Genomic DNA, 101,006 nt, shown 5'->3' on the forward strand with positions numbered 1-101,006 from the left:
ATTCCATATCTAACATAGATACTTTTTTCTTTTTGACCAACCCACCTTAGTATTTATCTGGGTGAAATTTTTTCGGAAAATACCCAAAAATATGACTTTTTTGTTTAATCTTGGGACGGAAATAGGATTTCTTGAATATGAACACGGCATGCACACACCATACACAACAATCGGACAAAAATAGGATTTTGCTACACCTTAAAATGACCAAATTGTCTTCGTGTATAAATGAGTTATTTCCTCCCATTTTCTGATTTCTCTCTCTCTCTCTCTCTCTCTAAAATTGATATTCATTGGATGTTCTTGGATTAGTGAAAGATAATGGAAAACCCAATTGGAAGATTTGATTTATTTAGAGATTGTTTGTGTTTGTTGATAGACCCTTTTGGGAAATGAACACATTTATGTGTTTGCAGTTGTAGATTGGGGATTTCTTCCTCAAAGCATCATTTTCTTCCCCAAATTTGAGTCGAAGAAAATCTATTATGAAAAAACTAAAGACACCATTTTTTCTATTGCAATCTTTCTCTCTCTCCTCGACTGATGAAAGCCTTCTCCCTCTAAGTTCGAAGAAAATCTCAAATTTGTTATCTGTATCAATACGTGCAACAACATCGGTTTTGTTGTGGATTTGCACCATGCAATTAACGATGTTAGGGGATATGTGGAGGCCTAGATTCCAGAAATGCCTTAGAGATATGTAGTTTACAAATCTTTGACCTGAACCTAGATTCTAGAAATCCCATCAACAACCTGAAGCTCACAACTCTCTCTTCGAAATTAGAAAAATGATGTCATTACCTGTGACGTCACCACCATGTACACCACATGCACATCATATGTATAGTACATGCACATGATATGCACAGAACTTGAAATAGAGCAACGAGCTGTTTGTCGCATTAATAAGAAACTTTAACGGCAATCTATTGGTATAATGGATACAATTAAAACATAATTGTTACGTATATAAGGTTACAGTGGTAGTTTGAAAAGTCTTGTTACGTATATCAACCACCTCTTAACCGCACATGTGGAAAAGATGATACCCGTGGTCATTATTTCATGGACATGCATGACCCTTAACGTCCTCTAAACTTTTTCTTAATTTTGTTTTTTGCCGAGCCAACTAAGTTATGGTCATACTCGCTAATTTCCTAGGCCCAACATATGTGCATTATAACTAGTGAACATTCCCGCTTCTCATATTAGGTTGTAGTCATGCACACCATATGCACACCACATGCACATTACGGAAAAAATTTCTGCAATTGAACACTTTGAACCATAAATTATTCCATCCCAATTTTGTAGCATGTCAAAAAGTAAAGTTTATTCCACAAGCCATAGGCCCCAACATGAAACACCCTAATTTAACTTCTAAGTATTAATTCATTTTACAAACAACTCATTTATTTCATAAATCATTGATGTAGAAACTTGAAACTAAACACCCTACCTTATTATGTCTACCAAAGCTTCAGTCGCCGGAAAAAATGAAACCTTTCGGGCAAAACTAAAAATATGGTACAAAACCCAGCTCACTCCTCTCACCTCTCTCTCCATCCCTTTGTTTGAAATCAGAGGTATGAGGTAAACCCAAAACCCCACTCACTCTTCTCACCTCTCTTTGGACTTCCCTCTCTTCAAAATATGAGCTCAATCCAAAAACCCAGAGTTCACAAGGCTCTCTTCACATCCATCTCTTCCAATTGAGAAAAGTGATGCAATGGGCTGATGATTTTTAATATTTATATGTGGGTATTATAGTAATTTTGATTTTGTACATGTTGTCCATGATCGGTTTGTTCTATTTCTAACCCAAGATTAAAAAAATGTCTTATATATTATTTCCCAATTTTTTCTGTATGCCATATTCATAGATCTTGTAATCTTGATGGGCCAATTCCTCGTCCCTTCACACTTTGATTAGTTGGGAACAGCTCAACTACAATCATTCATCTTTTTATTTCGATTACATGATAAAAAGATTCTCCTGGACAAATCATGTTTCTTTGTCTTTTTCTTTTTATGTGAGAAAAATTAGAAGAAATCGTGGATGTTCCATGTAATCAATATTCCAAGGGCAGACACAACTCTACCCAAGAAAAAGAAAGTCCAATATTTATATTATTTATGTCGTGTGAAGCCAATACAATTTAGTCTTTAAAACTAATCCAGTTTGAAACTGGGATATATTCAACAGGTACCACCGAATTAACAGTACAAATTGTTGAATTATGGCCAAACAAACAACTTTCGGCTATTAAAAAAAAAAAGAAAAGAGAAAGGGACAACATTATGATGTTTCTTCCTTGTTTTGGGGAAAAGAAAAACACTTTGTCTAAAGTTTTCTTGGTCCATGGGAAGTCACGGGGTGACTTGAATGAATGGCTATATTATGATAAGGAAGCTGCTGCCTTTTGGTTTTTTAAGTGAGCAGAAAATTGTTGAGCCGAAGAGAAGAGAGAGAGAGAAAGAAGGTACTGCTGCAGTACCATTTTGAGAGAAGGAGTTGTTGTTCCTTTCATTGGATAGTTCTCACTCCATCAAAGTGTTATTGTTGTAATAGCTTTGAGCTTTGTATAGAGAAGAAATTAATCACGATATTTCTTTCTCTATTTGTTTCTTTAGAGTGTGAGAGTTATTAGGTGTATTGGGTTATTTGGGTTGTGAGATTGCCAACACTTTGTAAACTCCCATTTGGTTGATAGTGGATTATTGGGTGAGCTCCTACTGCTCCGAGGACGTACTCCAGTTACACTGACTGTTGAGGAACCTCGTTAAAATCTTGGTGTCTTTAATATTTTGTTCTTGCATTTCATTTGATATATTTCCTGTGGGTTATCAAGAGTTGGTTCCAACGGGTTTGGTGCTATCTTAGCACAACAATTGGTATCATAGCACTGGTTGCTCTTGGGTACTGTCTAGTTGCCAAAGATGTCAGATGGGCAAGATGAAAATCCTTTTGGAAGCAGCTCCGGGTTTGCAAGAACTACGGTGCAAAATGCAAAGTTCGAAGTGGAAAAGTTTGATGGCACAAACAACTTTGGGATGTGGCAATGTGAGGTCAAAGATGTGTTGGCTCAACAAGATCTACTTACCGCTTTGGGAGAGAAGCCAGAAGCTATGTCGAAGCCAGAATGGGAGAAATTAAATTTGTGGGCTTGCTCTTCAATTCGGTTGTGCCTTGCAAAAACTCAGAAGTATTTTGTGATGCGGGAGACGGTAGCAAGTGTGTTGTGGCAAAAATTGGAAGACAAGTATATGACGAAGAGTGCAGAGAACCGGCTACACTTGAAGAAAAAGCTCTACCGCTTCCAATACAAAGAAGGTACAAAAATGATTAGACACCTTGATGCTTTTAATAAGTTGATTGCCGACTTGTTAAATTTAGATAAGGATATTAAGGATGAAGATAAGGCCTTAATATTGTTGAATTCATTGCCGGACTCTTATGAGCATTTTGTTACCACTATTATGCATGGTAAAGAAACTGTGAAATTTGAAGATGTGTCAAATGCCTTGATGAATTATGAAATGAGGCATAGAGATAAAAATCATGATAGTACCTCAGAAGCTTTATTTGTTAGAGGTAGATCATCGGAGAGGAGGTCATCTTCTAGCAGGAAAAAATCACAGTCTCGACCTAGAGGAAACTCTAAAGGTAGAAAACCTTTGGAAAAGGATGAATGTGCCTTTTGTCATAATAAGGGCCATTGGAAGAAAGATTGTCCTAAATTGAAGACCAAAGGCAAAGAAAGTTCTGAAACTAATGTTGCTGAGGTTGAAACAGATTTTTCTGATTTTGCTTTAACCACTTCCTCATCATTTGATTGTGCTACTAAGTGGGTGTTGGATACGGGTTGTACTCATCATATGACTCCTCACAAAGATTGGTTTTCAAGCTTGAAAGAGTTTGATGGTGGCGTTGTGTTCATGGGAGATGACAATCCTTGCACAACAAAAGGGATTGGTACAGTTCGTTTGAAGTTGCATGATGGCATGGTTAAAGAGTTGACAGGTTCGGTATGTACCGAATTTGAAGAAAAATCTTATTTCTTTGGGTACTTTGGAATCCAAGGGCTTCAGGTTTCATTCAGATGGACAGACATTGAAAGTTACTTATGGTGCACTTGTTGTGATGAAAGCTCCTATATGTGGCCATTTGTATTTATTGCAGGGAAGCACTGTGATAGGTGAAGCATCTGTAGTCTCAGAAAATATGGGCACATCCGATTCTGATACTACTAGATTGTGGCATATGAGATTAGGCCATGCCGGTGAGAAAGCTCTACAAGGGCTTGTGAAAAAAGGTCTTCTAAAAGGTGCCACGACTTGTAAGCTTGATTTCTGCGAGCATTCTGTCTTGGGGAAGCAAACTAGAGTGAAGTTTGGTACTGCGGTACATCAGACGAAGGACATTCTTGATTATGTGCATTCAGATGTTTGGGGTCCTACAAAGACTCCCTCTTTGAGTGGTAGACATTGGTTCGTGACCTTTGTTGATGATTATTCAAGAAGGTCTTGGATCTACACTATGAAGCACAAGAGTGAGGTGTTGAGCATTTTCTTGGGTTGGAAGAAAATGGTTGAGAACCAGACTGGGAGAAAGATTAAGATTTTGAGATCGGATAATGGTGGTGAATACACATCCGATCCTTTCCTTAAAGTTTGCAAAGAAGAAGGAATTGTGAGACATTTCAGTGTTCGGGGAACTCCACAACAAAATGGAGTTGCAGAAAGATTGAATCGAACCTTGCTTGAGAAGGTTAGATGTATGTTGTCTCAATCGGGTTTAAGCAAGTCATTTTGGGCAGAGGCAGTTAATTATGCATGTCACATCATCAACCGGTTACCCTCAGCTGCTGTTCAGGGTAAGACACCAATGGAGGTATGGACTGGAAAACCTTCTTCTGATTATGACTATATCCATATTTTTTGTTCACCTGCTTATTTTCATGTGACTGAAAATAAACTTGATCCTAGAGCCAAAAAGGCTATCTTTCTTGGTTTTAGTAGTGGTGTCAAAGGTTACAGGTTGTGGTGCCCAGAGATGAAAAAAACTTGTAATCAGCAGAGATGTGACATTTGATGAAGAAAGTATGTACAAAGTCTCTGAGAAGAATGTGAAAGATGTCCAACAGGTGGAGCTTGAGAAAGTTGCCTCTGGTACTTCAAATCCTATTTCCGCTGATGTCGAAGCCACTACAAGTGAAGAAGTTGGAGACCATGAGGATGTTGAAGAAGTTGAACTTGAAGATTCTATTCAAGTTGAAGAGGAAGTTTCACCTCAAGAGTCTATTGCCAAGAACAGAGGAAAGAGACAAATTACCAAGCCAGCTCGGTATAGTGACTATGTTTCTTTTGCTCTTCCTATTATCACTGATGAGATTCCATCCAATTTCGAGGAAGCCATTGAGAGTGAGGAGAATGAGAGGTGGTGCAATGCCATGGGTGATGAGATGAATTCTCTCTTGAAGAACAAGACTTGGGAGTTAGCTAAATTGCCTAAGGGCAAGAAAGCTATTGGTTGCAAATGGGTGTATGCCAAGAAGGAAGATGCTGATGAGAAAAGCAATGTGAGATTCAAAGCAAGATTAGTTGCTAAAGGGTATGCACAAAAGGAGGGCATTGACTACAATGAAATCTTTTCTCCGGTTGTGAAGCACTCCTCAATTCGCATTATGTTAGTTCTTGTTGCACAGTATGATCTTGAGCTTGTGCAACTTGATGTGAAGACGGCTTTCCTACATGGTGATTTGAATGAAGAGATTTATATGTGTCAACCGGATGGGTATATAGTGAAAGGGAAGGAGAATTTGTTTTGCAAATTGAAGAAATCACTTTATGGCTTAAAGCAATCTCCAAGACAATGGTATTTGAGGTTTGATAAATTTATGAGAGGCCAAAATTATTCTAGAAGTCAATATGATCATTGTGTGTACTTCAAGAAGTTGCAAGATGGGTCTTTCATTTATTTATTGATATATGTTGATGATATGTTGATTGCTTCAAAGAATGTTGAAGAAATTGAGAAATTGAAGAAACAAATGAAGAATGAGTTTGAGATGAAGGATCTTGGTGAAGCAAAGAAGATCCTTGGCATGGAGATCACTCGAGATAGAGAGAAGGGTTTGGTCAGTTTGAATCAAAGACAATACCTTGAGAAGTTGATTCGGAAGTTTGGAGTTCATGATTCAACCAAACCGGTTAGTACCCCTTTGGCTCCTCATTTTAAATTGAGTTCTCTACAATGTCCTAAAAATGATAAAGAGAAGCTGCAAATGAAAAATATACCATATGCAAATTTGGTTGGTAGTTTGATGTATGCAATGGTATGCTCTAGACCGGATATTGCTCATGCAGTTGGCATGGTGAGTCGATATATGCATAATCCAGGTAAAGAGCATTGGCAAGCAGCTAAGTGGATATTGAGGTATCTCCATGGTACTCGAGATGTTGGTTTATGCTTTGAGAGAGATGACTCTGGTATTGGTCATTTTGCAGTTGGTTATGTTGATTCAGATTATGCAGGTGATCTGGATGGAAGGAAGTCTACTACAGGCTATGTGTTTACTATGGCTAAAGGACCAGTTTGTTGGAGGTCGATTTTGCAGTCGTCTGTTGCCTTGTCTACTACAGAGGCTGAATATATGGCAGTTGCTGAAGCTATAAAGGAGGTCATTTGGATACATGGGTTGATTAGAGATTTGGGGGTTGATCAGAAGCAGGTGGAGGTACATTGTGATAGTCAGAGTGCCATTTATTTAGCTAAGTATCAGGTTCATCATGCGAGGACCAAGCACATAGATGTGCGTTATCACTTTGTTCGTGAAATTGTTGGTGAAGGGGAAATCATTCTCCAGAAGATTCCAACTAAAGACAACCCCACTGATATGTTGACTAAGGTTGTTGGTGTAGCCAAGTTTGTTCACTGTTTGAACTTGGCTCACATTATGCCTATATAAAGAAGGCGTTGAGCAGTAGGAGTTTTGGAGCATTTGGCTCGGCATGAGTTGTTCTCTTGCTAGTGTTTGGGAGTGATTTTTGTGTTGATTGTGTTGGTTGGTTTATCATGGTGTTTTCGGAATTTGGCCAAGGTGGAGATTGTTGAATTATAGCCAAACAAACAACTTTCGGCTATTAAAAAAAAAGGAAAAGAGAATGGGACAACATTATGATGTTTCTTCCTTGTTTTGGGGAAAAGAAAAGCACTTTGTCTAAAGTTTTCTTGGTCCATGGGAAGTCACGGGGTGACTTGAATGAATGGCTATATTATGATAAGGAAGCTGCTGCCTTTTGGTTTTTTAAGTGAGCAGAAAATTGGTGAGCCGAAGAGAAGAGAGAGAGAGAAAGAAGGTACTGCTGCAGTACCATTTTGAGAGAATGAGTTGTTGTTCCTTTCATTGGATAGTTCTCACTCCATCAAAGTGTTATTGTTGTAATAGCTTTGAGCTTTGTATAGAGAAGAAATTAATCACGATATTTCTTTCTCTATTTGTTTCTTTAGAGTGTGAGAGTTATTAGGTGTATTGGGTTATTTGGGTTGTGAGATTGCCAACACTTTGTAAACTCCCATTTGGTTGATAGTGGATTATTGGGTGAGCTCCTACTGCTCCGAGGACGTACTCCAGTTACACTGACTGTTGAGGAACCTCGTTAAAATCTTGGTGTCTTTAATATTTTGTTCTTGCATTTCATTTGATATATTTCCTGTGGGTTATCAAGAGTTGGTTCCAACGGGTTTGGTGCTATCTTAGCACAACACAAACTACATTGAAAGGCAATTTTAATTACATGATGTATAAGTCCATGGAAGCCAGGAAATCAGAGCTGCAACTATCGCAGATTCAGGAACCATGCCAGGAAATAAGAGGTGGTTGCAGTGTAAACAGGTACACATACACAGTTGCAAGACACTGGATCGGGAGCGTTACCAAATATATACATACATGTTCGCATCAATGTGGTTTAAACTTCATATACATACCCTGAGACACCAAAAGAATCGGAAGACTTCATAATAAACAAAAAGTTCTGTACCTCATAGATGATCTCGCGCAATCTTGCTTGCGTTTGCCCTCGGTCTCTTTTCGATTCTCATAGATGATCTGTACCGCATCTCCTTGTCTATTTTGAACATATGTGAAGCATAATCTTGAACTTGGTTTGTTTGTAATTGTCTACATACTATTGTATCCTGATGTTGTCATTTTCTTGGCTTCAAAGCCTTTCTTTAAATGTAAGATTTCCCGTATTAAAGTAAAGGCAAGAGATGTGATGAATGTTATTGAAGGCCTTCATAATTTCAGCCACTTACATATTACTTATACAAAAACCAAAAACAATTTGTTTCATTATCGAGCGCAACGTTGTTGAGGGTGATGAGGACTCCATCAAAACTTGTGTTGGTGTTGGCAACATCCTTTTGGCATCCATAAATTACTTCTCCCCAATTCTCATTAATTTCGATTTCGATTTATGTTTCTATTTCTATTTCTAATGAATCATAAAAAATTAAAGGGAGAGAAAACGGACCTCTATTGGAAGGAGAGAACGTCAAAGAAGAAAATGTTTGCTCTGTCCTCTCAGCCCACGCCACGCCTCACTTTTCCTTCCCTTTCACTCACCTCTCTCCTCGACTAGAAACATTTGAATTGAGCAGTTGAACCAGTCAAATAAGAGCAGTATCACAGTAATTAGGTATTATTAGATCTCCAAGTCTACTCTAATTAGGTATGGAAAATGTTTGGAAGACCATGGTTTGAAACTATATATTGCAAACCACATGATGTGGTGGTTGACGATTGTTTTTAAAAATTATTTAAAGAAGGAATTAAATCATCGATTATTACATCATGTGGTTTACAAAATATGATTTAAGAAGATGACTTCCCTAGAATCACCCATTAAGCATTATTATGTCTTATAAGTACAAATCCCAATGCATATTATTAAGACTTGCAAATATTTTTCTCCCTTTCGACCAAGAAAAATATTGAGTGGTTACCATGCTAGAGTGAGTGTAGAAGTTAGCTTAAATATGCATGTACTTTTTATTTATTTTTATTTTTATTATAAGCGATATTATTATTTTAATTTAGAAAGAAGAAATGGTAAGAATTGTACCTGAGATGGAGAAGATTCTATCCGCGTTAAGGATGCAATATAAACACAAATGACAATTATACCAATCTATAAAAGCATGCATGAGACGTTATCTTTTTCATACAATTTGCGACAAGCCTTTCAATATTCTTGACTTTTTTTTGTTTTTAAGAACCTGGCGGTACGAAGGAATTTTATTGATATGAAAAAAAGAAATTACACCTAGTTTAAGGGACATAAACGCTACCCCTTATAAGCCTTTCATTCTTCACTTATTTCCGTACTTGTGAATGAAGACAATAAAGTTGTAAAAAAGGGGGAGAAATAAGAAAATCCGAAATATTCAGATGATAACTACATATCTTTGCTGTAAGATTGTGAATCTGAACCACACATGACAAAAAGTTATGTCTCATGCTTCCTGGTTCAATACGCCTTACTCTTACCGCATATTGATGTCCTCTTGGAAAAGCCGAGAATGCGGCGGAAGGGCTTCAAAAACCAGGCATCAATTTTCTGAAACATGGCTTTGCAAGAATGATACATAGGAAACTGGAGCAAACCGAATAGAGGGACTGGGAAAAAGGCAATAGGGTAAAGTATAGACTTGGTCCATTTCTTCTCGACGCGAATCAGGAGTAAAATAGTGGCGGCAAAGGCGAGCATGGTGGTTGCCATTGACAAGAAGAGCAAGATGAAACCAATCATGATCTTGCGAGGAATATTGGTGATGAAAAGTGGATACTCGAGAGGGGAGGAGAGGACCGAGAGAAAGAATGCCACAGAAGATAATGAACAGGCGATGGCCACAACGTCCATGCAGGTGAAGAGCAAAAAGAGAGGATCGTCCTGGAAAACAGGACGGCCACTTTGGTCATTACCCCCGGGGATGGCGTAGGCGGCTGCAAATACCACAGTGGCCACTAGCACCGCCACGGTTGAGCATGACTGAGCGGTTTCTTTTACCCATTCTTGTGCTGACTTCAGGAGTTCGTTATGCTCATCGTAGAACAGCTCCTCTGCTGTCTGATCCTTGTTGTTATGGTGCAAGCCATAATGAGGCGGTAGTATATCTTGCACATGCTGGACAGTGGACACGTACACCGACATTTATCAGGTCGATCAACATAATCAGTAAAAGAAGTATTTGTCTGACAATATAATTAAGTCTAGCAAACGATTATTACCAGCATCCATTGTAGCTCTGCTTGCAATTGCATGGCAGGGCCAATTAAATTTTGAGACAATGATATAGAGTAGTAACTCCTATCTGCAGCCTGGTGCAATACGGTGTTGCCATCGCAGTCGATCCTCTCATTCAGCCTCGACATCACGCTTGGTTTGCTTTTGATAAGCTTAAGGATTGCTTTCTGACGATGCTTAATGGCCACATGCAAAATGTTGTGTTCGTTTTTGTTAATGTGCTCAACCGCCTGAGGATGCTGCTCAAGTATCTCCTTCACAATGGACACAGTTCCTTTGACAGTTGCTATAATCAGTGGGGTAGAGTCATAAACCTTGGTCGTCACCCCCTTATCCGATTTGGTCGCTTCTGCTAACCCCTTTCCTTTTTTACCTCCATCATCACCGTATCCCTCTGATTTGGTTGCTTTTGAGGCTGCCTTTCCTTTTTCGTCTCCGTCGTCATCACCATCTTTACTAAGAGTTTCCACTGACCCCAGAGAAATGGTCTTGGTGTCTGCTTGCTTGTTACTACTCAACCAAGAATAGTCCGAATTAACGAGCAACGGGACGATTTTCTCTAGTGATTTTTTGTTTTTCTTGTCCTTCCATATCTTGTAGATTATGCCGCCCTGCGAGCCTTCTGTTCCTATTCATCACATGATAAGCATATATATAGTAACTAACGTGTCATAGGGAGATGTTATCGGCACTCTAAAAAAGTTATCATGCACTCTTCATCTTCTCATGTAAAATCATAAGAAATGAGTAAATAATGTTTATTTTTTAGAGTTTTAACAAGTGTCCAGTGTGATGAAATGCACTGAGGAAAAGGCAGAAAGTAAACAAACTTTTAGCAAGGGAGTCCCATACTGAAGAGTAAACCCTAGCAAAGCCTGCAAAACATTTTATGCATGCACCTTCATCAGAAACATTGAAACAATGCGGATTAATGGAGCGCTTTAGCTAGCTAAGTGTACGTACTGTATTTGTTTAATTAATTAGGTTACCTGAAAGCTTGTTCCTAGACATGGATAGACGGCGAGGCTGGTTGCTAACCAAGTTGATCTCTACATCATCTTTCTGATTTGGTGTGACCACATCTCCTCCATAAGCAGGAAGGCCTACGTATATAACAATTAAGTATTCATATTACAGCTTCATAAAAATAAAAATAAAAAAAGGGCAAAACAAAAAAACGTGGGTGCACACGCGTATATGGAGCAGTACGTACGTCTGCACACATGTAGCAGTATGTAGAGTATTGATACATACAATAATAAATTAGCATCTTCCATTTGCTTCGTTGATAGTGTGGCTCAAAGGCACTTGCCATTTGGGCTAGCAATTGAAGACTTGTCAATCCTTTATCTTCAGTTTGGTGCGCTAGAGAGGGGCAGCACTCCAGTAACCAAAGAGCAGTCTCTGTATTGTGGAATACAAAGGAGCAAAAGTTATTAGTCTGCATTGTGGAATCAGTGTGTGCATTTTCTGAGAGAAAGAGAGAGAGAGACCGAAATGTTGTGCAATGACGGCGATATGAAGAATAGACATTTTGTCATTTCTGTGGAAGTGCATCCAAAGATTGTTCCGATTATCCTCCAGCAGTTTGCCAGCATAAAACTTGACCAAGTCAGTGTGACCGAGAGCAGCGGCCCTGAAGAGCGGAGTTTCTCCTAAATGGTTCCGTGTCTCCAGCAGCGGCAGCGCATCATTCTCTTTATCAGTACTACGTGCACTAGTACTGATGATGATCTCTTCCGGAGCAGGCATGTTGAAGTTGCTCACCAAGTAGTCTGCCGCTTCCACATTGCCGGACGCACTCACCTCGTGAAGAGTATTGTTTCCGTTGTTATTCGGAACCCTTAGAGCCGAACTCTCGGCATAGCTGGTCGAATTCCTGAGTATATTGATCAACACTTGGAGGACTCTTTTGCCTTGTGATTTGCTGCCCAAAGAAGCCGCAAGGTGAAACGCAGTGTCCCCTCCCACCGTCATTTGATTGAGCAGTTCTTCGGGATTTTCCTCGAAGTATTCCTTTACGCCTTCCCAGTTATCCTCCATGGCACATTGATAGGGACATTTCAATTTTGCAATTCGCCTTAAAGTATCCTCTCCCTCTTTTCCCACCCTGTTTGGATCCGGCACAACCGCTAGCGTTCTCCAGTACCCCATTTTTAGTACTAGCTAACTTCGCGGTGCGTAATGTGGCTGTTGTCGCTTTGATTTATAGGCTAGCTGCTGCTGCTACTGCTTGTACTATATGCTTAACTTAGTTAATTAACAAAGAATGTCGAATAATAAAGCATAAAGGGGGATCGAACAATTAAGGATACCATTTTCTAGCAGTGTATGCTTTACCCAGACAAGCATTTACCTTTGCTTAGTTTATTAGTTTCCTTTTGTACATTCTTTTCACCGAGTGTTCAACACAAGCATCTACTTTGCCGTGGCTCCATTTTTTTTTTTAACACAACTTTTGACACGCGTTTTTGTGAGAGCCACTCCTTAATGTATTTTAACGCTCGTCTATCTTTTAAAACAGCATTCATAGAACATGCTTGCAAAAAATTAGACAAGCCCAAAACTATTAAGACATTTATTTGTAGTGAAGTAAATAGACGAATACGGTTCTACAAAGAAACCCTAAACCCTTAATCCAACGGTCAAATGGTTTCAAATTTGGTGACTTTTGGTAGTTATGATCTTTGAGGGAATACCTAAAAAATAGACAGTTGGAATACATTATGAAGTTTGTCCCACGTTTTTGTGGAACAAACTTCATATATATACAAAGGCGGATGCACACTGGACCTAGGCGGTCCTAAGACCACCCCAAGTTCAAAAAATATACATGTTAAGGTCTTCCGAGGACCCTCCAAATGTTTTGTACGGGTCCTTTTGTACCTACCAAGTGTTTGATGTAATACTTACTAGGCATATCTCAACAGGTTGCGCGGACTACACTCGACAGGTTGCGTAGACAACACTCGATATCGCTCATCAAATGTTTGACGAAATGCCTTAGTGAATAAATTGAAACTTTTTTTGTGTGCTTTGCGCTCTATTTCTATCTAAAAAACTTGGACCTTTAACACTGGGACCGCCCAAGATTCAAATCTTAAATCCGCCACTATGTGTGTGTGTGTGTGTGTGTGTGTGTGTGTGTATATATTAAGGTGGTTTGAATATATGAACTGAAGACCTATACTGCTCTAGTTAAAAAATGCAATTATGAGATAGAAGCTCATGGAAAAAGGGGTAAAAGAAGAACTAAAAAGACATGGAAGGAGACTCCGAGAAAAACATAGGAGTACTTAAAGCTACCATAAGACTTAGTGAAAAACCAAACGCACCTACGTTCTATAATTCATACAGCCAATCTCACTTAATGGGATAAGACTTTTTTGTTGTTTTTATCAAATTTAATTTAAAATTCTAAATTACACTAAGAAGATTCGAACTTAAGTGCAGACTAACCAACTTGGATACGCCTAATTCAGTTACTAAGTACAACATTGTTTCACAAGACATGTTCAGTTTATTCCTTCATTGTAGAAAATTACATCCCATGTCCTTGAACACGTACATACATATATATCACGCACCAGAAACGTTGCTATAGCGAGTTCTGTTCAGCGAGTCAAGAGGGGGCTGCCTGCCTTGATTAGCACGAACACACTGCCGTTGTCTCCCCTGCTAATCCGGAGCTCTCCATCGAGGTACGTGGTTAGCAACCACGACTGGGCATTGCTACTTGGGATGGAGAACTTAAAAGGGGGTTGACTGGAGATGGTCTTTACAACAGATGAAGCAGTGTCTTGAACAGAATTGAGCAAACCCTTGAAGGGTGCGAGTTCGATTTTTTGTCCTAGAAAGTCAACATTTTCCGGTATCACCAGCGAGTCTGTTAGCTGTGGGGTGCCAATTACGCCTTCTTCAAACTTAATCTGAATCAACAAAGTAATCGAAACAAAACCCATTTACAGCTGAATCAATAGTTTCATAATTAGTTTCCAACGTTCCAGAGAACCCTAAATTGAATCATGTTTGTTCCTTCAAATTTAATGAGCTAGCTAGCTTTCAAGAGGATATAAACAATTAGACACAAAATGGTTGTGATCATGCCACCACCATGTACTTTGGGCGAAGTTCTACTATGGCTCTGCAGTTACCTAATTGCTACAAAAAGCTTAAGTTTCGTCAATAAAATAGCACGTGAACGATACATGTGGGAATAAATTGGGGGTTGTGGGAGGTGTAAAAACATCTCACATGCTAATTTCGGAAAACAAATGAGGTATTAAAGCAAACTATCTTTGAACTGTAACAGTTGGTAATCTACGGAAGTAATTGGCCACAAATGAAATGCTGAAAGTAAAACTTCGCCCAAACTACATCTAAGAAATTAATCAAATCATTTTCAAAGAAACGCTAAGCAATGAAAGGGGAATGAATTAACCAAACCTGGACGCGCTTGGGGCTTCGGACTTCAAATGTCGCGTTCGTGCTGATGGAAGTGGTAGCCAGCGGTCCAGCAAACTGGACAGAGTTTTGTACGGTAAAATTCTCAGAGTCAATTGTCTGAGATATCTCTTCAACCTTCACCAATGGAAGCGTCCCTCTTGACAACAATGGAAACAGTCCCGCAAATGAAGTGTACCTGTAAAACAAATTGTCTATATGAATCGCTGAATTTAAGTCAACAAATTCTTCTTCTTTTTTAACAATGCGATATTTAAAACTACTCTAAATTGTGCGAGAACCCTGCAAAATAGTGGCCACACCGCCATACTAAGGAGCCTACAAAAACAACAATCAAGTTTTAACCCAGAACATCTGTAAGTCTTCGGTTCACGTGTCCATACCATCTTAACTAATTTTCTCTTGTCCTATTTTCAATTGCGGCAACTCTAAGCAGCCTAACAATACAAATTATTTACTAAACTATATGAAGTAGAGAATAAATACTACTTATTCCATGAAATTTTCATTTACTATATATTTACACCAAGTGATGGGAGAATGAATTGACTTCGAACTCGTCCACCAAATTTAAATCTCTCAGTTACCATAACAATATTTTACTCTACGTTGAAATTTGGAAGTTTTAACAACACTCCCGATCCTGTTCACTTTTAACGAAAAACCACATTTATACCTTTTCTAATACTATTCACTGTACTTAAAAAAAAAGACTATTCATTAAAAATAAAATAAAAAATTAGATTTTTCGTAAGTTTTCCATTGAAATTTTGATTTAAGTCACATCTATGCATCGAAATTTTGATTAAGTAACACAATTAGTGGGCTGTAAGCAGAGTATAATATCACTAAATTGTAGTGACAAATAAATAGGCGGAGTTGGAGCTACTTACGCTAGAATCCATTTGCCATTGAGGAGAGGCAAGGCCTCAGTCGGAGCCGGAGTCGGGTTTTTGGCCTCCAACTGGGTAATAAGCTCCACAATCTCGGCCCGGGTCTCGCTGGTGGCGCTCAGCCCACGATTAGTCCCGTAAAACGAGTCCACCAAAGCCTTCTTCAGCTGACTAATCTCCGCTGGCTCCGGCTCAGCCGGCTTCTCCTCCACGGCCACAGCTACATCCCCGCCCGACTCGACCTCCCTCTCATTGCCCCACTCGTCATCGTTCGCCGATCGGATCCGGGTCGATGGTCGGGCCCCGACGATCAAATTGAATTTTTTAGTGGATTTGGCAGCGGCGATCCCCACGGAGTTTCGCGAAAGGAGGAGGCAAGGCTTGGAGGTGAGACGGTGGCGCGGCGGGTTTAGCAACAGAGGGTTTAGGGTTAGCTGCGAGACGAAGGCCATGTTTGGGTGCTTTTTTCTTGAGCTGAGATTTTGTGAAAAGCAGAGAGAGTGAAGAAATGCTTCTGGCTTTTCTTTGTTTCAACAACCGAACTTGGGAAAATTGATTAGCATGGCTCGAAACAGGGAGAGGAGTTGAAGCCAGTAGTAATTTCGGTACTCCTGCTTCGTCTTGCTGGCCAATTCTATGTGAAAACCCAATTATGCCCTCGACTCGATTATGCTAGATATGATTGTGTCCTCTCATTTTCTTCCTCCTCTTCTTTGGAAAAAAGATTATCTCCGGATTTCTTCTATTAAAATTTACGGATCAATTGATTCGGATTTTTAAAATTTAATTCAATAGTTAAAAATAGAGGCCCTTTTTAAAAGTTATAATAATTTTAGCTGTTTGATCAAATTTCTAAAACTCAGATCACTTGATCCTTAAGATTTGATGGAAGAGATCTGGGATGATCTCTTTCCTTCTTTTTTTACCATAAATAAATAATTTACTCTTTTTCTTTTAGGAGTATTATTGACATTCCAAAATCTCATTTTACACTTCTTACAAGTGTATTTTTCTTTTCAAATATAAAAAATTTGAAACGTAAAGTAAAATGTTTGAAGTACCAATAATAATTCCATTTCTTTTACATATATTGATTTATGTCCAATCGACTGGATATTGCTTAGAATTTTACTCAAACTTGCTAATTTAATTAAAAATAATACGCGTTGTATCTAATAACTATCAAATTTTCTGAACTACTTTGTCGTACGTAAAAAACAAAATGAATCTGCATATTGCCACCCACAATTACTATGTTTTGAGATATGATGAGAAGGGCAAAATGGTACTCACGCTCCCAAAATTATGTGGGAGAAGTACACATGGATCCCGTCCACAACTGCAAAATTTATGGGACAAATTTATGTCGATCAATAAAACAAACTACAAAATTAATGACACGTTTCAAAGTTGTGCTGGGAGAGCCAGAGAGGACGTCGTCGTTTTTATACGATTTTGGTAAACCATATATTTTTGGTTGTCACCCTTCCATCTTGTTTGGTCAGTTTTAACCTTGATGTGAGAACTTAATGAGTGAGTGAGAAGCTCATGTCTTCACGTTCTTTTTCTTCCATTTTTGTAGGAAAATATTTCATGGCTTAGGGTATTATACCGTCAGATTTACTCGATGTAGTATGGACCGTCAAATGTGTGATGTTTTAAGTATCATTTTCATTTTCAGGAATGCACTCACATATTATTGTTGATTACATAAAAGCTCAGCCGATTTCAAGATACGTCAAAAATTTTGAATTGACTTCTTGTTGTGAGTTGAAATTCGTGTATGTATTTACGTTTCACTTTCCCAAGTTATGAGTCAAATAGATATACGAGAATAGATTCCCGATTACACGGTCACACCCAAATGTTTATTCATAAGAGGTTAGTAACTTAATACTGTTGGAGTCATACAATTTTCGTGTAAACCATGACAAACCAACCAAGTTCCCCAAAATCTCTATATCTTGCTCAGCTTTGAATAAATTGCCCTTAGTTTTTGTAAAGATAAATTTGGGTGGATTTGGGCCTTGGGAATGGGCTTTCGGGTTTTCCTGGACTGGGGAAAAGTCAAAGATGAAAGCTTGGGTGGGCTTAGAACTTCTGGGCTATAACATTATTTAAGAAAATTTAAAGAGATATTTGCAGGCACAAGTTTGACATTTCTGAAAGTAATCCGAATTGGCACGAGTTTATGGAATTCGGAAATTGAATTGATATTCATTCATGAAATTTTTTGGATCGGAGTTGAAAACATGTATTTTTTTTATCTGATTAGGCCAAAATCAAACAATAGTGATGTTCAGCATAAAAAATAAAAACCATCACTATGACATCTTCATGTGTAAAAGTTGTTCGGAAAATATACATGGGAAGTTTTTTCAATGACCTTTTGAATACTTGGTATGGGTCATTTTTGTACCCTTGAAGTGTTTGATATAATACATGTTAGTCATATCTCGACAAAACTCAACAGGTTACGTTGAGAGCACTCGAAAAATTTTATTCATAACACTCATTATATTACTTTGTCATATGTTGATATCTGTTGACATATTTAAAAACTTATATATTTAATTCTCAGACCCTCAATGTTCGAATCCTAACTTTAGTTGACTTCGCCGTTGCTTCAGCATCAATGTATTTATGCACCGATATCATTCATGAATCATTGAATTTTTTTTTTCTTAGTCGCTCATATATCAAATGTAAATGTGGTTTGCCTTGTAGTAGAAAAATATGAAGGGCATTGCATGCATATCAAAAGGGACCGGCTTCTCTGCCCTCCCATTTTTCATACACTGTCATTCCTTTTTATTTTGTGCGATCACGATTAAGCCACATCAATATTTTATATTAATTTTTTTATAAAGAGAATAAGACAAAAAATAACAGTGACATGACTTAATCGTAACCACACAAATAGAAGGGGATAAGAATGTATAGGAAGTGGGATGGTAGAGGAGCCTGGTCCTATCAAAAGACCGAATACATTATTGGTAGAAAATGAATTTCGTGCAAAATTGTTAATTAAATAATGAGGATTTCAGCAATCATGGTTGCCACTTGCCAGCGAATATTGACCACTGAAATTACAAATTAAATCACTAGGATTAACAAAATTAAGAACACAGTTAATGCCCCTAATCCTTATAATTATGAGATGGTAATCGAGGTTCAAGCATGGTGTTACGAGTGAATCCTACATTGATGAGAAAATGAATCTTGCAAGTGTTTATAAATAGTTAAATTACTCTTTATATTATTAACTGATTTTATAAAAAAACATCAATTTCTTCACGGAACCACTTATGCTACATAACCAACCAAATCGGAGCAATACAGAGTTGCATGAGCCCTGCTACGTTGCGAAATCACGTTATTAAATTATCAATCACACTATTACATTAGCCTTTGGAATGATTTTCTCCCTTTTATGCATTGAGGTTAATCAGCATTATTATTTTGACTTACTAATTAATCAGCTGTGCTTTGCATTGCAAAGTTGTTCTCAATTGCATCTGTGTCTTTTGAGCGCAATCAATGCAAAGAGCTTTATTGGTAGAGGGACAAACTTTTTTTAGTCACATCATTGCACATATCAAATAATGATTGAACTCACACCAACTTTAGCAAAGACCTTTTTTTTTTAACAGAATACCACGCATCATTGTATAATTAGAAGAAAAAAAAATTCTAATTATATAAGAATATGTGGTGTTTCATTTCGTATGTCATACACATTAAAAAATCTCTCCAACTTCATATAAGTTGCCTTCCGATTTTAGAGGGATTTTATAGAAATACATATGAGTTGGGTTGAACTTAATTTCCCCTTTGTGCTTAATTTGGTAAGTTTACGTATTTGAGCATGAATAAGTTTTTGATTAACTTGTAGCTATGAGACTTTACCATGTGCACTACGCATATGAATTGTGCTAACCATAACAAATTGCCCAGTGGTGAGGGCGAAAATTTCGACTCCCAAAATACAAAAAAAAAGGAAGATTTCGGATTCGAGACTCCAAGCCGGTGAGTCTGCTTGATTGTGGTCAATGGGAGGTTGAAATGTCTTTGTGAGTTTTCCCAGCCCCCAGAATGGATGGATAACCGTAGCTTACCACCAGTTGTCCTCATTTTTTAAATAAAAAATGGTTATGAATTTTGCTTTAAATCGTTCTTATATGAAAATAAAAATTGTTGCGTGTATTACTAAACAAAAACAAAAAAATTAAGATAACTTTAACGAAAAACTCGCACTACTGTTCATTTTAACAAAAAAAAAATCATATTTTTACACTAAAAAATCAATCATGATACTATTCACTTTACTATTTATTTTGTTCTTATCGTTAAAACTCAAAGTTTTCAAGCCATTTTCATTAGTTTTCCTAAAAATTAAGAGTAATGATATTTATATCATATTTTTGTACCACATTTTCATACCTTCTTAGGTGGCATTTGATGTGAATAGCCATATCATTTGAATTAATCAGATTTTTAAATTTAGTTCATTATTTAATAAACTAATAATTGAGAAAAAACCAGTTAATTAAATGATGATTGTGGTATACGAGAAGTCTTTCTTCTTCATTTCCTAAGGTGGTATAGAAATGTGGGACTATAATTCTCTCCCCTCCCACATTCTTTTATTTTGTCTTTCTCTTGCTATAAAAAAATTAATATATGATGTTGACGTGGTTTAACTATGACCGTTCAAATAAGAAAGGAGGCGAGAGAAGGTAGTGCCACTTGGCAGAGAGCATCGAGTGACGCGCCGGCTTACAGGACTTTTGACTTTATTATTCGCCGGCGACGACCTCCACCCGCGTACAAAGAACAACACCCAAACCCAACTAAACTACCTGAAAAAGAAATACAACTAACCAATAATTTTCTCTATCCGAAAACAAAACAAACATAAATTTTTATACTTAAAAATTCCCAACCATTGCTTTCTCTGGAAGTCATCATTTTGCCCTCTTTCCTTCTTCTTCTTGTTCTTCTGTTTTGTCCCTTTTTCTTGCTTTTTTTCAAACCCCAAAATCCCTTTTTTCAACGACAGAGCTGGCGCTCAGCTCGCATTTTACATAACCCAGTTTTCAGAATCCCCCCGAAACTTATTTTGCAGTCCTGCTTTTCCCACAAGTGCTTTTGTTCTGTTTCTTGAAGACGCTCACGGGTTCTCCATGGACAGAGTCGGACTTGGACCGCTCCATTTAATCCCAATCTGTACGTTTTTTTTCCCCAGCAACAATTCTTTCTCTGAATCTTTGTTTTTTTTCTTTTTTTGGGTTTTTGTGGTGGGTTTTGAATCCTTTGTTGAAGAATGAGTCAGCTCAGTCTGTTATTGCAGGAAGCGGTGCGGCGGGAGAGGGCGGCGAGGACGGTCCTCGAGGTTCTGAGAGAGCAAATGGACGACGCGGGTGAAGCTAGGGGGGTTTTGGGCAGGCGGAGCTTCAAGCAACGGCTGAGACTGAACGGGTTCGGATGCTGTGGGGCCACCTGGGGCTTCGGACGGACGGCGGCGATTGGCGCCACAGAGGATGAGGAAGATCAAGACCCGCAAAATCTTCCGCCACAAGAACGAGTGGTTATAACTGTGGACCAGGCTGAACCGGTTAATATTTGGAATCCGGATTGCGTTGCTCCGGTTTCGAACGGGTCGGGTATGAATTTAGCTGCCGCTCTGGCAGCCGAGCGACAGTTCCGGGATCCGCAGGATACGGAGGGAGAGGGGTCGGTGGGTCCCGCGGATAATGCAAGGACGGGAACAACGGCGCCGGGAACGCCGATGAGAGTGTCGCTGATGAGGCTGCTTGAGGAGACGGAGATGGACGGCTGCGACGCGTTTGGCGGTGGCGCGACGGCGGACAGTGAAAAAGCAGCGGAGGGAGGGATAGGGAACGATTCGATGTGCTGCGTGTGCATGGGAAGGAAAAAAGGCGCGGCTTTCATCCCATGTGGGCACACATTTTGCAGGGTGTGTTCGAGGGAAGTGTGGTTGAATCGAGGTTCCTGTCCCCTCTGCAACCGTTCGATCCTCGAGATCCTCGATATATTCTAATGATCGTCCGATTTGATTGGATGATCAAAGAAATAACAAAAAAAACCAGAAAATATTTGATGTGATTGTTTGTGGGAAGTGCCTCGACATTGGTGCATTGTTGAAACTTTGATGGTGGAATTTTCAAATCCAATTCAATTTGTTCACATGTAATATGGGGTTCTTGAATTTAATTAGTGTTTCTATCACCCTATTTTTCTGCAACTTGAAGCGTACAATGTGAATTTTGCGTACATTTTTATGGTAATTTTTTATTTTGAAGTTATGTTTCTTGTGATGGCATTGGTATCTCACGTTCTTAAAACAATTATCCCCTATCACACGTTTAATTTTCGTAAGTAATAATACATGTTATTTTAGTCGTTATATAATAAGTTTGAGTTTCGACCGGTACACTTTATATGACTTTAAGTAAAACATCACTTGTACATATAATTTAAAGTCACATATTTTTTTTTCTACGTAACAATAGTAACAATGCATTATTTTCTTGAAATATTGTCCCAATGGCACCAGAAACAGAAACGTAAATGCTTTGTTCTCATAAAATATATAATATTAACCCTACCTTTGACTGAAGAAGCTAATTGTCAGATAAACATGTTTGATTTCTTTGGAGGCACATGTACAAGGAAGCTTTTGTTAAAACAAAAGCAACTGTCGTCTTTTAAATTTGTCGTTAAAAAATAAGCTTGAAACGTTGGCTTTTGTTTGTGTTTCAAATGGAATCTTGACGAACATTTGGGGTGGGTTGGACCAACCACAACTACCATCAACTTATAAGTTGGTGGGCAGAAATTGGTGGTTGTGCGAATCCATTTATGTGGGCTTAAGATAATGTGTTATTTTTTCCAAGCCCATAGAAAAACGTCCAATGTTGCACGAAGTTGGGCCTAGGTCCTTCGGTTCTATCATCTTCTGGTTACCGCTGGGGATTCAATGGGTTTTTTCCCATACGTATTAAAAGTGCATATTTAAGTTACATATGAGAACAAGAGTCGTTGGATTCTGTAAGAACAAACAACTTAGCAACTCTTGTTCTCACGTGTAGCTTAAATGTGTATACTTTTGGCATGCATTTGAGGAAGCCTCGAAAATTTCAACCTACCATCAAATCATTATTAAGAAGTTCATCGCGATGTTATCTCCAAATTAATCAAATACTCTGATGTGCAATCGTAATTTATTGACCTAAATCACGTATGAATAGCACCACGGAATTTGGATCTAGCAATTCGAAGGAGATGCCCTTCTATTAATTATATATTTTTGACCAAAGTAAAAAATATAGGTAAACTTATGATATATAGTAAACGAATATAGAGAATGACTTGTATGGCACAATGCTATCTAGCTATCTTGTGTTCAACCTATTTTTTCACATGAAAAAGAATCCAAGCTTTGTTGTATATTTTTGAATTTTTATAAAAATAAAAAAAAACAAAAATCCCTTGTTTTTTTGGCGATGGATTATCTTCTTTTTTTCATTGTTTTTGTTTTAGTACAATAATCACATTATCGCATGATTTTATTAACTCAAGCATGTATCATAATATGAGTAGACAACTTTACATGGCAAAACAAATTTGATCACAATCTTGTGATATGAATCTTTTCTTCTTCTTTTGTGTTCGAAATGATAATCAAATATGAATCTAGTCGCCCATAACATTGCATGCGGGATGGACCCCATTTATGACTTATCCAAATTCTCAATCACATGACCGAATGAGCTACCGGTCAAATTTTTGCACGATCAAAGAAGAAAGAATCTCTTCAGGGAGGGTCCACTTTATTATGTACCTGATCAATTGATATATTACCTCATCACATCAAGGATCTTATACGAGCAATCCTAATGATTTGGATCCTCTCCAAAGCAGGGGTCCGAATCCTACTGACTAGATAATATAGATGGTTGTATTTTGATACAACGGTTATAATTATTATAATTTTTAGAGGGATTTCCTAATTGTACCTATTGGATCAAAATTCAATGGCCCTTGTTATCTGGTCAGGAGGATTCAGACCCTTTGCTTAGGAGAGGATCCAAATCCCAATCCTAATAAGCATAGAAATTGATAATTAGTACCACAGTATAGTCATATTTTTTTTTCATTTATTAATGAAATGTTTTAGGTTTGATTTTTGTTAAAGATAAACTTGAACCATAATATTACTAGCCTATTATGAGGTTTAGTTCACTCTTCATTAGGGGTGGGTTCAAAAAACCGAAAACCGAAAAAAACCGAAAACCAAACCGGACCGAGACCGAAAAAACCCGAACCGAAAAAAAAACCGAACCGAAACTGTCAAACCGAACCGAACCGAATTTGATCAGTTCGGTTTCGGTTTTTGAGGTTCGGAAACCGAACCAAACCGAACCGAACCGATATATATATATTTAATTATTTGTTTCAATATTATAAATAGTTCAGTCATACAATCATAACAAAATATAACCTGTTGTCAAGTTGGTTTCAGGGAAAATTTTAAAGCTGCAGCGCATGGGTTCGAACCCTCATGCCTCCCGATTTCAGAAAAGTTTTTAAACTTTTTTTGAGAAATCGTCAAAACCCTTTCTATTTCTAACCCTAGCAACTAGCAGCCACACACCCACACCTTTTATTTTTTTCATTCCTCCCTTCTCTTCTCTCTCGTTCCCTGCCTCCAGTCTAACCCTAACCCAGTAGCAGTAACCATCTCACGCAGCCGAGCCTCCTCTCTCTCTCGCTGGGTCTCTCTCTATCAGTCTCTCACCCCCCTGACCTGCGACCTGCGACCTGTCGTCTTCTTCCTTCGTCTTCTTCCTTCCCAGCGATCTGCGACCTGTCGTCTCACATCTCGCCGATGCCATCTCACTATCAGTCTCTCACCCCCGTGACCCATGACCCGCGGGCGACCCACGACTTCCTCTCGCCATTTCTGATCTGTAGCTTTTCAATTTCATGGTTTTTGCAATTTGTTTTGGGTATGCTGGATTTGGTTGGGTAATTTCGTTTCTGAACACTATGAGACTATTAGTTGAGATTTAATTAATTTGTGAGAAATGTTGGTTATGCACTGCAATTTGTTTTGGGTATGTTGGGGGGTGTCTGTCGATGTGGAGAAATTAGGGCTGTTGGGGAAATTAGGGTTATTGGAGAAATTAGATCTTTTCGATATGTCCCTTCCCTCGGCTTGTTTTGCTTGCAGCTCTACTTTACCTCCATTTTTGTTGTACTCATTTGTCTTAATATTAAAACGAAGAACTTGATGTGTACATTCCTAATATTAAATATCTTGTTGGTAGGTTGTGAATCCTGTGAATCTGGATTAGGATTGATGCTATCATCCTCTCTCTGTATAAATAATTGATGTTTGTTTAAGCATATTGCATATGATTCGCATTCGGGGAATCTTGTATGGCATTTGGCATGTATCAGCCAAGCTGCCAAGGCGTCCCACATTCCTGTTTCCTGTGCAAAACAATTACTGTCCTTCTCAGTGGTTGTTTTGCATTTTTTGGAGGGGAACAAAAAAACCGAAAAAAAACCGAAACCGAACCGAAAAAAAAACCGAACCGAAAAAAACCGAAAAAAATTTGGGCCGAACCGAAAATTCGGTTTGGTTTCGATTTTGGCAAAAAACCGAACCGATAAGAACCGAACCCAGCCCTACTCTTCATCCCCTTAATATAAATAATATCATTTGTTAAAAAAAAAAAAATCATAGACCGTTTATTGAGTACATGATTTTCACACGTGGGGTTCATAGTAAATTAGTATAATAGATGGGATCCAAAATAACATGTTGCCACGCATGAGACGTTGGTCAGAGTAATGGACAAATACCAGAAAAGAACGAAAACAAAGCAACGTGGAACGAATTTTGAGTTTAAAAAAGTTCAGTAGCAGTTTTCAGTTTCAGGAAACAAAGTAAGATTAAAATTGAGTTCCAGGAAATAAAGTGTTAACTTTTGAATTTCAAAAAGCAACATGAGGTTGAAATCGACTTCTAAGAACGTAGCTAAAAATAAGCCTAATTCAATAATATGCGGATGATAATAATTGGAGGATATATAGAGCCAAAAATGTAAGGGTTTGACAGATATGTATACCACAGATCGATGGAAGCCAGCCCAGGTTCCACATTTCCCTCAGGTATGGAGTAACATGTCATGCCAACTCGGTAGTACTGGCCGGAACGAAATAGATTATTGTTCTTTTTAAAACCCATACCTGCAGTATAATGGAATGCGATTGGGGTGGTACCCAGGCTCTGCGACCAACTCAGCTTTACCAGAAAACGATTCAATTTTCTAAATGATTTCTTGTAATGCACCAGCAACTTTCCATATGTATGGTGAAAGAAAGTTGAGATCAATAGCCCGAAATAATTATAAGTAATACAGTTCGACTACGTTAAGTATGACTTTTTACGTAGAAATCAACTGACATCTTACATCATATGTTAAATATGGTTAAATAATAAATAATATGAAACTGAGATGCCAAATTGTTAGTGTTAAACTAATCATGCGATGTTATTGTGTATTATATGAATTTGCTAAAGTTTTCTATCAATTTGAGTGGATGCATGCATGCATATGATGTCTTCATCGAAATGAACCAGCCAAAATTGCATTATTTGAAGATTATAAGACAATATACGTAAAGCCAACAAAGAGAAAAGACATGGAATTTGGTGTTGGTGAACAATTTAGAAACCGAAATAACAGAAATACAGAACTTGAAATATTTATATTTTATTACTCAAAAATACTTGCAATACAGAATGATACACAACAACTACAGAAAAATTAAATATGAGAATATCAAAAGTACTAACTTGATTACAGAAGGTAGAGGCTAGCATAAAAGCTATGTCCTTCGAACAGTAATTACGTCCCACTCTTGTGCTTGTGGTTCTACAACGTCTGCTCGACCAGGATACAACTACCTAATCCTACAACCCGCACTGGATTATAGAATTCTAACGAATTGCTTTGTGTGTTTACTCTCTCTGGAAAGTTTGTACGGAAGAAAAGGAAGAAGAAAATGATGATAGATGATGAACTGAGGACTCCAGTTATATAGGCTCTTTCATACCTCTTCAAATACCTTTTGGATGTATCTGAAGCTTTACAACTCTTTACAAAAGGTTGTATCTTTAATCAAAACGTTTTTAATTAATTTAATTAAAAACTTAATTCGAAATTAAAACTAATTGATCAGATTAATTTTAATTCTTAGGCCCCAAGGCCCAAAGGCCCTTGTCTTGATTAATTAATATTAATATTATGGTATAATCATCAAGCCCAATCCACAGAAATGGTGGCCCAAGCCTCAATTCCCATTCCAAGTAGTCCAACATATAACTAATATTGTAGAAGACAAAAAGTATATAAAAGTACTTTGGAATCTTGTTTTCACCAATGTGGGACAAGAGTCTCAAAACTTCCAACATTTGGAACGATCCAAAAACCAACAAATTGAGCGTCACATATATAGATATACGAAGAGGGATCATGTTCCAGTTGTATATGCATTTGTATTGTATATGCATGTACTTTGCTCTGCTCCCTTAATGGAAAATGCATGAATTCTAAGCTTGATCAATAATATCTAAGTTCTACACCTTTTTACTTACGTGGTTTGTGCGTTACTAAGCTTAATTAGCATATATTTGAACTAAACGACTAAAATGACAAATCAATAAGACCAAACCTTTCTATATTTTGAGGTGCATGCAGTCGTGCAGGTTTGGAACAAAATTCTGAGATGATTTACATTCTTAAGGCTTAACTAATGTGTTATCCTTTGAAAGTGTTCTCAAGTTTCACGTTGCCTTTTATTTAACGTGCCTTCTAGACCCGTAAACGGGTCGTGTTTATCGGGTTTGAATCGGGTTCAATCCGATCCGTTAAATTAACAGGTCATCCGAACCCAATCCGTTAAGCTAAAGGGTCACCCGAACCCGACCCGTCAAACTAACGGGTCATCCGTTTCACCCGTTAACAATTATTATTAATTTTTTTTTCATAAAGTTTATTTTTTGTTGTTAAGACTTTGCTGAAATTACTAAAACATCCTCAACTAACGGGTCTAACGGGTTGACCCAAAGTGACCCGTTAAGCATCCACCCATCCAAATACTAATATTAACGGGTCGGGTCCAAAATGTCCGGTGCCTTCTAAATCATGTTTTGATGTCCCATTTTACTTCTGCGTTTAAGTTTGTTTAATTTTCTTTTTTCGTTCAAGATCGATGCAGATGTGAAAAGGTATATAAAGTGGGATTCGTAAACATAATTAAAAGGGCAGGTTGGGTCAAAATGACTTTCAAGGAAGTGAGGCTCGCAAACACACTTTCAGAAGGAATAAAACACTAATTAATTAATCTTATTCTTCAGTACTTAATTACCCATAACTCCAATGTACAACCAAAACTAATTTCTTTATTAATTGGTTGCATGGATACAACCAATTAACGTAAACTTGATTGAATTAGGGTTTGCACGTCAATGTAAACTAAGTGATTAACTGTTAATGACACTATATTACTAGTCTTATGTTAGGTTAATTCCAACAAAGAATAAATAGTCGTGGCATTGACACATTTGCTAAGCGACATCATGCATGTGACACAGAGTCAGAGACCGAAAGTTGAAAGTTGAAAGTTGAAAGATGGGATTTCTTGAATTGGTTTTGATTGGTAAGAATGTTGAAAGTTGATTTGGAATGCAGCCGTCGATGGAGGAGGACAAAAAGAGATTTTTTAGTGTGATCAGCACACGAGATGGTACACCACATGTCATTATATAAATGGTGAGATATGTGTGTTAAAAAGTTAATAACTTAAAAAATAAATTTTTTCACCACTTACATAAAAACACGTGGTGTACTACCCGTATTCCCGTCACAATTAAAAATTTCTCGAGGACAAAGGCGTCCAAGCTTCGTCAACTTAATCAGTTTCAATGTTTCGCAGCCCATAGATTTTCTCTAGTCTTTGGTTGAATCTTAGAAACCCCTTGGTTTTAGGAGAAATATTTAATGAGTGACACAGTTGATAAATTAAAATTAATTCTTGACCGCAAGATTGAATCAAATGGCGAAGATGACTTGATCCGTAGGTCCGAAGATGATATGAATCCGTTGATTGTCCTACATTTAGTTTATATTAATAAAAAAACAAACTCACATGCTATAAGTTTATAAGTTGAGTTAAATAACGTCGTGTAATCGTGTTTCAAGTACAATAAAAAAATGTCTTGTTTTATAACTTGAAAGGAAAATTAACCACCACATTCAGATTCAACCACCGGTAATTACTTATTAAGTAGCCCACTCTCTCTGACATAGCATCAAGCCAGCCACCAAGCTTCTTTGATCACGTTTTCTTTGTTCAATGCATGCAAGGAGGCTAGTTAAGCCATGCATTTGACAAATAATATTTGATTAATTTGTTAACTAGCTAGTTCTAGATCCTGTAATCTATTGTTTAGCAGATGATCGATCGAAAGCTAAATGTTTTCACTGATTTGGGCGTAACTTTTTTTCTTTTCGTACGCTTCTCTCTTGTTGATGAATAATGAGCATTGCCTTTTTGTGGCGTGCCTTCCTTTGGCTTTTACTGCTTAATTAAGCTATAATTGCGAAAAAAGAGAACATGGAAAATGTAATTACAGTGTTACCAATCCACATAGTATGATATAAGCATTGATATAATCGATGTTCTATTGATCTAGAGCATAATCTAGACTATATGTTGTAACATATATAAGTAAAAAGATAGCACTATATAATGACGTGACAAAAGATGATTAATTAAAGGGATTTTTTGATATAGGCGCCTCAATTTTGAATTTTCTAGATCAAACATTCATGTCTCTTAATGATTTGATTAAACTTTTTTATGTCATAATTTTGGTGTTATATGCACATTATATTGTAACAAATTTTCTATAATCAGCCTTTTGATTACACTCTCCTCCGTTAGAGATAATTGTAAAAAAAAAAATGGTTAGATTCAATTTATTTTCACAATAATGCTACAATTTAGCAATAATTATCTATGATTTAAGATATTTTCTTTCCAAAATAGTTTAAAATATTTTTAAATCCCATAAAATCAAATGTACCGAAATAAGTTTTTCTTTTAGTACATTAAGAGAAAATATGATTGAGAATAATAAAAACGTACCAATACACAATTTGTACAAAATAAAACGTACCAAAATAAAAATAATGTACCAATATTAACAATATGTATCAAATCAAACTTACCAAAATTGCAAATAAACGTACCAATTAATGATTTTTGTAAATTCAAATGTACCCCCAAATAATATATACATAGTGTATTGTACCTAATAATAATTCGTCAACAACTATACTTAAAAAAAACAAAAAAAAAATTATAATTTCACAAAAAAATTACACGGAGCTTTTATGTTGATCACCAACTATTTGAAAAAAGAAATAATATTAAATGTTTGCATAACAAAAAAAAATTGTGATCGAAAAAACATATCTGGAAGAAGAGAAAATATAGTTTAATTACTAATATCTCCACTAAATAAGGAAAAGTGCATCATGCAAATAAAATGATAAATTCAAAAATTATTTTAATTTTTAAAAATATAATAATGACATGTAATTTAGCTTGAGGTGGCTATTGGTCAAAACACTTTAATCAAATTTTAAAAAGGCACGAATGTTTAATTTAAATGATATAGAAAGACGCTAGGGGATTCTAATTTTATCTAAATTAAATATTAACATACGTGCTCCCTCTCTATAAACATATTAATAAAGGAACTTTGGGACATGCATTTGTGCATCCATAAGACACTTTTCCTAGTTAAGTTCTAAAAGACACTTGTTGCTAGTCGGGTGGCGGGTTGGGGCTTAGCGGATAGGCGGGACCTAGGCGGACTAGACAAATTTATGTAAATCTATTATAGTTCATGTAAATAAGTGTCAATTTATACTTAAAATATAAACAATTTCATCATAAACTACAAAAATAGAATGACATATATATTATGAAGTATTAGAACATAGTGAAAACATAGATAACAAGCATATAATGTGTGTTCATTTAAGTTTACAACACGTCTCTTACAATTTATTGAAAAAAATAAAATGCAAAATGAAAGTTATCTATTTTCTGTCTAAGTAAGTCACAACCTAGGTATGTGTCTAGGCGGGTCTAGGTGGGCTAGGCGATCTAAGCGGGCGCCTCAGCAGGTCTAGATGCCATTTCTTAATTTTCAAATGTCTAGGCATTAATTGGGACAGTGTCTAGCCGCCTAGTGCCGAACAGTTTCTGGCTACTTTAATAATTCAAGTAGAGGTTCATGACCACTATCAACGTTGAAAAAAAGAAGTACTATTACCATAAACTAAATTACAGTAATTTCAAAAGATGGCATGCTTGGGAAAAATGGTTATGGAGTAAAACTTTTCTCCTCCTCTCCTGTCTTTCTCGCTCAATTCTCTTCTTCTTTCTCTCTATAAAACTTGATTGTGACCTTCAAATAAAAGGAAACGTGAGAGAAAGATAATTTAGAAAGAAGAGAAACTTTTCTTCTATAAATAAAGCCGGAGACCAGTTTTAGTGTCATGGCTTTGACAAAAATATTAGGAAAAAATTGCCCCTAAACCAAAAAAATCCAAAAGCAGCTTAATATAATATCTCAAATAATGCAAGGGTAATTTGGTAATTTGATCATCATAAAATATAATATAAATATTAGTGGGAAGAGAAAAAAGAATAAAAAATGGAAGGATGAGTGAAAGTTGATGGTGGCCACAGCGGAAACAAAAATATGATAAAAAAAATAAGAAAAATTATGAATATTGTGTTCAAAACATCTTAAGAGGCGCATAATGCTGGTGATAAATTTGTAAAGTTTTTTTTTTTAAAAATTAGTACCTTACAATAGGCTAGCAATAATATGATTCAATCAGATGTTGTGAATAGTGATTTTGGTGTCACCAAGCCGTTCAAAACATCTTAAGATGCGTGTAATGCCAGTTATAAAAAGAGTCTTTCGCATGCTGATAATAATGTGATTAAATTAGTTGTCAAATGATTGTTTTTTTTAACAAATGATATTATCTACACAAAAGGGGAGGGGCTGAACTTAGCCTCACAATGGGCTAGCAATAATATGATTCAATCAATTGTTCATTCAATATTATTTTCTCCATTTTTAAACACGTTCAAAACATCTTAAGAGGCGTGTAATGCCGGTTATAAAAAAAAGTATTTCGCACGTGAATAATAATATGATTAAATTAGTTATCAAATGATTTTTTTTAACAAACGATATTATCTACACTAAGGGAGATGGGTGAGCTTAGCATCATAATAGGCTAGTAATAATGTGATTTAATCAATTGTTCATTAAATATTATTTTCTTTATTCTTATTATAAATTCTATAGAGACCGATTTTATTATGTGAATTCAACTACTTTAATTGGTTTATAAGAGACTTCTTCTAGCGTGCTCTAAAATTATTCATTTACTTCAAATATTTGACTTTCCTTTTGTTAATTTATGCATATAAATACATTTAGAATATGTAAGTCGATTATAACATATCGTAATTAAAAAAATATCTTATGCACGGACGTGAACGTGTGCATGAAGATTAGTAAACATATAAAAGTGGTAGGGGTCCATTGGCCGCAGCCTCAGGACAAAAATTGGTAGGGGTCCATCAGGACGTGCTTACTGTTCCCTACTTACATACTTCCTCGAGTCCTGTTCTTTTTAAATTTATTTTATTTCAATTTCTAATCTTAATTTTATTTTCTGATTTATCATTTCCTTTTACACTTAGATATATGTACTTGTAAATTCTTCTTTAATAGTGTATTATTTTGCTTTACCGTCTACAATTACCAAATTTGGAAATTGGTACATGGATTCTCATGTTTTGCATTTAGACAGTGCATTTACATTTTTGTTATACAAAATTTATATGTATTGTGTGTAAATACAAATGCTCATAATCGAAAATGACATGATGTATTTTTTTTTTCACTTGTTATACTTTACCATGTATATTTGGATTAAATTCTAATACGTACCATAAATATTTGAATTTTGATAAGATCACATTCGACTTGAACTAGTAATTCGACATAAAAGATTATATAAAAAAATCCAAGTTATTTACGGATCTGCCACTCCTTTAGAGCTATAAATTGCACCATAGCTATGGGTACTCCACTCAACAAAAATAAAGGCTACACACAGAGCATACAAACCAAGCAATCCAAAGAGAAATGGCGACTTTCCCAGTTGTTGACTTGAGCCTTGTCAATGGTGAAGAGAGAGCAGCAACCTTGGAGAAGATCAATGATGCTTGTGAGAACTGGGGTTTCTTTGAGGTAACCCAACAAGCTGTGAGATCTTTTATTTTTATCCCTCCTCGAGGCACCAACTAGACGTCCGCCCCTCGTGTGCTTAGAGGGGAAATCTGTAAAGTAAATCTGTCTCTAAGCGCAAGAGGGTCGGAAAACAAATGCGCCGTCCTAGTTGCTCAGTTTTATGGTGCTGCGTTAGTTTCTGTAGAATTATGACATTTCTATGTGTTTCTAACTCTTTTGTGTGTAAATAACTGAAGCTGGTGAACCATGGGATGTCTACTGAGCTTTTGGACACTGTGGAGAAGATGACCAAGGATCACTACAAGAAGACCATGGAGCAAAGGTTTAAGGAAATGGTGGCAGCCAAAGGCCTCGACGATGTCCAGTCCGAAATCCACGACTTGGACTGGGAAAGCACCTTCTTCTTGCGCCACCTTCCTTCCTCAAACATTTCCGAAATCCCTGATCTCGAGGAAGAGTACAGGTCACACACTAATCACAACAAGCTTAATTAATTTTCCACATACTTGGGCTTAGTCAGGTTGGCTAGAGCACCCGTGCGGCCCCTCGTTGCACTTAAGTTCGAATCTCCTCCATGTAGGTTAGATTGTATTAGAATATCTTATTGATTTTCTTGTATTTATTTTGAACGATATTTCAGGAAGACCATGAAGGAATTTGCAGTGGAACTGGAGAAGCTAGCTGAGAAGCTTTTGGACTTGCTGTGTGAGAATCTTGGACTCGAGAAGGGTTATCTGAAGAAGGTTTTCTATGGATCCAAGGGTCCGAATTTTGGGACCAAGGTCAGCAACTACCCTCCATGCCCCAAGCCAGACCTGATCAAGGGACTCCGGGCCCACAGCGACGCCGGTGGCATCATCCTGCTTTTCCAGGATGACAAGGTCAGCGGCCTCCAGCTTCTCAAGGATGGTGAATGGGTGGATGTCCCCCCAATGCACCACTCCATTGTCATAAACTTAGGTGACCAGATTGAGGTATACCAGTTACCCGACTACCCATTTTTTATGGAACGGAAGTCCGATGTGTCATCAATATGTATTGATATCATTGTCGTCAACAAAACTTACATACATGTTACCAATACATTTCAATTCTCGACCAATATATAATGAAGAGCAGACGTCATGCACATATAACTAGTACTTTCGCTATCAAGTTTACTGAATCGTATACTTTTAATTATTTGATGCACATATAACTAGTACTTTCGCTATCAAGTTTACTGAATCGTATACTTTTAATTATTTGATGCAGGTGATCACCAATGGGAAGTACAAAAGTGTGATGCACCGGGTGATAGCTCAGTCGGATGGGACCAGAATGTCGATAGCCTCGTTCTACAACCCAGGCAACGACTCATTCATCAGCCCAGCACCGGCAGTGCTTGAGAAGAAAACTGAGGACGCCCCAACTTATCCCAAGTTTGTGTTTGATGACTACATGAAGCTGTATTCTGGCCTGAAATTCCAAGCCAAGGAGCCAAGATTTGAAGCTATGAAGGCCAAGGAATCCACCCCTGTTGCAACTGCCTGAGCTCTGAGAGCCGTCCGAGAACATGGCACAAAAATAATTAAAATTAGGGTATGGGTTTTATGCTTTTGTGCCAAATAAAGTTGGGGAGAAGAAAGTTTGGGTTTATTTTGTTTTCTTTTATTTTTTATTCCACTGTTTGTGTAGTTGAAATCTATCTATATAAAATACAAATGTTTGCTCCACAATTTTTGTAGTTGAAATCTATCTATATAAAATACAAATGATAAATTCCAAATACAAATAATTAGATGCCTAATACTCGAGGGACCCATCACCATGTTCTTCAAAGTTAATTAATCTTTCATTATGTTAAATTATAGTAAAATCATGTGATTGGGATGGTGGCACGATAACACGGATAAAGTGACAAGGAGAGATCAAATTGTGCATTCACAACTTCTGAGATTCATATCATAAAAACAGAGATTGAATTCATAAATCACACTGCACTGAATTGGAGCAGAGGAGCAAGCTATATATCAGATCCAACATGACTGACGCTGCAAACCAAATAGCAGGCCTTGAGCACTTAAAGTAGAAGCTTCAAACTCATCAGTACTGCGAAAAACGTTCACTTTATCAAAGATAAAGATTGCAATTACATACCACGCTGCACTGAATCGGAGCAGCAACAACAACAACAACAAAGCCTTTTCCCACTAAGTGGGGTCGGCCAAATCGGAGCAGCAATGCTAAAAAATAAGACGCTACGCACATAAAATCGACACTAACAAGTCATCATCATTGAGAAAAATGTTTAGAACATTGCCCAAAATCTTTTTGAGTACAAGGCTGCATATTCCGGCCCCCGACCTTTTCAAACTGTATAAAAAGCATTCCAGAATTCCAACATTCAGTACAGAAAACCTACACCTCTTCTCTCCGGTTATTCTCACGCTGAACATGCAAAAAATGAAGATTTTTCATGGAAGCCACCGTTAAAATAGATGATCTTATTTCCCTGAAAGAATGTCATCATCTTTATTGGCTTCAACAGGAACGTCACTGCCTAGAATCTGAACCTTTTTCTCATCCCCCTCCACTCCTTCAACGTTGGAGAAATGATTCTTCAGAACCAATGCGATGTCACCCTCAGAAGCTCCAGCAAGCTTAAAGCGCTCCACAGCATCATCCAGGTTTTTCTTCCAACCATCCATCCCCAATTTGCATTCGACCTGGGATCGCTCAAAAAGCATGTTACCCCAGAAGAGATGGATCTGTGATCTCATAACAGCTGCCTGTTCTGCAGCTTCATCTGCTGAAATCTCACCCTGACCAGATGCATCACCTTCATTCCCGGTGCCTTGTTTTTTCCTTTTTTTCATCAACTCTTCCCTCTTGCTTGCACTTGGATCCTTCAGTTCCTTTGCCCTCTGCTCCTCCAGCTTCTCCCACATCTCAGTTGCAACTCTCATCTTCGCCTCCGCACTGTCAAAAAGTGTCAGCATTTCTGCAGAATCACAGGTCGCAAGATCTATTTTCCTAGCAAGTGCAAATGACCAATGAAGTTTGGCCATTTCAAATTGTTGCTGCCCCAGTGCCAGCAACCCCTCGTAAAAATCTGGCTTGATCACAAGTGCCTCTTCATACTTCTCTCTGGCCAACGAATATTTTTCCCTGACCCAGTCATAGGCCGTTTGAAGCTGCGTAGCCACTACATCCTTTCCGGCAGACTCATCTAAGGGAATCCGCTTCCTTGCTGCACACATATAAACATTTCCCCAATTAAAGAAAGCTAACGCCGCCACCTCCTGGAACTTTGAGGCAGCCTTGTCAAAAAGACTCTGAGCTTCTTCACTAGTAACTGCCTCTTCAAGAGCCTCCGAACAAAGCTCCATTCCAAGCTCATGCAAATCAATATGAGCATCTGGGTCAATACCAACATGGCTGCGGAAAAGCTGAGAAAACTCAAACAACCAATCATCCATCTCCAATTCCTTGCACTCGGGATCTTCTGCAGCTCCTGGTTTCTCCTTTGGAGCTTCTTTCTCTGTCTTATCAGTTTCATAATCAGCAGGCTCCAAAACAGATTCACCAAGTGAAGAATTAGAGTTACTTTCATCTTCCTTGATCCCCTCGGTTTCAACAGGTTTTTCCTCCTCTTCTTCCAATAAAGGCGGTTCCTGTTCAGGAGTCACTTCCACGATATGCAATCTCAACATCCCAATAGAGTCAGCTTTATCTATTTCAGGCTCTTCTGAAATGACCTTGTCAACACAAGACTCAGCCAACCTAAGTTCAGCAGTAGAGGTTATAGTCACCAGATCACCATCACTATCCTTATACTTGACCAAAACTGACTTTGATGATGGAAAGCGCTTCGTCACAATTTCCCTCAATACTCTGAAATTACAATTCACAGGCATTTGGGCAAGCCTTATGTCATGATCATATACAAGCTTCAATGGTCTCCAACGAGTTGCAGCCTCTGGCAATGAAACTGAAGATGATGGCTCCTTCAGGTTACCCTTACTTGGATTAACAGATTTTGAAGGACCATTTGACGGCTTCAATGTGAGTTTTGGCATTTGGGTTTTGTTCAAAGGTCCATTCTCAGCCGGTAAACTTGTTTGAGGCTTCTCGGTCCTATTAATTGGGGATATACCAGAACCACCAGCTGAAGCAGCTGCCTTCTTTGGAACAGGCCGGGCTGGTAAACAAGGCCCCAACCCACCAACTGGAGCACCACGAACAGCAGAAGCCCCGAGGGCAGCAGGTGATGGGCGGCTCTGGAGGTCCTGCTGAGCCTCCTGGCGCGGCCCAAGCGCTGTCCTCAACCGCTGGGCAATCTCCAAAGCATCCCGGTGAGTTGGGTCAGCAACCAATAACACCTGAACATCCTGCATAGCCATTTCATACTTCCCTATCGCCTCCAACGCCCTCGCCCTCCGAAGCAGAGCCCTGACATACCCGGGCTGCACCTGGAGCGCCAGAGTGCACTCAGCAATGACAGTCTCATAATCTATCGGCTTCATTTGCATCAAACAAGCCGCCCTATTGCTATGGAAAACCGCCCGGTCCGGGTGGGTCTTGGGAGTGAGCTTAAGAGCACTATCATACTGGTCCAGAGCACCCACATAGTCCTTCCCCTGAAATCTCTTGTTCCCTTCTTCTTTGAGCTCGTGGGCTCTTTTCAAAAAGATCGAATTGTCCAAATCAACACTACCGTTTACAATCGGAGTCGAATTTGCATCCGTCGGGACCTGGTTCGAAGCTCCCTTCTTCTTCCTACCACCTGATTTCCCCATATAATCCTCTCCCTCTCTCCCACACCCTAGAAATTACACTCTCCCACTTAGCTACACACAATATTGTATCTATCTAATCCAAAATTGATGGATGAAGAATAAAAGCAGCAAGCTTTCACTGTTTTCGACGAGAATTTAATGAAAAAGGATAGAGAGAAATGGGGGCACTTACCGATGAACAAGCTCGAAAAGCATCAATCTTTGACGCAAATGTTTTGATTGCGAGTGATGGGGTTTTGGATTGGATGAAATTACAGCCGGAGAAATGTTTCAGTGAGTCGAAGGAGGAGGAGGATAAAACCCTAGGTACCTGGAAGCAACACTGAACTCAACTCTTGCCCTTTGGGGTGGTGGCTCAAACCCTAGAGATACCTGCAAGTTAATTCCAATCGGGGTTTAATCTAATCTGATGTGGGCCCTTCCCTTCAGTTCACGTCCACCGTCGATCTTTCTTACGTGGGTGATTCGTTGACTTTAAGGGTTTGACTCTTCTATTGGGATATTCATTCGTCACATCAAGTGAAATATAGGATATGATTATCTTTTGGTTTAAAGCTGTACACAGGGGTGGTTCATCCAATTTTCAAATTAGGGGCTGGTTTGGTATTGTTGTGTTTTGAAAAAAAAAATTGTTTTTATTATCCTGTAATCGATACATTAAAAGTTGTGTTCGATGCGTCTTACTTTTAATGGATAGTGCTCGCCTAAATAAACCAAGAGAGCATAGTTTGAACTCCAAACCCAGTCTGTTGAAGTCTCAAGAGGAAAACCTAACCACCAGTAAAATTCACCACTTACGTCTTGCGGTGGACTTGGCATATCAAACACCATGTTGGGCCGGTTCGGTTTTAAACCAACAACGCATGTACTTAATTCGGCCGATTGGTACCATTTCAATTTGGACATTGCAGGCCCACTATTGAATCTACAGGCTTGGACGTCAGTTGAAAGTAGCGGCCCATTAGCGAAATCCCCGCGATAAAGGGTAGCGTAGTAATTTAACAAGGAGGTACTAGGGTTGGAGCGACTATATAAATCCCCGATTCGGAGCAACAAATCGATAAATTTTGAGCTCCTCGCCTCCTTCTTCTTCCTCTTCGTCTCCGTCAGTCGTTTGCGTTTTGTGCATCGTTGTTGCAGCTCGATTTCGTTTTCTTTGATTATTTGGTAGAATTTTTTATTGGGAAAATTTCAAAGCCTCGGGTGCTGTAGAAAAAAATTGAGGGACAATTTGTGTGTTTCTTGATTGAGAAGAGCAGCTGAGGTAGAGTGAAAAGGCCGAGTCATCGTTTCGTTCGTCAGCTTATAAATTGGCGTTTCGATTGTTTCTCGTCTACATTTTATGTTAATTTTTAATTTAATTTCTTTTAATTAGTGTTAATTGCTGGTGAGAAGAGTGCAAATGATGCGTAAAATTTAATATAAAATTTTCTTCACTTTGAACCGACTTACGGAGAATTTGCCTCCCTGTGGAATTTCTACACACTGATGCACTCTCAATTTTTATACTTTTATTTTCAAAAAATATTAAAAAAAATCAATTAGGACTTCAAAAATCTTATTTGATACTTCAAATTTTTTTTTAAATCGTTTGAATTTTGGGACATTGTTTTCCAGAAAATATAAAAACGATCATCTGTATTAGACGGATAATTTTAGAGAATTTTAACGAAAAATTTTTGATATTGTTTATTTCAACGAAAAATTATATTTTTACATTAAAAGTTAATTATAATATTATTTACTTTACGTTTTATTTTTAAATTATCGTTAAAACTCAAAGTTTTCAAATTATTTTTATTAGTTTTCTTATAATTTAATGCATTTGTATGTGATTCGATGAAACAATTTGATTTTCCCTATGAAAATGATTTTTGAAATTCCGTTCTAGCTTACCTCACATAAAACTAAGTCGTTGAACATATTTCTTTTTTGAACGGTCTGAATTTCTTGAGTTTTCGGCTCTGGATAAAGATTCGAAGAGGATCTCAATTTGGCAAATTGAATTCGGAACCTCAAAATTACGACGAATGCTTTTAAACAACAAAGTTGCAAGCTCTTAACCTAAAAATTGAACTACGAATTATAAAATGGATAGAAAATTCAAAATCGAAAGTTTGTATTTATTTACAATATGCGTGCGGGTAGATTATTGCATGAAAACGAACTGATGAGTCACAAACACCCAAAAGATGCAAGGGGCTTGAAGTCTGCTACCTCTTAGAAGACGAAAACGACATTGGACAGTTGTTGAACCTAGAAATATCGAAGACTTCGATGGACCTCTGATCCGAAACTCGAGCTTTTGCAGCTGCAAACCTCCGGTACTCGTCAAAGATTGAGGTCAGGCACCATCCTTGCAATCTTCTTAAGCATCCCACAAGGCACCCCGTCCGGTGCTGCACAACATTAATAACAACATTGTTGGAAGATGGAGCCCGAGATTGTCTGAGAAAACACAAAAAATGGGAAATGATAGATTACCTTCCCTCGCTTGCAATGAATCAGGAGCGGGTGGTTTCTTACATCTGCCATATACACAGACAAGCAAGTCAGTAAGCTAAATGCACTGTTTTAAAAATCCCCGTCTAGGCCCCCGCCTAGGTGCTAGGCGGTTAGCCATTGTCCCGATTAATGACTATGCGTTTAAAATTTTACAAAGGGAGCCTAGACCACCTAGGCACCCATCCAGACCCGCCTAGACATCCGCCTAGGTTGCGACTCACTTAGACAAAAAATAGATAACTTTCAATTTGCATTATTTTTTTTAATAAATTGTAAGAGACTTGTTGAATACTTAAATGAACACACATTATATGTTTGTGTCTCTATGTTTTTATTATGTTTCAATACTTCATAATATATATGTCATTCTATTTGGTAATTTATGATATAATTATATATATTTTTTTAAGTATAAACACACTTATTTACATAAAATATAACAGATTTACTTAAATTTGCCTAGGCACCCACCTAGGCCCCGCCTAGGCTCGGCGCTAGTCCCCAGCCCGCCGCCCGACTAGCGCTTAGTGTCTTTTAGAACCTTGGCTAAATGCAAAACAAACAAGCTGTGGCATAATCTTAGGAACTAAAAAAAAGAATCTTTAAGTTCAAGGGGTTCAGTGATACCAAGGAGAACTTTTAATGCTTCACGAATTGTGTCCTCCGGGATTTTCACGTAAGGTTCCTGTACAGAATATGTTACACAGCACATGAGTCAAACAACTGATATCATTTACAACTACTCAAAGCAAAGTCCTGAGTTACAAACATGAGAAACAGCAATGCATCGTCGAATAGGTGTGGCGCGGTAAGATGATCAAAGTAAGATCTGATAATCAGAAGACCGGTGTCTGGAAAAGTTAAAAACAATCGACGGAAAGTTGAAAACCCAGAATGGCCTCCTATTAGCCTATTAAGAGGGAACACCAGGGGGACCTATACTCATTGCCAGTTGACAAAACACAAGGCCACTGAAATAGGTAAAGTAAATCAATAAAGCTGGATAGTAATAATCCATATATACAAATCCAAGTGCTGAGTAGGATTGTCAATATATTTGTCTAACCTCCTCGATTTCATGTATTTTTTTAGAGTAAGCAGATAAAGTAAGAACATATATGTGCGGAAGCCAATCAATCACCTAAAATATATGTGCGGACGCATATAGTGGTGCTTCAGACTTTTTATCTTCCAGTTCCGTTCAAGTATAGTATTCATGCAAAGCAAGCCATAGCGACGCGTGAAAGGTCAGGGTCACTGCCAACTTGCCGACCCCATTTCATGTTAGTGACTGGTCTCTCTTGAAAAGCAGAGGTATCGTGGGAGTGGGACACAGCAAGGCCAAATGCCTTCATCACACTAGCACATAAGCTAATGAAGTGTAGTCCTATCGACCCACGCAATTTGCCATCTCTCTTTCTAAAAGTGGGTCGATGGTGACAATTATTTCCAAACTCTATGAACTCAAACCAGAAACTCTTCACTCCGAGATGGTTTTATCCGATACCATCAACAAAAATAAATTCAGGCTTTTGTATAAGTGGTTCAAATCTTATCCACGATCACTTTGTACAACAGATGACCAACGGCCTAATACTAATCAACACCGATACTGTTTTAACTTAACCACCTACACATACATACATACTAGGGGGTGTGGGGCTTTATACAAGGGAACTACGCAATATAAGATAGTTTCGGACGTGGGACTGTACATTCTTCATCGAATCACCAGAGAAGAGAACATCCCAATTTGAATACACACGAGTATAGTGCAATTACTATCATCTTATTCTCTAATCCCAACTTCCAAGCAATCCAAGCGTAAGCCCAGACACAAATTAGTAAATTACAATGTAATTATGTCACGATTAATATAATATCTGCAAAATAAAGGTAAAAGAAAACGAAACCTGAGAACCATCGATCCCAAACTGGAAAAGCCGAATCCCATTTGCTCTAAAAAACTCTTTGTTCTCCTCCGGATACGGCTCCGGGCACAAATATCTGAAATTACCGAAATTAAATCAAACTAAAACCAAATTTGAAGCTAAATTGATCGACAGAAACAAGTTTACGGGAATTTGACTCACATGACGGAACGGAGGCCTAGGGATTTCAAGAAGCTGAAATTGGGGGAATGAGGAAAGCCGGACCTAAACACGCCATTGTCGACCATGGCGAAGTTCAGAGGGGGCACGAACGCCTCTCCGCCCCTCTCATTCTCGTCTCCGATCGCCGGAGCCTTCGTCGCCGGAGACCCCGTGCAGACATCCCGCTCTCCGTTCTCTATTTTCATCGCTGCCACTTATATTTTCGCGCCAAAAAATGGGAAAGCTAAAAAAGAGATAATATTTATTTAATAATTTTAATTGGTTTTGGAATGTTCTAATACGGATGATCAGAGAGAGAGAGGGATTCTGAGAATCTATGGGGGAGGAGGAGGATCTGTATTTATAGGGGAGAGAGAGAGGTGGGGGGGGGGGGGGGAGGAATATCAGGCCATGTTCAGTTGGAGGGCTAAAACTAGCCCAGGAGCCCTTAACTGGGTTTCGAACACATCGATATTTTTATACCAAGAAAATAAGAAGTTCGGTTATGTCAGATAATAGGCAGTCTAATTTGACATCGAATTCATCATTCATGAAATTCAAACCTAAGACCTTTCGCTTCCAAATAAAGATGAATACTACCACACTGTGAGTGACACCCTTAACTGTGTTTTATCCTTTCAAAGTTTAATATTTTAAAGATTGTGCTAGATTTTTTTTATTTCTTATTTTATTTTATATTATATTTTATTACTTGTTGCGATCCAACTTAGAGAGTACTTCAGAGTTACATGTTGCCTGTTCGGAGGCTAAATTTAGTTTTCTTCTTTTAGCACAATTTTCTTTAGCCCTTTTGGTTGGTGATGAATTTTTGTCAATTTTATGGTTAAATGTGGCTTATAAACCTTGGCTGGAGATTTGCAAGAGGAAGAGGATCTTGCATGAGATGTGCACTGGGGTGGCCGTGTGGGCGGGTGATGACTCCACTGGGATAAGGGATTTATCTGTAATTTGGGCCTGACTTCATGGAGACCTGGGGAGGAGAAAACCTTTCATACGGCTGATTGTATGCGGCTTTTGCTCACATGAAAAGGGGCCACAGGTAAGGGGTCGTTGATAGTTAATAGTTAATAACTAGGGAAGGGTAAATACCCATTGGTTATGGATAACTATGGTTATCCGTCTATTTAAATTAAACGGTTACGGTTATGGGTAACCGTTTAGATAAATAAACGGTTATGGGTATAACCGTTTACCCGCGAAATTTAAATTGGCGGTTATGGGTATTAACCACAGTTATAAACGGGTAACCATTTACCCATTTATTTTATATATGTAAAACTAACACAAACCATGTTCTCGATTTAATAATACTTAGCACCCAATAAATTAACAAGGAATTCATCAATCATTCTCTCAATAACACTGCTACAGGAATGATAATTCTCATCATCAATGAATTGGCCAAATAAATTCTTTGCGGGTAACTGTGAAATTGACAGAAATGTTTTGACAGAAATGTCTTCTAACAATTTTTGTAATCCAATAATACTTAGCAAATATTATATTTACCTTCATTGGTAACAGTTAAAAATATCGTCTGTAAACTATTATTTCAATTATTGGAATGGTATAAAGACTTAAAAAATTAAAATATGGAAATGTATGATGAAAGTACCTATAACAGCGTTTAATTGTCAAAAAAAAATTATGACAATTTTTTTTTTAATTTTCAAGTTGTTAAAAAACATGTAGACGGGTGAAAAAGGGGTAATGGTAAAAAAAAAAGATAAACGGGTTAAAAAGGATAAATGGGTAAACGGGTATTAAACGGTTACGGTTAAATGAGTATGCGGTTATGGGTATGGTTAACCGTTTATAAACGGTTATGGTTATGTGTATAACCGTTTAGGCAATTACCCAACGGGTAAACGGTTATGCGGGTATGAGCATAAACTGTTATGGGTAAATAACCGCGGTTACCCGCCCGCCATAACCGTTGTCCATCCCTATTAATAACCCAATAGAGGCAGAGCAACTTTGATGGAAAGCGACGAGTATAGTGAAGATATAATTGTGCTATAGAAGTCTTTCTTTAAAACAGAAGACCTAGATGTTTTGTGCATGCTCTAATAAGCCACGTGGTTAGACTGTCGGACTATAGAATTCTTCATTGTTAAAGGAGTCTGTTTATTAACAAGTACGTAATTGCTCGACGGGTGACACATTTGGCACTTTGAGGTCTACTACACCTTGTTCACTTGTTGAGGGGTTTTGTACTTGTTTGTAACGTGTAAATCTCTCTCTATAGAAGTCTTTCTCTAATACAGGAGACCTAGGTGTTTTGTACGTGCTCTAATAAGCCACGTGGTTAAACTGTCGGACTATAGAATTCTTCGTTAGAAAAGAAGTCTGTTTACTAACAAGTACGTAATTGCTCAACGGGTGACACATTTGGCACTTTGAGGTCTACTACACCTTGTTCACTTGTCAAGGGGTTTTGTCCTTGTTTGTAACATGTAAATCTCTCTCTATAGAAGTCTTTCTCTAATACAGGAGACCTAGGTGTTTTGTGCGTGCTGTAATAAGCCATGTGGTTAGACTGCCGGACTATAGAATTCTTCATTAGAAAATGAGTCTGTTTACTAACAAGTACGTAATTGCTCAACGGGTGACACATTTGGCACTTTGAGGTCTACTACACCTTGTTCACTTGTCAAGGGGTTTTGTACTTGTTTGTAACATGTGAATCTCTCTCTATAGAAGTCTTTCTCTAATACATGAGACCTAGGTGTTTTGTGCGTTCTCTAATAAGCTACATGGTTAAACTGTCGGACTATAGAATTCTTCATTAGAAAAGGAGTCTGTTTACTAACAAGTACATAATTGCTCGACGGGTGACACATTTGGCACTTTGAAGTCTACTACACTTTGTTCACTTGTCGAGGGGTTTTATACTTGTTTGTAACGTGTAAATATCTCTCTTGTACTTGTTTGTAACGTGTAAATATCTCTCTCTCTCTCTCTCTCTCTCTCTCTCTCTCTATGTATACTCACCGCCTAATATGAGTGACATAGAAACATGAGGGTACATATCTCCGTCGATGCAAGTTGCTCTCTTGATAAAGGCGGGCTGATCTTGTTGCAATTATGCTCGACACATGGGCTGTTTGGTGGGTACCACACCACCTTCCATCCTCCTACCTTACTCATTCATTGGCAATTGGGCATCCTTCTTTTTAGCTTCTGTACTTTCCAACTGGACTGAGAAGCTTCTGTACAGTGCAAATCACATCGACACAACATCGGTCTGAAAACATTTCCAAACGAGCTCTGAAAGGGAGAAACTTTTAAGAGAAACTGAACGATGTGTTCCACAGTGACAGTTTGAGTAAAATATAAGAAAGAAGACGGCCATCTGTATTTTTTGATATTAAGTGTGAAACCATAACTAAAAGATTTCACCAGTGCGTAAAAACATAAAAGCAAGCTTGATGTGTAGTAAGCTGCATCGATATACAATGTTCTTACGAATTGTAGCGATTCAAGACGGGGTTATCAAATACCTTAAGACTTCACTTGAATACTGATACTCAGGCTGCAAGTACGAGCACTTTAATCGCTCCTTGACTGTTTGCAGTCAATATCATAGGGCTATCCCTCTTCCAACATACCGCACTGATAAAGTATGGTCCTGGATCGTCGTCATTATCGCCTAAATCCGAAGAGCCAAATCTGTGCCAAGTCATGGGTTTCGAGATAGCCTGCAAGTAATCATCGAAACTGAATCAGCTAATGTTGGTGCCAAGTATAATTTATAACAAGATGCCTCACAAAGTAGTGTAACGTCAGGAATACTTCTTTACATCTATGGCACTAATCCGTGTACTAACAATGCATCTTATGAGGAATTGTAATGTGTGTGGGGTTTTAATTTGTTCACATGTAAATTTCTTTACCTTGTGGTATACGAACAGTTCATTTGTCTCGCTGCCACAAGCAATGTATTCATTATTTACCGCAAGACCTACAAAGTTCTTCTCGTTCATGTGGCCTCTGTACATGCACAACTGTCAAAGTGAAAACAAAATTACCTCAGACTTTGTTTCTAAATTCATGAAGTATCATAATCTGTATAAAAATCTAACGTGTCATAAGAAGATAACTCACAGGCAAGTCTTCCTTTACGTCCCACAACCGCAGTGTGCTGTCAGTGGATGCAGAAGCAAGTTCGTTGTTAGACAAGAATTTTACATACGAAACAGCTTTTCTATGCCCACGGAACACGTGCAGTGGTTGGCTGATGTTTCTCAAGTCATAATAATGAATGTGATGATCAGCAGAGCCAACCTGCAAAATTATTAAGTGGATTAGGGCAAGACAATACATACTAGTTTTGTTTAATCACCAATGGAATGGAATGAAACAAAAGGAATCAACTGTAAATGCTAGAAAGAGATACGGTGAAGGTTAGAAATTTGGAATTCTGAAGAACAGAAACATACTGCCACGAAAAAGCCGGATCCAGGATTATACTTGACAGAACATATATTTGCCTTCATGTCAATGTTAAGAACACTTGCTTCTTGCTTTGTGCACCAAATTTTGACCTGAAAACACATGATGAGCCGCTTATAAGCAATTTAATATGGACCACATGAGAATTTCATATGCGGTTGGCAAGAGCACTGAAATGTCATATTCTTAACGGATTTTCCAGAATGAACTTTACTCCATCTCGAATACCTTGCAGTCATCACTTCCGGACACAAGCATTGAAGGATCGGTGCATGAAAAATCAACACTCCAAGCTCGCTTTTCATGCTCCTCATATTCCATCATACTCTGGTAAGAAGAGCCTTGTTATATAGTATGTGAACAAATGTGGCTGGGGCAGCAGAGGTGTGTAGATTGGCAAATATTTTAAGGACAATCTTTCACTACCTGACAAGTATTTACATCCCAAACAGTTACTACCCCCTCGTAGTCACTACTAGCAATATGGTTTCTAGTGTACTTATTCCAGCTCAAGCAACTAAGTTTGGATCGTGAGGATATCTCCACAATAGGACAGTGGATATCGGTTGGTTCGTTAACCACCTGAAAGTAATCACATGAGAACTTCTTAACTAGTCAATTGACTAAAGTGCAGCAAAAGTTGACGAGTATATATAGTATACACTAAACTGTAGTGAAAGCATTGTCTTATGAGGAAAATCAATAGTTATCTTAAAGTAAAATAAAAAATCAAGGAAGGTATCCCTTGCATATTAAACTATAACAAACTACTTTTAATTAAAGATCAACTAGATTACATCAGTAGCACTTGGAAGCAATAGATTGAGTCATCGCTCAACATCGGCCCTGGAACATTATCCAGTTTAATAAAAGACTAAAAGTTACCGACATTTTACAGCTGCAAGGTATCTGTCCAATGCTTACCGAGGAAAATTCAAAAACCTTGATGCACCGTGAAACTCCAGCAGTAGCAAAGAGCTCTTCATCACGATCAAATTCTATACTGCAGCAAGTATAATGGGAATCTCAAATGCCAACAGATTTGATTGAAATTTTCACACACAATTCACAAGTTGTAGTAACCAAATGACATGATAGGTCACAAGCTAGCAGCCCCTAATGAAGGGGAGTCATCCAATTTTTACAAAAAATGGTGGATGAGAGATGGCATTTAAAATCACCTTGACACAATATTAGCAGAGTGAAAAAGATCACCGTGACTCAGTTCAGCAACGACTCTCAATCGACTGTTTCAAGCAACCAAACAGGTATGAGTGACTATACCAAGATAGGATTCCCTAAAAGAAGTTTGAAATGATACGTCAGAAGTTTATACCTGTATTGTGTAAAGCTTGCAAGCACAGATTGAAAATCTTCAAGGCCTGGATTGTAACCTTCTATGTCCATGGCGTTTGTGTCCTCTTCCTGTCTGTTCCAATTTCGTCGCTTTTGCAAGTAGCAGTCTTGTAGATCATTAAACTGTTGCAAGTTGCATAGCAAGGAAAAGGAAAAGTACAATATTTAGAAAGCCTTAACATAACCAGAACATGCAAACAATCCTTGGATCAATTAAGCCGACAACAAACAGAACAAAAGTCACTTTGCAAGATTGCTAACCTGCGAATGGACACGCCTTTTTCTTGCTACTGATAGTACTCCTGGTGTTGTAACACACTGCATTTCAGACCTTCCATAAGCATCCTTCAGTTGGAGCAGCTTGGAGCTTGATTGCCCATTTACATCAGCTCTCTTGTTCTGTAGGTTGAAAGAACTCATCCGGTCTTGCACATATTGTGTGCTGCAGGCAATACCGTTGCCATGCTGATCACCGGGAACAAGCATTCTCAGCTTTGCGGACCTCTCCTGTTCCCAGCTGCATAGTTCTAGTCTATGCCTCTCAACGGCAGTAATGTCCTCCTTGATGTACCTGAGATCGGCCTCTAACTGCAGAGGGAAACAGAACAACATAACCAATCCCCGTGCCAAAAACAAAACAATTAGAAAACTAAAACCAAAAACCTATTATAATTGGAACCTCATTGAGCTCTTGAAGCTTTTGCCTTCTCAGACAATGTAAGAAGCTAAGCATGATGTCCATGCTGTTCTCGGCTTCTTGTAGCTGCATTTTTCTCCTCTTCTCTTCCAGCAAGGACAAAAGGCCGTCCAGCTCTTTGATCGAAATCTCGCAGCCCTGTCTAAGATTGCCAAGAACAAGTCATTCATGTAGATTCGACCATTTTTTTCTTTCCCTTTTTCGATACAAGTGATATTGGGGTAGGGGATTCGAACACAATAACTTCGTAGCAGTAAAATTTCTAAACCACTTGAGTTAATTAAGCAAGATTAAGTCAATAAAGATACAAAATTTCGATTAATGGTGACAAACATGACTAAGGCTTGGAAATGCTTTTAGCTAAAAGCGCTTTCGAATAACCAAAACGTTTCTAACCCGACGTTTCTAACAAGATTTTACTGAAAAAGTTACAATTTATTAAATATTTCGACGTTCTTGTTGAAATAAAAGCACTTATGAGTAGAAGTGCTTTCTAGGAAAGCATTTTCAAACGGGCCCTAATACTGACCTTGTTCAATTTCCGACTAAGAAGTTCAAAATTCTTCGCCATCCGAGAATCCAAAACATTTTTCAGCAACTGCAAATTCCAATAAAAAGTTGCAAACTTTCGCGCACTTTCTCGGCAACCAAACACAAAAACACGTCCAAATCCAAATCTGAAAAAAGCGGGAAAAGAACGAACCTTGTCGAGCAAGAAATTGGGGAAAATGCTGGCGGGGGTGAGGGAGCTAGCGCAGCAAGGGCAATCGCTCTTGATGCGGAGGTGAGTTGAAATGCAGACGTGGCAGAAACTATGGCCGCAGGCGGTGAGGCAGGCGTCTCTGATGATCTGCATGCATATCGGACACTTCATGTCCTTGTCCGGCTCGTCGTCAAACGGCGCCGTTTCGGCGGCGGAGTCCTGGAAGTATTCGGATTTCACGGTGGGGACCAGCGCACCACCCATTGAGCTCTCTCCCATTGGAGGGACTGAAATGGAATTGAAGACTTTGTAGTGAGAGAAAGAGGAGAGAGAGAATTGAAGGCTGTGTGTGTCTAATCTGGGTGAAGCGTGCGTGAGTCGACCATTTGACTTGAAGAGTTTCTGAGGGCGATAACTGCCCACGTTAGGCGGGTAATTATTTTTTGTTTTATTTTATTATTTTTTTTAAATTTGGGAGGGAGCATTGAACACGACGTACTGATTTAAAAGCTGGTGTATCAAAAACTAACTACCACTAATTAATAAAATGGAATTGTCCACCGAACCGATAAAGTTAATACGTTGAAAACACTATTTGGTACATAAATATCAAAATATAATTGGTTAAAAAAAAATTTCAAGTATTCACCAATTGTATTATTATATTTAATGTATCAGACCGTATTTTAGATATTGAAAAATCTCTCGTTCAAAGAGAAAGAAAAGGTGAAGAAGAAAGGACTGTGAAGTGGTCTCCAAAAAAAAGAAAGGACTGTGAAGGTTTACATCTATTTGTCTCCCTGGTACCACCAAGTTCGAATCACTCATTTTTATAGTTTAAAACAATTTAAGTAGTATCATTTGTGTCAAAATTAATAGAATGAATTTGCGTGTTCTACATTCATGGATTTTCATCGATTTTTTTCTCCAAACAATTAACTAACTCATTAAAATTATCGCTTTACTAAACAAAGAGTTTTAATTTATGATAAACGGTAAACTTTTAAAGTAGATGCATGTTTGCTCTATTCCTAACTCCTCAACGATTAGATTTTTAATAGATATGTAATTCACATAACAAGATGAGAATCAGAATAATTTCAATACGCATTTCTAAGTGGATGAATAGCGATAATATTGAATGATTAGAGTCTAGGATAGCCAATGGGCTATAGTGCAAGTCGGTTTGGTCATCAATCAAGAAGACAGTTCGATGGTTCGACTTCTTTTCTTGGAAAAAATGGCCCACGGATGTGGACCACAGAGTTCGCTGCTAGTGATGGAATGATGCTGCTGTTAGATATTTTCTCTGGTTTTAAATGCAGCCGGACCCAGGCGGTTTGCGACAATCCAACGCAACCTAGTTGAAGGATGCACCAAAGAAGAAGGGAAATTATATGACGAAATAATTCTGATATTGTTTACTTTTAACGAAAACACTTACAACACATTTTTGTCATTTTGATTAAAACTTAAAGTTTTCAAGCTATTTTCATTAATTTTCCTAAAAAAGAGATGTAGGGTTTGGGTTATCACACATGTTAATGAAATGGGAAAGAACAGCACATCCACGTCTTCTTCTTCCTCAATAACCAACTACTTCTTTTGTAATTTAGATCCATACTATATCATTCCTCTGTATACAAATTTCTTTTACCATTCACTAATTGTACCTAATTTTCCTGTTTTCTCCTCTTGTATCGAGTAATCATCACTTTGCTGGCGTTGTTGTGACGGATTTCTTTATGCAATCTGCAATACCTTCACAATCTGTTTGAGGAACGACGCAGGTAGAGTCATCTTCTAAGGAGCCTTCTGTGCGTGAGTGAGGAGACAAGAGGTTCCCATGAGTCTGGCAGGCCTTCATCGTCTTACAGTGTTCAGCTTCATCATCTCTTATGTTCAGAAATGTGTCGTACAAATTCTCTGCAAAAGGAACATTTGTCAAAAACACAACGCAAATTAGGTCATCCCATCATTCTGAACTTACTCCCGCTCATGTTGGTACAAAGCTGTGCAAGACTACTTTAGGTTCCCGAGACTATGGTCCCGTCCCAACTATTTATATAGCGGAAATGAGACGTCTTAGTTTCAACAGGATACTAAAACAAAGTCTAAAATTGAGCAAACTCATAGGCATGTCAATGTATGAACCGCCATTACAAAATCAGAATCTGAAGACTTGCCTATTTTTGGCCTTCGAGAATTGGGAGGTCTTGAAGTTTGAAATTCATCTGCATAAAATTTGGGGGGAATGTTAAGTCTTCGTTGTTGCCTTTCAGGATACAAACAAAGATTGAAAAACAGACAAAACTTACCAAATAAGTACATGTCACCGCTAGTGTAGTATTTCACAGCAACCTCAGGAGCAGGCATCTTTTTCAAATCCTCTACAACAGAAGAAAATACCAGATCAGGTTAAGTGAATTTGTATTTGAGGTAAGTGTAAGACACTGCATTTTACAACTGAGCGATTAAGAGCATCACTTGAACGTTGCATGCTTAGAATATTCGGTGTGATCCAACAAACACCTTTTTTGTGATTCAACCTACTTGGTCTTAAGGCATCAAGTCCTGAAAAACTCTAAATCATACCTCCTCGGGCCTTGATAAACTTGTCGTAGGTTGAAAATGCATGGCTCTCTACACATTCAGAGAAGTGATCTGCAATAGTGATCAAACAAAATACATGAAAATGCATTTTAAAATAAACGCTATGCTGGCTAACGTTCTGGTTACCTATTCTACAATGCCCTTTGACTCAGTCACATACTGAAGATGACCACAAAAATGCATTCAACAAAAGACCACTCGGTGCAACTAGGGATTCAGAAAGTAGAGATTACAATATAGTCTTTTAAGTAACGAAGTCAACCATATACTTCGTAATCATTTGGTTTAGATGGAGAGTTCTTGTAAGCTTGCAACCAATAAGGATAATGCAGAAGAATTATGGTACATTAAAAACTAGATGCTCATACTTACATGCCATCCTTGGGCTTATTACATACATAAAGGCAGTCATAAAATAATAGAAGACTGCGATGTGCTGAGCAAGAAAGCGGTCAAACCACCAAGCGTTTCCCCCCAATTCCTGCAATTAGATCCATCTTCTATTAATTATATCAACCAAAATATGTAGATAATAATACGTTATTACAGAAAGAAGATCCTTACTTCCATGATAAGCAAATGGTGCATCTCATTCCAGCTTTCTGCAAAATGCACCTTCAGATAATCTGCTCTTCTCCACCAGCCAAAACTCTCGTACATGTGCAGAACAGACATAAAAGCTGCCAAAGATATACCACAACAAAGACATGACTTAAAACTCGCAACCAGAAACCACAGTAGATATTAGGAAAACAACTACAGAAGAACACACTGATCCACAAAGGTCATTAGAATGGATTAACATATTCCTAAACGGGTAAAACGCACAACTTGAGAGAAAATTAAGAGGAACGTAAGGGCACACCCTTCCATGAAATCAATCATTATCATCCTAACCTGCGGAAGATGATAATACGAAGCACTCCCTATATCAGATCAAATCATAATTATAATAGAAGGTACGGTCAAATTTTGATGTATGTGAGGGCATGCATGATTTGGTTGTACATTTTCTTGAATTACTAACGTGACAATATATATGCACTGCCTTCAAATGTGAGTTGTCCTCAATCGTTTGAAGCTTAAATTCATCTTGCTTGAAAAGAAATTTCTTTGCATATTTTTACATTTACGCTTTCAGAGCAGAAAATTATTACTAAAAATGGCGTAGTAGCACTCACCAAAGTAAGGAACCCTTGCGATAGTTTCCAGTACGAAGAACCTTGCATAGTCTCGGTCGTGGTACAGAGTATCAAGTACCTTTATCACTGTATCCTGGAACGATTAGTAGAACTGAATTAAAATCTAACATCAACAACAACTACCAGAGACAAAAGCTCCTAAGCTACTGAAAAGTGATTATCAAATCAAGTGTATAATAAATCAACTAAGACGACATCTTAACATTAAAGTGCTAGGATCATCCTGAATATTCAACAAGAAGATAACAAACTGCAATCTGTGTTTCACATTCGGTAGGCGCACTGAATGAATAAAAAAAAGCTACCAAATGATATAACATTTCTTCGAAAAATCGACATTGGAGCTAGGCAAGCACAGTAAAACGATTAATTTAACAAGAGTTATGATTTACCGTAAGAAAGATGTTGAAGGTTTGTTCAATCTTGATAACCCAGCTCTCAAAAGCACTTGAAGACGAATTCTCTGGGGAATTCTCACTGCTTGCTTTCAATTCATCGAAGGTTGAAGCCTTGAACTCAAAGGACTCCTCCACTACCACTTTCTCTTCATCTTCTTGCAGAATAGTTGCTCGAACTCTACACGAATTTCAATACCAAATTACAAATTTTTTTAACCAAATTATTAAAAAGCCCACAAATTTGAATTCAGAATCCGATTACAAAAAGAACCCATAAAGCACAAACACCAAAATTTAAGGTTTTCTCACAAATGGCAAGTTGGCAACATTAAAGATTCAATTTTTTTTAACACATAAAGCGGTGGAAAACAGATATACCTGGAAATCGACGGACGAGCTGAAATGGGATTGTGAGGAAAACGATTCCGGGATGAAAAGGCTGAATTCTTCAAGCTCCTTGCTCCGAGAGAAGAAGAAGAGCGGGAGGCGGAGAATGCAAACACCGTCGAAGACAGAGTCGATGCCGCCATTCTCGACGAATTTTGCAGAGAATTCAAACCCCCAAAAGAAAGTGGAAATCAAAATTGGAATTTGGTTTTTCGATTCGTCAGTTGGTGTGAAGGGAAATAGTCAACCGCCAAAGGGAGGGAGGGAGAGGGAGTGAGAAAAATGGCATCAAATTTTGTGTCGTGTTGTAGGAAATGTGGGGAGGGCAGCATGCGATTTGCGTCGATGTGATCGTATGATATACGATGAACGGGTAAGATTACGGTATCTTAATATTCATAGCAAAAAGGATCCGATGAAGATCTGTTTCCGTGACCGACTGCGTGTTTGCTTGATGCTTTCTAAAAACACGACACGAACGACAGAAATGACACTTGAATTTTGTATTCATTTTTTGATGGACGTGGCTGCTTTTATCACCAGTTGCTACTAGACTGTTGGGCTTTTGGTCTTTCTTGCTTTGATTACCCCTGGGCTTGAATTGGGCTTCTTCACTTTATGAATTGAACATTAGTGGTTCTTTGTACACTTAAATTTTGTTTCTAGGCATCCATTAACCTTATTTTAAAAAAATTGTATACCCGTGTATAAAATGACCACAAGGGAATTAATGATTATTTAAGATAAACAATTATTTTCCTTGGACACCTATAGGATTTTAAAACAAACAACGTAGTAACCAATCGATTGATGAACTTCGTAACTGTTGAATTTTACAGTAAAATCAAAGAGAAAGCCTTCATAATTAATACAAGGAATATGGGTGTCCAAAGAAAATAAAAAACGGGTGTCCAATAAAAAATAAATTCATAAGAAAAGTACTAGAAGAGTATTTTTAGAAGTTTAGTAAATTACTTTGGATGTCCAAAAGAAATGTGAGAGTAAATTGGGTGTCCAGGGATAAAATTGGGTGTACACATAACCACTCATTGAAAATATAGTAGCTTAGCTCTTTCATGTTACGGTCGGTCGTTTACTAAAATTGCCGTTTAAAAATGCTTAATTAAGTTTTGTAATCGCTTTTATCAGAAGCACGGATGCGGTGATAATCTTATTAAAATATTTATGTGTTCTTTGAACAAGCACATGCAAGTGCTTTAGTGTTAGAAATGTTTTTGGTTAGGGAGGTTTTTCCTGAGTACAGAATGTCCCTTACGAGGATTAGGAAAATTGACGCTTCCTCTCTTGTGTTATCTTACCTTCAGCAACACAAGCTAACAAAGCTTCTCGCGTTGCGAGAGTAGGAAATAACGTTTACCGTACGTATACAGCCTTACTCTTACTTTGCAAAAAAAGTTATTTCCACGACTCAAACTAAGCTTCTCGCGTTACAAGAGTAGGAAAGAACGTTTACCGTATGTATACAGTCTTACTCTTGCTTGGCAAAAAGGTTATTTCTACGACTCAAACTCGTGAGTGTTCTCTTACCTTAATCTAAATAATTAATAGAGAGATGACCACTGCAAAATGGCAATGCAAATCATGGATCAATCTAAAATTCTGAATGGTAGCTTTCTATAAACCATACGGTCCTGGGGAATTTGGAAAAATAACCAAATTTCGGACCCTAAATAGAATTCTAACAACCATTTTAAATTTTTAATAACTATAATCACAAGTTGATATGAAAATACTAATACATCCTTAAAATAAAGTTTTCTTAAAAAAAAAAACCAAAAAACAAAAGGCTTGGTTGTCTTTTACCGCCATCTCTGTCCTTTATATAATATAGACGATAATCCAAAACCATAGAAACTCAACCCAAGCATAGCCAGCCATGGTGTGTAGCACGATCCCTCTCTCTTCCTCTTTTATACTCTCACACACAACCTTCATTTTGTTCCAAACCCCCAAAAAAATTTCGACCTCCTCTGCTCTCCAATTTCTCCACTGCCCTTCCTCAACATCTCAGCCCCTCAATTGGGACCTCCACTTCTAAGATCGGCTCCAGAACCAAATCGTTGGTGAAAAGCCCAAAATGTGATGGTCCCTATCTCTTTATCTCATTTCCTCCAAAGGTTGAACTTTGGATTTTGTTTTCTTCTATGATTGAATTGGGGTTTTGGGTTGTCTAAAAAACTTCAAGGAGCACGGGTGGCTTTGAACTTATTCAATTCTACTTCGAATCTCCTTATCTTAATTGAATCTTGCTTTGTTTAATTTTCATAGATGACAATTTTTTTTTTTTTTTAGAAAACTTTATTTGAATGATGTATTAGTATTTTCATATCAATTTTTTGTTATAATTATCATAAATTTAAAAAGATGGCTAGAATTCTATTTAGGGTCCAAAATTCGGTTAGTTTTCCAAATTTTCCTACGGTCCTCATGTCACAGCCCGTCCCGGAATTTTAATTCCGAGGACATGAAAAGACGAAAATGCCCTTAAACGGGACTAAGGGGCGAAAATTTAACAATTTGGATTGAGTTGGACACGTGGGATCCCCACATCCCTCAAAACCTTCCCCAATTCCCGTACCTTGTCTCTCTATCTCTCTTCCCTCACGACTCTCTCTCACTCTCAGTTCTCTCTCTTCCTCTCCGACGCTCAACCTCACCCAAAACCACCTAAAACATAAACAAACGTCCAAGATAAGACCACATTTGGACTCCTGGAACTTCCACGATCACGTAGACACCAATTTCAGGTAAGTTTTACTTCGGAAAACCTAGATTCTAAACTCCCCGTGAAAGTGCACTGTTCATGATCTTCGAATTGACTTTGTTTTAGGACAATCCAAGCTCACAGTGAGCTTAGTGAGGTTCCAAGGAAGCTCGGAGTGCTTCGTTGGAAGTTTTTGGACGTAAGAACACGGAGATCGACAAGTTCAAAGTTTGGCCGGAGCTTTCGAGGCGTTTTCCGGCGAATCCCCGGCGAGTTAGGAGTCGAGGTAGGTATCAATCTCTTCGTCTAGTCAAGTACTACAACTTTCCTTTTTGTTTCACTCAATTTCGTTGAGTATTGAAGAAGTTATACTCATTTGAAAAATACCCAGTTTCCGGCGACCTCCGAGGCTTTCGAGGCAGTTTCCGGCCAAACCACGGCGAACTAGGTGTTGTGCAAGGTACCATTCTCTTTGTCTCTTCAAGGGCTACAACTTTCGTTTTTGAATCACTTGATTTCGTTGAGAAATGACAAAGTTATGACAATTTGAAAAACTGCCCGGAAAACGGCCGCCGGAAAAACCAGTCCGGCGACCCAAGGAAGAAGAAGGTGCTACAGTTAAAAAAATAAATAAATAAAATTATTTTAAAAATATGTCAACGTCCGTGACGTCGAGTAGATCACCGTGGTATATTCATATACCCAATTTGAGCACCGTATGAGAAAGTTATTAAGGATTGTTGGTTAGGTGTTCAAATAACGTTTTATAGTTTTGGTGAAAATGTGAATTGACGATCCGACCGTTGGATCGTTACCAAACTTTGATACGTTGTAATACGTAATATTTGAGGATTATTGGAACTTACGGATTGGGAATCCGAGTTACGGATCTTCCGGAATTGGAATTGTAAGTTCATAAAATAAAATGTTAACCGTCACTTAGTTTTGGAAATTGACGGAGATCCGACCGTTGGATGGTAATGAAATTTTAGGAAGTTGTCCTAGAGGTATATTGTGGACCTCTGGAAGTTATGGATTTAAAATCTGAGTGGCAGATCTTCCGGATCGAACTACGTAGTGACGTATTTTATATAAGTTATATATTCTATCACTATGAATTCTGAGGTTGGAATTAATTATTGTTTTAGGCACCGATCGTCATGACGCCTTGGCGTATTGTGCTAGGGAGTTGTAGGGCGAACTCCAGGTGAGTGGGCAGTTTTGTTTTCCGTATACATATATACTTGCCGTTTCCCAGAAATTGAAAATGCATGAAATTATGCTTTTAATGAAAATGTATAAAAGTATATGAGATATATTAGTTGAAATGCCATGCATAAAAGTATATGAAAAGTATATAGAAATGTGAATCGAATTGCCATGCATGAATTAATATATGATGCATATGTATGAATTGGTGCGGTGGACGCACAGGGAAGAATTGATTTATGATGCATATGTATGAATTGGTGCGGTGGACGCACAGGTAAGAATTGATTTATGATGCATATGTATGAAATGGTGCGGTGGACGCACATGTGAGTATTTATTTCTGTTATGATGATGTTGATGTATATTGAGCTCAAATCCTGCACCATAGTTTAGTGCTTATAGTATTCACCGCATCGCACGCTCGTCTTGGATCCAAGTAGATGCTAGTCGTACAGTCCACGTGGAGTGGGTACGACAGGCCAGTCGCGAGAGTGTTAGTGAGATTCCGACTGGTGGGTGACCTTAGATTATGTGCACAGATGATTTATGAGAAGCACTAGAGCGTAACTTATGTGCAGAAGGCCGTACAGGTCACGTGGAGTGACTCCGGCAGAGTGTGAGATTGATAGATTTTGAGCTCTAGGTTCAACCGTACAGGGCTATTAGAGGGCCTCCGGTTGATTACTTTCTTGCACCTGATATGATTATTGTTGATGCATCCATATTTAACTGTTGAATTAGACATGGCATGGCATGATTGATAAAGAAAAATGTTGAGATAGTAAAAATGAAGTTTTGAGAATATATATGTATATTTATATTTTACATTTCTGGGAAAGTATACAGGTTTTACGGAGAGGGGTTACAACGTTTTGAGAAATGTTTGGATTTGGAAAAGAATTGTTTTACTGACCCACTCAATTTTGGTTTTGCGCCCCTCCAGGTTCAAGAATCACAAATGTGTGGTGACTACGAGGAATTCGACGGTGTTCTGACAGATTGGACAAAATTAGGACTCACCTTCGGGTGTATCAACTTATAAATTGTATCTTAAAGCTTCCGTACTGTGCAAATGGTTACGTCACTCTCACGTGACGGCCAGCATGCCCTCCTTCGGGACGGGGTGTGTCACCTCACCCCCTTTTATACGTGTACAGATGCTCCTAATTCAAACAACCAAAACCCCAAAAAACGTAAAAAAATTGGTTGCCCAAATTACTCAAACCGTAACGTGGTGCATCATGATCTCATGATTAAGAACATTAAACATTATCTTAATCAAAGCTGTTAAACACTTGTCTTGTGCACCTTGATTCAAGTAGATCTGACAATCTTTTAGATTAAATTATTTAGTTTAAATTATCGGTCCGAGTCAAGTAAAACACATAATCTAAAACACATAATCTGAACTACTCTAGTATACGAGAAATTCAACTCGATGCAATCAGATAGACTTTATTTAGGTCCGAGTTCTGACCTGACCAATTGGCCTAACTCGAGTTTCGAACTTATTTAGGGTCTTCCTTTTACGTTTTCCTCTGTTTCCGCTTTTGACTTCCAAAACCATGGAAGAACAGATGATAGCAAAGCAGAAAGCCAATAGCTCAGACTACTTAGGCCGCGAAGGAAGTGAATTCAAGAGCTTTGGAGTATGCCTCACATGGGTGTTCGTGGATCAGTCCAGCATATGGAGGACCGGACTTTCATGGTCCGTCTTCTTCGTCTTAGCCATTGGTGTACCACTCGCGTCTCACTTTCTCCTCGCCTGCTCGGACTGCGATACCAATCACAGCCGCCCTTACCATGTTGTCTCCCAACTTTCGCTTTCCTTGTTCTCGGTGCTCGCATTCGTCAGCCTCTCCATCTGGACTCACAGATACGGTTTAAGAAAGTTTCTCTTCCTTGACAGCTTATATGAATCAAGCGAGAAAGTTCGCCATGGATATAAACAACAGTTCCAGGTAAATCACAATTTAACATGTATATATAGACGTTCTTCCGGACTCTCGCAAAGCGAGGAGCCTTGTTAGGTTGAGATCACCCCTAACATTGTGATTTTTTATTGATAGTAGATACTTAGATTTATAGTTATCAATATTGCGTCGATATGAATCTCGCTCCAGCTAAAGTTATTGAAACTTTGATCTCTAATCTCGAACCTGGTATTGCAGAATTCGATGAAGCTCCTTTGCTTGATCGTCATCCCCTGTTTTGTGTTAGAGTGTGTCTACAAAATATGGTGGTACGTCTCGGGAGCAAGCGAATTGCCGTACTACGGCAACATCTATTTGAGCAACACCATTTTGTGCATGTTGGAGCTGATTTCATGGCTCTATCGAACCACGATTTTCTTCCTCGTTTGTGTTCTGTTCCGGCTCGTTTGCCATCTTCAAATACTTAGACTACAAAATTTTGCACAAGTTTTCCAAGAGGAGACCGAGGTCGAGTTGATCTTGATGGAACACCTCAAGATCAGACGGAACCTCCGGTCAATGAGCCATCGGTTTCGCATATTCATCTTGTTTTCTCTGATCATGGTTACAGCAAGTCAGCTCACTTCTCTGGTGTTGGTAACAAGGTCTAGTGCTCATGTCAACATCTACAAGGCCGGGGAGCTTGCGGTAAATTTTAATTCAACTCTATTTATTACATTGGAAAGAATCGAACTCTGAACTTGCTCTATATCTAACCCGTCAAAATTTTTTTTATTTCGTGCAGTTATGCTCTATTAGCCTAGTGACTAGCCTTTTCATTTGCTTGAGAAGTGCAACCAAAATAACACACAAGGCACAGTCAATTACAGGCCTTGCTACAAAGTGGCATGTGTGCGCCACATTACACTCTTTTGATTACACGGAAACTGAGACTCCGATGGCTCCGATTTCTTCAACTCCGGCGTTTCCTTTCGGTGTTGATATGGAATCGGAAGATGAAGAAGGTGTAGAAGATGACGATTTGGACAGCACGAAGTTAGTACCAATTTACAGTCAAACAATCTCTTTCCAGAAAAGACAGGCTCTAGGTTAGTAGTAACAGATCACTTTATAAAATTATTTTTACCATTTTAGTTTGTAGCCATTAACTTGTGGTCTGTTTTTTGCAGTGACATATTTGGAGAATAATAGAGCAGGGATAACAGTTTTTGGGTTCACGGTGGATCGAATGTGGCTTCACTCCATTTTTGCAATTCAACTGGCTCTTCTGCTATGGCTGCTGAACAAGACGCTGGGTGTTTGATGCACCCATTGCCATTGAGGATGGAACCAAAACAATGTAGTTATATGGGTCACTGAACTTTTTCTGTGGAAAATGATATATAGTGATTTTGATTTGAGGTCATTATATATTTTTGAAATTAGGATTCAATCAATCAACATTTGCGTTGTTTGCTGCCGGAATAAGCCTAAACACATCAGTTCACCTTGTGTTACTGGTCGAGATGAGATTTTATTAAAGAAAACTAATGAAAAAAGCTTGAAAATTTTGAGTTTTAATCAAAAGAACAAAAATGTGTTGTAAGTGAATAGTATCAGGAGTGACTTTTTAGAGTAAAAAAGTCATTTTCGTTAAAAGTGAACAGTACCAGAAATGTTTCCGTTAAAACTCCCTTATTAAATGCTTGGTGGGTAGTTTTATTGTTAGAAATTTCATATAAGGCTCGTTTAAAAATGCTTTTAAAATTACCGAAAACACTTTTAGAAAATGTTTTTTAGATTTCAAAAGCACTTGAAGTGTTATGTGCAAGAAGCATTGAATATGTCTTTTTCTAGAATTTATTTGCATTTTTACTGAGTATTGATTTCAAAAACATTTTCATCAAAAGCGTTTTTAGCCAAATTTTATAGCCTTAAAGATTAATTGCTAATTATTGTAATTGGAGAGATTAAGGAAAATGATGAAAAAATAACTACGAAAAGGAAATTCGGAGAAGGATAGAATTCCATTTGCATAATTTCTTTTTAATACATCTTTTGGATGCACGAAAGGTAATCAAACACTAATTAATTATTTGTACATCACAAAACATCTGTGTTTTAGCTGATCCTTCTCCAAGTCTTATTTATCTCATCATGCAATGCACACACACCCTTCAGACTTGAGGAATTCTGCACATCACAATAGTAATTAAAACACATTAGCCCATATCAATTTATGAACAAAAAATCTAGAATATCGTTGTTAGCCAACACTTGAAAACAGTCATCGTGCACATTTTCATTATTTCTTCGGTCAAAAGACGAGTGCAAGATGATTTTTTTTAGTGTCAATAACAGCTCAAATAAAGAAAAAAAAAATTGAGAGAGTGCTTACGTTGCGCAGTCAATTTTGGGGTCGAGAGGAACGGGAAGGGACACATGGCAGAGATCAGGAAGCTGCCTGAGTCTGTCAGGGTTGATCGGAATGCCAGCAGCTGCTTTCTTGAAACATTCACAGAGGTTCCTCCGACACTCTCTGGTGGTAGCCGCATCAGAAACTGTTTTCACACCAATGCAACAAGTAACCGGAGGAGTCCCGGGGCCGGACCCCGTCAAGTATTCCTTACATGGCATCAAATCCATCAAGGCCTCTTGGCATGTGATATCGCCATTTACAGGACTTGCATGGTTCAGAACCATAACCATCAGCCCGAAAAAGATCACTAATTTCATCTCCATTTTCTTTTGGAACACAAAAATAAGGCAAATATTGATTATAATTTGCTTGGATATGCAAGAGACTTGAAGAATTGGGTGTGGCTTGGAGCATGAACTGCATGCTCTACTTATAGGGGAGTCGCGAGCTGCTTTTTGGTAGCTCATTTAATGTGTAGAGGTGCAGTCAAATTTTTTTCTCCTTTTTAAGAGTTAATTTTTTCCTAAACAGCTAATTTTTACTTAAAAGTGAGAACTATGTCAGACCAAAAGAAAAACAGGTTTAAAACTATGTAAAACCATAGGCGCCAATTGATTAAGAGCATTTTTTCTTGAATTTGAAGCCTCGACTCTAAATATAACTTGTGTAAAACAATAAGAAATAGGCAATACTAAAGCAGATAAAAGTTGCACAAACAATTAATATTAAAAATCTACAAAATCTAGCAAAATTCATATCTTGATGGATAATTATAATTTAATTCTTTTATCTTTTTAAGTTTATTTTTGGGTTCAAAAGATTATTCATGTAGATTGTGGAGTTTGAATTAGGGGGGCATTTCCGACAAATTCTGCATATAAACAAAACAACAGCTAGCTTTGCCAGTTGAGAGTTCAGAGGGTTGTATATCTCTAGCTGGTTTTTACTTTTATGGAGAAGAAACGTTTTCTTTGCTGGTATAAAACGCCTTATAGTTACAGCCCAGAAATAAAAACAAACCTCAACTGTGCTGAATTCATGCGTGTATTCCATTAAAATCCAAAACTAAACAGGCTTGAAATTAAGCCGTTCAGGATTAAAACGCAGGTCTAATCTTCTGCTGTTTGTAGGAAAGCGTGGTGAATTTCTTGTGTTTATTTGCGTAAAAACAACGTGTTTCGGTATTGGAACCAGTGCATGCATTGTGTTCGATCAGTACAAAACAAAAGCTACACCCAAAGGCATGCCTAATATTTGAATCCCATTCTCAGTCAGAGAAAATAACATTCAATCACTCCTATCAATTCGTACTTAATATTTCAGGATGTAATTAGGCAGCAAAACATTGGTGAAACTTTGATTTTCCAGCTACAAAGAAGAAAGACCAACTTGAACAATCCCGGGTTCGTTTGTCTTCCTCCTTAGAAACACTAGGCTAACACCAACTCACATTACGTAACGTACTACGCAGGTCAAGTTTATGAGTTGACGGATACTATATATCAATAACTTAAGATTATTACACTGACATTGAATATCATTATTAGGAGTGTCACAATACGGGGAGTGGCTGGTGGCCTTATGAGGATGTGAAGGTAAAAGAGTCTTATATCGGTAAAAGAAGAAACTTTACAAAGACTTATAAGAGGTTGGCTACTTCCCACATTACTAATTGGTTTTATGGTGGAAACTTAACTTTTTTCATACAAGCTCTATAAAGTTTCATAACTTAGTTTACGATGTGAGACAAAACTTTCATACACACGCCTCATCACGTGTATGTTTGATGACACTCAAGTCAAAAGCGTGAACAACATTTATTGGATGATGTTGGGTTCAAAATTTGACCACTGTGCCAAATATGTACCATGAAGAAAGTTAATATTTATGTTAACGCATAATCATTTTAGAATATAGTTGTTGTTGGGCCTAATAAAATGGGTTTGAAGAGAGTCCACTGAAGGACGAAAAGGTCAAGACATTAGGTTTGCAAGCCAGCTCAAGGAATCTAGATGACGAAGCACCACCACAAGAACGAAGGACGACATCCCACAACCCAAGATTGTCCACTGACAATAAGAGACGAGTGCACGACTTAAAGTACTTTTTGATCGCTTGAGCGAGCTGGCAGGCTTGACAACTTTTTGGCATGGAGCTCTAAAGATAGGTTTGCCTAGACGTCAACTCCTAGCCACACGTTGGCTAGCAACGGCCAAAGAAGTTTATGAAGAGAGGCCTAGCGCTCGGCTAAAGTGCTTTCCAACCACTTTTGAATGAGCGGGACGCTCGATACGCGTCAACCCAAGAAACTGTGTAAGTAACTCTAAGCGAATGCCGCGTCTTCTCCACATGTGGAGTGGATAATAGAGGAATAGCTTATAGGTTGTGTCTAGGGCAATGAGAGAATTAAGAGCCCATGACTTTTGAGGCTCGTATAGGCCTATATAAAGAGGCCGAACACCACTTATAAGCTATCGGATTCACGAAAACATAATTATATTACACTATTATAGAGCTCTCTTGGAATCCACATCACATATATATCAAACCACACTAGGAGACATGGCCTATTTTTAAGGATGAACCACTTAAATACTTGTATTCGTAGTTTAGCTTTATATCCCAAACCCGCCAAGGGTAAACCATACAAGTTTTTGTTCACCTCCCTGTTTTGAGCATGAACGATTCCATGTATAAAAAATTGGAGCAATGGTCCTTAAATTTTGTTCCAATTGGAGCTTTAGTCCTTGTACTAATAATCAGTGAGTATAGTTCTCCAAACTTATAATGTGGAGCAATTTGTTAAAAGGCTTCGCGGTGAAGTTGGGAATTCTTTCAAGTCTTGGTGGGTGATTTTGTTGTTAGGAAGTCATCGTGTTTCTGGGAATGCATGTCAAATTTTATACCCGCAAAGCTTAATTGTTAATTAGTTGGAGCATAGATTTAGGAAAATGAAGAAATAAGAAAGGAAATTAGAGAAAGATAGCATTCTATTTCCCCACAAGTGCTTTGTAATGCATATTTTGGATGCACAAATAGTAATCAACCACTTACTAAAAACACATTACAAAACATCTGTGGTTTAGCTAATCCTTCTCCAAGTCTTATTTATAACATCTGTGGTTTTGCGTGCACGCCCTTTCAGACTTGAGGAATTCTGCACGTCACAATAGTAATTAAAAACACATTAGCCAACGTCAAATTATGAATAAAAATCTTAAGAAAGTGTTTTTATCACTTTAAAGTAGTCATTGTTTTCTTTTTCACCATGAACTGGTGCAAGATGACTTTTTTGAAGTGTGGATTATAGCTTAAACAATAAATGAGTGAGAAAGAGAGTGCTTACGATTCGGAATCGATTTTGGGGTAGAGAGTAACGGGAGGGGATACATGTCATAAATGAGGAAGCTGCATGATTCTGTCAAGTCTGAGTTGCATTCCAGCAATTGCTTTCTTGAAGCATTTAGAGAGTTTAATCTGAGATTCACTGGTGTTAGCCGCAGTTAAAACAGTTTTCAAACCATGGCAGCAACTAATCAGAGGAGTCCCAGGGCCGGACCCCTTCACGTATGCCCTGTGAGTCCCAGGGCAGGACCCCTTCACGTATGCCTCACAGGGCTTCAAATCCATCAAGGCCTGTCGGCATGTGATATCGCCATATGCAGGACTTGCTTGGTTGACAACTATAACCATTAACCCAAAAACCAACGCAGACATCATTTTCAACTCCATTTTCAAACAAAGTAAGCAAACAAAAGGAAATGTTGATTATAATTGACTAATTTACATGGCTAAGCAGAGACTTGAAGATTTGGGTGTGGCTTGGACCATGAATTGCATGCTCTATTATAGGGAAGTTGGAAGCAGCTTTTTGGTTGCTCATGTACTTTTTCTCCTTTTTAAGAGCTGTACTTTTTTCTCCCTTCTTACACAGATTTCTTTTACTTTAAATTAAAAACCATGTTTCACCAAAAGAAAAACAGGTTTAAAAATGTGTGAAACCACAATCACCAGGAATGCTAAGAATACCATCTATCTAAATCATATTTTGTAAACTATGTAAAGATGTTTTAGGTTCAATTGTGGTTTCACTTAGTACTTGTAAATGAGAGGTTTTAGGTTCGATTTTCCCCAAAGGCGAATGTGAACCACACTATTGCTAGCTTATTGTGAGGCTAAACTCACCTCCTCTCTTTTAGTGTAGATAATATCGTTTGTTTAAATAAAAAAAAATTTTGGGTTCAAAATATTATTCTTTGGGCGTTTTATATCTTTAGCTGGCTTTTACCCTATCTAAGAAGAAACGTTTTCTTTGCTGTTAAAACGCCTTGTAATGGCTGGAAATAAACAAACCAGACCTGCGCTGGAAGCATGGTTCTTTTCCATTAAAACCCAAAACTAAACAGGCCTGAAAGTAAGGGGTTCAGGATTATAACGCAGCTCTATCTTCTACTGTTGAATGGACCGCGTGAATATATTTCTTCTGTATGTTTGTGTAAGAACGTGTTTGAATGGAACCAGTGCATTATAAAAACTGTGTGCTCAAGGGCGTCCTTCTACTGGCTATTGGGAATTCGATTGTCTACTATTTAATCACCATCGATCCTATCTATTCGTACTTGAATTTTTAAGTCAGCAACAAATTGTTTAGGAGTTGATTTTCCAGCTAACGAGGAAGACAAACAAAATTAAACAAAATCCCGGGTTCGTGTCTTCCTCTATGTAACCTAACCCTAGCACCCAACTAATAAGTCGAGTTCATGAGTTATGCCTGACCATAAATAAAAAAAAAAAAAAAAGAGTTCACGAGTTATGATGGCAATTGAGATTAATTTCTTAACTTGAGATTTCACTTTAAAATCAATTTGTATGACAGTAGTGATCCAACTCCCAATAAGCTCTTGTAAGGTTAATTTCAAAACTAGGAATGTAAGACAACACTCCCTCACATATGTCTCAATTGGGCTTGGATTGATTGGTCTAATCCTAAAATGGTATCGGGTAATTCATGTGTTATACGTATTACCACTCATCCAATAAATTGAACACATATCAAGCGTATGAGAGATGCCACACATGAGTAGACAATGTTGATAAAATTCCATGTTGAGACCCTGTTTGATATTGTTTTTTTTTCTCACAAAAGTTGTTTCACAATGTTTAGTTAAAAAAATATCTTGCTTATTTTAAGAGTAATGACTTCCAAATAGCAACTTTTAAAAGCACGTGTATGTTGCTCTTAAAATCTATTTTCATAAAAGCAAAATTGAGCGTTTAGTGAATATATATATAAAACAAACAAGGTTTTATTATAAACTAACAACTCTTCTTCCCAAAACTGGACAACTAATCTCTCAATAGATTTTCAAGGAGAAATAATCTCTCAATATATTTGAAAATACAGCAATCGTGTATTTGGTAATCAATGACTTAAAGTCAACTCACAGATTCTATCTTCATCAGTATTATAATAGTTGGCAAGCAAAAGGTAATGACAACCCATTTATCCGAAGATCAGGATAATTTATTATAAATCGATGATTGCTTGATATTTTGGATGAACAGAAGACTATTCAAAAATCACATTCTACATGAGAAAACAATTGGTTGTGGCACTAGTTGTAGGCTTGTAGCTAAAATGGAGCATGTGTCCTCGATTCTTATTATAACAAGTAAAAATAAGAGAAGTGTTATTGACACTCTAAAAATATCATCCTACACTCTTTATAAGTGTATTTTTCTTTTCAAAATATAGAAAGTTTGGAGTGTATAATGAGATTTTTGAAGTGCCAATAACAATTCCCAAAAATAATACCTCATTTGACAAATATCACCAATACATTTGAAAATATCTCTGAGATACCACAACGATGATCATCAATCTGTAATTCATGAACAACTGAAATATATTGGGTTCCAATGTTAAATGCATGTTTCCTTATAGGGGTGTCACCTAGTAATTAAGGTAATGTTAATAATGTGCCGTATCTAAAATTATATAAAAGGAATCATGCATCTGTATATTATTTCTGTATTATATCCAACATCGTACATATGAACAAGCAATCATATAAACATGCACTAATTTCTGCATCGCCTAGTTTCCATATGTATCCCCTTTTTTTACCCCACACATTATGGGTTTTTCGACCTTTATATGAGCTCGTTTAGAAGAGTAATAAATAAGAAAAAACAAATGTCCCTATAGGTATACTCTCATTTACTGCTCTCTCTTTATGATCATTTGATGATGATCAGTTGCATTTTACCATTTTTTATCCCTTCAATTAATTAATTAGAAGGAAACGTTTTCCTTTTTTTTTTGTTTTGGACTAGAATGGAATCAACAAAAAAACTGCAATTCTTCTGTCGACATTAAGCAGGTTTTTGGTTTTGTCTTCTGTATTTTTATATTCTGATTATTTATTATCTTGCTTTAGGAGTCCTTTTAATTAAGCCACATAATTTTGCTTATTTTGTTCTTCTTTACTATATAATATTCATGTTCGTAATGTACTATATTTGTGTAATTTCCCCATAAAAACTCTGTTCATGGGAATTTTACACACACACACACACACATATATATATATATATAGTGAAATGAAAAACAACTTTGGAATAATGTTTAACTTGTGTGAAAATTCCAAAACCAAAACAGAGGAGTACTTGTGAAAAATCGAGCGCAATAACGTTCTAGAATTCATACTATTTTGTGTGAAAATTCGGAATTGAAGAGAAGATGTGCAAGAGGATGACAGAACCTCCACTTTCATGGCAACCATGGCATACATATGCTTGTTTTCTTGTTCTTGTTTGTTTTGTTTTGTTTTTTGTTAAAAAAAAAATCACCCATAGGAGTTTTTCTTATGAATAAATTGAACTTATAGTATAAGCTAGCAAACAAATAGGCTTTGAAAAGGTTTACACGCTTAGCAAACTTTGTAACCATCGGATCGGCAATTTTCTAAGGCACGTCCATGTCCCCCAGTTTTCTTGGCGCTCCAAACGCGTACGGGATATATTCTCTGAAAACAACAAGTAATCGGATCAATCGCCCTTCTTCTATAGTTTTCGTCTTCCCCTCCACTTGTTGTTGTTCCTCTTCTTCTTTAAGGACTTATTTCTCTGCACAATTTATTCACCCAATATTATGGCCGTAAGTTATTTTCTGTTTTTAGTATTTAAATTCTTACTGTATATCATACTTTATTCAGTTTACAATTCGCCTTATAGCTACTAACTGTATTTTTTCATTTTTGAAGAAATTGATCATGATTTCCTTCACACACACACACATATATATTCTTTTTTTATATTTTTTTTTATGATTTTAGGGCCATATACATTCTTGGGTTGGTGATGATTGGAAAATATTTCTTTTTTGTAAGGAATATCATGGATTTATTAGATTAAATCATACCGTAAGGACGGTATTTGAATTGATAAATGCTGACAATCTTTGTTGATAGATCCTAATTAGAAAATCTTTGATACTATCCAATGTTTGACTAAATTCATATTGAATTTTATTTTTAGGAAATTGTCTAAAATGATCAATTTTCAAATCTCAATTGTAAAGTGATCAGTTTCAGTATCTTGTCAATATTTGATTGCTATATTTGGTCAGTCATTGATTATTAACTTGTTGATATTTGATTTTTATGTCGTTTGATCTTTAATTTTGACTAGTAGTTCAACAATTGTGATATATGTTTTATCATTTTAGTCAAGTTCCCTTGATTTTTATGTGGTTAGAACTTTAATTTTTGACCTATTCAACAATTGTGATATAAAGTTTTATCATTTTAGTCAAGTTTCCTTGATTCGTTATATGAGTATAATTTGAAAACTTATTTACAACGACATCATTGTTGACGATGCAAATCACACACTATCATGTGTTTTAATTTCTTATATAACGTTGGGGTAATTGTCTAGAATATAATCACAATGTCATCTCGATTCATGGAAGATTTTTGTTGTTGTAAGAAACAATATTAAAAAGATTAATTTGTTGCAGAAAAAACCCCATGTCCCAAAATTTGGGGACTGGGACAGTGACAACATATCATACACTGCATGTTTTGAGAGCGCTCGTAAAAATGGAGTGAAGGGAAATCCAAATGATCCCGAAGACAACCCAGAGGCCTTCAAGAGCATGCTTGAGTCCTCCGCCGCACAACCTCCTTACATATCCACGAGTTCGAGCAGCAAACCACAAACCTCAAGCGAAAAAGTCCGCCAAACTGAAAGAGACAGTAGCCACCGTGCGTATCAGCGACATGGCATTGCGCATGAGCATAGGGTTTCTGGAGGGAGCCGCAAGAGTTACACATCGGGGTCTGGCAGCGAAAGGAGCAGCTCTGATTATTCGCTCTTGCAGCAACAACCGAGACACCACCGTGAGAGATCTGATAGAAAAAGTAGCTTTGCTTCATCAGGAAGTGATCGTAGTCATAGCGCTTCCAATTCCCAGAGCAAGCCTAAAAGTACCGGCAGTAGCACTCATCAGTCCAGTAATCTTAGTCAACACGATACTGTAAGTTCTCTTCATTTTTCTCTCTACAGTAACGGATTGATAAAACCTTGGCACCGTCAGATGGTGTTATCAATCCGTTAATGTCATAAAACACATATCTATTTACTAATATTATGCCTTTTTTTTTATGAAACATAAACTTTGTCATCAACTGTCGTATTATAACTCGTAAATTGTGATTGTCCCACTTACGTAGAATTCATTGTTAAAGTACGCAAAATTTGTAACGTGACAGCATACTAGAGTTGCTTCAATACCCAAATTTGGGGATTGGGATGAAAACGATCCCCAATCTGGTGAAGGTTTTACTTATATATTTGAACGAGTGAAAGAAGAAAAGAAAACTGCATCAAAGTTCCCAAATGTGCCTCAGCAACCGCGCAACAATCTCAACAGCGCGAATAAACGTGGAAAATCGCCTTCCAAATCAAAGGTAATTTTGCGACCAAACAAAGTTTCGTAATTACATATTCTCGATAGTTTAAATTTTCATCGACGAATTACTGTTAATACATAAATTTTCCTTATGTTCTTGCGCAGAGTTGGTGCTGCATATTTTCAAGTAAATAGGGCAATGACATGGAGATGATCATGCTTTGGTCCTTTTATGGCAAGATAAAGAAACTCAATTATTCTCTAGTTTCTCTGAGACCGGACAGTTTATTATTTTTTTCTTTTTTCTTTAATGAAAATTTCGTCGTTGCTACTGAGTAATTAGTAATTGTTCAATTTTTGTGCAACAATTATTCCTGATTGTTATGTGTTTAATTTTCTTTGGTTATGTTATTATTTCACGTGTCTAATATTTATGTTGATAAAGAATTTCTTGCATTCTATTTTGTTAATGTAAGTATTTTTTTTGTTGGATAATTAATGGAAGTATATTTGAATTGAGTTTGTTTACAATAGAGTTGCTATTCAAAGGTTTTTTTAAAAAAAAACATGAAGTACTTTGAGCTAAAGAAATCTTTGACGCTACAGTAACGTTTTAAGAATCATAGAATCGATTTTACTTAATGAGATAAACTTTTGTTGATGTTGTTTTGGAAAATAATTATCCAACAAATTAAAATAAAAAGTAATCGAAATTAAATGGCGCTCGAAATTAAAGTTCAAAATTTCAAATATGTTATTGTTCAGCGTTACCCAAATTCAAATATTATGGTAGGTCAGAATGCCCTACAAAAGGCCCCATCATCTTATACTGTGCTCTATTACGCCAACGGCCCGATTATATCCCGTCGAGCCCCGATGGGGCCCACTTTCAACATCCAGCTCCATCACCCATGATTTTCACATCGCCCAACCGTTCAAAGTCAATAAAAATCATGCGTGTCGCTCCATAACGACCCTGGCCCCGCACGACCCCAATGCGACGCCGTTTGCCATTGCATTGGAAATAAAAAACCCAAGCGCCAAATGCTGTTACGAAAACAGAGAAAATTCACTCACTCTCTCTCTCCCTCCCTCTCTCTCTCTCTCTCTCTCTCTCTCTCTCTCTGGTTTTCAAATTTCTGAGTGAAGTTCCTCCTGTTTTCGTCCGAATGGAGATTGGATCGGGTCGGACCGGTGTGTGCCCGAAAGAGCATCAGAAGATTTACCAGGAGTGGTTCAACTTGGTTGATTCCGGTGAAATATGCTATCCTCTTTTTCCTACGCAAAATTTTGATTAAAAGTTTGGTTTTGAACTTCTGATCGATTGCCTGTTAATCGTATTGCTCTGGTTGTTAGATGGCGATGGCCGTATTACTGGAAACGAATCCACCAAGTTCTTCGCCATGTCAAAGCTTTCTCGAGAAGAACTCAAGCAGGTTATCATTCTTTTGCGATAGCAGGCTAATAGTTTTCTTTGTTTATAGGGAAGTAGAAGTCAATATTGCTCATAAGTGCTTTTGGTAAAAACACTTTGAAGTTTTTATAAAAGTCCATATACTTATTTGAAAGCACATTACAGGTGCTCAGAAGCACTTCTATATATATTGTGTCCGTCACAGTCAAAAGTGGTTTTGGTTGTGAGAAATGAAAATGCTTTTCTCTCTTCCGTAAGTAGTACCGAAACAATTATGTTCGACTAGGAAAGTATGATTGTATGGTTTTACCCTCAGATCGATATGTATTGGAAGTTAATTTGGTTGTGTTTGGGATTAGGTATGATTGTTTGGAACTCACCTTTTGTTTTCTCATTTATCATTCAAGGTTTGGGCGATCTCTGACACGAAACGGCAGGGATTTTTGGGGTTTTCGGAGTTCGTTACTGCAATGCAGGTTGTGCATAATTTTTGGGATATATTTCTTGATTAGTGTATGTTTTATTAGCTATTGAGAATTGTAATGGAATCTTACCCTCAAGTGTGGTTGAATTTGGTAGATGATTTCCTTGGCACAAGAACATGAACAAAGCCCAGACATCCTCAAAACCGCAGGCAAGAATCTCCATTTAATATCGTATTTTCTGTTTTCGTAAATATGGAAGAACCAACATATACATTTTATCTAGTTCTCATTCATTTCGTTCCTCAAGTTATTCGTGTTCAATTGCAGTTGACTGGGAAAACATTAAACCTCCAGTAATAGAAGGTTTGGATGATTTGATAGCTGTGAGGATCTTCCCTTTACCTCCCTTTTGACTTTATATCATACATTGTGACTTTCACTTACTATTTTCTCGATTCTGTACTGACAGAAAACCAAGAGTTTAACAACATATGGAGTTGAAGTAAATGGTTAGAAAATCGATCCAACTTTTTTTGGGAATGTACTTGTTATAATCTTGTACTGAATGTCTTCCTTGGCAATGATGTAGGAACTGCTCAATTTCAACCATCAGTTCAGCGGTTTGGTTCAAAATCAGCAAAGAAAGTAAGACCAGATGTCCATTGTGCAATTGATTACTGCTGTATTTTTATACTCGTCGTATGTTTTTTAATGAATTAAACAATCTCCTTAACGAGTTTCTTTACTTATTCGATTGAAAGGAATTAGTTTCTTCTGTATTCTAATTCATCGAATATCACATTTTATCTTTTTTGTCATCTATAGATCAACCTGTTTTTACATAGTTTAACATTTTTCTTCAGCTCCCTCCTAATGCTGTGACTTCTATCGTTGATGGCTTGAAGAGATTGTACAATGAGAAACTAAAGCCTTTGGAACTTGCATATCGTTTCAATGATTTTGCATCTCCATCGTTGGTGAGTGGATTTTCTATATGTTTGGATGTGTAGTTCACCTCTTTAGTCTTCAAAGTGTGTTGGGGAATCAAATATCCTTTTGCTCTTCTTTGCACTGTTTCGTTTGGATAGTACATTTGCTAAACATATGGCTGGTTTATTTCTTTGCAGACTAATAGTGATTTTGATGCTAAACCCATGGTCATGCTTTTGGGTCAGTATTCAACTGGGAAAACAACATTTATTAAACATTTGTTACGATGCGACTATCCAGGTTGGTTAAGTTATCTCTATTTTAATTTTGAAATGAATAATTGACAACCTTAGCGTTGAAGAGCTTAACATTCGCTCGTTGGAACAGGAGCTCACATTGGACCAGAACCTACTACAGATAGATTCGTTGTAGTGATGGTATAATTGCTAACCACCTGGTTTCCTTCTAAAAGTCTATCAAGTTTATCATTATTTCTTTGTACTCTGAATTTTATATTGCATGTTAATTTTTTTTGGTAATTTCTAATTGTCGATCACAATTCTGTTCTCAGTCTGGACCTGATGAGAGGAGTATTCCTGGAAATACTATAGCTGTTCATGCAGACATGCCTTTCAGTGGTCTAACAACTTTCGGAGGTGCATTTTTGTCAAAATTTGAGTGCTCACAAATGCCACATCCAGTGAGTTTTGAAATTTTTATAATCTTCTATTTGTATAGCATTTCCGTTGATTTTGTCACCATAGTCTTCCTCTTGGAGTGTTTTAACCATTTTAATTTTTTTTTGTTATAGTTGCTAGATGAAATTACATTTGTGGACACCCCTGGAGTTCTATCTGGAGAAAAGCAACGAACGCAAAGGAGCTACGATTTCACTGGTGCTATATCATGGTTTGCAGCAAAATGTGATGTCATTCTTCTTCTGTTTGATCCTCATAAGCTTGACATCAGCGATGAGTTTAAGCGTGTTATTTCATCTCTACGTGGTCATGATGACAAGATTCGAGTGGTCTTGAATAAAGCTGATCAAGTTGATACTCAACAAGTGAGATGCACCTCTAGTTTTTATTGCATTCATTATACTTTTATTGAAAGCAAATTTCAAGTTATTAACTCTTCGTTTACACGCTGAAGCTGATGAGAGTTTATGGGGCATTGATGTGGTCGCTTGGAAAAGTTTTGAATACTCCGGAGGTTGTGCGTGTTTATATCGGGTAGGCTTTCTTTTTTCCAATTTGTTACTTCTTTGGGATTGTTTTTCGATGTGTAATTGATCTTGATCGAATGTTGGTATTTCTTCCATGGCTTTGCAGCTCATTCAATGATAAGCCTGTCAATGAAGGAGTCGTTGGCCCTATCGGTAAAGAACTGTTCGAAAAAGAACAAGATGACCTCCTATCCGATCTGGTTGATATACCAAAGAAAGCATGTGATCGCCGGGTAAGATTATATGCTTCTCTTTTCGATCTTTCTTGATTTTGTTTTGGTTGATATACGAAAGAAGGCTTGGTTGCTCTTCTTGCGCGCATTGCGTTTGAATCCCAAAATCTATTACTTCGTATATTGCAGATCAATGAATTTGTAAAACGTGCTAGAGCTGCTAAGATTCATGCCTACATAATGAGTCATCTGAAGAAAGAGATGCCTGCTGTGATGGGAAAATCCAAGGCTCAGCGAAAACTCATCGATAACCTCGAAGAAGAATTTGCAAAGGTTTGTCGATTCTTAAACAACACTCTTTGATGTTTAAATCTGTATCTATGGAGGCGTGCTTACTCTAGTTAATTTTTCCAAAAAACAGGTTCAGAGGGACTTCCATTTACCGGCTGGTGACTTTCCAGACGTGGAGCACTTTCGGGAGGTGTTGGGCGGTTATAGCATCGATAAATTCGACAAGTTGAAGCCGAAAATGATTCAAGCTGTGGATGACATGCTTGGCTATGACATCCCTGAGCTCTTGAAGAAATTCAGAAATCCCTACAATTGAGAGAGATTAATATCTGATTGATGGAGTTTATTTTTAGTTGAGTACTTTTGAGAGATTGCATTCTTCATGGGCATGTAAGAGATGGTTTGAGGTTAATAATCAAAGTTTTAGCCTTTCTTAAGCTAAATAATCATTAGCTTGAAATATTGTTAGAAGGGAGAATTTAAACTTGATGTTATAACCAACATGACTAATAACGTTTTGTCGTACTAAATTAAATAATTACTATAAGTTTGTTTGAAAATACTTTTAAAATGACTTAAAAGTGTTTCAGTGAAATTGATTTTGAGGAAGAAATAGATATGTACTTGCAAGAAGCATTTTAGTGCTTTTCAAGAATCAATCAAAATTTTTACTGAAGATTGATTTCAAAAACATTTTTATCAAAAATGCTTTTAGTAGTTATTTAAAATACAATTGCGAACGAGTCCATATGTAATTAGTTTCTTAATTGCTTACTTGGCGTTAGTCAGCGGCAATAATTGTTAAGAGAGGATCCTCGTTCTTGCGGGATCCATTTTGTGAGGATCCTATAAATCCTTCAATTATATTTGTTTATCGTGCATTATGCAATTAATTTTCGTTAGGTGTGGTTTATATTAAATTTTAAATAAAAAAATTTATAATGATTTCTGAAGACACGATATAGAATGAAAAAATAATCTTGCCTCTGCCCGGGCTTTGCTCAGCTAAATAAACAAGTCCGTCTGGTTACGGAGAAACCCAAGAAAAATGGAGAAATCGAAGATTGGGAGGAGGTTCGAAGGCAAAGTAGCGATTGTGACGGCATCCACTCAGGGCATCGGGTTCGGCATCGCCGAGCGCCTCGGCTTGGAAGGCGCCTCCGTCGTCATCTCATCCCGCAAGCAGGTCAGTCTCCGACACTCATCAATTCTTCTGAAAGAATCTTTGACTTTGTTCTTTTACGTGAAATTCATCTGGGTTTCTTCAATTTTAGTTAAATTTGATTTCTTTCGGGTTTCTGTGCAAATTGGGATCGAAAGATGAACCCCTGAATTTCGTTATGTCTTGTTGCTGAAAATGAAATTAAATGTTTCGGACGGCTTCTGGATAAAAGTGCTTTCTCACTGCCAAAACTTCTGACTACGTTTGCGAGAAGTATTGCACCAAGCGTATGTTTTTAATAAAAGCATTCTATACCGTAAGTGCTTTCTACAGAAGCAGTAAGAAACGAATTTTTAGCTTATTAAAATGGAGAAGTTTTAGATAATTGGGCTAATGTGTTCTATCAATTCGGATGTTTTTTTCCCACCCATTTCCGGGAAAATATGAAGAGAGGAAGAGTTAGTGAAATATTGCACACCATGAACTTCAATCAATCTAAATCGTACATGTTTGAATCACAAATTTTACTTCTTTTGCTATCTTCCATAAGCAGCAAGTGGTAATTGAGTTTTAAGCTGCTTTTTAATGGTTGTGGCGGGGCAAATTTTTTTTCGTGCTTGATCAAATTGTTCCAGAAAAACGTTGATGGAGCAGTTGAGAAACTTAAAGCTCAAGGAATTGAAGCGTTGGGAGTCGTATGCCACGTTTCAAATGAGCAACAAAGGAAGAATCTCATCAACAAGACTGTGCAGGTAAGAACATTTGTTGAATCCATGATTTTTTGTGTTTACTATCGAAGCAAGATGGGAAATACACATCCAAAAGCTGGTAGATATAGTAGGCTGCTAGTGTCATAATGAATTATACTTGATTACAACCTCTGATCTAACTCACCTTCAAAAAGAGATGATCTATGTTCCTTATAAACAATCATTTTCTCCGTCTCAATGATTCTTCAATGCCATTTTACTAAACGATGAATTATACCGGTTTGTTTGCAGAAATATGGAAAAATAGATGTGGTAGTATCAAATGCAGCTGCCAATCCGTCAGTTGACCCCATATTGCAAACCCAAGAATCTGTGCTTGACAAGCTATGGGAAATCAACGTCAAAGCTACTATACTTCTTCTCAAGGTAAAATGTCATAGGAATAAATGATTAAGCAGTCATGATCTCTTTTCCGATGGAAATTTTCTACTTGATCCATAAACAGTTGCCGAGATAAACTTTTATATGACTTATTTTGTCCTCTTCTCACATTTTCGATGTGCATAAATGTCTGGTGTAGTATGCTAGGTTATAGTATTAGATTATTTTTGCAGGATGCGTCGCCGCACTTGACAAAGGGTTCTTCCGTTGTTATCATTTCCTCAATTGCTGGCTACAATCCACCAGGAGCTGCCATGGCTATGTATGGGGTCACTAAAACAGCCCTTCTTGGGCTAACCAAGGTATGTAGGTGGTTCATGTCTTATGCCGTTTGTTTCTTCTACTCCAGAAGCCACACATTTTCTTCTTCTCATTCTTTGCTGCTCTTGTTTTAGGCCCTTGCTGGTGATATGGCGCCAGATACTCGCGTAAATTGTGTTGCTCCGGGTTTTGTTCCTACAAACTTTGCTTCATACATTACAGAAACTGATGCTGTGGTAAGTATATACATGCATATATATAGTTCCTTTACAACGGATCTCGGTTAAGGGGCTTTCACCTTCGTGGTTGACTGAACTCGAATGGTATTTGTTGCAGAGGAAGTCCCTCGAGGAGAAGACGTTGCTCAACAGGCTCGGCACCACTGGAGACATGGCTGCTGCCGCTGCCTTTTTGGCATCTGATGATGCTTCTTACATAACAGGAGAAACTATAGTCGTGGCAGGAGGGATGCCCTCTAGACTCTAGTTCCCTTCTTTATCGACATGTTCTTTGCTCTATTAACTACAAGAACAAATGTTTTTCATAATTGGCGTTAGACCTTGAAGTAAATATCAATAAGATTCACTACTATTGATTTTCGAGTTTAATTTTCGCCATCTCATAATGTATAGTCATTCTTTCCAATCTAATACCGGAAAATATAAAGGAAAACTAATGAAAAAAGTTTGAAAACTGAGTTTTAACAATAAAGACAAAATAAAAGGTAAAATAAATAATACCCTGATTAACTTTTTAGTGTATATGTGATTTTTCGTTAAAGTTTCCAAAATATAATAATACATATGAATCTCACAACGGAGCATAATTTTTGCATTTACAATCTTTGATACGAAACATTACAAGAACAATAACAAAACCTCACCCCATCGAGGTCAGCTGTATGAATCTTAAAAAGTCAATGAGCTTGTTTTTGCGCTAAAAAGAATATCAACATTACTCTTCCTGTCACAAACAATACACATTACAGGATGAAATACAAATACACGAGAACCAAAAAGAAACCACAGAAACACTAGGAACTACTTTTTGTATAAAAATGGAGCATCAGATGAAAGTCACGAAAGGCAGCCGGAACCCCTTTGGGCACACTATGAAGCTATGACATATGTACATGAAATCAGAGCATCCAGATTTCCGACGATCAGAACATCCAGATTTCCGGCGTTACATCATCTACAAACCTTTTCAAAAGGGTAGTAGTAGAGCCTTTTTTCCCTATTACATTACCACCTTCACAGTATCTTCAGTCTTTCTGAACTGCATCTTTAGGCTTACATACACGTAACCGCGAAAGGAAAGAACAGAGCCGGTTGTCGTGTGTTTTTCCCTTCGGTTTCAGCCTTCATATTTTCACATGCAAAACCCATTTCTAAACAAAACTATCACGAAACTGAATATATCTACACAGGAACCACATCAGCATTCTGATTATCATCGCATGTCAGAATGAGACCGTCAACATAGGTTGGGAGAAGGCAGCGAAACCATTGAAAGCCTGTTGAGACAGGCTCCGTTGGAGGGACAATCATGACCACATTATCATGGCGTCTGACAACCCCCATCACACTTACAGTGCTACCCTCTTTAATATACCTGACGAAGAAGAAATATACTCTTAAAATCCTATAAATTGTAAACGTCAGAACCTCACAATTTGTATGATCATGCACAAAGTATGACTAGACACAAAAAAGGAAGAATACCCTTCTTTGAGGCGCATTACGCGGTCATCAGCAGAGAGGCTGCGCTCACCAAGCCAGCGCAAAAAACTTGGAGACAGCTCTCTGTTTTCCTTTGTCACATCCACCACAGTCGCTGGTTTTACAAATGGGGCAACCTTGGCTCCATAGCCAGCTTTCACTAATGCTCTTAAACCCGATTGGAAGTCTGATAAGTAGAAGTCAGACACATATTTCTGTTCAAAAGAAACATAAAATTAGTTTTTAAAATTCCAGCCTGATTCAAATCTTTGCACAAAGAATTGCATATGCATTCATTTTGTGGTGTAAAACATTTACAAAAGACAAAGCAATGGTGTATATATCTATATACATGTATGTAACTACTAGGTTTCACTTCTCAGAGATAGTTGAGTGCATTAGTTACAAATCTTTATCACAAATCATCGTCGGCCAAACTTTGACACTGAACGCAACTAAGGGCACATAAGCACAAATATTCTGACAACTAACCTCTGAATGTCTAGATTTTTTATTCTCCGACTTGTGCACACAGCATCCTTTAGATTCACACAACTCTGTGGAAACATATACACACCTAGGTACTCTTTGGTAGGACGATTCCAACGGAATACTGCCACAGGTAACAACCTACATGCAGAAATATCCACATATATTACCACGATATGAAAGACAAGCATAGAAGAATAAAACCCAACCATCATACTAGAATAAAAGAGCTACTACTATGGTGACATCCAAGATTGTTTCACATTTTTTACATGGCAACATTTTAATCAACCCTAATCTACATGGAAGGGAGATTAAACTCGAGTGATGAGTGCAAAGGAGCAGACACTCTGTCACGGCCAACTGACCTAATCCGCTTCTGCAATATTGTTTTACTTTTAACTTCTCTGCTAGTGATAAATGTAATTCCTAGGTGGTACCAAATGCCCGTATATCTACAATACACAAATGGAAACATTCCAATTGACTGTGATAATCCAACCTCCTTACATTAGTCTTTGTCAAAATCAAACAATTGACCCAAAGTGTCTTCAACGCAAAACTATAAATGTTACATTAAACAAAAGGCTTAAATATAGTAGCTACCTGCATAAATGGGGTTAAATCACATAAAAATAGTTGCAAGAGAAAAGGTAATTGTACTACAAACTGCTCAAGCAAGGACATTCTCTGGTATAAATAACTTGTACTTAAACACAATTCTTAATTAACTATTTAATACAAAATTTAGAAAGTTGGAAGTGTGAATTAAAAGAACAAGTGCAAGTAAAACATCAAAAACTAAAAACGTAACTTTGAAGGTTAGGTTTTCCTAATGCATTAACTTGTGGCATTCCAACTAGAATGTATATCTAACATGCAATCCGTCTATGGCATTTAGATAAAAATAAACATGCAAGACTCAGTAAGTTTTGTGAAAAACGTTTGAAAAACCATGCAACCCTTAAAAGCGTGACATTCGCCTTAAGTGAACTTACAATTATCAATCACAAGAAAACATTAACCAATTTTAGGTTGATATTTCAACAAAAATTGCATCCAATTACTTGCCTAAACATCTTAATGGTAGCTAAGCATTAAGACTTATACATAGTTTAAAATCAGTTGTTGACACTTCAAAGCAAGCATGCATAACATCATATGTAAATTGAAAAGAAACTATATATTCATGCTAAGCTAGGTAATTAGTAACTCAGTCATAATTAAATATAAAAAATTATTAAGATGAAAATATAGGAAAAACACCCTTGCATAATGAAGTACAAATCGACAAGCTCTCTACACCAAGTTCTCAAAGCAAAGTCGTGCATGAGAAACCATAAGGCTAAGACTCAGCTATAAATACTAGATCAATACAAATCCTACCTAAACCAGGTCACCCAACAAATCTGGAAAACTAAATAAAATAATAAAATTGAAAAATACATTCCTCATTTAATGGGCATTTGGACTGCACAGAAATTCGACCTTTTGACCGACCAAAGCAGTATGAGTTCAGTCCCAAGAGATATCAATCGAAAGCTTGAGACGTCGTTTCCAACTTTATAGAAGGAAATTTCTTCCAAAAATGTCATCTTGACAGACTTACGGCAAACAGTCTCAAAACGTCAATCTATCAGCACTAGGCATCTGCCTTCATTTAATTGTCACAATCAAACGGCTAGAATTACAGGAAACAATGGGATTTTGGAGTGAATCCAATTGAAGCCGATTCCTTTAGAAGTGAAGTTGATTATGTCAAATTTTCAGCCATTAATTCTAAACCTTGGTCGTGACAATTAAATGGAGGCAGATGCAAAGTGCACGGATTGACGCTTTTGAATTGTTTGGACATTAAAGTTATTGAAGATGACGATATTTTAGGAAAATTCCTTCTCATCTTAAGCTTTCCAACGCCAACTTGCATGCTTGATTTTATGCATATTTGGTTTGAAAAGGTGTGACTTTCTGGCTACCCAGTTTACCAAAGTAGAATAGGAATGTATATTTTAGTTATATTATTTTATTTGGTTTTCCAGATTTATTGGGAGACCTATTTTTGGTAGGATTATGATTTTCTAGTTTTCTTTATATATAGCAAGTCTTGCCTTAGGGTTCAATACGTTTTTATTTTCTTGGAGAACTCCGTCGAGGAGCTTTTGATAACTTGTTCTTTATACTACAAGGGTGTTTTCTATATTTTTGCAAATTTGCATGTGTTAACTCATAAGTTGGTATGACTATATAAGAGTGTTAATGGTGACGGTTACCCTAGTGCTTCTCACATTGATTTTCTCCCTAACACAAGTTCTTTATATTAGCCTCTGTCGGGATCGACCTTGGTTGAGCTGTTTATACCACACTAACCTTGTTCTCTTACAAATATTTCTACGTGATTTAACCCTGGTTTTGCCTTGGCCTATCAAGAATATCTTTTTGTAATTCAACCGCATTTATGGAGTGGGAAAAATCCTATCAATAATAAATTGGGAAAGTATCTAATTTAAATAGCAAGAGAACGCAATTATTTTAAGAGCGGGCAAGCAACTAAATAAATAAATATGAAAAAGAAAAGGAAATTCTGAGAGAGATGGGGAGGGTGATTACCCCTGTAACCTTGACGTACTGTCCGTCCATGGCACCTCTGAGCTCAGCATCTGGGTACCTCCTCACAAACCCTAGCAGTCCTTTTCTTCCCCAAACACAATTCCAGACAACAACCACCAGCACCGGCACCAGAAAGAGCGCCACCGCCACCAACATCACCCATTTCTTGACGGCCACCATCAGAAACCCACCCACCAGCAACCCCATTGCCGCCACCACCATGAGCACCCAAACCGCCACTTTCGACACCCGAAACTCCACTTTCACCTCCTCGCTCAAAGTGGTCACCGACGAACCATACAGCACTTTGCTCATCGAGCCAGTGTGTTCCAGCTGACCGGACGACCTTCTGGCCCCGGAACTTAGTGGGCCCGAGCCCAATGGCCCGGAGGTGATAAGGCCAGTTACCTGGAGCTGTGGAGTTAAGGGGCCTGAGGATTTCTTAGAAATCTGACCGGAGTTGGTTCCCGATCGAACGGATCCGCTGTTGTGTTGGGAGGAGGAAGAAGGGCGTGAGCCTGAGAGCTTGGAAAGAGGAGGAGGTCCGCTGGATGGAGCAGAAAGAGGATGATCGGCAATTTGGATGTCGAACATTTTGCCTAGCTCTCCAGATTTCTTCACATCACCGCCAGTGTATGGGACGGCGCGCGACGCCATTGTCGGTTGGCGCTCTTTTAGCTGCTGCTCGGGCCGGCCCGACACCACCAGCCCGCTGCTGAGCTGGTGAGATGGGATTCGACTACTCATTTTTGGGGTTTTTACAGAGAGGAAGTAGTAGCAGCAGCTGCAGATGTTAGAGTTGCAAGTGACGAGGAGAGAGAGAGAGTGGCAGTGTGGGTGTGAATGGTGATGGTGGGAGTTCGAGCGAGGAGGTGACGCAAATGACTGAAATGGGTCTGAGGTTTTGTGATAATGACGTGTGTGTCCGCTGTCTTCAAATGGCGATACAGCCATGTTACTCGATTCGGTTTTTCCCTATTTTGATGATGACTTGTTATGCGCCCACCTCACATACTCACTCACCAAGTAGCCTTTGATTTTACCCTTTTACCCCCTCAATCTTTGTTGCCACCTGGTGAATTCCACGATTGAAGCGTCATCATTTCCGTCGCCAAAAAAAAAATATGTGTACATTCCGATCATGATATTCCTATGGCATCTATTTTTTATATGTTTAGCTCACCGACTCCACTCGATATCATATTATACTAAAGTTGGTAAAGTCTAAGTTAATATTGACGACAGTCGTTTATATATAAATTTATAGGAACAAAGTTAGTTCTTAGGGCGATCTTACCAGGCCAATAGCACATTAGTAGTCGTAGTGGCAATTTTTTCTTGCAATGCATTAACAGTTATGATCAACTCATGCGCATATGAATATCATCGGATAATTCTTCTTGTAATGTATTAATTTGCGAATTCAGCTAATGCTTGTTGTATAAGCGATGCACTGGTAGTCATTGTGCTGGTCTTCTTACATTGCATTAAAAATCAGAACCATCTCACACTCGCATGAGTAGTCATCCTAATAATATTATTGCAATATATTAACGGTCAGAATCAACTTACACGTAATAAGCGATTCACTGCAGCATTGTTCTACATCAGATATTCTATATGATATTGATCTCTCACAACCATACTTCTTGGTCAAGTTTCCACCAAGAATAACAAATTTATTTATTTAGATCAAAGAATAACAAGTCATTACCGACCTTAATTTTTGAAAAGGGTAATTTGGTAATTTCATGTTACGGTGGGCCAAAACAATACATAGGAAATGGAATCGACAGTTTGTCATGGCGGTAAAGCCTCTGCCCTTTGTCTTTTGCAAGGGATTCTCTTCCTCTATGCTTGCAATTGCGTCCTTATTTGGAAATTACGTTTGTTCGCTGTATCTTTTTCTAATTACGCTACCTGAACCTTAGTACTTTAGTGGTAGCTTTGCATCTTTCCGTCCTTTATTCTTTAGTCTTCTTCAAGATTAAAGTTTGCTTTTAGGACGGTAAAATTGGTCTGAGCTCCAAACGTTTGGGCCGATTTGATATGATAATTTTGGATTATGGGCTGCTAGTCCACATTGATACTGAACTACATTTTACTTAGGGAATTTTAACAAAAAACTCATGGTACTGTTCATTTTAACGAAAAAAACATATTTTTACGCTAAGAAATCAATCATCGTACTATTTACTTTACCCTTTATTTTGTCCTTATCATTAAAACTCAAAGTTTGAAAGCTATTTTCATTAGTTTTCCTTTTTACTTAAGGTTTTCTAATTTTAATTAAGCCTATAACGTAATGTATTCGGGCCAATTGGGAGCTTGACCGAAAGTATTATAAAATGTATAACGGATTGCCAGGATGTCATCCACAACTTGTTCGTAAAAACTATGAACAAATACACAATTTTAATTAAAACGTTCGTTGTTTGAAAAAATTATGGAGAAAGAAAAAAATCATGATAAGAGAAAAAACTTGAGCATCTCTTCAATCTACTCATTCGAACAAACAACAGCAATCATCATACATCAAAACGAAAGAATGTTGATTAGGTTTAAAATAATTATAGCATTAGTGAGGTATTAAATAAATTAAATTCAAATATGTATTAACTATAGTTAGACAATGAGTTGCTTTTAGTAGCAATATATTTTGATTAAAACATATTTTTACACTAAAAAGTTAATCTTGGTACTATTCACTTTACCCTTTATTTTATCTTTATCGTTAAAACTCAAAATTTTCAATCCATTTTCATTATTTTTCCTTTTTACTTAAGATTTTCTAATTTTAATCAAGCCTAGAACGTAATGTAATCGGCCCAATTGGGAGCTTGACCGAAAGTAATATAAAATGTATAACAGATAGCCAGAATGTCATTCCACTACTTGTTCGTAAAAACTATGAACAAATACGCAATTTTAATTAAAACGTTCGTTGTTTGAAAAAATGATGGAGAAAGAAAAAATTCATGATAAAAGAAAAAACTTGAGCGTCTCTTCAATCTACTCATTCGAACAAACAACAGCAATCATCATACATCAAAACGAAAGAATGATGAATAGGTTTAAAATAATTGTAGCATTAGTGAATTATTAAATAAATTAAATGCAAATGTATATTAACTATAGTTAGACGATGAGTTGCTTTTAGTAGCAATATATTTTGATTGAACAATTATATATATATATATATATGCAAATAGATCCATGACACTACATTTTTTACATAAATGTTTACATAGATTTTTGTGGACTCATTTCTTAAGATATTTTAACGATTTGAATAGTCTATATTTTATAACGTCATTCATAGATCATCTTTATAAAAAATTAGACAAACTATAAATCATTAAGACATTCATTTGTGGTAAAAAAAATAGACGAATACGGTCATACAAAAAAATCCTAAACTCCTAATCCAATAGTAATATAGTTTCGGATTTTGATGATTTTTTATGAACATGATTTTTTATGGAAGACTGAAAAGATATATAGTTCAAATCGTTGAAATACATTACAAAATGAACCTCACAAAAACTTGTGTCAAAATTTGTGTAAAAGAATTGGTGTTACGAATCTGACCCATATATATACACATTTTCTTAGACGAAATCATTTTATATTTAAATAGGCACTTTGTAATGAAGCTATTACCGCGATCCGAAGTGCAATAATGACATAGAGGGAAGCTGATTTGTGTTAAGGAAAGCACCTATAATTATAAAGGTTTTAATTAAGAAAGTTGTCGGTGGAGGGAAAATAATGGGTGCGACAGAGGGACTTGGATTGTCTGCCCTCTTAGTTATGGTGCCTTTCCATGCTCTCCTATTTTGTACGGTCACGGTTAAATCACATCAATATTTTATATTAAATTTTTAATAAGATAATAAGATAAAAAATAATAAAAATATAAAATATTGACGTAACTTAACCGTGACCTCATAAAATAGGAGAGTATGGAAGGGCACCACAACTAGGAGGGCAGACAATCCAAGTCCGCGACAGTGAAGGAGAGTTTGGCAATTTGGAGCTCATGCATGTTTCATACAATAACAATGCATATGACATGACTGATGGCCTCATGACCATAATGGACATAGACATTAAATATGCTGTCATCAATCAGATGATCACTTGTTTGATTTGACTAATTTGAAAATTTTCACTCAGATACGATGATGGTACATTTTAGGGGTTCTATATGAGTAATTGTACCCTTATTTTACGAGGATTCTCTCTTCTTTTAATCTATTTTCCTTTCCATCATTTCATATTTTAATGATTATGATTACGTGATGTTTATATCTTGTTTTAAATGTTTTATATAAAAAATAAAACAAAAAAATGGTGTAAGAGAATGTAGGAATGAGATACCGAACCGCAAATCATGTCCCGATTCCTAAACCAAAGTTTTTGGGAATCTTAATTTCAAGACCGATTCCAATTTAAATTTTCAGAAATTCAAAATTTCGGAACAAATTGAGATTTCCGAAAATAGTGACCAATGCATAAATTGCCTTAAGACCTGCAGAAATCGAACATACAAATCCAGAAATCAAATAGGAGAAATTGACCATGCAAATCCAGAAATCTAATCAACCAAATCCACGTAAAATTAATAAAAAAATTCAGAGAAAATTAATCTAGAAATCCAAATCCAGAAATAATCGAAGGCCCTAAATCGTAAATCCTTAATTCAAACTGCTAGATCCGTTAGTCGTATGAATATCTGTCTCTGCCTTGATAACCTTGGGTAGTTGGGGGTAATTACTTCTCCGGAGAGGGTGGGGGTAATTACTTCGAGTCTGATTGCCATAGTCTTCAGATCTGTAATTAGCTAGGGTTGCTTCTTTCCTGACGCTTTCTGCGGATAGAGGAGGGATTAGCTGTCTCATCCCCCAACTCTCCAAACCTGACCCACCATGGCAAATCTGGATTCAAAAGATTTGGGAATTTAAGAGTATAAGGGGTTGGGTGCATACAGACAAGGATTTAGTGGGGTTGTTGAGGGAGTTGAAGGCGTCAGAAGGTTGGTCTATGAATTAAAGACAGGAGCTGAAATGTGTTTAAGGTTTCTCGATCAGACTCTCACCAAGAAGAGAAATATGCTCACAGTCACAGAGGAGAGAACTTTTCTTTTTGCGGTTCTGGCATTGGTTTTATTTGTATGCCAATCTTTTTTTTCTTTGTTCTTTGGTAGAGCTGGGAAGTAGGAACCTAAAGCAAAAGCAAAAGAGGATTTCGGGATTACCAAATAAATAAAATCTGAAAACCAATTCCACAATATTTCGGTATTTTACAGAACAGGATTACCAAAGTTTAGGATAATTTCGGTTTGGGTTTGAGATTTTTTCGGTTTGGTTTGGGATTTTTAGGAATTTTTTCCAACCCTAAGAATAGGGGATGGTAATAAGAGGGGATGGTAATAAGAGGAGAGAGAATCATATTCTCGCTTATTTAGTAATTTTCTTGTCGGTACATGACAAAATTTTTATTTAGTGACAATGGTTAACGCATGGTAATTTTAGATTTACAAAGATAATATATAGTGTTTTTGGGCCGAATAGAGAGGCCACTAAAGGATCAGAAGATGAAGACGTTAGTCATGCAAGCTAGTCAAAGAAACCCTGATGACAGAGGCCACTACGAAAATAAAGACGATTGTGTCAAACCACCACTCATAGCCCTTAATTGTCTATTGATAAGAAGAGATGAGTGTAGAATTTAAAGTACTTTCTGACTGCTTAAGCCAGTTATCATACTTAACAACTTTCTAGCACGGAGCTCCAGAGACAGGTCTATTCAGGCGCCAACACAGAATTACGTGTAGTCCATCACCAAGAACATAAGTCTATGAATGGATATAAATATTGTCAAACATAGCCTCGGGTAAAGTGCTTTTCAGCCACTTTCTAATGAATGTTGTGCTCGTTACACGTTAACTTGAGAAATTATACAAGTAGCTATGAATAAATGTCATTTCTTCTCTTTGTTCGACACAATAAATGATAGGGTTGAGAGAATTAAGAGCTTAGAATGTTTTGGGCTCACTTATGGCTTATACAAAGAGGTCAAGTCCCTTTATAAGCGGTCATATCCACGAGAAGAAAATTACATTACAACTATATGGTTGTGAAGTGCTCATGTAATTCACATCAAATATATATCAAATCATTACAGTGGACGTAGCTTATGTTTAGGGGTGAACCATTCAAATCCTTTGGTTTATAATCTAGCTTTACATCTCGAACCCATCAAAAATTGACCATACTGATTTTTATTGATTTCTCAAATTTGAGCTTAACAACAATATGTACTTACTTTAAACGATAAAGTTGTGATTTAAGAAAGAAAAAGAAGGAATGGGTACATAATCAAGTAGTTCATTAGTTAATCTCACTATTTTGTATGTATTAGTAAATACAGAGAAGTTAAAGACGTGAATAATTGGAATAACCATTCCATATAAGTGAAATGAACATGCCAAGCAATCAAGAGAGAAGAGAAGCCCACTGTGAGATCTCCCTCCTCTTTAGTATATACTAGCCTCTTGCCACACGCATACGTGTGTGGCAATTGACATTTTTATATATCTTTTATTTAAATAATTAATTTACATATTTAAAAAAAAAAAAAAGAATTAAAAACGTGAAACCACCCACTAATGTGGGAGGTTTTGTTTTTTTTTTCTTTCTATAATTTTAAATATTAAATTCATTCAAAATAAAAATATGGTTAAATACTATAGCTTCTTTTGGTTCAATTGTAATTTATGAAATTCTTAAAGGATAATTTATGGTATTTTGAATGTTTCACCATTTTAGGTGCTCACTTTATATATATAGATAATATTATTTAAAAAAAAAAAAAAAAAAAAAGAGAAGCCTTCCTTTTTGGGTCTATGTTTTAGCGGGCTTTCAGAAAGAGGTATCAGACTTGTTGGGCTGTTTCTGCAAAATCACTACTTTTTTGTATCTCCGATTTGAAACTTGGATTCCATTAGGAATTGGGATTCTGGATTTCCTACTGTAATTAGTATCCAAATATCTGTATATAAACAATGCGAATTATAAGTTCGGCAGTTCGTTCTTGCTTTCAGAACCCAAGAGCAGCGATCATAAACCCTAATCTACTTTCTCTCTCTAGAATTTGCAACAATTTATTCGTTTTGCTTCAAAAGGTTACAAATTGTTTCCGTTTTTCGATTCCGGTGTTCGAATTCCATCCGGGTTCGATTCGCTCTTTCGATCGGTACCGAACTTTTCGAGAGATTCAGAAAATCGATTCCGACGTTTCAATGTCGCCGTCACAGGATTATGCTTCCGATGGAAGCTTCACGCTTGCCATTCAGGAATCCAAAACGACGTCGGACACTAGGATTATCGGCGTCATACGTCCTCCCCCAGGCATCAGAACCATCGTCGACAAAGCCGCCCACTTCGTGGCGAAAAACGGACCCAAATTCGTGAAAAGAATCGTCGCTGAAAATTCTGGAAATTCGAAGTTCGACTTTTTGAGTTTTTTAAGTCCTTTCCACGCGTATTATCAGCATCGGTTGTCCGAATTCCGGGACGGAATCAGCAACATGCAGACTCTGCCGCGCCACCGGCTCCCGCCTCAGATTGTGGAGCAGGATCACCAAAGCCCGATGCCTCTGCCCAGTTTAAAACGGTGCAAAAGGCAATCGAGACACCGGAAGCTGAGCAGTAAACTGTTCGGATTCCGGAAGGGATTACTGGGGAAGAGTTGGACATTGTTAAGCTGACAGCCCAGTTTGTGGCTCGAAACGGGAAGTCGTTTTTGGCGGGATTGACGCGCAGGGAAATCAAGAACTCCCAGTTCAATTTTCTGAAGCCGGGCAGTGTGATGTTTGCGTTTTTCACTTCTCTTGCTGATGCGTATTCAAAGGTGTTGATGCCGCCGGAGGGTTTAACAGAGAAGCTTAGGAGAAGTGTTGCAGACATGGAAACCATGCTTGAACGGTGTGCAAACCGGCTGGAGTGGGAGCGGTTACAAGAGAAGGAAATGCGGAAGGTGGAGGATGAGATTGAGCGGGAAAGGATCCAAATGGCTATGATTGATTGGTTTGATTTTGTGGTGGTTTAGACTGTAGATTTTGTGGACAATGAGGATGAGTATTTACCTTCTCCGATGACGGTTGAGGAGGTTTCTAGGAGGATCAGGGTCACGGATATGGAAGAAGATTTTGTCGAGTTTGATAAGGAGATTGAAATGGAAATGGATGACGAAGAGATGCAGCTTGTTGGAGAGGGGTTGGCGACAAAGGACGTAGAAGAACCGATGAGAGTTGTGAAGAACTGGAGGAGACCAGAGGAGAGGATTCATGCCGAGAGAGACTCAACGAAGTACGTTGTTTCGCCAATCACGGGGAGCTTATTCCAATCAGCGAGATGCCTGAACACATGAGGATTTCTCTCATTGATCCGAAATTCAAAGAGCAGAAAGAGAGGATGTTTGCTAAGATTTGGGATACTACTCTTGCTCAGGATGACGAAATCTCAAGCAACATTGTGGGACTTGCAAGAACCCGTCCTGACATTTTCGGTACCACAGAGGAAGAGGTTTCGAATGCTGTCAGGGTTGAGATCGAAAAAAAGAAAGATGAGCAAGAAAAGCAGGTCATATGGGATGGTCACACTGGAAGTATTGGCTTTAATCAAAATTATGGTCTTAACAACGATGCAAAGAACCTTCCCGGTCCTACAGCACCTCCTCCAAAACTGAATGTGCCTTCAGCTCGTACTCTTCCCCCGCCACCTGGTCCGACCTTGAATCTACCTTGTGTCCCTCTAAACACAGTCCCGTATTTTAAACCCATGCAAGTTCCCCGTGCCTATATTCATCTCCCTGTTCCTTTACCTACAATGCAATTGATGCCACCGCCGCCTTTGCCTTAGGTCATGCCTCCACCGCCACCACCACCAGAAGGAGCCCGTCCACCACTTCCAGAAGAGCCCAAGCCAAAGCGGCAGAAGCTTGACAATGGTTAACGCATGGTTTTTTTAGATTTATTAAGATAATATATAGTGTTTTTGGGCCGAATAGAGAACCCACTAAATGATAAGAAGATCAAGATGTTGGTCATGCAAGCCAGCCGAAGAAACCCCGATGATAGAGGCCACTACGAAAATAAAGATGATTGTATCAAACGACCACTCATACCTCTTAATTGTCTATTGATAAGAAGAGATGAGTGTAGAATTTAAAGTACTTTCTGACTGTTCAAGCCAATTATCATACTTAACAACTTTCTGGCACGGAGCTCCAGAGACAGGTCTATTCAGGCGCCAACATAGAACTATGTGTAGGCCATCACCAAGAACATAAGTCTATGAATGGATATAAATATTGTCAAACATAGCCTCGGGTAAAGTGCTTTTCAGCCACTTTCTAATGAGTGTTGTGCTCATTACACGTTAACTCGAGAAATTATACAAGTAGCTCTGAATAAACGTTACTTCTTCTCCATGTTCGACGCAATAAATGATAGGGTTGAGAGAATTAAGAGCTTAGGACGTTTTGGGCTTACTTATTTCTTATACAAAGGGGTCAAGTCCCCTTATAAGCAGTCGGATCCACGAGAAAAAAAATTACATTACAACTATATGGTTGTGAAGTGCTCATGTAATTCACATCAAATATATATGCTTATTCAGGAAGATCAGTTTCTGGCACAGCATCGGGGACCTGTTTCCATCAGAGTTTCTGTCCCCAGTGCCAATGAAGGTAATCTGAAGGGGAAATTTTTGGAGATTACAGTGCAGTCTTTGTCTGAATCTGTGGTTAAACTGAAAGAAAAAATTTCCACGGAGATTCAGCTTCCTGCAAATAAACGGAAACTGAGTGGAAAACCCGGCTTTCTCAAGGACAATTTGTCGCTTGCTTACTAAAATGTTGGAGCTGGAGAAACACTTACCCTTTCAGTACGAGAGCGTGGTGGAAGAAAGAGGTGATCGGATATGGTGACCAGGACGATTAAGCTTCTTGCTGGAATTTTTTTCGTTACAGTGAGAATACGCAATATATCATGTTGAACACTTTGATTCTGTTTTATTTGCTACTTAAATGGTGGATTATCTGTCGATCATGCATTAATAAGATGATTTTATTCTGAACGTGTTATTGTTGTCTTTAAACTGATGCTGGTTATCGTATCTAATGCAGATTTGGCGCATCGGCGATTCTCTCTCAAGGAGAATGGGAAGTAGATTGATTAGTTCCTATTTGCTTTAGCCATACGTAGTCGTTTGCTTGTATATTTGATTACCGTTCCTTTTTCGCAATGCAGGTTCTTCCTCTTAGGAAATATTTAGTTTTATGGTTTTGATATCTCTGTGCCTGTTCGGACACATAAAATGGTATGTGGAAACGGTTAGATCAACACTGATGGCAATGCCATGACCGGGTTTGATTTATGTAAACTTCGAAGAACATCAACTGCTGAGAACTACTTACGTACTTGTGACAAGTAGCGGAATATAAACTCTTTAATCTGATTCCAACATCATATTAGTACATTAAATTTAGGTAATATTCATTTCTTTATATGCATGCTTGCTCTTTAATCTGATTCCAAAACCTATGACTATGAGAATGATTGCTTTGTACTCCTAATTTCCTAAAGAATTATTTTGAAATGAGAAGACAACACTTTCTTCTCTCTCCCTCAGCTCCCCACCCCACATCCACTCTTTTTTCCTTAAGTTTGGAATAAAGTTGTGGGATGAGCATTTAAGTTTAGGGCTACAAGTATTATACCTGGTATAATGTTGACATAAATCAGAGCCATCAAAGTTTTCTTCAAGAATCAAAGGATATATTAATCTGGATATGAAGAAGATTAGGCATTGTCGAGCATATCGTATGATGGCATGTGGTGGATTGTTTTGTTAGGTAGGATATTTCACTGCAATTTACTGTGTCTTCAGTTCAAACCTTGTCCCTTCTCCTTAGTGTAGCTTAGCATAGTAATATACTAAATCGCTTGTACTCAAAAGCATATCATATGATGGGAAGAGTAATAGATCATTTCGTCTGAATTCTAGATTCTCCTCTTGATTAATATTGATTAAAGAAGGAAGAGTTGTTGATGCAATTATTTAATTTTAACTTGAACCCGTGACCCAAATGTCATGGGTTCGAGTCGTGGAAACAACCTCTTTGCAAAACAAGGGTAAGGGTGCAAAGATAGACGTTCCTCTCCCCGACTATCACAAAGTTGGGAGCCTAATTGACTTGGAATAGTCCTTTAAATAAGAAATTATTTTTGTTAGAAAAACCCAACATGTAACATGATGTGGCTCAAGTTCTGCCACTTTTCAATTGTCGCTCAGCCCACCAGTCCTTGCCGGTTGTGTAAATTTCATTTCTGGGTGAAGCCCCTTGCCATGTATGACGTTCTTCTTTTTCTTGCCTATGCCATGATGACATGTGGTGATATTATGAGGGAATTACGCATTATATCATGCGTCTTTACTTTTTCATATTACAATTGATAATTAGTTTAGAACATCGTCAGAGTAACGTCAGAAGTTTTTCTCTTTGTTGTATGACATTTGAGTAGGGAGCAAGTGGCATTACAGTTGATTACAGTTGATTACAGTTAAAGACCTTTCCACTGTAACCACTTAGCCTTGATGATGCTAAAAAGAACCTGCCACAGAAACACAACAGAAGAAGTAGCTGGACTCTCTCTCTCTCGATCGATCGAAACAGAAAAGTAAACTTTGAAGCGGGCAATCACGAGCTACCCCTGAAATCTCTGCCCTTGAATTCGTCTTTTCTACTGCTGAACGATCTAATCCTCCTTATCCTATCACAAACAAAACAACCAAAAATCTCTCTCTCTCTCTCTCTCTCTCTCTCTCTCTCTCTCTTCATCTGCAAAATCTTCACTTTCTTGCTGCATTTTCTCTTCCTTTTGAACCTCCATTTTCTTCTTCCAACCATGAAATGAAACTATTACTTCTCTCTCCAACCACTTTGCTTCATCATAAGAGTTCTTCCTCCACTCGGTTACTCAAGCTTTGATATACAACAACAAATAGCTTATCTTTTTCATGGAAAATAGTCTCTTGGTTCTTCTATCTCTGTGTTTTTTCTCGGAAAATTTCAAAGCTTTTTTGCCGATAACAAGTTCTTAATGAAAACCCACGTATGTAATCCACTTTTCCTCGAAACCCATGTTTCGGAATCAGTTCATGCACTTCATGAAATCAATTCACACATTCAGAAGGAAAATACCTCTTGATTGTTTGTTTTGACAGAAATAAAAAGTATCTCCCCATATTTCATATACTACCAACCAATTTTTCCTAACACCAATGGCGACGTCATGTTTCCATAAGCTCCGTCTGCGAAAGTCGAAGAGCAAACCTTTGCCAAACCCTTCCTCGTCAAAGAAATCCCAGTTCAATTCCGAAATGAACAGCATGGAAAGGAAGAGGTTTGACAGCTTGGATTCATGGTCTATGATACTGGAGTCAGAAAATGTGGAAACTTGGGAGGTTTCAAAGGAGGACCAGGAGGAGTGGACTGCTGATCTTTCTCAGCTGTTTATTGGTAACAAGTTTGCGTCTGGTGCACACAGTAGGATTTATCGTGGAATCTACAAGCAGAGAGCTGTTGCTGTGAAAATGGTGAGGATTCCAAACCAGAGGGAGGAGACCAGAAGCTTCCTTGAGCAGCAATTCAAGTCCGAAGTTGCCCTGCTTTCGCGCCTCTTTCATCCCAACATAGTGCAGGTAAAATTTATGTCCCAATTTCCAATAGAAGGAAAATCATTTCTGCACAGCTATGTTTGTTTCTATTTCTCGATTTTCTCTTGATTTATTCAATCCAACGGTCCAAAAATAAACATAAGTGTGTGAAAATCACTTTTCTAATTAGAATGATTTTCGCTCATAATATGAGATAGACTTTTAAACTAGTTTTGATCTTGTAATTCTCGACTATCAGCACTTGCTCATCATATGATATATGATAATTGAAGATCTTGTATCCAAATTAGAGTTTTGTGTTGCTAAATTGGTGAAATCTTTTTTGTTTTATAGTTTATTGCAGCTTGTAAAAAGCCTCCTGTGTACTGTATAATCACAGAATATATGTCACAAGGAACATTGAGGATGTATCTCAACAAGAAGGAGCCATATTCTCTGTCCACAGAAACAATTCTGAGGTTAGCTCTCGACATATCCCGCGGAATGGAGTATCTTCATTCACAAGGGGTGATCCACAGGGACCTCAAATCAAATAACTTGCTTCTGAATGATGATATGAGGGTTAAGGTGGCGGATTTTGGTACATCGTGTCTTGAAACGCAGTGCCGGGAAACCAAGGGAAACAAGGGGACTTATCGTTGGATGGCACCGGAGATGATCAAGGAGAAACCTTGTTCTCGGAAGGTTGATGTTTACAGTTTCGGGATTGTGTTATGGGAGCTGACAACAGCTTTGCTTCCCTTCCAAGGAATGACCCCTGTGCAGGCTGCATTTGCTGTGGCTGAGAAGGTGAGATGCTTATTTTCAAACAAATGAGAGATATTTCAGTTTTTCAGTGTGACCGTCACACGAAGTGGTACACCATGTGTCGTTATATAAATGGTGGGATATGTGTGTTAAAAAGTTAATAACTTAAAAAATAAAAGTTCTCACCACTTATATAAAAATACGTGGTGTATCATCCGTGTTCCCGTCACAACTAAAAATTTCTCCAAACAAATACTGCATGCTCCGTAACTGCCAATCACAATTTGGCACATGTAACTAAATATCTTGTTACAACTACAAAAAGAAAAGTTCACGTGCACGTCAAAATCTAATTTGTCAGCAGGGATGAATATCTACTTACATGTAACAAGACAAGTATTTTTCTTTTCAAATTGCAAATCCTTTCATTAGCGTCAGAAATATATGTAATTTCTTATTTGATGATAGAGATGCTGTGTTGTAACATTATTTGTACTAATGGTGCAGAATGAACGGCCTCCAATGCCGGCTAGTTGTCAGCCGGCACTGGCACACCTGATCAAGCGCTGCTGGGCGGAAAACCCTGCGAAGCGGCCAGATTTCAGCGATATTGTGTCTGCTTTGGAAAAGTATGATGAGTGTGTGAAGGACGGTCTTCCTCTCACGCACCACTCCGGGCTGGTAAGCAGAAATGTAATTCTTGAACGTTTGAAAGGCTGTGTATCCTTGAGCTCCTCCGTAACTGTACAGGCGTGACTCCATTAGAAGGTATTAATGCAGTTATTATTATTATTTTCATGATAAAGATATGTTTTGTTGTTAATTAGTAAACTAATTAGCTCATTATAATTTGTACATGATGTTCTTTTAATTATAGTAACTTTGTATGTGAGGATTGTGAACTTTGGTGTGAACCTTGCACCGACTGATCAAGGGTTCTGTGCTTAGTTTCGATTCACTGATTTTCAGTAAATATCATAACGAATGTTCAGGTATAGAATTCTTATTGAGAAAAAAATATATTTGTTCAAGCAGTCAGAGAAAAGTAAATAGGTTGCAATTATATACGAGTAATGCTACACTTACTACATTCTTGATATTATATTTTTTTCACCTCTCTAATAGAGGTAGGGCTCACCAACATACGTGGGTTTCATCTTTATTAGAAAAGTGGTACAAATCTGATGATTAAAAATGTGATAAAAGTAGTATTTTTTATCATACACAAGTAAGACGAAGAGGGATAAGCTTCACAACTAATGGTTTTTTCACTACGTGAAAGCAAAAATACGTAGCAATAAGTTCCTTCCCAAGTTCTTTGTATCTTCCGCAAAGAAAATAAAGCGGATTCTAAATTTATATATAAATGTGACATGTTGATAATTAATCCAAGATTTCTCTTTAAGAAGAAAATTATTGATGCATATTCGTTTTAAACCATACCTCAAACTTTGTATTAATTCTGCATATTCCTTTTTTGTTTTGTTATTTCGAAAGCATTTGAGTTGGATACTGCCGCACTAAAATAGGAATATGCTTTTGTAATATTGGTTAAGGGTTAGAAGTGCTTTTACAATAATTAAAAGCGTTTTTAGGTTATTAAAGAAGTTTTGATTAATGTGACATAAAAAGTTTAAAGTGCTTTTGGATTAAAAATTTAGGATTTGTTTGGAACTGTTTTTAAAATAACAGAAAACGTTTTTTGTAAAAATGTTTTTGGAACCAATTTTAAGTAAAAATGCAAGTGAACTTTTGAAAAACACTTTGAAGTTTAAGTGCTTCTGGAACTCAAAAATATTTTTTTTAAAATTTCAATAAATTTAAAAACACTTCCAAACAAGCTCTTAAACAAAAGAAAACAAGGGTTTCTATCTAAAAACACTTACAATTTTATCAAAACTTTTGATAATATTATCATAAGTGCTTTAAAAAAAAGAAAGCATTTCGAAATGGTTCTAGTGCATGCATAACTATATATATTAATAAAAACTTTGTACGTGAAAGCTACAAATCCGTAGCTTTTGATATCAGTTGCTATCACATATCTATTCACACGCGCAGCGTGATTTACTTTATTTTGAAAAGTTGCAACAAACGAAAACAAGTGATCAGTGATCTTATATTTGTGGATGAGCCTAAGTTGTCTTTGTTTGAGGACTAATGATGATAATCAAAGTGTAAAAATATGTTGACCCTTGACTCTTGACCCATTCAATACTCGAAACCAAACATTACTCTATTTTTCCAAAATCATGAGGGCTGCGGATTTGCCAAGAAATTACAAACGAAAAACAACACAGTTCTGATACAGACAAGGATTAGGCAAAAAGAGAAGAAATGGGCAGAGGAAACGCGCGAGAACTAAGCTATGAACGACGACATGCACCTCCAGTCACCACCAAGTTGGCTCTCTGGTCAGTTGCATGGCTTCTATTATGCACGAAACTCAGGTCTTTTAAGGGAAGTAATTTCTATTTGTTGAAAAAATGTGGATTAGTGTGAGACTCATTTCACATCGAAGTTTAACGATCTGAATTATGTTTATTTTGTAAGTCACTTTTAATAAATCATCTTTACAAAAATTCAATTAAATACGAAAACCGTTTGTCCATTTAATTGTCATGGCTCCTATTATGCACGAACTTTAATATTTCTTAGAATATAATGTTCATAAATTTCTTTGAATTTAATTAAATGTCTCAAATATTTCCGATTTGATTTTGCAAGGATAGTCTATGAAGTGCCACTTGAAAAATTAAAAATTTGGATAGTTAAAATTTGATTTGATGTGAATCCCCCAACTAATTTTATTTTAAAGAAAAAGGGAGATCATTTCCTTTAAAGGCTCTATGCATAGCATATCAACCATCTAAGTCATCTACTTATTATAGATTATTTTAAATCCTTTTATAAAATATATAGATTAATAATATTGTGCAGCGCGCAATATGAACCATACATTTGAAATTTCTTCACCAAATACATATTTAACAAGCAGTTTGACTTAAACGTGCTACATCGACGACTTTGGTGGAATTTTTTAATTAACTTGTAGTAGGGTGATAAAGTGAGACACAAGTGGACAAGTGAGATTTAACAATGTTTTCAAGAGTACTAAACTCACACCAGCATAGCGACTAAATCAACATATTTAACGAGTAATCATTTCCTCGCTAAAACGCTCATATGTCAGAGTTTGTTGCTTTGCAATCTGCATCTTGATTAATATTTTTGTTTATGATTGAATCAAATATTCATTCGATTCAAGAGTGCTAAACTCACACCAGCTTCTTGACCCGCATCCTCAACTAATGCTTTGCCAGTTTAGGGACTTAACTGAGTTTTGGTCGCCATCCTAATGGAGAACATGAAGGGCGTGGGTTTAATAATCAATCAAGACCGTCTAGAAACGCGGGAATCATGCACTTCCTAGGTTTTCCACCGCCACGTGTACGGTGGTGATACGTAGATGCATGCAAGCTGACCATATGATAACCTAAACTGTCGGGGAATTTCTGCTGAAGGCACTGAGAGCTGAGCCAATTGTCCCCCTCTCGTTCTCTATTTATTGGCCCAACAAACACAATGCAGAGTCCGCATTCCAGAGGTTTCATTTTTCACCTAATTTTAGCATGTTATTAACTTATTCGTACATACAAAAAATGAGAGATAGAGAGGTCGCACTGGGTGAGGCCATTGCAGGGGTTCAAAATTTCGTAGGATATCATGTTCTTCATTCTCTTTCTTTTGATGATCAAATTACCCAAAAAATCCTTTGAAATTTTCAACTTTGATGAACTGAATTATTATGAATTATATACTCCGTTCTACGCATCTTATATCCAACCAATTCAAGATATTTTTCGATTGTGACTGTTGTGTTGTTATGTATTACTATGAATTCATTGATATTAAAGTATGTATATGTATTTATAATTTAATAGTATACTATGCATTAACTTCCACTTATATTATAATTTATATGTAATAATTACGAATGGTTACATTAAAAAATCTCTCCAAAAATTCAGTCTATTAGTGAGTGTAGAAGACAGAGTGAATAGAAGACAAGTATTAATTAGGGTTATTAAACTCATTTTTCCAGGGGTTGTCAGAGATCTGGTGCTCACTAAATACA

General features: G+C 37.4%; 14 protein-coding genes, 1 long non-coding RNA gene, 1 other non-coding gene and 2 pseudogenes across 22 annotated transcripts; 10 read left to right on the top strand and 8 right to left on the bottom strand.

Annotated features, from left to right (window-relative positions):
• Positions 1 to 9,291: 9,291 nt before the first annotated feature.
• On the bottom strand, positions 9,292 to 12,493 carry LOC103446885 (protein ACCELERATED CELL DEATH 6-like). Its single transcript, XM_008386040.4, has 6 exons — positions 11,808 to 12,493; positions 11,569 to 11,718; positions 11,304 to 11,417; positions 11,145 to 11,189; positions 10,299 to 10,942; positions 9,292 to 10,194 (listed from the first exon to the last, which is right to left on the bottom strand). Exons 1-6 carry the CDS (start codon positions 12,466 to 12,468, stop codon positions 9,538 to 9,540), a joined length of 2,271 nt encoding a protein of 756 aa, XP_008384262.3. The 5' UTR covers positions 12,469 to 12,493; the 3' UTR covers positions 9,292 to 9,537.
• A 1,318-nt stretch (positions 12,494 to 13,811) lies between these two features.
• Positions 13,812 to 16,361, bottom strand: LOC103446758 (plastid-lipid-associated protein, chloroplastic-like). Its single transcript, XM_008385891.4, has 3 exons — positions 15,672 to 16,361; positions 14,761 to 14,956; positions 13,812 to 14,243 (listed from the first exon to the last, which is right to left on the bottom strand). The coding sequence occupies exons 1-3, from the start codon at positions 16,121 to 16,123 to the stop codon at positions 13,929 to 13,931; spliced, it is 963 nt and encodes a 320-aa protein (XP_008384113.3). The 5' UTR covers positions 16,124 to 16,361; the 3' UTR covers positions 13,812 to 13,928.
• Positions 16,362 to 20,366: 4,005 nt separating this feature from the next.
• LOC103422474 (E3 ubiquitin-protein ligase APD1) lies at positions 20,367 to 21,923 on the top strand. 2 transcript variants are annotated; one of them, XM_008360535.4, is made up of 2 exons: positions 20,367 to 20,900; positions 21,025 to 21,923. In XM_008360535.4, the coding sequence occupies exon 2, from the start codon at positions 21,082 to 21,084 to the stop codon at positions 21,733 to 21,735; it is 654 nt and encodes a 217-aa protein (XP_008358757.3). In that variant the 5' UTR covers positions 20,367 to 20,900; positions 21,025 to 21,081; the 3' UTR covers positions 21,736 to 21,923. The 2 variants fall into 2 exon arrangements, with proteins under 2 accessions (XP_008358757.3, XP_070662817.1); XM_070806716.1 differs by having other exon boundaries at positions 20,780 to 21,923.
• Positions 21,924 to 33,021: 11,098 nt separating this feature from the next.
• Positions 33,022 to 34,659, top strand: LOC103446762 (1-aminocyclopropane-1-carboxylate oxidase 1). Its single transcript, NM_001294118.1, is given in 4 exon segments — positions 33,022 to 33,126; positions 33,363 to 33,589; positions 33,767 to 34,100; positions 34,381 to 34,659. Coding segments are annotated over 4 exon segments (945 nt in total).
• A 556-nt stretch (positions 34,660 to 35,215) lies between these two features.
• Positions 35,216 to 38,280, bottom strand: LOC103446761 (protein CLMP1-like). The gene is made up of 2 exons (XM_029087630.2): positions 38,080 to 38,280; positions 35,216 to 37,933 (listed from the first exon to the last, which is right to left on the bottom strand). The coding sequence occupies exon 2, from the start codon at positions 37,905 to 37,907 to the stop codon at positions 35,613 to 35,615; it is 2,295 nt and encodes a 764-aa protein (XP_028943463.2). The 5' UTR covers positions 37,908 to 37,933; positions 38,080 to 38,280; the 3' UTR covers positions 35,216 to 35,612.
• Positions 38,281 to 39,119: 839 nt separating this feature from the next.
• LOC114819372 (small nucleolar RNA snoR111) lies at positions 39,120 to 39,246 on the top strand. The gene has a single exon (XR_003766428.1). It is a non-coding gene; the product is annotated as a small nucleolar RNA snoR111 (small nucleolar RNA).
• Positions 39,247 to 40,009: 763 nt separating this feature from the next.
• LOC103412602 (inositol diphosphatase DSP1) lies at positions 40,010 to 43,045 on the bottom strand. Its single transcript, XM_029087632.2, has 5 exons — positions 42,506 to 43,045; positions 42,326 to 42,419; positions 41,040 to 41,097; positions 40,392 to 40,435; positions 40,010 to 40,306 (listed from the first exon to the last, which is right to left on the bottom strand). Exons 1-5 carry the CDS (start codon positions 42,709 to 42,711, stop codon positions 40,121 to 40,123), a joined length of 588 nt encoding a protein of 195 aa, XP_028943465.2. The 5' UTR covers positions 42,712 to 43,045; the 3' UTR covers positions 40,010 to 40,120.
• A 2,247-nt stretch (positions 43,046 to 45,292) lies between these two features.
• LOC103422477 (E3 ubiquitin-protein ligase COP1) lies at positions 45,293 to 50,260 on the bottom strand. Of its 5 annotated transcripts, none has more exons than XM_029087636.2 (14): positions 49,738 to 50,137; positions 49,564 to 49,632; positions 49,017 to 49,172; positions 48,599 to 48,925; positions 48,318 to 48,460; positions 48,163 to 48,228; positions 47,906 to 47,984; positions 47,408 to 47,563; positions 47,210 to 47,308; positions 46,969 to 47,073; positions 46,634 to 46,813; positions 46,423 to 46,533; positions 46,030 to 46,227; positions 45,293 to 45,738 (listed from the first exon to the last, which is right to left on the bottom strand). In XM_029087636.2, exons 1-13 carry the CDS (start codon positions 50,014 to 50,016, stop codon positions 46,057 to 46,059), a joined length of 1,941 nt encoding a protein of 646 aa, XP_028943469.2. In that variant the 5' UTR covers positions 50,017 to 50,137; the 3' UTR covers positions 45,293 to 45,738; positions 46,030 to 46,056. The 5 variants fall into 5 exon arrangements, with proteins under 5 accessions (XP_028943469.2, XP_028943467.2, XP_070662014.1 ...); XM_029087634.2 differs by having other exon boundaries at positions 45,293 to 45,796; XM_070805913.1 differs by lacking the exon at positions 49,564 to 49,632 and having other exon boundaries at positions 45,293 to 45,796; positions 49,738 to 50,117.
• A 1,052-nt stretch (positions 50,261 to 51,312) lies between these two features.
• LOC103446886 (ubiquinol oxidase 4, chloroplastic/chromoplastic) lies at positions 51,313 to 54,847 on the bottom strand. The gene is made up of 9 exons (XM_008386041.4): positions 54,329 to 54,847; positions 53,945 to 54,128; positions 53,532 to 53,625; positions 52,915 to 53,030; positions 52,723 to 52,831; positions 52,333 to 52,401; positions 52,056 to 52,127; positions 51,924 to 51,971; positions 51,313 to 51,663 (listed from the first exon to the last, which is right to left on the bottom strand). Exons 1-9 carry the CDS (start codon positions 54,478 to 54,480, stop codon positions 51,449 to 51,451), a joined length of 1,059 nt encoding a protein of 352 aa, XP_008384263.3. The 5' UTR covers positions 54,481 to 54,847; the 3' UTR covers positions 51,313 to 51,448.
• Positions 54,848 to 56,906: 2,059 nt separating this feature from the next.
• Positions 56,907 to 61,704, top strand: LOC103446889 (uncharacterized). The gene is made up of 8 exons (XM_070805914.1): positions 56,907 to 57,105; positions 57,189 to 57,348; positions 57,454 to 57,522; positions 58,211 to 58,269; positions 59,218 to 60,235; positions 60,446 to 60,895; positions 60,993 to 61,296; positions 61,378 to 61,704. The coding sequence occupies exons 5-8, from the start codon at positions 59,840 to 59,842 to the stop codon at positions 61,509 to 61,511; spliced, it is 1,284 nt and encodes a 427-aa protein (XP_070662015.1). The 5' UTR covers positions 56,907 to 57,105; positions 57,189 to 57,348; positions 57,454 to 57,522; positions 58,211 to 58,269; positions 59,218 to 59,839; the 3' UTR covers positions 61,512 to 61,704.
• A 491-nt stretch (positions 61,705 to 62,195) lies between these two features.
• Positions 62,196 to 62,726, bottom strand: LOC103429723 (uncharacterized). Its single transcript, XR_011572282.1, has 2 exons — positions 62,586 to 62,726; positions 62,196 to 62,380 (listed from the first exon to the last, which is right to left on the bottom strand). It is a non-coding gene; the product is annotated as an uncharacterized lncRNA (long non-coding RNA).
• Positions 62,727 to 69,539: 6,813 nt separating this feature from the next.
• On the top strand, positions 69,540 to 71,903 carry LOC103446891 (RPM1-interacting protein 4-like). The gene is made up of 4 exons (XM_070807188.1): positions 69,540 to 69,765; positions 70,630 to 71,148; positions 71,384 to 71,581; positions 71,689 to 71,903. Exons 1-4 carry the CDS (start codon positions 69,760 to 69,762, stop codon positions 71,716 to 71,718), a joined length of 753 nt encoding a protein of 250 aa, XP_070663289.1. The 5' UTR covers positions 69,540 to 69,759; the 3' UTR covers positions 71,719 to 71,903.
• Positions 71,904 to 72,570: 667 nt separating this feature from the next.
• On the top strand, positions 72,571 to 76,427 carry LOC103446767 (EH domain-containing protein 2-like). The gene is made up of 16 exons (XM_008385900.4): positions 72,571 to 72,777; positions 72,880 to 72,959; positions 73,345 to 73,413; positions 73,517 to 73,571; positions 73,690 to 73,745; positions 73,832 to 73,871; positions 73,952 to 74,007; positions 74,226 to 74,339; positions 74,490 to 74,592; positions 74,680 to 74,729; positions 74,864 to 74,992; positions 75,104 to 75,355; positions 75,445 to 75,524; positions 75,624 to 75,750; positions 75,880 to 76,023; positions 76,112 to 76,427. Exons 1-16 carry the CDS (start codon positions 72,693 to 72,695, stop codon positions 76,295 to 76,297), a joined length of 1,626 nt encoding a protein of 541 aa, XP_008384122.3. The 5' UTR covers positions 72,571 to 72,692; the 3' UTR covers positions 76,298 to 76,427.
• A 360-nt stretch (positions 76,428 to 76,787) lies between these two features.
• Positions 76,788 to 79,163, top strand: LOC103446766 (tropinone reductase-like 3). Its single transcript, XM_008385899.4, has 6 exons — positions 76,788 to 77,167; positions 77,779 to 77,895; positions 78,145 to 78,279; positions 78,468 to 78,596; positions 78,690 to 78,791; positions 78,892 to 79,163. Exons 1-6 carry the CDS (start codon positions 77,030 to 77,032, stop codon positions 79,039 to 79,041), a joined length of 771 nt encoding a protein of 256 aa, XP_008384121.1. The 5' UTR covers positions 76,788 to 77,029; the 3' UTR covers positions 79,042 to 79,163.
• Positions 79,164 to 79,353: 190 nt separating this feature from the next.
• On the bottom strand, positions 79,354 to 84,315 carry LOC103446764 (uncharacterized membrane protein At1g16860-like). Of its 2 annotated transcripts, XM_008385897.4 has the most exons (4): positions 83,373 to 84,311; positions 80,769 to 80,906; positions 80,280 to 80,491; positions 79,354 to 80,169 (listed from the first exon to the last, which is right to left on the bottom strand). In XM_008385897.4, the coding sequence occupies exons 1-4, from the start codon at positions 84,117 to 84,119 to the stop codon at positions 79,977 to 79,979; spliced, it is 1,290 nt and encodes a 429-aa protein (XP_008384119.3). In that variant the 5' UTR covers positions 84,120 to 84,311; the 3' UTR covers positions 79,354 to 79,976. The 2 variants fall into 2 exon arrangements, with proteins under 2 accessions (XP_008384119.3, XP_008384120.3); XM_008385898.4 differs by lacking the exon at positions 80,769 to 80,906 and having other exon boundaries at positions 83,373 to 84,315.
• A 6,176-nt stretch (positions 84,316 to 90,491) lies between these two features.
• Positions 90,492 to 92,620, top strand: LOC103446890 (probable splicing factor 3A subunit 1; annotated as a pseudogene).
• A 387-nt stretch (positions 92,621 to 93,007) lies between these two features.
• On the top strand, positions 93,008 to 93,517 carry LOC139188735 (probable splicing factor 3A subunit 1; annotated as a pseudogene).
• Positions 93,518 to 95,125: 1,608 nt separating this feature from the next.
• LOC103422478 (serine/threonine/tyrosine-protein kinase HT1-like) lies at positions 95,126 to 97,822 on the top strand. The gene is made up of 3 exons (XM_008360540.4): positions 95,126 to 96,145; positions 96,455 to 96,910; positions 97,376 to 97,822. The coding sequence occupies exons 1-3, from the start codon at positions 95,726 to 95,728 to the stop codon at positions 97,622 to 97,624; spliced, it is 1,125 nt and encodes a 374-aa protein (XP_008358762.3). The 5' UTR covers positions 95,126 to 95,725; the 3' UTR covers positions 97,625 to 97,822.
• The last annotated feature ends 3,184 nt before the right edge of the window (positions 97,823 to 101,006 follow it).

This window comes from Malus domestica, chromosome 10, assembly GCF_042453785.1.
Source record: "Malus domestica chromosome 10, GDT2T_hap1".
In the NCBI taxonomy this organism is placed as follows: Eukaryota; Viridiplantae; Streptophyta; class Magnoliopsida; order Rosales; family Rosaceae; genus Malus; species Malus domestica.

What these genes read in the sequence shown, in the direction of transcription:
- LOC103446885 (XM_008386040.4), bottom strand. Translation starts at nt 12,468, where the DNA reads ATGGGGTACTGGAGAACGCTAGCGGTTGTGCCGGATCCAAACAGGGTG. An exon ending in CGTCATTGCACAACATTTCG is followed by an intron (nt 11,719 to 11,807) that starts GTCTCTCTCTCT and finishes TCCACAATACAG; the next exon opens with AGACTGCTCTTTGGTTACTG. An exon ending in CAGAGCTACAATGGATGCTG is followed by an intron (nt 10,195 to 10,298) that starts GTAATAATCGTT and finishes TCCACTGTCCAG; the next exon opens with CATGTGCAAGATATACTACC.
- LOC103446758 (XM_008385891.4), bottom strand. Translation starts at nt 16,123, where the DNA reads ATGGCCTTCGTCTCGCAGCTAACCCTAAACCCTCTGTTGCTAAACCCG. An exon ending in AATGGCAAATGGATTCTAGC is followed by an intron (nt 14,957 to 15,671) that starts GTAAGTAGCTCC and finishes TTTGTTTTACAG; the next exon opens with GTACACTTCATTTGCGGGAC. An exon ending in GAAGCCCCAAGCGCGTCCAG is followed by an intron (nt 14,244 to 14,760) that starts GTTTGGTTAATT and finishes TTGTTGATTCAG; the next exon opens with ATTAAGTTTGAAGAAGGCGT.
- LOC103422474 (XM_070806716.1), top strand. Translation starts at nt 20,998, where the DNA reads ATGAGTCAGCTCAGTCTGTTATTGCAGGAAGCGGTGCGGCGGGAGAGG.
- LOC103446761 (XM_029087630.2), bottom strand. Translation starts at nt 37,907, where the DNA reads ATGGGGAAATCAGGTGGTAGGAAGAAGAAGGGAGCTTCGAACCAGGTC.
- LOC103412602 (XM_029087632.2), bottom strand. Translation starts at nt 42,711, where the DNA reads ATGAAAATAGAGAACGGAGAGCGGGATGTCTGCACGGGGTCTCCGGCG. An exon ending in CTAGGCCTCCGTTCCGTCAT is followed by an intron (nt 42,420 to 42,505) that starts GTGAGTCAAATT and finishes CGGTAATTTCAG; the next exon opens with ATATTTGTGCCCGGAGCCGT. An exon ending in TTGGGATCGATGGTTCTCAG is followed by an intron (nt 41,098 to 42,325) that starts GTTTCGTTTTCT and finishes TATTCTGTACAG; the next exon opens with GAACCTTACGTGAAAATCCC.
- LOC103422477 (XM_029087636.2), bottom strand. Translation starts at nt 50,016, where the DNA reads ATGGGAGAGAGCTCAATGGGTGGTGCGCTGGTCCCCACCGTGAAATCC. An exon ending in GGGATGTAAATACTTGTCAG is followed by an intron (nt 47,309 to 47,407) that starts GTAGTGAAAGAT and finishes TCTTCTTACCAG; the next exon opens with AGTATGATGGAATATGAGGA. An exon ending in GATCCGGCTTTTTCGTGGCA is followed by an intron (nt 46,814 to 46,968) that starts GTATGTTTCTGT and finishes ATAATTTTGCAG; the next exon opens with GTTGGCTCTGCTGATCATCA.
- LOC103446886 (XM_008386041.4), bottom strand. Translation starts at nt 54,480, where the DNA reads ATGGCGGCATCGACTCTGTCTTCGACGGTGTTTGCATTCTCCGCCTCC. An exon ending in GCTCGTCCGTCGATTTCCAG is followed by an intron (nt 54,129 to 54,328) that starts GTATATCTGTTT and finishes AAATTCGTGTAG; the next exon opens with AGTTCGAGCAACTATTCTGC. An exon ending in CCTTCAACATCTTTCTTACG is followed by an intron (nt 53,626 to 53,944) that starts GTAAATCATAAC and finishes TAATCGTTCCAG; the next exon opens with GATACAGTGATAAAGGTACT.
- LOC103446889 (XM_070805914.1), top strand. Translation starts at nt 59,840, where the DNA reads ATGGAAGAACAGATGATAGCAAAGCAGAAAGCCAATAGCTCAGACTAC. An exon ending in GATATAAACAACAGTTCCAG is followed by an intron (nt 60,236 to 60,445) that starts GTAAATCACAAT and finishes CTGGTATTGCAG; the next exon opens with AATTCGATGAAGCTCCTTTG. An exon ending in ACAAGGCCGGGGAGCTTGCG is followed by an intron (nt 60,896 to 60,992) that starts GTAAATTTTAAT and finishes TATTTCGTGCAG; the next exon opens with TTATGCTCTATTAGCCTAGT.
- LOC103446891 (XM_070807188.1), top strand. An exon ending in ATCTTAGTCAACACGATACT is followed by an intron (nt 71,149 to 71,383) that starts GTAAGTTCTCTT and finishes GTAACGTGACAG; the next exon opens with CATACTAGAGTTGCTTCAAT. An exon ending in AATCGCCTTCCAAATCAAAG is followed by an intron (nt 71,582 to 71,688) that starts GTAATTTTGCGA and finishes GTTCTTGCGCAG; the next exon opens with AGTTGGTGCTGCATATTTTC.
- LOC103446767 (XM_008385900.4), top strand. Translation starts at nt 72,693, where the DNA reads ATGGAGATTGGATCGGGTCGGACCGGTGTGTGCCCGAAAGAGCATCAG. An exon ending in GCTCACAAATGCCACATCCA is followed by an intron (nt 74,993 to 75,103) that starts GTGAGTTTTGAA and finishes TTTTTGTTATAG; the next exon opens with TTGCTAGATGAAATTACATT. An exon ending in TCGAAGAAGAATTTGCAAAG is followed by an intron (nt 76,024 to 76,111) that starts GTTTGTCGATTC and finishes TCCAAAAAACAG; the next exon opens with GTTCAGAGGGACTTCCATTT.
- LOC103446766 (XM_008385899.4), top strand. Translation starts at nt 77,030, where the DNA reads ATGGAGAAATCGAAGATTGGGAGGAGGTTCGAAGGCAAAGTAGCGATT. An exon ending in TCATCTCATCCCGCAAGCAG is followed by an intron (nt 77,168 to 77,778) that starts GTCAGTCTCCGA and finishes AAATTGTTCCAG; the next exon opens with AAAAACGTTGATGGAGCAGT. An exon ending in CCCTTCTTGGGCTAACCAAG is followed by an intron (nt 78,597 to 78,689) that starts GTATGTAGGTGG and finishes CTCTTGTTTTAG; the next exon opens with GCCCTTGCTGGTGATATGGC.
- LOC103446764 (XM_008385897.4), bottom strand. Translation starts at nt 84,119, where the DNA reads ATGAGTAGTCGAATCCCATCTCACCAGCTCAGCAGCGGGCTGGTGGTG. An exon ending in AGTACGTCAAGGTTACAGGG is followed by an intron (nt 80,907 to 83,372) that starts GTAATCACCCTC and finishes TTCTGCATGTAG; the next exon opens with GTTGTTACCTGTGGCAGTAT. An exon ending in AAAAATCTAGACATTCAGAG is followed by an intron (nt 80,492 to 80,768) that starts GTTAGTTGTCAG and finishes TCTTTTGAACAG; the next exon opens with AAATATGTGTCTGACTTCTA.
- LOC103422478 (XM_008360540.4), top strand. Translation starts at nt 95,726, where the DNA reads ATGGCGACGTCATGTTTCCATAAGCTCCGTCTGCGAAAGTCGAAGAGC. An exon ending in TTCATCCCAACATAGTGCAG is followed by an intron (nt 96,146 to 96,454) that starts GTAAAATTTATG and finishes TTTGTTTTATAG; the next exon opens with TTTATTGCAGCTTGTAAAAA. An exon ending in CATTTGCTGTGGCTGAGAAG is followed by an intron (nt 96,911 to 97,375) that starts GTGAGATGCTTA and finishes CTAATGGTGCAG; the next exon opens with AATGAACGGCCTCCAATGCC.